Here is a 144,179-nt window from a genome sequence, read left to right on the forward strand (position 1 = left end):
CGGATCTCACTTTTTAAAGTCTTTCAAGTCCTCTGAGGTCTTAAACTTTCCAAATGATACCAAAATTGGTCCGGGGCGGCGAGGGGGAGGGAAAGCCCCCGACTTGTTTCAGCGTATCATACAATGAAAGTGATCATGCCTTGTTTTGTAATTCCACTCGCCAGTCCTTTTTTAACTGATATCTATGTGAAATGAGCTGAGGTTCACGGTCCAGTTAGGAGCGGATAATACATTCATTGTCCTGGCAGCAAACTTTTCCTCTCACTGGAAGAATTCACGCTTGCCACAAGAATAATAATTACAGAAAACTAAAAATGCGCTACTAACGAATTAATCCCTAACGGACAACACGCTAACGAGGGCAGTAATGATTTGAGGACTCTCTTCCTCGCAACAGGACTTGCATCTTCTGCTACAATGGGCTATTGTGCATCCTCCTAACTCACTATACCTCTTATAGATTCAAGATGTCAAAGGTTGTCTGGCCCGGCTGACCATGACATGCTAGTTAACTCGTTCTATGGAGCACGTTGGGACTTTATTGAAACTTTAATTGTGCCCAAAAGCAGCTAGAGCCAGACTATGTGGGATCTGTAACACATGGCTCCAGGTCAGCACAGCCCGGGAACCTGTTCTAACACAAACAAGCGGAGGGAAAAGTTAGATCGGGGTCTTGGATGAAAGGCAGCACCTCGCAAACCGCGCTCCTCTCACACGTGATGATTTTACACCACGCCACGACCGCACCGTTCCAGGCTTTTACAGGGATCGACTCGCTTTGTAACAGACTGAACTTTCCACCTTCCCTTTTTACAAAATACTGCATGGTAAAAAATGCACGCGCACACGGACGCTGGAAAGCAGCAGATAAAATAAAACAAACTGAGCGTTAGGCAGCCGACTGAGACAAGTTATTCTGCACAACAAGGGTTTTTCAAACTACTTCTTTGCATACTTTTTTTTTTTTTTTTTTCCCTTAAGGAGAATTGAAAAAGCTTCCCTCTGGAAACTGTAGTGCACATTAACAGTCTCCTGTTACACGGGGGAAAGCACACAAGTGGGACAAGTGTGAGGCTGCTCTACTGAAGAGTGTGAAAAAAATCAAATGTTAATTTGATAAATGTGAGGTCTGGGACATTTTGTCAAAGAGGGAGGGAAAGTAGAAAAGGGAGAAAAAAAAAAGCAGCCCTGCTGCCAACTCACCATCCACCAAGTTCTGGCCGAGATGTCGTAGCAGAGCTGCCATTTGATGGAGCCGTCGGAGGTTTTCCCTGCCATTATGCTGTCAGCAAGCTTCATCTGATGCTAACTCACGGGAGATAAGACACCTAATTGAGAAAACATTTGCACTGGCATGTTGGGCAACATGTAGCCCGGTCCATACCATATGGAATCATGGGTAAAAAAAAAAAAATCTCCTTGACAATGAACCAATCTCTCACAGACCCAGTGGCAAGGTGAAGTGGAGATGAAAAGTCATCTGCTCCTAGCACTGTCTTCTCCTCTCTCTCTCTCTCTCTCTCCCTCTCTCTCCCCCTCTCTCACTCCCTCTTTTTTTTTTTTTTTTTTTTTAAATAAGAACCCACTGCTCAACATCAAAGAGAGGCGGTCAAAATTAGGGCTTCATCACTCAGATGATTTTGGTCTGTAAGGTTTTTCTTTCCTTTCCTCTTTTTTCTTTTTAAAGAAGAATAAAGAGATTTAATAGGACAAAGGCAGGTAGTGGACTGTGGAGGGAGATCGCCACAGGCTATTAGCCTAAAATTTCTGCTTGACAGATGGAACTGCTTAGAGACTATCATGCAATGTTTTGGGTGGTTTTTTTGTGTGTTTTGTTTATTTTTTTTTTTAAAGACTTTCAGTCTGATTCAGTATCTGTTTATCGCAGCTACTTTTCTCATATACGTGACTGGGGGGGAAAAGACTGAGCAAAAAAAGAAAAAGGATTGCGTCTTTCTTTCTTTCTTTCTTTCTTTCTTTCTTTCTTTCTTTCTTTCTTTCTTTCTTTCTTTCTTTCTTTCTTTCTTTCTTTCTTTCTTTCTTTCTTTCTTTCTTTCTTTCTTTCTTTCTTTCTTTCTTTCTTTCTTTCATAATTGTGCATATAATAATTTAGGCAGTGAAAGGCGAAACAAAAGTATAAACTGTCCAAGTTAATTTCTCCATCCAGTGACAGGCGCTTTCTGAAGGAATCAAATGATCTTTCATTTTTTTTGAGACCCTCAAGTTTTGGCTCTTGATTGCTTCTTGATTTTGGATATCAGATCATATTGTTTAAATGAATGACTTTTCATATGAGGGTTCAAAGTGCCCTCTAGGAACTAACAATTTCCTTTTTATATATTTGTAAAATATCATTTTGCTACAATATTTTTTTAAACATAGTTTTAAATGTTACATTTCTCAATCCCATCAGGTGACAACTGCCAAACTCACAGTGGTTTGTTTCTCCCTCCTGCAAAACTTCTCTGCCATGGTCAAAATTTAATTGACAGATAACGTGGAGAAAGACAGCCCCAAAACAAACTACTTTAAAAAGTTATGAAATCCTGTTATTGTCTGATATTAAAATCTTTTCCTGCCTAAAGATTATCACAGATTTTCTCATCTCATTTTCCCACTTCTCCTGGTGCACTGTAAACCCAAGTGAAGTATTACTTTTATGACAGCTGACTATTGAGCAGGCAGTGAATGTTTTCCATTTAAATCCCCCTGCTGTGTCACACGGAGTGACGGTTGCTCGGCTGTGACCACCACAGTCCCTGACAGGGCACTCCAGCCTATACAGCAGAGCCTTTCCTCAAGTGCTCGAGAAAATGAACTTCTGAACTGGCAAACACACTCTCACCAGGAATATTTCTTAGGGCTGCGGAGCTACCGCTGATACAACTCTCTCACTCAGAAGCAGCTACATTCTGCAAATATTTTAGTGATTTGAACACAAGAGGAAAGTGTATTAAAAACATCCATTCAATTTTAAATATTCATTTTTCTGTTTGTATCAAAAAAGGGCCGCTCGTGGGTGCACAATTCTTGTTTGGATTATTTTGTATATTAACTGTTGTTTAACTAATTGGCTACAGCAAAATCATAATTCTGGGCTGCACAGATTATAGAACTGCCATTCAGTACAGGACAGAACTAACTTTTACTGAGCTTCAATAATATCCTTGCATTTCTGTGATGTGTTAGATTATAAGCAAATAATTTAATGCAAGAACGAGCTGCTAATGTAACACGCAGGAGTTTGGGGTGTTTTTTGCCCCAGTTTTACAATCTTCTTGGACTACCACATCAGTGAATGATCTATGCTACTACAGCATCCCAGTTTGCACTTTTAGCTCCAGATAGCAGGTACAATCCCACTGCTGTTTACAGGAAAGGGTCTGACTAGCATGGGAAGTGTTAAGTTTTATTCTGAGTCCAGAAAAAAAAAAAAAAAAAGATGGACACTGTGCCAGGAACTGTCCTTGCTCTGGCTAGCCGAAGTATTTATTGTCTTTTGTTACTGCAGGTTTGCTAACACTACCTGTCCTTTCAGTCTCAGTGCTTATTGAAAAAACTCTCTCTCCAAATAATCACTCAAAATATGAAGCAAAACTCTTAGTAATAATCAGCCCTTGAATTGGTGTCAGATTCAATTTCATTATGCTCTCTCTGCTCCTACCTCTCAAACCCATCATCTTACCCACCCTGCTTATTATTTATTTAGTATTTCATACCCAGTTGTGCTGCATGTCATTCCAGGCAAGTTCTGATAAATCTGTATTCTATATGGGATTTTAGCACCTGATGTAGCCAGAGATCTACTGACAAACTTTCTCTGGTTTGCTGTATTAACCACTTCTTCCTTTACCAACATATGATTTTACCTCCCAATATTAATTGTAAACACACCAACTAAATATTTTTTTAGAACATACACTTTTCAGATTATGAATGACAGAAGCATGAAACCATTTCCTTCCTGACAGTGGAGTGGTTATGTGCAAAGAAATGAGGAGTGCTGTTGGTTAACAGCGTTTTAAATTCAGAACAATTAGGTGCAGTTAACTTTGTCATTGTTCTTTCTGATGCTGGGGATGGTGAGTTCTTACCCATAGAGCAATTACTCCTTTCATAAGCTGTTGTTAATAGCATTAAAACAAGATTAAATACAACATGTTAAATATTGCAATTATTGTGGAAAATAAAATTATTTGGTGAGCATAATGGGGAGCAAATCAAGCATTTAACATGATCCAGGAAATGCTACTCCAAACAATTGCATTTGTTTTATGCAATTTTTCCCCTTTGATTGCTGACAGATGCCGTTTTGGAAACAAACATCTAAGTAGTTTTCCTTCAATCAGGAAAAAAACCACACACCAGAAAATGGCTACATGTTTTGAATTTAACTCTTGTCAATCAGCATTCTGCACAACACTCTCTGTGAATAGTACTGGGACAAAACGATGCCTTCCAAAGACTAATAAGCAACAAAGATATTTGCTTCTAAATCAGATCTGTTTCGAAGAAAGAAAAAGCTTTCGTGTGGCATCTACATTTGTGCAGACACAGCTGCAAAATAAAAATGCTTGCAGTATAGTGGTATTTTGAGCTGGAAATAAGTTAGGTGTGTGTGTGTTGTGTGCAACAGGAGATTTGTTTTCCTACAGCTTTAGGCCTCAAGCAATGGATGGAAATACTTGCCAGCTTCTTTCCGACTTCCTACTGGAGAAGTGGCCAACTACTCACAAATAATTTGCTTAATTGTTGAGCAGAATTACCTGCTACCTGCCACAGCTCACACAGCATGAGCAGGCCTCTCTATCTTCCCTTAGCCGAAAGTTTGGATGAGGATATTGTTGTTCCTATCAAGTGCGTGGAACCAGAAAAGAATGCTAAAAAAAGGCTAATAAAGTATATTGATTCAGATGACTGTATCAAGCTGGCATTTTACAGTCTACTGGAAACCAAATGCATGAAAGCATTAGAAATGTTGGCATAGTGGGTGGTTTCTCCAAATGTTGGCTTCTACTGTTCATGTCAGTAAAAGAAACACGGTAGAATTGCGGGCATTTTTAGGATCTGATACCTCATTATTAGATTATGCATTACTTGCACGGTACCCATTTCTTATTAACCCTCTCTTCCTTCCCCTTGCCTCCCCTCATTTCTCCAGTTGCAATTGCTCAGAACCTTATCAGCTCATTGCAACAGTATGATTTAGATCTGTTCCGAATTTCGGAGGCGTTTTCCTTGGGAAGCCTCAATTTCAATGAGTTACAAGGAGGATTTCCTTATCTCGAACAGTGACAATTAGTTCAAGTGCCATGTGAGAGCAGGCAGTTGATTTTTGGGCAGCCTCTGAACTGATGCAAAGTTGCTGACAACGAGTGTGTTCTAGCTTTTGGAAATCCTATAATCCTGGCTTCAATCAAGAGGATCTGCTGTTGCTGAAGGCGTAAACAAGGAAGGAAGCAGCATGTGACCACTGCTGCTGCACCTTCAAGGACTCCTGAGCCAAAATGAGTGCAGTGGTAAAGCTTCTACTGGTTGCTTATAGTTACACACGCATTTTGGATGATCTTCCTGAATCCAGGGAAAGTAATCCTTTGCCCTCTGCAGGAAAAGTTGGGTTTGGACTCTGCATTCTCCTCTGTAGCTCTGTTGTGTGTGTTTCTCTCTGCTCCCCTCTCACTCCTCTGATTTTCTTCCTACCATCTGTATTCCCCTTTTGCCTCATCTGAAACAAGCCTCAAGATCTTGTTTCTGACAGAACGGTCTGTCAATATGGAAACACACTGACATCACAGACAGTGCTGTGACTTCATGTCTGAAAAAACTAGGAGGAACAGATGAAAGGACTGAAGGCAAAGGAATGACACATACAAACATTTAAAAAAAAAAAAGTAAAAATCCTTTTCTATCAACCCAAAATGCAAAGGAACATAAACCAGATTTATTTTAAAATCTAAATATAACCAACTATTTCTTAATCTGTGACCATAACTTGGTACAACATTTCAACATGTTCTTTATCCATGAGAGGTCCCTGTCCCCCAGGAACAAACACTTGGCTGGCTCAAGGACTGTGTCACAGCCAACGTGACCTCGAGAAGGACTGAGCAGGGTTCATTAAAAAAGGCCAATATCAAGCATATATTAGGAGAAACCTTTAGAGGGAAAGGAGGAACCCTGCCCTGGACTAATCTGTACCATTTAAGTAAATGCAAATTCATAGGATTTGAAATAAAAGTATTCTTTGAAATCACAAAGTCAGTTTGTGTGCAGCTGGATCAAAGGTAGCATTGACACAGTGGGTTAGGGATAGAAAACATACACAGAAATTACTGAGTGCACAGTAATACGTTATTATGATTTTCTTTTTTCTTCCTAGAATTAAATATTAACAAAAGACCTAACCACTATTTCTATTACTAGCACAGGGGTTTATTTTGTAGAAGAATTTAGGATGAGTTAAAAGCCCCACATTTCCATTACTATTTGAATTATGTATTTGAGTTCCAGCATTAGAGAACATGCAGAAGATATTGCTTTCCTGCCACCTTCGGAGCCACTGCAACCCCTTAATAAGGAGATTCATAAACTAGTAGGAGAGGAGCTCAAGAAAACTAAAAGGTTAATATATTCTAACTAGATGTTGGGTATAGAATGTCAGATCTGTCAAATTTCATTACAGTTTGGTGCTCAATGAAAAAGATTTGATTTCTTTTGCCACTGTCCTACTATGTTCAAGTCACACAGTGCCAGCAGCAACCAGCCAACGACCACAGGCTGGCACTGAGCGGGCCCGAGTGGGAAGCCAGCCGCAAGGACCATCTGTTTCCGATTTCTAGCGAAGCCAAGATGTGCAGTGAAGTGCATTCCATTCACCCAGCCAGCCTTCTCCCTGCTCAAGTTATTAGTGTTACAAGTGAAATTATCTTTTCCAAACAGCGGGGGAGCTATAATCCTTATGGAACAAGGCTTTTTAAAAAGGGAAAAAAAAAAAGAGGAGGGGATTAAAAAAAAAAAAAAAAAAAAAAAGGACAGAAAAAAGGCCCCCCAACACTCCCCCCTCTTCAAACATCTTTTGTCAAAGTTGTCGATGACACTGTTTGTAAATTTAATTGCCATGTTCACGGGTTTTATAATTTTAAAGGATGTTTTATTAAGAACTATATTCTCTAAGGGAAGAATGTGTACGTCAGTTCATGGGCTCTAATGTAATAAACCATTCAAATATATTTAGAGGGTTATTTATGAATAAAGTTAAAAATGACAAGATGAATGCTCATTTAAGTCTCTTTAACATGAAGTGCCTTGAAAAACATCATAGGTTTAGAAGTATAATTTAAAGTGCGAATGCATAAACAGCGCTAATTACATGCTACTTACATTGTTTCAATATGTAATGCATATGTTTAACCTCGCAGAGGAAGGATTGGTCTTGGCACAGCAATCGTGGGGATTTAAGGGTATGCTAAACTGATAACTGTAGAATGAGCTCTGACACAGGATATTGGTCTCCTACTGTTACCTAAATGCCAGGTGAAACCAAAGGATTTATACGAGGGCGGGTGGAAAGGGGGAGGGGGAAAGGGAAAAAAAAAAAGGCTACACAATGAGGTGAAACTGAGAAGTTTATTTTCAAAGGGGGAAACATTTATCCTTTGACACCATTCCATTCCGGTGACTTTATTTCTAATATACCGTGAGATTAATGATGTGGCTACTGTCACTGTGTCTGATGAACACTGGCAGAGCTGTGGAACAGTTGCTCCCCCTACTATTATTGGACATATTTGTAGATTGGCATCTATATGATGAACTCGTTCCATGTGCCAGCCAATTGGAAAAAATCTTATTCAGGAGGACAGAATTCTCACTTTCCTATTGAATTCTATATGATATCCACTTGGTTTAAGATTGGCTGATAGATTTTTTTTTTTTTATTAACAATGTTTGATAATTTTCTTGTCATATGATAATCTCAATATGATTCTTATGCAAATCAGTTGTGGATACTTAAGGAAGTAAGTTATCATCAGGAAAAGGATCCCTGACGTGCCACAGGTGGGTCAATATTTAAGTCTTTGCTTAGGGAGGGCACAATTGCTGAACATGGCCATAATGTTTCACTATCCCACCCCTAAAGGATTTATTCATTCAAAAGTAATCCCATCCTAAATGAAAATCCAGAATAGCTTGTTCCATTCATTTTCTTAGTCCCTTTCAATCTGTTTTTACAGACTAAAACTATTTTCATGAGTGGACGATATAACACATAAAATGCAACTGTTGAGTCACCTGAAACCTGATAATGAGATGAGCCCTTTCTTTGGGTTTTACTTTTTTCTCTGTATCTTCAGAGGTGCAACTGGACACTGATAATCTCTGTTCCAGGACATTATTTGAGCTGTGGCTAAGCTGATATTAACACAAATCATAACCTCATTCCAAATTTTCTCTGTATCCAGAAACATCTGCTATAGCTGCACATGTTGCCCAGCTTTAGGATGCCTTGTTTGCCATGAGTAAAATATATTTCAGGCTGTGCCTGATAGCTGTGAGAAATAGCCCTTCAGCATCTCTCCATGCAAGCTCGTTTCCATGTAGGTCAGGAAGAGAGGGGTGCAGAAGGACCCAAAAAACACAACTGGGAGCTGGGGGAATTGCTGCAGCCAGATTTAATATTTGAGAGCTACAGGGGCTGGAAGAGGGTGAAGCCAGCAAGTGAAAATGCATAAACTCTGCACATTTCTGTCATTAACTTTGTCAGACACAGGATGCTGAGTGCCAGTGCTTACTGAGCCAGTGGCTATTTGTGCAGGCAGAGGCAAGGGTCACTGTCCAGTTTGTAGATAATGCCACACGACTGCTTTTGGATTCAAAGACTGAGGCTTCACATGCTGTAGGAAACTAATCTCTGAATTTATCTTTTTGCTTTTTGTTACTGTTCATTTTTATTGTTTTTTTTTAATAAGGGTTGCTACAAGTGGCTCATAGTGGAAAAAAAAAGATTTTATTGTTAACCAGGAGGGACAGACAAGTCCTCAAATGTTGCTGGAAATGGCTTTCTTGCACAAGACCTACTGAGTTCAGTAGTGCTGGTGGATTTTCAGACACCAGTGCTAAATCACTGCCTTTTATCATCTATAGCTACATAAAAGACTGAGACTACTCCTTCCTAATGAGAGACTTCTGTAACACTCTCTGCTTAGGGCTATTCTTAAGGAATAGGGAATCCAAGACAGATGTGGCAGTGACCATCATATTACTCTCGAAGACCAAATCCCCCAAAGCAAAGGAAATATGAACAATTAAAACAATAAATACACGGAATCATAGGAATTTCCAGTGCCCTCAGTTCTAACTCTAGTTCCACACATTAATTTATAATTCTTGAGCCATGAATAAGTAAATCCTCTTTTGTTCAGAGAACAAGATTAAAATGCTACTAATATTAAAACCACTCCTGTTTGCTGGCTCATACATCTATTTAAATACCTGCCTATTTCTTTGCTTCACCTCTTGAGTGTCACTTGTCCTCCTGCTAATCTCAGCTGACTGGCAGCCAGCAGGCTGAGCACTGCAGGTGAATACCTAGAGAAGTGCTTTGGCAGGGCTCAGCTCTGTGTAAGCAAATTTTACAAGCAAGTCAGGCATAATCTGTTGAAGTGGCTCTGGATTACTGAATATTTAACAGTAAGATAACACTTCTGTGACTGCAAAGATGTATTTACACTCCTGTGTAATCTATGGCACTGGACATCACATCATGGAAAACTCTGAATGAAGTTCATTCAAAACACATCACTCTAAACAGCTTTTTTTTCCCTCCAGTTAGCTGATCATAGAGACAAAGGAACTTCAGAAATTAAGTCTGTAGCACATGTGTCTTCTGGTGTGCTCTTTATATTATCAGAATAGATTATAAAAATCTGCAGGAATCTTAGCTGATAATAAAAATCAATACATTAAAAGAGCAGAAATTTTTCAACTAATCAAGTTGAAAATTTGCCACAAGCTTAGAATTGATAAAACTTGATTACTTTATGTATTTGAAAATCAAGTCTTATTCAATTTACCATGTACTGCCAGCAAAGAGGATGTTATATAGAAATTATTTGGTACTTTTTCTTGTATCCACTGGACATCCCCATTAAAACAACACAATATAACAAACATAATTCTTTATGGCCTTAATTCTGAAGACCCAACTTTTTCCTTGTGCTAAAGGACTTTCTTTTGCAAAGCTGGCTGACAGGTATGAAAAAACTGGTTGACATTCTAGGAAACAGTAATAAAAGGATGCAGGAATTGCAGAGTGTTCCTTGATGCACCTCCACCTTTTCCTAATGCAAGGATCCATCACTAAGAAGACAACACTTCTGTCTAGAAAGGCTCCTTCAGAGAGGGCCAGGAGCATTCCTGGGAGTGGGCAAAACAGGAGGTGGCTCTTCTCCTGCCACTTCACCTGCTCCTTACAGGGCTTCTTGCTTCTCTGTCCTGGCAGGAGTTTGCACAAAACCAGAAATGAGTCTGGTGGCTGCTTTTATCTCCATAGATTCACTTGAGGAATAGCTGTGAACTCATCTCCATGTTTGGGATCAAAGGTGCTCAGTGTTAAAAAGCTCAGGAATGATTTCAAAATGTACTTTGAAGCCTTCCTGGTGGGAGCAGCTGAAATGTGTGTCTGTATTACTAGCTCTAATACTATGAGAACAAACACAAGCTGAGTCACAGTGGACAACAATGCTGCTGACAAAATGTTTTAAACTGCAAACTAAAACAACAATGGGATTATTTATGGACTGTAACTCTTATTTTAATGTCAATAAATGTACTGGATAAATTCCCCTTCATTAGCTGGAAACCTCAGAAGGAAACAGAAATATTCTGGTAAACCACAAGCTTGTTCTTAGCAAATAGATGGCTACATTTCCACTGCTGAGGCATAGCCAGACTGTTTCTGCACTGGGATAATAAATCTCTGGGAGTGAAAAACAGAGCCTATAAAAGCAAGGCCTACAAAGTAAGGGTGTGAGACACATGGCCCTCAAGCCTCCAGAGGATGGCATTAGAAAGTATCAAAAGTAGGTTTTTTTTCCTTTTTATGAATGGAAAATATGTTTTCCAAGATCTACCATTAAACTCAAAACAAATGGTTGGAATGAGTTCCTGTCACTATGGGAGGTGTTTGCTCTCTTATCTACTGGGCTTCAGACAGCCCAGACAGAGGGAGTTGCTTTGACTGCTGTGTGCTGCAAAATAGGAAAAAAAAAAAAAAAAAAAAAAGGGGAAAAGCACAGGAACAATGTGTTACACCTCCCTGATTCCTGAGATGTCTGAGGTGCTAAAGAAGCAGCTCTCTGTAATATCTGCCTCTATAGATATGCATCAGGGCATGGCATGCACCAAATATAGGGTGCTCTAATGCTTCCCATCCAGCCTCCTGACACTTCACTCTTGCTGGTCCTGAAGAGAAACAGAGGACCCAGAATTGCCCCTGAGCTCTCCCATCATGGGAGAAATGCCATCAGATCAGCTGAGGCCAGCCTTCCATTCCTTGAGAATGCTTTCCAGAGGCAGACAGAACAAGGCACAACATCTTACCAAGTAATATTGATGTCTCCTCATGTTTCTAGAGCAAATAGTTTCATGTCAGGATGGAAAATCCAAACACTGCAGTCACAGATTGGTTTTTTGTTTTGCTCCTCAGCACTTATCTGTCTTTACTTTTCCTTTCTAAATCTGTGGTTCTATATCTTATCCTGCACCTAATGGCTTGTAAGCTATTTCCAAGATGGAAAATGTGGTATTCTCTTATCTGTGCAGCATTTTGTTTATTTATAGCATGACACTAATGACACCTTGAATTTGCTTCTGAGTTTTTTTCTTATTGTAAAGACAAGGCACACAAACAATCATGTCTGGGTCTAAGTACATTCCTAACCCCATTCAATTTATTTCAGATGCTGAGTCCTCAGGAAAAGAGACCAATGACTAATAAATCAGGTGTTTCTTCCTTCACCTACTGGGATCAATAAGGAGCAGGAGAAAAAAGTTCTTGTTTGCATGAGATAATGCAGACAAACAACACCATGTGGTGGGTAAGAACATATTTCAGGCCCTAACCTTTGCACACAGGCTCAGCTTATTGAGAGTAACTTGTATTTCAGCAAGACTAAAAAACTATTTGCTCACGAGGGAATACAGGGGTATGAATATGGCTGGCATATTCTTGAATGGCACATAATCTCATTTTTATTGAGCAGTTTTGACTTGGGCTTTCGAACCTACAGTACCTGAATATGTTCCAAATGAGGCAGAAAGAGAGAGGGACAAGAGAGCTCAGCACCTTTATGCACAGCCCCAACCCCTCCAGTCAGAAAAGGATGGTATTTTGCCTAAAATATCTAATTTTGTCTTTAAAATAAACACAAAATCAGGTTCTTTCTTATAATTGCTTCACCTAAGAATATAGTAATCACCTTCCTAAAAGGAAACATCTTTCACTACAGCTTATTTGTGTTGGGAAACCAGGGCTCTGGTGAATCATCCAAACCATTATTCCACAGTGGATTAACCCAGACAATACTTATCAAAAATGTCACACCACAAATATGAGCCAGGAATACATTACTGGGAAAACTGCTTGGACCAATGTAAAATTAGAGAAAATGGGAAAGTATTATGTATCAAACAATGCAAAACACTTGCACAGACTATGAACATACATCACTATAACTGCTTTTATATTAATTTAACCCAAGTAAAAAAAAATTAAGAAAACCATTCAGTGTCTCATCAGATTGCATCATTCTGATAGCTCCACACAAACCCATATTCTCCACTCATACCTCTGCCAGTACCTCGCTGACAGCAGTCACATTTCCATCCTCCCTGGGGATGGGACACATTGCAAGTCCCATCCTTTCACCTCTTCACATCCCCTTGTCCTACTCTTTCTGCACTTCATTATTTCTCAGACCTGCAGTCATCAGTTTCCCCAGTCTAGATCACTGTGCTCAGCAGTCTTAGCTGCACTCAGCAGCAACACAAACTTATCCCATAGGTATTCCCATCTCTCCTCATAGCCACACTTCTGCTCAGACCTCTCTTGCTCCACAAATGGTCTCTTTTCATTCTCAATGCATTTCTGGTTTCTTTTTCCTCCCACTTCATTCTGTAACACCCTTGCCCTGCCCCACTGGAGTTCTCTGGTCATTCCCACACCCACCACCTCTGTGGCAATCTACAAGTCAGAAAATGCTTGATTCATCCCTCTTAGCTGGGACAATATAACACAAAGATATATAGAGAGAAACAGAGAAAGCCAGATGTGTTCACTAACCTCTGTGCTTTTTGCCTTTTAACACCCCAGATTATTTGGAGCAGGGATCTTATTAACTCTATTTATACTGCACCTAACACATAGGGGCCATGAATGGGGATTCGGTTTCTGGACTTTTTCATTCCGGAAAATAAATTTTATGCTAAATAAATCCTTACAGAAAAGATATTGGTGAAATCTGTCTTGTTCTAGGATTTAATAACAAATGTACTATTTGGTGCATAATAGGCAATTCATTTTGCTATGCATTTACTCTATTTAAAACATAAAGCACTTAAGGATATTTGGAGATGCAAGACTATTAGAAAATCAATTTCTATTCTGGTTTATAGCCCAACCACTTAAAATCTTAATTTGCTACAATTTACTTTCTGATATTCTGACTCGTTAAAGTGGATCAGCTACCTCCTGAACTCTGCTCATATTCTTGTTAGAGCTAAATTATTTAATTATTGTCTACCACATCCACTCTCTCCACTTGCTTATTGCCTACATTTATGCATTTACAGCATCAATTCAGGTTGTTTGCACTTGCTTGAGAACCTGCTGCCTCTTTTTCCAAGGTTTGGAGGAGGGAGGCTTTGGTTTCACTGAGGGCTATCCCATTCCACTTGACAAATAAACAAACAGCAGAGTAACTGGCAGGAAGTCATGTCCCTTTGGTGAGCAGGGCTCCAACTCAGCAGAGGGCAAAGCAGGCAGCATCATTTTCACTCCAGCACAAAGTGTCCATTCTTGACTCTTTGACCAAAGGAAGCAAAAGCAGAAGGACGACGAGCACAGCACATCTGCAGGGCTGGGTTTCACAGGAAGTTATGCAGCTCCTCCACAGATAAGTTTCACTGAAGAACAAAGACTGATTTTGTTCAATGCTCCGAGAATGCTGCATTGAACCTGGACTGGGCTTTTCATTCCTTGAAAATGAGGCTCAGAGAGCAAAATCTAATTTCTCCCTCACCCTTGTTTAAATTAGCTTCACGATTTTCATATCAGCCCTCTACTTACCATATCAAAAAAGCTTAAAAGACACCCACTCCTCTCCAACTAAGTTTACATGTTTTATGTATTGATTTTAGCAGACTACACACAAGTTGGTGCATCCAAGATAAATGTCAGAGCAACAATGACTAAACCAGTTACATGAAATTTAGTCTCTGATATAGAGCTACCTAAAAGCTTAAGAAACAAAATATTTATGACCAAGAGCAAGACAAATGGTGCAATAACACATTAGCAGGCAGTATTGTCACTGATTGCAAACATATTTTGAGCTTACATATTTCATGTACACCCTGACCTCAGAGGCATTCTACCCACTACAATTGGTTTTGCAGCAGCTCAACATTTACCAGGAGATAATGAGGTGTGTTTTTGAACGATACAAGCAGCATTAGATGTAGTGGGAGCCAAAAACATGATCATATTAAAAGCAAATAGCAGAGTAGATTACCTCTTGCCCTCTCTTTTAGCTTGAGCAGCATATTCCAATAAGTGCAGAAGAGACACTGTCAAGTACTTCTTTATAGTTTCATTTTCTTTTTTTTTTTTTCCTAATCTCCATTGCTTGCAATGCCCTTGCCCTCTTTAAAAGCTGCAGAATAAAATTCCTTTCTCAGTCAATTTTGTACTCTCTCCCTCAGCAAAGAATGACAAGGCATAAAAGAAAAAAATAAAAAGCATGAAACTTCATCCCCTCTCCAAAAGAAAAGATAAAGGTTAAAGATAAGTTTTCATCAAAATTTAAAGGAAACACTAAGTTCAAAAGAAGGTCATCTGCCCTGCCTCTAATTATTGCTCATTTCCACAGTGCCCAGCTCTGGGAAAATAGTGGAGCATTTTATAGCAAACGATAGCTAACACTGAGCACAGCCTTGGAGATTCTGCTCTTTAAGGAGGGCAATAGGATCTTTTCTCAAAATATTTCTTGGGCATTTTTGGAGTAGAAGTTTTGAAAAGGAGAACAAGGCAAGAGTGGTCTGGGGGAGGTCCCTGGATCTGAGCAGTATCACTATGGCAGCTCAGTGATGCATAACCCGAGAATTCCCCTTGGTGGCTGCCTGATCTGGAGTTGGGCTGGGAGTGGAAGCAAAGGCTGTTTGTGCTGGCTCAGAGGCTGGGAGCCCCGTGGGGCAGATGGGATCACCTGGGAAGGTGGGCTGGAGGCTGTGTGTTTACTCTGGCTGGGCACTCCAGAGCTGGAAGTCATCTCCGTGAAGGAGAAAATATCCAGAGCCCCTGAATTTATAGGTTGGCAGCCTTCAGGGGTTTTTTTTTTTTTCCCCTAACTGCAGTTGAGAAACTGTCTCTGGGTGGTTATTGATAGAAATATTCCTTCAGTTTCAGGACTGATAAGATTATGATTTTTTTCTGTAACTTAAAAATCATATTTCTGCAGACTGTTATTTAAGCACTTGACCCTTGGTGCTGTCTATCACATACAGGAGCACTCCTTATGATTTAGCAGAGTTGGAACATGGCATTCACAGTTGTGCACTTTTCTGTATAAAGCATATCATTTGCATGTGCTGGGGGACTAAATTTGAGTTAATCACTTTCTCTCTTCGTGTGTTGCAAGTCTGTAAAACAGCAGCACGAGGAAGAAAGGTCTCACCACCCCACCTCCCTTCCCACCTTCCAGCCACCATGAGTGATTCAACAGTTAATTGCATGACATCACAGCAGTGATTACTCTCCAGTAATAGTTTCTCCCTTGTGTGACAGTGGGCATTTCAGTCAGCAGATGCCATTGTGGCAGTGACAAAAAAAGCTTTGCCTGCATCTTATTTGTACTTCCTGCAAACTTCACCAAACTTCCTCTTTTATCCTTTTCTTTAGGGATCCACAGGAAAGCAGCTCAGCTCCCCAGTACACCAAACAAGCTGATTTCTCCAGCCCAAACTCTGATACATTCAAAATGAATCCTGAAAGAATCAGAGAATGATTCACAGCATAGCCACAAGTCCATTATCACAGACAAACCCCAGCCTGCAGCTGAAGTTACTCTTTTGCCAAGGAAACAGACAACTGCTATTCAAGTAGAAGTAGCACATCACCTTGGGAAAACTGTTACACAAAATCACATCTTTCTACCTCTGGGGAGAAAACAGCAGTTGGCAGCTGCCTCTGGAGGGAAACTACATGGAAGATCTGCCCCAAGATGGTACTTTCTGATCCCACCTCTGATCAGTGCGGTGGCCAAAGCAAAGCCACTGCCTCCTGCTTCCCCCGTGCCCCTCTGAATTCCCCAGGCAGCCAAACTGCTGTGGATGTGCAAATAGTTCAGGACAGCCTGGCCACCAGGTGAAAGAAATTACTTCCACTACATACAGAAAATACAGCCACGAGAAGACACATGGTCTGGGGCAGGGAGCTGCTATGAAGTGCACTCTGGGCAACTGGGCATGGGTCTTTTCATCTTCCCAAGTATCCACCAAACTGTCCAAAACTCTGCTCTTTGAGAAGATATGCAAAGCAGAATGTGCATCATTTATTGTGTCCAGCAATAAACAAAATATTAAGTGCATTTTTAATGCTGTAAACCTTTTAAAAGACTTTTTAAACCTTTCACTGTGGGACATAATTAAAATTGTTTTGCTATCTGCAACAGGCCTGGCCTCCAGTCACATAATTAAGCAGTCACAAATTGCAAAATTGGTTTGTTTGGTTTCCACACCACACAAATACTGATAAAAGCTTTTTTTTGTTTGTCAGTTAGTGCACTGTAACTTACAGGTTATGGGCAATACATTTTGGCAAATTTGGAGCTTGAAGACCATATCCACATGTCCCCATGTTTTCCCCACACTGGATACTTTATTCAGTATGCTCTCTATGGTTTCAGTGGCTGCATGCATCAGATAATGTAGCAGCTACAACTGGAAATAAAAGATTTAAAGCATGTTAAGCATAAAGGATTTTTTTCTTTCTGTCTGAGACAGAGGGTTCTATTTCCTGTAGCCAATTTTTCCATCTCCAACCACTGCAAGGACTCATAAGCAGCAGCATATGCAGAGTGACTGGCTACATTTTATAGCTCAGTTCTTACAGACACAGATATGTGTCCTGCAGACCAGAAGCACCATATGCTCCAGGAAGTGTTGGGGCTTCTGCACCATCTCATGTGCTCCTCCTGTTCTTCAGACTGCCCAAGTGCACTGAATAGCCAAAGCTGTTCACCTAAGAAGTGTGCACCTTGTACCCATGAGAATTATTTATTCAGCAATAAATAATAACAAAAAAACCCACTCCCCACTCCACCAAAAAACCCCTAGATTACAAGGGAGAAAACAAAACTATATCAGAAATGCCTAAGGAAAGAGAACCCAACATTTTCTCATGGGTTTTCCAGACGACCTAGCAGCAAGTTAATGCTTAAGGCCCCACAGGACAGTTCAAAATGCATATAAATATTTTTGCTTGCTGTCAAACACACCAGTTAACTGAGGTTTTAGATCCCAGCTCTGAACAAGGGTCTATGTAAAACATCAAAATCCTTGGAGGATCACCAGGAAGAACATAAGGAGGATACAATACTTCCATGTACTTTTGTGGGTGATAGGGGGAACAACAGTCTGCTCTTTGAAGAGGAGAGAGACTTCACAGTCTGTATTTGCATGTGCATTCTACAGCAGGATTTCCAATGTACCCAAGACCAAATGTCCAGACTAAGAAGTTTCTGGAAAGAGGAAACATCTCAGTGTTGAATATACCATGGCAGGGTGTTTCATCAGCAGTTAGCTCATGAAGTGGAAGTAAAGAGAATGTGACAGCAAATGAAACTGCTTGAGGAAACAAACACTGGGACTGTGCTCCAGAGGCTGATTAGTTCAGAAGGTTATCAAGTTCAGTATTTACTAATAGTTGCTAAAACTTGCTCTTCAGAATCAGGCTCCCCTAAATCTAATTCTCATTCTCTCTGCATTGCCTCTCTACATTAAGGTAGATGGGCAGCTTGCATACTTAGTCACGAAAGAAATAGCTTGCTATTAAAAGGCCAAATTCACAATTTGCTGCCATCTCTATGACTACAAGGTTGCACTTTCAAAAGTGACAAAATTAGACTTTGGTTATATCTATATAAAATTATTGCCTTATGAGAGGTGATTTGGATTTATGCTGGTGCAAGCTAAATTTAGTCCTGAAGTTGATGTTTTGGGGATTTTAATGAAGTGTTAATTTTATATGGCTTAAAATAGAATTGGAAAACACCTCCTACTCAATTTTTCTAATATCTAGGTTAGCGTGTCTGTTACTTCAGTTACTTTGTGCTTTAAATTATTGGCATTTGACTTGTGGTTTTGGCAGCTATAATCTGCTTCCTCCAATTAACAAAGAACAGGGAAAGATTTCTGCTTTTCATTGCAATTCAATAAGGACAATGTTACATTGGTTTCATCCACTGAGAAAATCAGAACTTGCTTGCACCCAGCCTGATTCAGCTGCAGAAGCATTGCGCTGTAATTGCCACGCATTTGCTAAAGCCCTGGTGTTGATTCACACTGCAGCTGAAACCTGATCCCAACAGGCAGGTGAGATTGTCCAGGTGTTCCTGGCAGAAGCACAACTGAACCTGTGCTGCAGCAGTGCAGGTATTGTGCAGCCACAGCTCCCACTGCATCTGCTCTGCTGTGCCAGCTCTCGTTTCCAGGTCACCACATTGTCTTGGATGAAGAAATTCCATCTCCAGGGAGTGCTGGCAATTGGAATTGTGCAGTTTGTCTGTGCACAACAGAAACACCTTCACACCTGAGCATGTAACTATACATGAGAGTACATAGCAGCACTACTAAACACAGTCCTTAAAAACTACACACTACATGACACCTGCTAATCACCAGTAAGAGGTTATTCTAGTTTTTTACAGACATTATTATTTTAAAAGAAATAAACTGGATTTACACATTCTGGATCCAATCAAGGAATAAGCAGGCAGTTAAGAGAAGTCCCATATATCTGACAATTGCTCTGCCACTGCTTAGTGCAAACAATTCCTATTATAATCAAACAGCATTTTGGTGGTCTATATCAGCATTAACAGGACCTTGAAGCCAGCATGTTTCTGTCTCCAAATGTTCCTCATAGAGCAAAAGTGCTGAAATCCCACAAACAGCTTCATTGAGACACAGCTTCACCCTTATTTCAGAGGGGGTACTTCTAGACTTTTCTATGTCCTGAGCAAAGATTTAGTGCTTTAGAAAAATACATCTGGGCTGCTCTGCCTGCCTCCTTCCTGCCACTACAGCACACAGGAACTGGGCTGAGGGCACAGGACTCCTCAGGTAACATCAATCCTGGCTCTCCCTGTCAGCCCCATTTTATGTTTGGATGCTCTGTGGTTGTGAGCAAGGCGGGAGGCACAGGGTGCAGAGGCACTCCCACACTGTGCAAAGGATAATTCCCTGCTCCTGGGCACTCTGCCCCCTTCAATCACTGCCAGCCTTGGGGGGTTGGCTATGCTTCAGCTCTCCTCCAAATGAAGCTATGGAGGAGGATCCAGGCGATTCAGATGGTGTGGGATGGATGTCAGCGAGCTGGACCCTCAGTAATGAAAGGTTCATAAAGATTCCTGGTGTCCAAAATGAGCCTGGTTATGTGACAACATCAGTCTGTTCCAAGGGGTGATCAGAGGCAGGTGAGAGGAATAGGTCTGTGCCATCACTCTGCAGGATGTGCCTAGGGAAGGGTCACGGCCAGGCTTCTTCCAGGTCTTGTTATTATCCATAACATCCCCTTTGTGCTCTGACAGTGAATGTAAATGCCCCCAAAATCAAAGGCCTGCAAAGGACAACAGAGGTGAAGTACCCTGGAGCCAAAATTCTCAGGTTTGTGTCAGCTATTCCACTCCTGTGCTAAAGGTGCAATGTCAGACTAAAATAATGAAAAATGGGGTAGAGTTTCACTGAACTCTACCAAAAATCTTCCACATCCTGAGGATTTTGTCAAGGCACTTTACCAGCTTAACCACAGAATGACATGTAAATATGCATTCAAAATACTTGATGGGGAAACTGAATAACAAAACACCATTTTTTTTAACCAGTAAAAAACATTCAGTGACTAGCAAACAAGAGCTAGATGTGGAAGAAATATTACTTTTGCAAGAATTACTGGATTTTGTGGAAAGAAACTTCATTCAGAATTGAATTTTATTCACTTCATTCAGAATTCTCCCCCCTCCTCCTTTTTCAAACCAATATTTAAATTTATTACTTAAGAAAAAGAATTAAAATGTCTTCTCACCCCTGGAAGAAGTTTTATTACTAATAAGGATCCTTTTCAAAACTGCTTTGATTAAATGAAGAAAAAGAAAAGATGAATAGACAGCTAAATATCCTCTAATAAGAAAAGTTAATAAGGAAAATGGCTCTAATATTTCTTTCTCTGATAATGGTTCCATTGTTTCGATTGGAGAGGCAGAAGTGAAGCACACACTCAGTGCTGCATTCCCATGACTAAATCACCTGTAAGATTGCATTTTGCATTTGAAAGCTCTTTGACAAGGGCTGTCCCAGGGTAGATGCCTTCACTTCTTTGATGTGGTTAAGCAATTTTGCACAATCATGTCATGGATTAAATTAGACTTAGTCTTCCTTGAATGTTTTATATGAGGTCTGGGTTAGAAATGGAGCCCAGCAGCATCAACTCACAGTGAAGAGCACACTTGAAGACATTTTGTAGGATGGGTTTAAGTTGAAGAATCAACTTAAAAGAGAGAAGAATCTCTTCTTGGACAGGAAAATTATGCTCTGCTTACAGTGATATTACTCTTTTTTTTTTCCCTGAATATTAAATTGTGCCATTTTGTAGTATTCCATAAACACCTTTTGAAGGTGGGGAAAACAAACTTCACCACATTTAATACCTTAATGTAATAAGAGGTTTTGAGGGAAAAAAATTAAAAGATTGCAAGTTCTTTTGTGTCAGCATCAACAAACCATCCATTCTTCATCCCTGGAAGAGTTCAAGGCCAGGTTGGATGGAGCTTCAAGCAACCTGGTCTAGGGAAAGGTGTCCTTTTCCACAGCAGGGGATTTGGAACTAGATGATCTTTAAGGTTCTTTCCAACCCAGGCCATTCTAGGATTCTGTGATTCACATCACTGATGAAACATGGAGCCAGTAGGAGGGAAAAAAACCCCTCACTATAAAGTTGCCCTCATCTTATAAATTCAGCTTCTATTTAATGAAGGCATTAATGAGCAAATGAAACAGTTTGTAGATATTTGCTATGACATAAAATAGACTTGGGGAGTCCATTTCAGGGAAAAAAATACCCTTGATCAGGCAGTCTGCATTTAATAACATAGCAGAGAACATAGCATTTCATAAAAAATCAATGTAATAATTAGGCCTCATTTTTAACTATCTGGCTTGTATTTAAAAGTCGGTTTCAAGGTGCAAATGGAAAGTTCCCCTTTGATTTCAGGAGACTTTGGCTGTGTGTTGCTTAATAACAGCTGTGCTAATGAAGTGTCTGTTGGTTACTGAGCATGACACATTTCCTGGCATTTAAAAAAATTCTTCTAAATATACAGAAATTGTCTACTCTTGGAGTTTCTTAAGAATGAGGAAAAAAAGCAGCAGCTGGCACTATGTGAGCCAAAAGAATTTCAAATACTTATGTTAACAGTGAAAATGGTGATTTTGCACTAATGACCAGTGAAAGGGCCTCCCTCTTCTCTTAGACAACCAATCTGCTTGGGCTGCACCACCATTCACATCCCCTTTTCTTCAGCTTACTGTCTGCTTTGTTTTATTCTCAATGAAACCCAAAAAATTCTAAAATTTATTTGGGTTGAAACTGTAAACCACATGAAACCCCTGCTATAACTTGGGTTTGTTTTTTTTCCTAAGCTTAGTCAAAATTCTAGCCAAATTGGCCAACATGATCAGAGCTTCAGGTTGGTGTGTGTGAAACAAAAATCCCCCCAAAATCTGAAAACCAAGTCACTTTTGCCTTACTTTAGGGATTTCTGTGGAGAACATTAAACAGCCCTGTGTAACAGGATTAAAATAAATTTAACTTCCAGGGTCTGAAATTTCTTCCTCTGGGTTTAATGACAGTTTTATTAACATAAGCTGATGCAGGATTAGACCATTAAATACTTAAATCACAACACTTCCTGAAATTAATCTAGAAAGGGGAAAATTTCAGCCTGTTCCTTACCTAAAACAATCTATTCCACCCATATGCTTCTATAGTCCACTCTTCTAATAAGTGATTTAGGAAATGGGATACAGAGTCACCAGATAATTTACTTTTGGCTAAATTTGCCCGGAATACTTCTGAACAATTAGCACTCTGGTCTGAAGGACAAAATTCCTCTGACAAAGTCGTGCCTAGAGGCTGCTCCATGATGTGTTCAGGGTCCGACATTTTTGGTACATGTCTGGAATTGACAGTGACTCAATACATAAGGATATCTTTTCATATTCATTTATGTGATAACCTCACTTTTATTGGCACAGGAATATGTTGTCTTTTAACCTGACTTAAGGAGCTGGCCCTAGAAATAGTCTTCATCTTTTTGGATAGCAAGTTGGAATCAAGATTATTTTGACAGATGGCATCTAGCCTGTCTAATATGCATTTTACCTGCTCCATAAATATTGATGACTTTAATACATTTGTGTTCTGCCATATGCTTCTTAAAGGTACACTTCCAAAACTTGACTTGGTGTGTGATTTAGACAGAATTAATCTCCATTTTGTAGTACTATAAATGAGATCACAATCACACGTGTTGTGTCTGACATTGGAAGATTAAAAATGGTGTGTGTGAGGGCACAGGGGGTAACTCCAGCAGATTTACATCCCATTTCCTTTCAGTCCTGACATTGTGGAATTATAAAGTACAAGGGGAATAGTGTTTATAATATAAACTATTTAACACAGAAAGGAATTTGGATGAAGGGAATCCACTGCCTCACAAGATCCTGTCACTTGAACCACATTTAAGCATTTTTTCTCTCTCCATTGCAAAGCCCTTCAGCTCTTGCACCTCCTACGACTGCCATTTAAAATGCCTCAAAGAAAAAAAATATCAGAAATATTAGATACTTACTAAACCAGATTTTTTAGAGTCACAACTGTTTGAGCATCTCATATTCACACTGATATATACACAGATATAAGGAATTTGAAAGACACTGCTCCATGTTTTCTGGAGGAGGACTGTTTGCTTTATGTAAGGACAGTTCATTTGAACTCAGCCATTTCCTAGGCAGATGGGGTGAACAATTAGCCCTTTTATTATTAACACCACTTTCCTGCTTCTCCACCAAGGTTACAGACTCGTTCACAGGGCCATCACTGAAATGGGAGCAGGGCCAGGGCTGCTGGCAGGAAAAGGGGAGATGTGGGCAAGCAAAAGCCCAAGAACCATTCCCCCAGGCTCCTGTGGCCTTGAAAAAAGCAGAACTGCTTCCAACGGGAAGAGCCTCGTGCCCCACAGCTGGGAGAAGTTGGCTTTGACTCCCAGCAGTTTTTCCTCTGTTGGATTTGCCACCTTGTCTCATCAAGCAGAAAAGGCAGCCTTAGCTCTGCCCCTCTTTACATTTCACTGCTGCTGCTTCCTTTGCCCACTCTAATCAGAAATCTTTCAAATAATGCCTGGGATAACCTCTGTGCATGTATTTGTCGAGGTATTGTACAATACAGCTGAATATAGCAACAGAAAAAATAAGGCATGGCTTTCATGGTAAACTGTGGGAAATCAGAGCAATATTTCAAAATTTCATAAAATACAAAATAGTGCAAACTTACATTTTTGCATCAGTTTGAAAGGATAGAAGGATAACATTTTTACAAAGAAAAAGTATTTTGAAACAGAATTGAGGGTTCCCAGTGAAAAGGATTTTTCTCAAAAATTATGAAAATACATATAAAAATTACAACTTAATATAATTTCAGTTTCCCAAAAATTTGTGGAAGATAACTTTCTACTCTGCCAGGTGCACAATTTTTCTAGCTATTTTCAGAGAAATGAGAGACTAAAATTCAGTTAGAATCATAGAATATCCTGAGTTGGTAGGGTCTGTCAAAGATCATTGAAGTTAGAATTATGTTATTAATATTTACTTATATTTCCCCATATTTAAACATATTTGCTTTTGGGTTTTTGGGGTGCTTTTTTGGTGAAGTGTCTGCTGTTAAATACTGTGTTCTGTAAGGGGAAGATAGTGCACCCTAGCTCATCAGTGAAGGAAGGAAACGAGAATGAGAAAACCTGCTGAGCATATTTGCAGCAAGAATTGCTTGATAAATAATAACCACTCTAGAGCCCAGCATGGAAAAGGAGAGGTCAATGGTCCCACTGATGCTTTGGTACATTAGGGATGGCAGAAACAGTTTGTTGGCACTGAACTCACACAGGAGCCACATCCAGCATGATGCTCACAGGAGAAATACAGTCAGCTGATTTGCTACCCCAAGTTTATAACAAAGGGACTCCAAGCACTATACAAAACCATCAGGAAGCAAAGCATTTATCTAAGCTCTCTTCAAATTTTCAAATTGAACAAAAGTTTTCCCAGGTTTTTTTTTGTTTGTTTGTTTTTTTCCCCTGCCAAATTATAAGAGGCTTGGTCTGTCTGCCCTCATTAGTTTAAATTCACTCACTCACAGTCAGGATTTATCCCTGGGCACTCACTTCCCACATGGCAGTGCCCAGCAGCTACACAGGGTGGTATTTATCACTTGAAGCTACAGTGACAGCACAGTTCTGAAATTTGTGCTGCTTGTACAGGGACTAGGCTGTGAAGGATGCCTTAGATAAGATTTGGTTTGCCTGAATAGATTTTAACTATTTGATGAAATAGCAAAGGCAAACTGGCAAAGGTAAACTCAATTCCATGCCCACTCACAGAAGTGATACTCCATAAATTAAAGCTTGGACCAGGCTCACCACACTCCTAAAACAATATTTGGGAAAAAAACAGCATCAGCAGAGTTCAAAGATAGGTCAGATCCCTGCTAAATGTAAACCAGCAAAGCATCCCTGGCTTTTGTGTGTTCAGATCAATTTTCACCAGCTAGGAATACATCCTGTCTGTGGTTGGATGAGGCACAAAGGAAAGCCAGAGACCACAAGAAGAGCTGGCATTTCTGAAGCCAACAGTAATCTCTGGTTTAGTCCATAAGAGATGGCTGGGAGTCAGTCCTCGGCTGGAGCAGAACGTGCTAATTTGGGCAGGTGCTAAAACACAGGAGCTTGGCAGCTGTGAATGGGAAAGAGAAAAATGAGTGCCCCTCCAGCTTTCAGTTGTGATTTGACACCTCTAAATGTGGGCAAAGGCTGAATCAATTCAAAAGCTTGAGTGTTTGGTTGAACCAACATGAAATACATAAAATAAGCCAGAAACACAGCAAGAAATGACTTTCCTTGAGTGGCTTCTAGGTAGATCAAAATCACAATAGAAAAAAATCTCTCAAAGCTGTTTATTTATTTATTTTTGGTACAGCTGTTTAGTACTACTTCTGGAAAATACTATGGCAGATTACAACTTCTGTGGCACTAGAGGTTAACCAACAATCTGCAGCCTTCACAAGGAACGAAGCTATTTTTTTCCCCACTTTTTTGTTTGATTTAAACTATTTTTTCAGGTACTTCAGTTAGTTGTACTTTTGCAGTTTATCTGTTCTCAACAGCTCTGCCTGCTGTCCACTGACATCACATTAAACCATCACTTACAAATTGCATCTCATCTTACATCATCAGCCCTGTCCTCTAAAACACTCAAGTGTTTGGATCAGAGAACAAACAGCTCAGTGCACTCAGACTGGGGCCTGCACTGAGCACAGAAATGCTTTGCCCTCAGTTCTCAGTCCCAACAGCCCTATTTTCTGTGATGTGTCCTTCTCCAACACTTTTTGTTGAAATGCCAGAGAATACAACTGACAATCCCCAAATGCAATTTATCTGAAAGATTTCTTAATTGAAAAAGTAATTTCTCAATGTGTTCTTAGAGAAAGAGGACACTGCATGAAACTGAGGAATATGAGAGTCCAATCATTTTTCTTCAATTTGAATGTCATTAACCATTGTAGCAATTCAAAATGGGTGTTAGTTCAGTTTTAGGCTCAAGTTCAGGGAATTCTTATCTTTGCAAATAAGAAGCTCCACTAACATTTCTCTGTCCAAGCACCTCTCCAAGGAAAGCAGGTACTGGAGGCCTGGTTGAGGGAGCACAAGTGCAGGATTTTAGGTACCTGTCTAATCTCAGTATTGGTGACTACAAGAGAGAAGCCAAAGCCACAGCTCTGTTTCCAATATACCTAAATCATTAGGAAACTAAGACAGTGAAAGCACAAACCTCCTGTGTTCATAATTTGTGGGCCACTGAAGTCTGGTAACAAGCTTTATTTCCATGTTTTCTTTTTCCTAATATGTACACAAATCACTTCTGAAGTCACGTGTATTCTGTAACAGAGCTCAGGAGCTTCTTTTATTTTCTCAGGCTTGGATTTGTAGTGTTAATGTGTCACAGAACATCCCCAGAGGAATAACCTTTCACCCTGTCAGTTTGTTTGCTATGGCATTTCTTGGTTTAATAAATGAGGTCACTAATATTAAAACTTTTCCTTGCTCCTAAGGTTTTGTTATTGCTATTGAAAATTATTTCATTACTTCAGAGAGCTTATTTCAAATCAGTACATCTTTCTTTTGTTCATATGCCCATAACATATAAGAAAGAACAGTAAAATTTTCTCTTCATTACCTTCCCCTCCAATCTCATTACTTCATATTTCTTTATGTTGAATTGGATGAGTCACTCATGTTTCTAATTCAAGTTTTGAAACCATTCAAATTTAAATTAAATGCTTCAGACCATCAGCAAGTAACATCTCATAAAGGTTGGAGGTTTTTTTTTTGGTGTGAAGAAGCATAATTTAAGTCCTAGGAATGGTGATAGTGCTCTGTAGATTTAGTCTTTTCTGCAGTTATCATTTTCAGTATGCAGAATATTCTATTAAGTAATACATAGTTCTCCAGGGATTTACATATATATTATTTATGGAGGAACCCCTATCATTATATAATCCTAATAACCTTGTTGGCTAAGTAGTTCCACCCAGGGAAGCATTTCATCTTGTCTCAAGAATATTTCCTAATAACTTTACTGCAGTGAATTTCTTGCTGTCTAGTTCAACAAGAAACACTTCTTTACCAAAGGGTTAATTTCTCACAAATCTCTGCAAATCTCTCATCAGCCTTTTATTAACCCAGTGTTGTGTAGTGGTTAATGTACAGTCAGATTCAGACAGGAGAAGGACAATTCAGTATTCCTCATTCTTCTGTGGATACACAACATGACCCAGCTGTATGAAGTATTCCTGAGCCTAAGGCTCTCTATTTAGAAACTGGAAGTAATAACCCATATGTAAATATAAAGAAATATGTGGGATTTTAGATTTTAAAAAGTGGTCTTACAAACCTTGTTCCATTTACTATTCCCTATACTGTGGAATATTTCCTAGTACAAAAGACTTTTAACCTTCACTAAAACCATTGTTTAATTTCTTGTGTTAAGTCTTTTCTGGTTGAGCCAGAAAATCAGTGACCTTCACTGAACCTTGAGAACTATTGGGAACAGTTTCTACTGCTTACTCACACATTTCCTGACAGATAGAGACAGGAGGGGAAGACTTAAGCCCACTCCTGGTGTGGGAAGGGTACACTGTGACTTCTACAGAAGAAAGTTTTGCCTTGTATTAATCAGAACCAGAGCAAAACAAAACCCCAAAACCAAAGCAAACGCTCTTGATCTGTTCCTTGACTGTGCAATATCTTGTCTTCTAGTTTTGCTTGAGATTACATGCACAGTAGTGAACATTAGGAAGAAATCTACAAAGCATGGGTACATCTGGTACTTTGATTACATTGTCAACTCAGGTAAGAAAAGAGATAAATACTGATATTGATAGGACAAGCATTTTAACCAAAATACAGCTATGATTAAAATGACAGTATTAGCAAACTGCTTTTATGTTGGGAATTGAACACAATCAATAATTTTCAGAGCACTGCAGCAGCAGGAAGACTACTCATTAAATTAACTTAAATCAAAATCACCTTGTGAACAGATTCAGTGTTGGGAATTAACTCTGTTATCATTTACTTTGATATATAAATGAAAACTCATAACAGTTTTCCCCCCACTCCCTGTTCTTCTGTTAAATTTGTTTGATTCCATTGCTCCTTCTGGGCTGCACAGGTGTACATGCTACAGAAATCTGGCTTGATACACATTTACCTATTCCCCCCAAACACACAATTTCTTTGGAAGCTCTTAGCTTCCACTTACAGGAAAAGAAAAATCACATTATGTAAATGGCAAATCAAAATTCAGCAGTTACTAATTGCTGAAAAGTCTCTAAAAGTCTGCATGTTTAGTGGTAGTGGTATCCCAGAACTTCACAGCTTTTGTCCTCTGCCACAGGAACCTGCACCAAAAACTTGAACTGGTGTCAGCCAGAGCCAGAGGGCACAGCATAAGATCCCCAGTTGTAAATATCACTGGACCACTCTGAAGTGGGTTCATTTCTGGCTTTGCCTTAAGCATCCTTTGAAGGGCTAATTCTTTTTCATTTCCCTCTATTTTCAGCTATTTAGCATAATTAATTTGATCAGCCCAGCGAAAAGAGAGCTTCTTTCTTTCATGCTGCAATGATGCAATTTCTTTGACCCCTATTTCTACCTTTTAGATGAAAGAGGTTCATGTATTTTAAAATAGTGACTATTGCATTATGAGCAGTCATATTTACAGAATTGTTACTTCAGTAAGTGAAAATACAGATTTCTAAAATGCCATGGACATTTACACCTCCTGTCATGTTGCTCCAGATAAATATCTCTTCAGGAAAACTGAATTATGTTGGAAAACATGGGAACTATGAAAGACTGTATGCTTCATAATAAGAAAATTATAGCCCTTTAGAAAAAGGGTTATATTGTACATGTACAAATATTAGCAGTTCATTAGTAACTAGTAAGCAGAAATGCAGCTCTGATTAAATCCCAACTCTTGTCCAAACTTGAAGCTAGCTTAACCTTAAAGATTTTGAGAACATGAAAAGTCCAATAGACCTGCAAGAAGAATGACATTGCACCCTGAAACTCACTCATACTTCTTGGAAACTTTTTGATTATTTTTTAAATGGGACTAGCTGTTACTACAATTCCAATTCAAAGCTCTTGAGTACATGCCTAACTTCAGGCAAGTAAGATGACAATTAAATGAATATGTGCTTAAAATCTGTTCTCCTTGAGAAGGCTGCTGTTGTGGTTTGAACACACAAAAATCCACCTCAGTTTCACAGCAACTCTATTAATCCTCTTCATTCTTTTTTTTATTTTTTATTTTTTAATAGACATATTATGATAATAATTAGGTTTTTGTTCAAAGCAGCCATTCTATAAGACATGATACTCAAGGTAATACTTTTATTTTTATTTTATGGGCTCTTGTTTTGTTTTGTTTACAATTATCAGTGCCTGCTCCGGGTTCTCCAGAGAGCTTTTTTTCCGAAGCAGGTGCATTTTCAGCTCATGTAATGGATTTAGAGATATTTGGCCATAAATAGATAGTGTTAAATGCTGCTGTAAAAATGAGATAAATGTTTATTACAAAAAAGGTTAATAAAAAATCCACTTGGGACCCTCTAGAAAAGAATTAATCCCTTTAAGCTTGTATTGAACCAGTGACAGTTGGGCAAGATTCACAATCAAATTGCGTCCCTAAAACATCTTAAAAGCAGAAAAAAAAATCCCAGACTGCACACCACAGTAAATGGAGGGAAGGAATTCATGAGATAGGTACCATTTATTATCTAATTTAAGCACTTAGTAGCAGCATCTGTTTACAAATAACCACTTTCAGCATTAGATAAGTCCCATGTTAGGTTACTGTTGTTTCCCAACTTTATTATCAAACACTATGATTTTATCAGGGTAACAGAAGATCTCAGCTGAAAAACAATGAGCTGTAGAACAGTCAGCAATCCAAAATGTCAGCAGAAAGAGGAAGCAGCACTTGCCAGGCACAAGATACTTCATGTATATACAATATTTTCCCTGAATTTCATAGGTTCTTACACCTAGCTCTAATGGACTAAATGCATTTGACTTTTTACTCCCCTTACACCTTGCTGCTGAATACAGAAATGACATGTAGTAGCCTGGACTGAAAAATAATTTCATTTCATAGGAGTACAGGTGATATTATAACCACCAGCCCTGACAGCTGCTGACAACAAAGTGAACCTAACATGACCTCTTTACACAACACACAGTCCTTCAATGCAAACTCCTCCACACAGGCACCTTTCCTGCTCCCCTTGGGGGCAGACAGAATTTACACTCTCCCAAAATCAATATCTTTGCAGCTTCCCAAGGTTTTCAAGCATTCTCTTCCTGTATTTCCATTCATACCTCACTTCTGCTAGTTGTAAGTCTGTTTTTACTGATTAATAGAATGGATAGAAAAACCTCTCTATTTGTGCTAGAGGTGGTTAGTGGAGTTAAGAATAATTTGGCCCTCTAAGTCTTGAACAACCTGGCTGTCATCCCCCCCTTCTGGCTGCCTGATAGAATGAGACAATAAACCCAAGTTTGCTTCCCCAAAGGAATCTGGTGACTACCAGGGATGGTGGATTTGGGATACCTAAGAGCAGTAGATGATTCTGCACCATTTGGCAATCAATATCCTCATGCATTCTGCTTTTATTCTCCTGCTTTGTCCTTCTGAGGACTATCTTCAAGGAAAAATGAAAAGTATGTAATATTCTGCATTTATCTACATGACTATTTGAAGCAAACACTGGAAATTAACCCAAGTTAAAAGGTGCTGAGATCTAAACCTCCCAAGGGCTGCAAATGTACCTCTGGCAGTGGTGAATTGCACATCTCAACAACTGAAAACATCAGGACTCTAACTCAACAAGAAGTACTGAAGCCACTAAGTTCATCCAGGTTTTCAACCTGTGGATGAAAGGACCAGCCTGGTATGCATCTTGAATGCATTTTGGTGAAAAAAGAGCTGTATAATACCAAAACATGAGTTTCAGCACCAAAATAGTGTGTGTGGTGTGATATAACAAGTTGTAAAAGACCTTTTGCCAGAAAATACAACCTACTTCTTCCTCTGACTCCCAGAGCTGAAATTACTGGCTAAATAGAACAGTTTCATTTAGTTTTTTAGAAGGCTGGCGTAGGATACAGGGATTTCAGGCTCAAAATTCTTAATAGGTTCTACAGTCTCTGGCACATCTTTAGTTGTGCTTTCATTTCCAATTGCTTCCATCTCCTTGTAAGGGCATGAAAAAAAATAACCCTCTGAGGCTGTCACGGTCTGACAATGAGTGTGTTTGAACTGATGCAAAATTTGGCCAGTTGCTATTGCTTTTTTTTCAGGTCACTGTATTCAAATACTGGTTTCATTTTTTCAAAAGAGTCATGCAATTACTTTATGCTGTCTTTCCTCTTCTATTTACTGCCCCTGATACTTTCCCCAACACTACAGAGCTATTAGGAAATCTGTACCTTTAACTTCCCAACCACTAAAACTCTGGAAGATTTTTTTCTATGACTAAATGCAAAATACTTGGAGCTATAACCATTCATTTGGGAGCATATTTGGTAGCATGAAAGGAAATTCTGAACCCCCAGTTTATTTTATACTATGATGCTGCTTGCTAGAAATATATCCTGAAATTAATGAAGTATCACTGCACATCAGAAGTTTAATCTAGATCCTTCCATCCCCCCAAACTTTGTGATATTTTAAGCTAGAGCAGAGCTTCAATTAACCCTGCCTTTACGTATCCCCAGGTTGGAGTCCTGGGCTGATGAAATAGCCTAACTCCATCCTGAGATTGACAAGTTATTAATTAGGACAGCAGGCCTGTCACAACCTCTAAGCCTCACCAGCACTTCCACTGGCTCCTTGGAGAGATGTATTGTCGCCTACTATTGGGATTAAGCTTCTCACTTCCAAAATATAAACCTCACTTACAGTACTGGATTGAAAATGACTCTATTAGTATTTTTTCAGCCTGTTGGCCTTCATCTCTTCCAGTTTGGATTTAAGGATGAAGTCTCAGATCATTGAAATCAATGGGAGTTTTGCCACTGGCTTGACTGGGGCCAGAATTTTACATATTTTATAGGGAATCCTGAGAGAAAGAATTTAATTAACAAAGTAGATTATCAAATGCAGTGGAACAAACACAGCCTTGAAATATCCTCAGTTGTTTTAATAATGGAGATTGTGACTCAGATAATATAGGGCAGGACCTGATTTACAGAATCTGCTACAGTGGCTCAGAAAGCAGCAGCCAATGCCACAAACTCTGATCAACTAACAGTGAATTAATGTAGGATAATGCTTAAAGTACTTGGAAAAAACTCTTGAATTAGCAATGCTGTTGGACTCCAACAAAATAAAGGGAAGCTTTTACAAGGGTTGATTGAAGGATTCTTGGGATTACCTGTAAATTGAACGCTTGCCTTGACATAAAGGCATGGTGAGAACATACAGATTTGGAATCTGTGAGAATTGTATATTTTCATATTACTGTTTCCATTATGTTTATTATTCTCCAAAGAGGCCATAAACATACAATAATGACAATCAGATGCAGCATGAACTCTATTTAAAAGAGTTTTGAGTTGCATTTTTCTTTCCTCCAATTTAGGCAGGGAGCAGCATGTGTGTATATATGGTGTGAATATAAAAAAATCACAAACAAAAATCCACAATCAAGCAAAAAATTTTACGGGAAAATTTACATGCTAGGGTTTTACTGAGAGTGTTGTATCCCATTTGAAATGTTCACATTTAATACCAGGTACCCTGAAAAATATCCACAGTGCTAAAACATGAGGGCTTTTGCAGCTCTACTGGTTTAGAGACAGCTGCTTTTGTTGGATTAGATTCACAAGAAAAGCTCTAGCCAATGCCATGTAGGTCACCATGTGGGGTTCTAGCACTTGCCACACTGCAAAAACATTATTTAAGACCAAATTTTGTGAAGGAGCCAAAGGCCCTCTGTAGCATCTGGGTGTGCTGGTTTCTAGTTCATTGCTCAGAGAAAAATACATGGTTTCAAGATAGAAAATGGAAAGGGATTAATAGAGGATTTTTGTACAATGCAAATCAATGCCCAGTCTCAGATTTGAGTCCCCTCTGCATTTATCAAAGCCATCAATGTACAGCTTTATAGTCACTGTTTTCAAAACATCCACAGGCCTGTAGACATCATGTAGAATTACTACAAATATAGTATGTAGAAATGTTACACCACTAAGAATGCGTATCTAATTGCTCCCCAGTCTGGGTAATACCAATTTCCACAGTAACACAATAGTCAGTCATAACAATTAAAAAAATCCTACCTTTTCCTTCCTACCCTTTCTAGTCAGCCTTTCTCAAAGCACTTCCAAATGAATACTACCTAACAGCTAGGTTTGAGGAAGGACTTAGTTGTCTTAGATTAAATTTCCAGTGATCAAGAGTCAACACTGCAGATTTATGCATTACCAAAGTAACATACACTGGGCTATCACACCTATTAACTGAGATCCCCAGGACTCAGTTATATGGGGACTACACAGAAGCACATTCCCATTCTTGGGAGAGTTCAAGTCTAGGTCATTTTGGCAATGGACACAAAGGAAAAGCAGTGCTGTTCCTGGCTGTGCTGGAAAAATAGAAGCCCAGCCTCAGTCAGTTTGGGACCACAAGAAGGGCAAGACTCCCATCCAAACTTTAACACTTAGCTCTTTACACAGCTAGACATGTTAGATGTTAACTAGAACAATCCAAATAAGGAATCGTACCAAAATCTGGGATCCACACAATTCTGACTAAATTTAGGACAAAACATAAAAACTGACTGACGACCACAGTCATCTTTTCCCACTTATCCCGTCTGCAGTCCCTCCTCTACCAAGAAGATCCCACTGAGCTCTTCCTTCCTTCCAAACGCTGCTGTGCCACCAAGATGAGCCCCTCAGAAACACCTGGGTACACCCCCAGGATTTAAAATATTTAACTGGGTATGATCAAGATCACTTGTCCCTGCCTTCAGGATCTTTACACCTAATAATGCTGTCTAGAAAAGACTGAGCTGGAAATGGCTTTCAGGTGAAGAAACTAATCAAATGCAAAGACCCAGGTTGTCCCCATAAGCATGAAGTGGCAAAATGCCTTTTTTTTTTTTAACAGAGTCATTTTCTAGGATGGATTTATATCCTGCAGTGTTCACAAGGCCTGTGTTTTCACAGCATTTGAGGCAAACAAAATGCTCTTGATGAAATACCAGCTCTTAGTGTATGCAGAATATGGCATTAAATTTATAGAGCAAATGAAGAAGTGGTTTACTTGCCTTGAGGGGAATTGAGAAGTGACAGTAGGCACTTAACAGCAAGTTCCAATTACAGCATTTAAATATAATTGCATACTCTGTTAATCTGTGTAAGGGTGGCATCATTTTAATATGATTGTCACAGACTCTTTCTAATATTATGAGTGATGTAAGTGAAGCTGAGCCTACAGAAAAAGTTCAGTTTCAGGTCTAATATACACTCTAATTCTGTCTGTCAATTATGCTACAGAAGAGTTCAAATAAAGGTCTGGGGATCTAGAGGATGTAGCTACCTTTATTAAAGTACTGCTATTGTAAATACATGTATGGGTCAGGAGACAGTTATCATTTGGTCTTGTTATTTTTTTTGAGCCTATTACTATTACAATAGACTCTTGTGTATAATCATTTAGATGTGTCATGGAATCTTATTTCAAATGGAAATTATGAAGTGAAATAACAAAAATTGCAGCTTGACCTCTGCAAAAATGTTCATCTGGCCACTCCCATTTGTGCATCATATATAGCATTGCAGGACACAATTATAACCCAAGGATCCAAAAGCACTTTTAATATCCTTTTTAAACTCCAAACTTTTAATTATATAATGCAAATTTAAGCACAGAGACTGGATATTGATGTCTAGTAGGTAAACTTCAAAACTTAAAATAGGCATTACTCTTCTGGCAATGGTAAAAATGTGTCAGACTGTTTCTTCTGGTGTAAAAACCATATGAAGGTGTTTCCTGCCTCCTTGCTCCCCCACATGTAGGTCTGCATTGGGATTTACTGCCTCCACAGTTGTGCTTTAGGAATTGATTATATGACTGCACTTCAAATTTGATCAGAATTCAGAGAAGTTGAAAAATGTCTGTTTTTAGAGTTTTGGGGTTTTTTTTGTCCATACCAGCTCACCAGTCTGATTTAGAAAGCACAGTTGCATCAACAAAAGTATTGCAGCTCAGGGGCTGAAAGAAACAACAGCAGTAGAAAAATTGTTCATAACAAACTTCCCAAAGTATTTTCTACTGCTGGAGAGTATTAAAAAATCTATATATAGGCATAAACTTCTGGTCCTACACGTCATCCAATGCTGTACATGTTCTGAAGGCAGTATACATACACAGAATTTATAAAAGTGCAGCCACCTTCCTGGAAGAATCCATTTTTGTTGTATTGATGATCATGATCAACCAACAGAATAAAACGGGGAAAGCTCTAAGAAACATAAAGCAAGGAATGGAATTTCAAGGCAGTAATTATTAAAACTTCCTTATCTCTGTGCAAATCATTACTAGATCCTTCAACAAGTTTACATCTCATATTAAAATATCACTGCCACCAACAAAACTACCCCCGAGCACCATGCTGGCACTTGGGTTGCTGTAATCGTGCAGGAAGGATGCCACTTACTGAATCACTGGATTTTCTTTGGCTGTTTCCCATCCAACACTACAGGGCTTGGCTGTGTTTAACTCCCAAGATCAGGCAGGATCTCAGCCAACATTGCATGGCCACATATTTTCTTAACCCTCCGACCAGCTGCCATGCTAAAAACACAAGTTGCAAATGCCCGGATACATAATTCCTTAAATTCAGGATGGTCTCTTCTAACATTTTATTGCCCCAGTCTTTACCCAGTTGCCTTTATTTTTCTGTCACTCTATTTTCTCTGTGGTCATTTTTGATAGCAGGATAATTTTTAAACAGATTTTCTTTCACGGAAAGAACCAAATTATATCAAAATAAAGAATTTCTCCTAAAATGACCTTTGCTGAAACAATGGCTATCCTGGGGGCTTATGAGAAAAGACCCAAAAAAGAGATGTACATTTTGGAAATCAGTGAAGCAAGTGAGTGATTGTCCTACGAGCCCTTGGATAACACTGCACAGAGCTACCATATGCTTCCTAGTGCTCCCCTAACTGCCAGCTGTCTCCACCTTGCTCCTTCCAAATGGCAGAGGGGGCAGCCGAAATGCCAAAATTGATGTTTTGACCTGCAGTTACAGGCAAAGAACAGGCTTGGGGTCAGTTTGATAAGAACATAAGCTACATGTAAGTAGAGCAAGGACAAAAGAAGGTTATATCATTCCACTGCTGTCACGCAAGGGTAACTGGGGAAAAATAACAATACAGAGGCATTTCTGCTAAACTAGGGGGAGATGAAAACAAAGCCCAGATTCTGAGCAGCATTTTGCATTCATTTTTCCCTTCATTTGGAGAAGAGGCAAATGTTATACAAAGTGCCAGGCAACAGAAAATTGGACCCACTGCCCTTTGAATTCATGTGATCTGAATGCAGATAAGCCTAAAACAAATGAGTTGTCAAAAAATGTGCAGGCTGGGGAATCTATTACAATCACCATATCATAATCTCCTTTCTCAGAATAACCCAGTTTGCTTTCTTCTGTCTTTTCTTATCCTCCCTCTCACCATTTGTGGTCACATCAGTGGAGATGTCAGTTTGAGCTCTGTCACACTGGACCTTGTTTCTAAATATTGTTGCTTTGAATTACAGAATGGTTTGAGGTGGAAGGGATCTTAAAGATCATCCAGTTCCACCCCTCCTACCATGGGCAGGCATGCTAGGCACTAAATCTGGTTTCTCCATCTCTTGTCCATCCCAGCCTTGGACACTTTCAGGGATAGGGCAGCCACAGCTTCTCTGGGCAGCAGGAGAGTTGAGTGAGGGGCCCCCCAGCAGACAGAAAAAAACATTTAAATTATTGTTTTTCCAATGCATTGTTATGGTGGTGTATCTGATGGTTTTTCTACTATGCCAGATGGAATCCTAAAGCTTTCTTCATATGAAACATTAAATTAGACAGGTTGTGACTGCCTGATTTGAGTTACTCTCCAAGGTATGCATCACATGGGAGATTCAACGAATAAAAGCTTTTAATAATGAAACACATAATAGGCAGGTGTGAGGTAGAATGTATGAACACATCCTTATCTCAGTCATAAAGGAAAGCTTGGAAGAAATGCTAATAAACTGTTAAAAGCCTTTAGTTAAGTGTGGCCCTAGTAAATTGTGTGCTCCTTGGATATGTGAACTTAAGAGATCAAAAAACCTCAAAAACTCTTAGGAATTTTTCCCCAGAGTACCTGGAGACACTGAATGTGCCACAGGTTCTAGAAAAGGCAAAAGACAGTGCAACCACTTTGTCAGTATTCATTGGCCCAATATCTTCCTGAGGGTTTCATGATCCGCAGAACAGAGTGGCAGAATTCACATGCTACAGCCAGGCTGTTGACCAACCAGGCAAAATCAGACAGGAAAATGTAAAAAAATTGCTTAATTTATGTTAACTACCTTTTTTACAGAAGCAAGACTTGCAGAATGAGGCTCCTGAAGGCATGGGTTTTAGCAGGCACATGCTATCTCGCTGCATTGTGGCCTTTAATATGTTGCTAACATATCCTAAGGACAGCTAAGCTTCTCCAGCTTATGTAAAAATCAGTATTTAGAAGAGCTGACCCGCTGAATGAACCTATGCATACTCTAAGGAAGCATTTATCACAAAGCTGACCGTATTAGATCTCAGAGAATCCTCAGAGAATTGCTCCTACCTAGAAATCCAAAAACCTCAGTTTGACCCTGCATCCAAGGACTTACATTAAGACATAAATTCACAGAGAAGCCCAGGCTTCATTAGCTCTAATTCTCATGGAATAAGTTGTTTCAAATCTCTGCTCTTGAGGCTTCCCAAGGCAGTTCTTGCTGGATCCCACAAACTTCAAGGGGCTGTTCAGCAGTCATAGATCATAGTGGCACCAGGTAAATGTCTTCAGCTCTGAAGACAACCAGGAGTGAAGGATATTCAGCTGGATTGCTGAATTGACTTTTCACTAAACAGGAATTTTCTCCACTCTAGACTTTCTTTGCATTGCCAGGTTGAACTGACTCTGTACTTGGTGATTTGCTCTTGCAACCTGCAGAATGCTCTGTGCTTCCAGGAGCTCCTTGGTACAGAATGATACAAACAGCAAATCAAGCTCAGGTAAATGAGATGGTGCTCCCTGTGCACGTACTGAACACACACACACAGAAACTCATTATTGAACCTCCCTCTCACATCCATATGTTATTGCATTTCCCTAATGATTCTTCCACTGTGCCAGTGTCTCCTCCTGAACAGGAGATGCACAACAGCTGGTGAAACAGGACAAAGTCAGGGGAGAGCAGCTATTAGAGGAGTTAACTGGTGCCGCCTGGACACCACTAGGAGACATTTTCCATGTCACTGTGCATTCAGCATGGAATCTGTGTCATCACATGGTGCAGCAGTCTTGGCAAATCTGTTCCAAAGCTGAGTCTGCTGGCACTTTGCAACTACCATCATCCCTGCTGTCGTTGCTCTTTGGCTGCCTCACTGCAAATGGTGTTCTCCTGTCACCTCTGCTGCCACACAGACAGACAGGGCTCAGTTTAGCTCCAGCCTACCTACGTAGTCTGTCACCAGGCTGAATGGGAGTACTCTGGGCTCCTTTTAGATGATATTTGTCCATAAGAGACAGCCTGAAAAGCAGGGGTGTAATTATTTTCTGCTTTTATCCAAGAATAGGGGAGGAATTCCTGATTTTCCACAGGCATAAATGTATTCAAGTCTGCTCAATTCAGATGTCATTTTTTTTCAGTGAAGATCATGCAAGAGATAGAGTCCATGAACTTCAGGCACTACACCTGAATTCTTTAAAGGGACAGCAGACATTGCTGGGAACTGGAGTTTGGCTTGGTATGTAAATCAAGAGGGAGTGGATAATAAACTATGTTGGTGTTTAAGTAATTTTGTATCTGTCAGAGGCAGTTCCTTCTACATAAAACTGTATTCACTGTGGATTTGCAGTTATAGAAATGGAAAGGCATGAGGACAGAGCAGTTCCTGGCTCATTTGTCAAACATTGGGAGCTATCATGGTATACTGGACAAACTTGCTTTTCCTGCTGTGAAGATCTTTTTCTGCATTTCACCCCTTTCATATATCCAAATAAACGGTTTATTATTTTACAATTTTTGAGGAATTCTTCAAAGCAGTTACTCTGTTTCTGCACTTTGTACATAAAGTTGGATATTACTTACCCTTCCAGTCTGCTGCTCTCATTTACCATGGTGAGAACACAGATTTGTTGTTCACTAACCCCTCTGGATTGCAGGAACAAATGTTAAAGGGATTTGCTCTACATCCACCCTATTGGAGTCCCACTCAGTGTGACTAATTCCCTGCACTAACACGTAATAAAACACACCTTGAGGATTTTTGCTTGGCTTTTTGGTTGGTATTTTTTTTTCCCCTGAATGTACATGCAGGCAAAACTTTGAGCAAATTTTATGGAGGTTGAATTCCCATCTCAGAAAGAAACTGGTTTGAACATTCTGGTGGGTGACAGCAATGAGCCACTTCATACAGCCAATACATTGACACAGGTCTACAAGCTTTTTGGAAAAAGAAAATTTGAAAGTTGGATTCATTATCCACATGCCACATTATTGTGCTTGGACCAGCAGAGTAGCAACTGCTCACCCAGGTATCTTCAGAGAACTGCTGGCTTGCAACATCCTTTCTTTCTTCAACATCCTTTCTTTCTTCAGATAACAACCGAATAAAAGAAAACAATATCTGCACAACCTCTATGTCTTTCAGGAAATTCCCTGTCTCTGAAAGATTTCATTAGTTCTTTCATTAAGCTGCTATTAAATAGCATGGTTTTTAAAAACAAAACAACAAAAAAGTTCAATCTTCTGATGTAGAAAATGAAATTCTAGTCTTTAAATTTTCTTTTTATTTGGAAACTCATAGTTTCTTTCCCAGCTTTCTCTGCTCTGTACTGTACAACTGAACAAGTGTTCAGTTCAATTTTTTCTGGCTTTGATATATTTTTATGCCACTTACCTATGTATTGTATTCCCTTTTTGCTCCTAGCTTCTGTATTGCAAGAGTGAACCTGTGACATTTAGGGGTAATGCAATTTTTCTTGGATACCTGCCCCACAGTAGAGGAACCAAAGGCACTAAATTATTTTTTTCTACTTGTCCCACATAAACCAGATATACAAAATATATAGACATACATAAGCCTCTCTAAACATTCCTATAGACAAAACCTCTGCTGGTGTTGGCTAAAAAACTCCCCTCCAGCGTTTTCTTCTCATGCAGCCAGAAGACTTTCCTGATACCAAAATCAAGTAATTTTCATCTAGCATGTTTGGACTAACCTAATCAACATGATGTGACCATTTATTTTAAAGTCTACAGGAGGACAACTAGACCAGTGCAGTACAACTTGGAGCAATTTTTGCTCTAAACTTTACCAGACATTGTCTGCTTTAGTTTATCTTTATGGCTGGTTCCTTAGCTTCTGGCAAGGCAAGTATTTAAAAAATGAACATATGTTGCATAAAATGACAATGCATGTAAATTAATTATTTGACTCTGACATACATTTCTAGCATAGCCTCTTCCTGCAGAGCAATCTCTATCGCTCGTGATTCTGATCATGTTCTGTGAGGACAGTCTGTTAAAGTGCAGCTGCATCTCACAAGTCATTCATTACCTGTAAATGCAGGTGAGCATCCTATATGAAGCAAAGATGAACTTTCAAATAATTGATCTAATGAGGATGGGGAATATTGTAGTAATTACTGTTTTGGGAGTAGCTGTTAGGATAGATAAGCTCCTTCTGTGGATTACAGAATGTCTGATTTCTGGATTTGAATTACTTACATGCAGTGCAGGTGCTATTTATTCATCTGCCTTGTAGATGAGTTGTAGATTTATTTTTTTTACGTAATGTCAAGTAAATACAAAGCATTGGGGTTAATAGCTTGAAGAGTGCTAATAATAATCATGCTTTTTGCTTACTGCTCCCCAAATAACCTTCCCGACTGGATTTCTGTTCTTAAAAACTGAAACTGAATGAGAGAAAACAGAATCAGAGCTGCCTGAAATGTCAAATCTTAGGAGCACAGCTTGGAGCGCAGACAGATGGACCTAGCAAAAAGCAACTGCATATAAAAGTGCTATAATCCGTTGGAGCAGCATGTTAGTCGAGAACAATCAGATTCAAAATTGTTCCTCTGAAATTTTCTCGCTGGCAACCAAACATTGTGACTTTTGTCATCGTGCTACGAGGATGAATCAGATGGGTGACAAGAGCCAGGGACTGGAGAGAAAGCAGCAGATGTGAAGACAGAAAAGTGAAGCCAGCACAAAATGCCGCTATCGCTTTCGAGGGGAGGTAGTGATTATGGCATTAATCAACATTCCATAATCAATGGCAAAAACCCCGAGGAGTGCCAATATCTATTCATCTTTATTTATGCATATGCCAATCCTTCTTTATAATGTTGTCCCTGGGAGTAGTTTCTAGGTTATAAAGATTGTTGCCATGAAAAGAGATAATTGTAGTTCATGACCTGGAGGCCAAGGTAGTGCATAATGATGCTATTGTGCTCTGGGATGTACAGGGAGCTCTAGAATGAGGGTGGAATGTAACTAAATACAGCATTCCAGCAGAAAGTCAACAATTTAAACAGGGCATTTTAAACAGAAAATTCTAGCTGTGCTATTAGAAATATGCTTTTGCCAGGGTGTAATTACACAGAAAACCAAATTATTTCACAAAAGTGATAGCATTCCTGACATCAACAGCCAAAAAAGTACTTTACCCCAGGAACTCACCAGACCTGTGAACAATGGGAAGTTGTGTTGGAGGGCTGTTAGCCTGGGATGGAATCCTACCTTTAAATGCATAATTCTTAACTCCTTCCTTGCCTCTTGAACAATGCTTTCTGTCTTGCTCACCCCATAATTACATCCAATATATGACATATTTGAGAATGAGAACTATTTCCCTGCATAATATTAAAATGTCCTGGTCATAAGCCTGAAAATTATCTAAGAAGGTGTCTGGCTTAGCAACCTTTCAGCCTGCTATTTCCAGGAGGCTTCAGCTCAGCACACTGGATAAGGAGGCCTCAGGGATGCTTTGCTGGTTTTGGCAAAGACTGTACTAAAATTCAGGAGCAATTCTGACTTCTCTTTACTGGTTGCAATCTCATTTTCTATTTTCAGCATAATTTTAGTAGAACACCAGAGTGCCTTTTTTATGCTCAGACATACAGATAATAAGTTGCATCACACCAAGTTGGAAGATGACATGATTTTTGGAAAGACTTGAGTGTTAAAAGTTTATGAGAAGTTTGATTTAAAACTGTAGTCTACACCATGTTCCCTAGGGAAAGAGACAAGGCTCCTTTAAAGCTTGGAAATGATGCTCCATTTGCATTGCATGGATCTGAATATACTGGATTAAGTTGCTTTATGTGATGAACGTAACCAAGTATAACCATATGGTCCATAAAGTAACTTGTGAAATAGACTTGCCTTACCCTGGGAATAGATGTTGCTCATTTACGATCCCCAAAATATTCTGTGTCTGAATTGCTTGCAAGTAGTATGAGAGAGCTGAGCTGTGTTTTGAGGCTGGTGCAGCAGCCAGACAGAATCCTGACACCAGCTCAGCTATAAAATGTACTTGTAGGTCAAAGCTACAGAACAATCTGTATCGTGCTGCTTGCTGTTGTTAGCGTTTCCCAGTGCAGATCATGTTCAATATATAAAAATGCTAAATTACTGATCCTGGTTATGTTAAACTGAAGGCTGTAAAGCCTAACACATTATTCCGGTTGGTTCTCCAAGGAATAGAATAATCTTGGAATAGAGTTCTCCTATATATCTACCTTAAGGATAAAATAACCAGTTTGAAGTCATCCCAATCCATTCCTCTGTAGCTTTAGTACCTGTGTGCTATCTTTGACAGATAATGTTTTCCCATTCTTTTGGTGTGCAATTTAATCACATAAAACTATGCAAACACTTCTCAAATATTTCAAATACACACCTTTTCTTGTTTCCTTTATGTAATAATGATTTTCAAATCCTAGAAGCTTTCCTCACAGACCTTGAAAGACTCTATTTGCATTTCCAGGTTGGTCACTTATGGTACCACCTGGGTGTTACTAAGCATGTTACTAAGATGGACCATAATTACAAAGACTCAGATCACAGTCATATCAATATCCTGGATTAATCTGAATTCAGAGCCTGGGACTAGGCTGTGACAAAAAAGTACAAAATTTAAATGAGAGTTCCCCAGCACAAAGAATTATTCTATCCAGAATTTTTGTCTAAATCTTAAATATCTACACTTTTTTCACTTCAGAGAATGGCTGGGCATAGCTGAATACTAAAACTTGCTCCTGAGAGAACAGAATTGGAGCACACTGAGCAGTGGAGACTCAGCTGACTTTCTTTTCTTTGTTCTTCATCGTCAATAATACCCATGAAATTAATATTTTAAAGTAAATAAAAAGAGAGAGAAGAAAGAATAAATAATGTGATCACTAGAATAATCTAATAATCTTATGGTAATACTGGCAATAACCATTGTTGTTTTAAAACACAATGAACAGCACTTTCTGATTAAAACTGCATTGCAAAAATTCATGCTCTGCTTTTTAAATATCTTAATGAAAATAGTTTTACCAACAGATACATCCTTTTTCAGTTGCCTGTGAATTGAGCAATACTAGATAGCAACCAATGGCTAGGTAAGTAAATCAAAAGGAGGTACTTCTGATGAATGTCCAGAGGCAGTTCTGTATATTATATGTTGCAACCTTATAATTAAAAAGCGAAACCCAGATTCAAGTACTGCACCAACTACCTGTTGCCTTTATTAGATTAGCACTTCCTTATTACATTTTAGATTTTTTGGGAGGCATCCATAAATATCTGAACTCCTGCAAAGAATATAAATCTGGAGGTGATGAACTCTATTTCATTACAGAGATTTATGTCTTTAACAAGAAAAGAGAATATTTGATATTAATAATAAAGATCTTCACAGATTTCCTAGGTAGTTACTTGACTATATCATCCTGTGCAGTTACTCTATTCATACCCAATTTCATGTGCTTTTTGAAGACTGATAATTCATCCTCTCTATTTTGTTAAATAAGACATTTCAGAAGTCACAGAATATCTCTCTGCATGTGTGTCTGCATGTGAATGTGCATGTACATGAAGGGAAGTTTCTCTCCACTTTGGACTCAGAGCCACACCAATCCACCCATAACTCTGTTTTCTCAATATTTTTCCTGGGGTGTTTGGTAGAGGTATCAAGCCCTACTCATGAATGCTGGATGAAAAAAAAGATACAGATATTGGCTTCCTCACTGCTCAAGGAACTCATTTTTGAGACTTATTTCACCTCCAGAAGTAGTTGAGTGCCTGTACTATTTAGATTTAAATTACAGTGATGGGAACTAAATGTAATTGTCTTACCAGATATTGAATTCTTTCCACATCTGGCATTAACATGAAGTGATGAAATAGGCAGGAAAAGAGGAATTAGAGGTAAAGAAAGGTAGAAATGGATATTCATTCCTAAAAGTATGCACCAAAGCTCTGAGTGCTATGTAATTTTCACAATATTTCCACTGTCCCTCAGTTTCTTCCTAAAATCTCAGATGAGCAGAAGAGAAAAGCAAGCAAACTCATGAGCAACTAAAAGAAAACTTGGTGTCATTATTTTATATTTAAAAGTCCAATATTCAGGCACTAAATACAGGGAAAAAATGGAAATAAAGTTTTTTTGACCTTTGTCCTTTGGACACCAGCTAGATCTTTTTTCCCCACTGTGACTGATAAGCATAGCGGAAAGGGAATGTAGCCACGCCAAGCATGTCCAAATTCTTTATTTCCAAGCCTTCTGTTTCCTTCTGAGAAAGGGACTAACCTCTGCATATTACATTATTAAGCTGCAACTAACAAAAATAGTGTCTCCTTCCTTCACACTTTACAGCAGACCAAGGACATGCAAATCATGAGACTATAGATTTATTTTACCTTATTTCATTAAATATGTATCTGTAAGGGAAACAGGCACAGCCAGGATTATTCCCCTAGAACAATTTTATAAATTGCATATGTTTTGAACAGACTTTTAGGCACAGACTAAACATCCATCATTCCTTTCTTAGATATTTTCCTTGGGTCCTTCTTTTTATTTTCCTCTTCCCTCTGGGTTATAAAAAGTCAAGCCATTTCCTCCATAAAATAATCATCTTCCTAAAATAAGAAAATAGATGCTTTTGACAACTGTATATCATTATGGTATTCAAGCTACATAAAATAATCCCAACATCTGTTTCTCTGTCAGTTTTCCAAACCCCAACCTACTAATAATATGCTAGATGGATGGTAAAACTAAATATCACGCTATCTGGATCCTCCTGATTAAATAAATGAAATGTGGATGTGTGGCAGCTTTTGCGACAACACAAAAATGTATGGAAAAAAAATAGATGCAAAAAGAATCATAACAAAAAAAAAAAAGGAGCATATGCCACTGATAAGCAAACATCAGAAGTAAACTCCAGAAAAATAATTTAAAGACCTGTCATTTATCAGAACAAATTTGACCTGTTCTGTTTTACAGTTATATCACTTACAAAATGTTTTTTTGCAGGTTTTGAAATCATGGCTGACCAGAAAATTCTCTTTTTCTATGTGTGTCTAATTCTCAGAAAGATATTCTCTTGATTGACCTTAACATTTCACCCTGGCACTGCCATAGTGGGACTGCTTCTTATCAGTGGGAATCATTTCAGCATTAGGAATTGTGAAGGCTGTTGTCATCTAGCCATACGAGAACATTAAGGATGTTCTATTGCATAATACTGTGATCTTGGCTAATATTAAGGACACAATAGCTGGATTTGATAAAATATTTTTCCCTATGTTGTAGCCACAGATGAGGCATGGGGCAAAAAGAGACTGCCATGACATCCATTTCTATGCCAGACTTGAAAAGACATTTCTTCTGCTCAATACATGTGATTAATGACTGTAGGTATCTATGAATGGCAAACTGGATCAAACTGGAAATCCTGCTACTAAAAAATCCCATCTCTAGAAAAATAGAAAAACAGAACAAGTAGACAAGTAGGCAGTGATAACCTTCTCCCAAGTTCTGATAAGCTGCATTGTATGAATTTCCAGAGCTTGAGATGGTGTTCACATCTTAGCACTGAACAACCCTTGCTGCATTTTGATTCTATGAGCTCGAATACTCAAGCTTTGGAGTGGCCTTCTTGTGGTTTCTGCAGCTGTCTGGATGCTGCAACTTGGAAGAATTCATGTTATTATCTCTCCAACTTTTTGGTGCTTTTTAATTTGAAAAGAAGTGCAGCTGCCTCATTCCTCTTCATTAACTGCACCTAACTTCCAACTAATTTTGATTGCACATTCCCCTATAACCCTAATACCTCCCTTTGTCTGTAACTGGCTTTATGAATGAAAGCACGGTGATTAAATTACAGTCATGACATGCCTGCATTGACTTCTCTGCTATGCATTGTGGTATATGACAAGGTTTGTTGTGTAAAGTCTCTCAGGCTATTAGTTGTCTGAAATAATCTTGCAAGAAAAGGTTTAGTTTTTAATGATAGCATTCTAAGTATCAAAATGAAGCTGAGGATGGAAAAAAAAATGGAATGAAGTAGAAAACTTATGATAGAACACCTTCTAATTACAATAACGCACTCCAGGGCTCAAATTATCAAATGATAATTTACACCTAGGTGATTTGACAGCACTCGGCCTTTGGCCTTCTGCCTAACAACACAATAGGCGTAAATCATTACCAAGCGATTCACACCCTGTCATGTCTTATTGCTTAATTAATTTGTCTAAAAGGCTTTCCATGAGAACTTAGAGCAAATGCCTTTGTTGTATATCTTTTAGTATGGGGGTCATTACCTGCCCTCTCTGTCATTCTCAGCTCTCATTTCAGCCTGCTGTAGTTTTAACAGCAATTTTTTGCTTTTTCCATGCAGTCATTTAAATTGATGTTTGAATTTTTGCTCTCTTCATTTAGGGGAGTTCATCAGTTGTTCAATGGCTACTGCAGACCCATGGATGAATGTTAAACTCATGCTGAGCTTAAGACTGCAGAGAGCCTAGAACTTATCTTATGGGTCACTGGAACATTGCACTCAAGCAGTTAAAATGTTATTTTTATTAACTTGTCAGTGTATGTTTATTCAAGCAGCAATATCAACCTCATATATAATCTTAGAACAAGTAAAGCTATATTGTTGAGGCAAGCAGACATTAAATATTTTGAATATAAATAGTATCTTCTTGCAATGATCCAATCCAAAGCCCTGGCACTGATCTGGAGAATAATAAATCTGATAGTACAAAAAAAAAGGAGTTAAATTCATGGAGAATATAACTACTGATATCCATTAGATAGGATGATCCAGCTGCAGTCTTGAGTCCTCATACTACGATTATTGAAAGCCAGAATGATTTTAAAAGGGAAGTAATCCTGGAATTCCCTTCTGACTCCTTTAGTAGGGAGTATGTTAGTTAAAATGGATCAAACATGCAGGAAGGCTTATTTATGTTCTTACGAACAGTGATAACCAGAATTTCCTAAGCAGTCTTTTCTGCTAGAAAAGAAAAAAAAATACAAGAAATATTCTATAAGCCTTTGCAATGAAAATAATTTTTCTAGATGTTTACTTAAGCCCTACCCAATTACTCTCAAATGGTTCCTTTGCCATCATAATTTGTCTGTCCTGTGAACACGGGAACAAACAATATGTCACCTGTCCTTGCACCCAGAGTGGCCACAGTAGGAAAATATCCAGGATCTGGAATGATGAGCATAGTACAAAACTGAAGGTGAGGGCCATAAACATGTGACATTTGAGGCAAGGGGAAAGCTGGAGATAGGAATTAAATCTTTGGTAAGCAATGGTCTCTCAAGGAAAAGCACTACTGTGGTAAATTTGTCTCTTAATTTCCCTTTACTCTAAATGCTGGGAGTTTTAATAAAAACTGTTGCTCCTGTAAATTAAAAAACAACCAACCAATCAAAGAAACACCCCCCAAATAAACCACTGTTAGTGAGTGAAATGGCCTTGGCTCAAAACCAGAAGTCCTTTAGCTATTCTTGCAACAGGCACAGTGGGGAAGCCAGGAGGCCACTGATGTGCCTCCAGCACTTCTCAGAGGACAAATAATCATGAGCTGGTTTCATGCCTGTTTAAATACTTTATCTTTCTTGCTTTGACTGCCATCTAGAACTAAAAAAATATTTCATGATAGCTTGGCTTGCTTCGATTTCACTTTACTGACTGTAATCTTTTCATGATGAGATCATGATTTCTCCCAGACATCCCCTGGCTGAAGACTGAGTGGGCTGGGAAGTGTCCTTAAACTATCTCAAGACATCACTCACTGTTGGCCAGATGAAGGCTTTTAATGTCTGTGCAGGTGAATGCAGAATCAAATTTCTGTCCAATTAACATTTGTATTCTTGGATACATGTGTGATTCTATTTAGAAATTATATTTTGGGAAACCATCAACCTACCTCACACCTCTTCCTTGAATTTTATTGCTATTAATATAAGTAAGAAAGAGGTGATAGGAATGCAAAAAAAAATAGACACAAGACTACATTTATCTTCCAAGAATCTTGTTTCTCCTTATTGAATTTTATCTTTGAAAATGAAATTATGTACCTGCAACTTAACACCTGCAAACTACAGAAATTTACTTCACTTCTTTGACAACCTGAGAAGGAACATCTGGGAAAACCTTGCCATAATGCGAGCAGTTGGAAATTTGATTGCAAGAGAATATAAATTCTTCCCTTAAATAGAATTTATAAATTAAGACTATTTTCTGAGGATGTCCATGTCCTATATCAAAAGCACTTTCTTTCTAATTCTTAGAAATGGAACTGTCTCTTAACTCAAATTTCAGATTAAGATGTTGGAACAGAGATATCCTTTTTTCCTCTTAGTTATGTTAATTTGCCTTGTGTTCATCGCACCTTTCCATTTATCTGAGGCTGCACTTCCTGATAAGACCATGTTTTTATGATTTTATGGCTGAGTAATATGATTTTATTTTATGTGTAACATTAAAACCGAAATGGTGACCTCACAATTTGACTCTCCCCATTTCCAAGTGTTGACTCTAATTCTGTAAGGATGACTGGGACATAACCTCAGGTGTCTTTCAGCAGATCAAGGCTCACTGTTCTTTGCAGTCTTTTCCTACAGAGTCACATGGAGCAAGAAAAGCAGGTAAAATCTCCTCTTGGCTATGAAGATTTCTAGTTTACCATTTTGACAAATATTTAACTTATTTGGGAACATCATATAAGATAGCCAATTACATCAGTGGTTTTAGCAACTGTCATCTTAAAATTTTAGTATCTTGTGCATGGGGTTCTTAGAGTACAGGAGAACATGATTTGGAGGTGGAAGATGACTACACTTTTTTAAGAAACCACATGAGCAGGGCATGAATTTTACCACTAAAAAACCTTAATAACCTTCCTGAACACTCACCAGCCCAGCTGACCTGCTGTGTTTCAGTGAAGTTACCAAGATCAGTTGTTTAGCCTGAAGGAGGGCCAGACCATGTGAATACATAGAATTGCATAGAACATTCAGACAAGCCCAGTAGTGGTGATTTCAAAGGCAGTTGTACAGACATCTAGCTGTTCCTTTCATTCCCTTTATTTTTAAAAAAGGAATTAATTCAGTGTTATTTCATCCCCATCAACTGTTGGAAAATACCCATGAGTTTGGCTATCAAGTTAAAAAGAAACTTTATGGGGACCACCCAGAATCTGTCCTTGGTTATCCAGGGCAACAGTGCTTTAATAAAAGATTTTCTTTTTCCCAGTTTTTGTCTTAAACTTTCAAAGGGAAGGAGAGCCCTTCTAGCATTTAGGCAGCTGCCCAGACATTAGCTTGCTCTGTCAGTCAGTTCTGCCCACACTCTCTGACTTCCCTTATCTTAATTCCAAGCTCTCTAATAGTAATGTTGAGTACTCAAAACCCTAAGCCACTTCTGATCTTTTTATTAAAAAAAAACACAACAGGTCTGGGAGGTCGGATTTTGAAGATGCATATATCTCCTGTTTGTGATTTACTTGTTCCTGACCTTAAAAAGTGTATTGGAAGGTACCATTAACTGCAGGAACTTGTTTATTTGACTTCTGAAACCCTGCTTCTTGCATGAATCAGCCTCATTTCTGCTCACTTCCCAGAATGTTCTGAACATAAAGCAATAAATGCTTCTACCAGCATTTGTTAGTAAAAGAAGCATCTCTGCTCTTTGCTGACACGGTCTTTGAAACAACAGCAGCAGCAGTGTTCTTTACCTTGTTTCTGAATTCAGATTATCTGTATTTTGTAAGCATTCTGATTAAACCAGAAAAAAGGGGAATTTAAAAAAAAGAAGCCTACATTGAAGAGTGGAATATGACAATCTATTTAGAGAGACTCTCCTTCGATTTTCATTTGAGAACAAGGCTAAGTTATTTCTCATTAGGCCAAATTTTACTGTCATTACACCTGGCAAATTAATCAAAGGCAGTGTGACTGTAGAACTGCAATTGAATTCCACAAGAGCGACATGGCACAGTCAGAAAGATTAGTCTGTAAATCCTCTGTAAAGACTAACTGCAGGACAGTGAACACAATAGTTTTAACAGTGGCAAAAGTGAGTGCAATGGTTGAGCAATAACAGGATCTTTATAATTTTTGCAGTTTGAACAGAAATTCTGGATTACAAAGGTATTTTCAGATTCATCAGATCTTTGGAGATAATTTCCTGCATTATGACCCAGAACATTTGACAGGTTACAAGGAAGCCTTGCAGACAATTTCATGCAGCATGACCCAAATGTGACGTGAGAGCTCAGCCTGACCTCAGAATCACAGCCTCTGTCTCTGGACTCTGTCACCAGGAGTGCCCTAGCTGTGCTCAGTTTTGATTAGGAGATTTATCCAGAAGTTTATTATAAATATTTTTCCTGCTCCTCCACTCCATTCCTTCTCCCTGCAGTTAATAGCATTGAAAAATAGAAGCAGCAAAGAGTTCATCCGAAGCAAATGCTTTACAAGCACCTCTAAATTGTGATCATACCAAATTTGCATGCCTGCCATCTGCACAGAAACCCTGTCTTTGCTCCAGCAAAGCTGACTTGCTGAACTTACAGTCTCTAGATCCGTACAGCTCTGCACCATTGCTTGGCTCTCTATGTAAAAAAGGACAGTTGGGACAGCAGCAGCTGTGTCTGTCCATCCAAGGGCAGAATGCACTCTTAAGCTTTAATAATAATAATAATACTTGTGGCAATATGTAACATTTAAATAAGCCTTTTCATCTTCAAAGTCCTCTGCAGGCACACAAATTCACCCAGCATCTCTCTGGTGTGGCTATTATTAGCATAATTTTACCAATGCAGTCAGGGGACAAAGAAAAACAATGAGATTTGCCCCAGGCAAGTTGTGGGATCACAAGCAGAGATATTATTGTAAATTGGCATTACCTGGGAACTTCATTTAGAGATCATCAGAAAGAATGACATAGGAATATGTGTTCAAAGAACTACACAGAATGTGGACAGTGTGTATGATGTGCTCTTTCCTAAGAATTATGGATATATACTAGTCATTAAACTAATAAGAGGAAAAAGGTGGAAATTGTCACCAGTGAAAGGCATCCAGAATTCTCTTGTTGGCAGTTCAGTGTTGCTCAGTATATTGTGATGTAGATTTGATTGATTTTTTTGCAGAGAAGTGCAGCACACTGCAGAGAATGTGAAATATCACCTCCACTGCACATTGATTTAAACCACACAGAGTTAAACTGCAACAATCTAGTGGCTTCTGATGAAGCTGCCCTTCTATAAATATATGATCAATCTTTTTATTTTTAAAAGTATTTCATTTTCATGGGAGTAAATTCCTATGCAAAAGCTGAAATGCAAAGGAGTATCAAAACTATATTACTGAAATAATAGCTGAAATACTAATGCACTTTGTCCTGGACTGTACTTCCCTCAGACACATGACATGGTTTTGATCTAAGCTTTGGGGAATAATGTGGACAAAAAGCCTTTTCAAAAACAGAGAATAAAAATGGTCTTATTTGAAATTTGAGTATAACAGCTGAAAAAAGCACCACCCTCATCTTTATTAGCCTGCTATTCAATCCACATGAAGTGAAGACATTGTAATGCTGCTATTATCACCCCACTGGAAGTGGAGTGGGAATAAATGAAAAGAAACACATTACACAATGTCCAAGAGACCTGATACTGAATTGCACTGGGCTTCTTATTCCCAGTCAGGAGTCCTTTTAGCTCTCCTTGACCTCAGTGAGAAATCTGGGCTCCCTAGAGCTACTGCACAGTATTCTTTATTCTTGCAACTCTAGGATAGGTGCACAGAAATATACATTTGAAAGACACAAAATGTATTTACTCCTTTTTTGTTTGTTTTGTTCGTACATCTAATTGTAGTAAATCTGGCAACAGCTAAACATTATGTGAAATATAAAAATAGTTTCTATTTTGTCCAGGATTTGTAAATTGTGTAAGGTTAAGAATATTCTGCAGGAAAAAAGCTCATTATCCTTCTAGAAGTGGATTTGTACTTGTATTTTCCTATTAAAACATTATCTTTTACACACTCTACTAAATTCTTTATATGAATAAATATAGAGTAGGCACAAAATACTCCATCAGTATAATACTGACTGGAAAAATATTGTTGTGAGGTTTTTCATAACAACAGCAAATGCTAGAAGTATTATAATCCAGCGTGCTGTTGGTTTTTTTCTCTTTTCCTTTATTTATAGGGGACGTCTACAGGCACACCACTCACTCTCTAATATTCCTACAGAAACAGCAACCATCTGGGTGCAGGGGTGGGTGCACCGAGCCCTAGGGTGCCTTTAGCCAGTTCACTTGGAATCTCGAGTCTGTCCTGTCCTATCACCCAGCAGCAATGGAACATTTGTTCCCCGAAGGGCCGGCACGCTGCCAGCAGCAGGTGTTAGGCTGTCCTCTGGGATGAAGGCAGCAGGCATGAGCACTGATGTGTGCCCATGACAAGATGTTGCAAATCTGCTCTCATAGCGACGGTGACAGCATCTGGGACAGTGTTGTGAGTCACCATTCTGTAACCATTAAAAACCAGTTGCCATTCCTATCATAATAATAAATTAAAATATCATTCCAAAGCGTGCTGGTTTCAGGAAGAAAATTAAAGGAGGCATGTAGGGATAAACACGTGTGTGTGCAATGGCACACACGGCATTGCAGCGTGTGTTATTCAACCTGGTTCAAGTGATTGTGTCTTAAATTAACAGGTACAGCTGATGGATAGGACAGGGTTGTGGCATTTTTAGATTTTCCTGAAGCAAATACAATCAAGCAGAAAATGTTTAAAAGTCAGGAAAAAAAGTTGCTATCCTTGTAATCTAATAATTTTATGATTAATAGATAATTCTTACACAGTTGCATCTATTAAGTCCAGATTCCTAAGCCACCTCAGTTTTAAATTTTATTTACATAGGCTGAAGTTGTGCTTCTTCTGCCTAAATACAAAGCTAAGCAGGGAATGTGCATTTTACAAGAAAAGGATTTATATAAATATCTGCATGGAAACAATAATAGATTAGCAGTAGCTGCCTCTTTCCAAAATGTCTGTTTCAAAAATGCTTCCATAGATCTGTAGGCAGGTGTGCAGATATTGTTTCTGTGACTTCTTCCCACAGAGATCATATTCTTTTACTTTGATTTCTACTGGATTTGAATATGGATAAAGTACATTTTTAAAATTCACCAACAAGCCATACAGCAAATATCCAAATAATGCTGTCCCTTGATTTCTCTGGAGTCTTGTTTCAGCCTGGCATGCTTATCTTCCAAGAGATCTAAACCCAAGACCTTCCATCTTATTGACCTTTGTTGAATATAATGCATGGAAATGATGAACTCAGTGACTGAGCCTCCCTTTGACTACTGGCCATTTGTCAGCAAGGCCACTGCTTTCATTTGGGCTGAACCCAACCAAAGACAGAACTGTTAATGATATCAGCAGAGCCAGGATTTCACCCTGGGCCTTGACACTTACAATGATCAGCATTATTGTGATGGAGGTTTTTAAGTAGGGTTTATCAACATGAGGGGTTTCAGAAAGAAAGAACTCACATTGAGACTGACACAGTTTAGCCCACGTGCTTTTTAGAATTTTAGTGTTTCCCCCTCTATTCATATTCAGTCTACATTTGGCTTAACAATCTGGGTGGTTGCTCACTGCTTTTATTCACCAAATAAGGAATTTTCCCACTTGTTTCCCCTTTAGTCTTTCCTGCAAGCCCCACATTTGTAGGTTTCTTTGCTGCAAGCCCCATGTTTGTAGGTTTGCCCAATAACATCCCAGGTACTGCTGAAGACCAGATACCTTGGTTACCTATCACCACATTTTAGTGAAAAATAAGTCATTTCTACAAAGACAGATGAGAAATTCGTTTCAAATACTCCATCTTGCAAAAATGCATTTTACTTTTGCCTTTCCTCTTTTAATTTTCTGTTATTAAATTAAAAATATCAAAATTTGTTCTTTATTATTTCTCATCAGAAGTGGAATGTGTAAAATAGAACCAGATGGGCTTTTTTGGGCAGTTTTGAAGAAAAAATTATTTTTCTTCTTTTAGGACAGATTTGGTCAATAATATGGAAAAAATATGTAGAAAATATAAATGGCAAATTATTTTTTTTCTGATCATTTTCAAAAGAAAAATGTCTTGTTTCAGGAAATCTGCCTTATTTTGGTTATGAATACTTTAGAATTTCCCCTCAGAACCAAGTCCCTATCATTAAAAATTCTACCTAAACCTGAAAGAAGACTTCTGAGAAATTTTGATTGATACAAATAGTGAAAAATTAATTAATTTTCACTTGAATGTTAAATTCAGAGATGATGCAGGCCACATTTTTTAAAATATTTATTTTGTAATGGAATTGAAAAATTGATCACTGAGCTATTTTTTGCTGCGTATTGCACATACAGGAAACTAGAAAGCTGAAGGTAGTGGCATTATCAAACAACTCCCCTTACCACACATTTAACTCCTCTGTTGCCTGCAAAACTACTACAGACTTAAAATTAAAGTCAGGAATTGCTCTACAGTGTCTTCAGTATAAACACCCAGCAAGCCAGAAAATAAACTTGCTTCTGAAAGGGAGGAGAGAAACAAAAACAGACAAAATGAAGTGCAACTTTGAACCCTTAATAATTTTTAAGGATTAACTGCTGGGTCTGTGTTTGGTGACATAACACCATCAAATTCAAAAGGTGCCAATTACATCACCCCCTTGACCTCTGCTGAAGCCTTGTGACGGGCACCTCTCAGATCATGGTTCTTTTGATATTTTTAGGTAAACAATGAAGTTTTCTTCAGTCTCCCACACCATTAACTTACCTGCTGTGTGTTCAAGATTAGATTTTCGAAGTCAGGCATGTGAATTTATGTATGTACATCTGCATGCATCAACAACTGAAAACCTAGCCTCTGATTAAAATGAAAAACACCCACCCAGAATCCTGTTCCAATGTGAATTCTACAAGGGCCCCTTGAGAAAGTTGAATCCTTTATTGAAATGCTTGACAAAGAAACCACATACTTTACTGTTTTGATGCATTAGATAAGGATCTACTTTTTTTTTTTTTTTTTTACTTTTTTTAGAAAAAAAGCCTTTGCTCTAAATCAGCAGCATGAAGAATTAAAACATGAAAACAAAAGCATATTATTTAAAGAACAGCCTGTTCCCTAAACTGTTACTGTGCTGGGTGCCAAACCACATTTTGTGATATATCATGTACAACCTCCACTTGCATGTTTTACTGTTATGCTTTATGTGACTTGGAGTGAAAAAAATCCTGATAATTCTGCCTTGGACTTACCACAAAGACAGGTCCACTTACAGAGCTGAATCACAACATGACAATTTCCTTCCAGTATGATGACTCTGAAGGAGGTGGAAAAGGGTTTATTAATTTGGTGACATGTATGAAAATCTGAGTTAAATAGAAATGCTAATTCATAGTGGATCTGTTGCCCTTCACAAAACACTTGGTGGTTGCAGAATGACAGTGACCTTGCTGCAAAGTGCAACTCACACAAAGTAGGGCCACTTAATTCTCACACAGGTCTAGAAATAAATGACAGTGATCTAAGCTTGAATGTGAATTTGCAGTATATAAACCATAATTACTGCCAGTATACAAGCAAGCCTGTAGAGGTAAACATGAAATTGTTTATTTCACAGAGGGCTATGTTATATTTAAGTTACAGTGGAATAACAAGCACACACACAGTTACTGCAGAGCAGCACATGCCCACCAACTTCATCCTCAAATCTATGCTGGAATATTTTGGTGATATGCCTCTACTCTCCATCACTACATTTACACTAATTAATTGTCAAAATTCATCCTGATTAATTTTTCAGGACACACCTGAGAGGAAAAGCCTAACTTCCTGTAGTGTGGTAGAGAGAAGGGCTCAGCAGCCTTTCACAGGTCTTTTTTGTAGACTTTCACTGAATAAATTCTGTCCCAGAGACACTCATGGGTTATTAAAAAAGCAGGTCTGACAAGTTAGCAAGGGAAAAAGGACTGGAGCTGGCTGTGGAAAGGGTGTAAGTAGAGAAACCAACTGGAAGCCAATGGGGAGAGCATGTGTAGAAGCTGCTGTTAACTGTTCTGTTAGCTCAGGCAGAGAGGTCCAAAAGGTCCCCAGACTTGGGAGTGACCCACAGGATGCCAGTGTGATGGAAGATCTATTTTCCATTTTATTTATGATCCTTTTAGAAAGATGACAGGCAGGGACCATACTGAAATTATATGTCTTTTAATGCCAAGGACTTATGGGAAAAGAGATTATAGAATCGATGCTATTCCTTCAGTTGAAATTGAATTCTCTCTGTTCATATGTATTATATCTTTAATAACATAATTGTGAGCTATTTTTTTCTACAAGTGTCTTGCCTTATTCCTTGCATAGTTCTAGCCTATGCTGGGATGAACCAGAGTTAAATAGGGAAGTAGACTGATCTAGATGTCCACATATTGAGAAACTAGAGCTAATAAACGAGGCAGAGATTCTTGGGAGTTATAGGAAAGTTAAATCCACTTATGACTGAAGTCTGGACTCTCTACGTGCTATTATTAAAATCCTTATGTGGTGATAGGAAATCACATAGTTGGTGATGTATGGTCACTTATATGTATCTCATTTTCAGAGAGCCCAAACTGATACTCCAGGGTTAGGAACACTGAAGTGCTGAACCAGCTGAAGGTGAGGACATAAAGGGCCATGCTAGGAACATATAAAGTTTAACTTGGTATTCCCATAAACATTTATAGTAAACTCAAGTATCAGTAATAAAGAAGTATCCACTATGAGTATATTGAAAAGATGAATTTTTTTAGATATACTGAAAATAGAAAGCAGCCCAAATTGAAAATTCTCTTTTATGCATATTATTACTGTGAATTCAGTGGATTCCAAGGGAAAAAAGTATTGAATTTAACAACTCACTAATGCCACTCAGGTGATCCAACTGCTGCAGACTTTTACTTTGCTGCATTTTTAGAAAATAATAGTCTTAAGACATGTTTTCTGTAGTTAACCCTGAATTAGTGTATTAATGTGAGGATGTAGTGATAAGTATTCTAAAATAATTATTAAATTAGGGGCTTTTTTTCCTGCTTTCTGTATATCATTTCCTTTCACCTTCTGGTGGTATAACAAAAATAAATTAAATTTTGTTTGTAACATACCTAAATGTGACTGTAAAAAATGCTATAAAAAGCTGAAGAGGAAATTAATAACTCAGGGCAGTAAACAAGACCTGGGACCACACATTGAACTGTGAGGAAAAACAGAAGTTTTTCTGTCCCATCTATCTTATATGTGAATAAAAACCCACACAGTCGAGTAAACGTAGCATAATGCATATATAGAACTTGTGCAGTCTTAATTTCAGCTTTCTAATGTTTCAATCTTTGAAGTCCCCAGTCCTTTTAACATTCCTTAAATGTTATTTCACTGTAATTACTGTGTTTGTAATGAGAGATTTGTTTTCCCAAATGGAGTTATTTGCTATCGGTCCAGTGAGGCTCTGGGAAAGGGAGAAAAGGTTGCGGCTTACCTGCTCAAATCCCTTGCACACATGGTCAGAAAATTCTGACCAAACTGGAAGATTTTTCCTCAAAATCCTTCATTCCAGAAGAAAGAAGTCTTCACCTGCAGGAAAATGAAGAAAAGAGCCACGGTGAGAGTTTATTCCTGAATTTATTCTGGGATGTGCTGCCCAATCCCTTACCTTGGGCAGGGCTGTGGTGGAGCACATCCCAGCCCATGAGGGAAGAAAGTGTGCATTGCACAAATGTGGATGAGCAAAATCTTATGGTTTATGAGGCGGCTTCGGTGAACTGTGTTTATATTATGGCTGGGCAAAGGTGCAAGCTTTGTGCTTTTTTTTTCCCCTAAAAAGGGAAAACCACAGAAAGAAATGGAGATGAAAAGGAAACAAGTAAACAAATGTGGTTTTACAGAAACTGAGGGACAATTTATCCTCAGCACAGCAAGCAAAAACTTGGAAAACATTTGGAAAAGTCAGAAAACAAGTTAAAGTTGGTTGGCAGACTCTGACAGAGCTGACAGCTAAAACTACCCCTGGCATGTTGACAACAGTGTGGCATCAATCTGTGTGTAACAACCTATCCTTGAAAAACTCCATCCTGGATTTAAGCTAGCACTTCCTAACCTTTTCTTTACCCAGCATCCAAGCTGCGGTGTGGAAAAAGTTTTCAGACGTGACTTTTAACTCGTTCCTGGGCAGCGGCCTGCTCCCTTCCCTCAGACTGCCATCATGGCGGCCGCGCTCCCTCACGGGCTCGACTCCCTCCCTCCCACCTCTCTGGTCAGCACAAACACTCGTCCCCAGCTCCCTGCTCACCTGGGATCTTGCACCTACTCCACATTCCCACTTCCTTTCTCCAGAACGTGTCTTTTTCCCAAAGCAAGGCTGTGGCGAGAAGACGGGGACCATTTTGGCGGGAAGACGAGGAACCTCGTGAGGGGAAGATGAGGAACCTTGTGGCAACATGGCTGCCCTCACTGTAACCACTGCAGTGTGCAAGCTGCATGAGGGTGCTCTGGGCACGCTGCTAACCACAAAGTTACTAGTTATTCCTGCAAGACAAAATGACCTCAAGTTGCACCAGGCAAGGTTTAGATTGGATATTAGGGAAAATTTCTTCATCAGAAGTGTTGTCCAGCAGAGGCAAAGACTGCCCAGAACAGCAGTGGAGTCCCCATCCCTGGATGGATTTAAAAGAGGTATGGATGTGGGAGCTGGGGACATGGTTTAGTGGTGGCATCAGCACTGCTGAGGGAACATTTGGATGCGATGGTTTGAGAGTGCTTTTCCTATCTCAATGACTCCATGAGTTTATGTTTCTGAAGTAGGAAGTTGAAAGAGCTCACTGTAAAGCTGAGGCCCAGCAGCAGCTGGGTTGCACAGGGGTCTGAGGCACAGACCTCCACACCAGCTTACATCGTCTGTTGTTCCATGAAGAGAAATGAATTAATGCCATGGCACTGCTTCCTGGGAAATCTGCAGTTGCATCCATTATTTGCTGGTAATAGTACAGGCATCCACATCTACACAGCTAAAATTAGGTTCTCAGCCTTTTAAGCTATTGACTACTAGATCTCACCTGAGGCGTGGTGGTAATAGGCACAGGCAGCCTGAACTACCTGCAGCTTCCATCTCAGGAAATGTGGGTTTCAAACATTGTTTTCACACAACAATCTCACATACTGCCATATAGAATGCCACGAAAGGTTATTACTACACCTTAAAAATAGCCTTCTGTTTTGAGATCCTTTGGTGTTCTCGGATTCTCTGTATTTATATAGTTCTTGTGGTCCTGTGATCCCTGCGTGTTTAGCTGGATGATACACAGATAGCCTGAGCTGTCAGTCACTCTCTCCATCTCTCCTATCCATTGCTCGAGAGCCTCACCTCACTCCTATAGACATCTTTATGTAATATCCCTTAGGGATTCAGCTCAAACACCACAAATACACTAAAGACATCTGCATGTAAGATGTCTGCTTCTGTGAGGATGCAGGCAAAGGTTGCCCTGCTCAGCTCATATGCAGGCTATGATGACCATATTATTCTGATTATAAACTAAGCTGTGATTTCTCACTTGTGGTATGCCTAGCTATCATTTGCTGCCACATGCCACGTTGAGGTTGATACTTTGCAACTGATGGGGGTAAAAAATGAGTTACTAACATCTGTTTTATCATGTTTTGATGAATGAAAAACCAAACAGAGACCTTAGCTGCGCACAGATCATTCCAAACAATGAGATTTACACTGATTAGATGCCATTGTGTGTTGCATTAGTAGCAAACAATTTAAAAAAATATTTTAGTGATAATGCTAAAAGAAGAAAAAGCTCACACTTGCTGTCCCATAAACAACCTTTCATCCAGCTCAGTGTATTTCAGCCTTTGGACACTTGGCTGTTGTGTCACTGGTCACTGAATTTCACTTATTGAGGTATCTATCAGAAAAAAACTAGGATTACTTTTTTTTTTTTTTGTATTTCTCATGTGCTACAGCCATGTGAATAGTGGGTCTGTTTGGTTCCCAACTGCAAAAACAAATAAAAATTCCATCTTTAACACTTAAGAAACTGTCTATTTTTAGTTTGGTTTCCTATGGAAACAAGGCATCTGTGATCAGGCTGTCTCTGTGCATGTATCTGTCCTTGTGTACCCCCTAATAATTTTTGAATCTAGTGGCCTTTTCCAATCACGTGTGATGAAATGACAAAGTTTTCAAAGTGTCTGGGTTCTAACAAATTTCCTAAAAATATGGGGCCAAATAGAAGAACAAAAAAATGTTGATGTTGCCCAGCTGAGGGAAAGCTGCAGCATGAACTTACATCTTATGAGGCTCCAGAGAATCCACAGAGTTGAGAGCTGAAATAAATAACTTGGCTACACAGAAAAGCATCAGTCCAAGGTCATGCTTTTATGCACCTCAAATTCATAAAAAACAGGTTCCATTCATTCCACTCCTCACACAATTATTTGCTTAATATTTGCAGAGGCCTCCCTTCACTTCTCAGTCAGAAGATTAGAATTCTCCCCTTTCCCCACAACCAGAGAAGAATCTAGTCCCAGATGTTTTTAAATTTGACCTGTCCTTTGAGTCAGAGGATCAGGATCATGTTATAGTAGGCTATGTAATTAAAGCTCCCCAAATGGTGTAGACTTGTGCATCAGGAAGCTTCAGGGAATGCCTGGAAGCAAGATGTCTTTGGGAATTAACCTGCAAGAAGAAGAGGAAGAAAATAATTTAGGATTCAGCTCTCCTTTTTAAGTGGGTACTTAAAATATATGAACAAATTAGGAAATAAGTGGTAAACATGTTGTTTTGGGTAAAATGGAGAGAAAAAATGGAAGCAGCATCACGGCATGATGCTGAATAGACCTTGGTATGAAAGAGTTGCTAGCTTAAAATCATCTTGTTCTTTTTTAGATTAATCTATCTCTTGCTCTATGTTCAGTCTTCTCAATATTGCTTAGAGCTGGAAAACAAGCAGATGAAAAAAGTGTCTTTTGGGGTAAGGAAACTGGAACAGATGCTGAGTAGTTACTGTACATGCATAAAGCTGACTTTGATTGGAGGTTAAAAATGTCACAGTTGACTCTGGAACTGGAGTCACTGAGGCAAGAAGGGAAAGACCCTCCTCCCTCTGCCTGAGCTGGATCTGAATCTGTACAGCCACACTTCTGCAGGTTTGTATCCAAATTAATAAGCTGCTGCTTGTGGATCTGTGCTGTGTAAATTAGTTGTTTTGTGTAAAGACTTTCTGGCCCAAAATGGTGCCTGCTTGGCACTCTCTGCACTGCTCTCTGCTGTACAATGAAGCACATATGAGATGTATGGTGAGCTCTGGGTGTGGATAGTGAGTTATTGAGGCTGGAAAACTGGAGAGAACTGCAGCTCCTACTTTCCCTGGAGAACAAATATTTTTCAAAGCCTACTGAGGTCTGCAGAGAAATTTCAGTTGATTTGTAGCTCTTTTCTACTTTCTAGGCTTATAAGAGTTCCACATCCTGGGAGACAAATAAGAACTCAACACCTTGGGAGACAAATAGGCCTTTCAGTATGGAAACAGACTTAAAAAAAAAAAAAAAAGAAGAATATCCTGGCTGTAGAGATGCTTCCCTACAGCTCTGACCATTTTTGTTTTGGTCAAAGAACCTCAGGTGGATGGAGATGATGAGGACATTTATCCTCACTGTAGTGATCTGAGGAGGAGGTCTCACAAATAAATATTTTGGATTTTCCCCAGAGTAATATTGCAACTGCCATTTCTAACATTAGCAGTCTGCTGTTACTCCATCCTGCTCTGTGTAATGTGCTACCAAAATCAGTTCTGCTGCTTGTTTGCCATTGGATGGACATTACAATTAAAGGCTTTCTAATTTCTGATCTTTTATATGGAACAATAATGAAAGTATTTGAGAAATAAAAATAGCAGACATATTTTTGAGACTATTTGCCTGACACTGAAAGTGAATGTCTTCTGGTTGTATAGGTTTTTTCTCTCCTATTTCTACAACACTTACCATAATTCATTTTAAAATAGAGTTCAGAAAGCAGTGGGTATAATTAATGCATTGATCGAGTTTTCCATTATGTTGTTAGCACAGGTGAAAAATGTGCTTTTGATGAAATTGTTGATTAAAACTACCAAAAATCCATTATATCTAGCTTATTTTCCTTACCTAATGAAGCAGATGGATATAAAATAAGGGAAGGCCATATTGACCTTTACTAGGAATATATATGACATATAACTTGATACCTATAAGATAATTAATATTAATCTGACCTTTTTAGTTTCTGGGCTACAGTGCTGCTACTAATAGCAGCTACATAATGTGTTGTATGTTTTCACTGAAGAGGTCATGCTCTGGCTAAGAGCAGGAAAATGTGGATTTGCTGGAGTGTTTTCAGCATCTCCTTGATTCAGGGCAGGGAAGAAGAACAACTCCATCTTCCTTCCCAACATTCTCATACACCTTGGTAGGTCAGGAAAGTGCAGAGGGCTTGTTCTGTGGGCATAATGCTTTAAAGATGAATTATTTCAGTCACCAGACTGCTGATCAGAATGGGAAAGTGCAGAAACAGTCACAGCATGATACTGGAGGGTTTCAGCAAGGCAGTCCCAGTCCTGTGCTGGTGTCTGCCCCAGAGCAGGGACCATCAGCATTTTGGGTTTGCCTAGCCACTAATATGATCACACAGCAATTCTGTTTTATATGGTAAGATAGCTATGTGAGTATGTGGCTGTGGCTTGCCTAGCATGGGATTACTCAAAAATGGCTTTTGCTTTCAAAATTCAGATCAATCCTAGGTCAAAATAACTTCATATAGACAGTCCTAAAATAAATGCAGGGTACTCTGCAATAGACTTTTAAGGAATGTTTTATTCACAATTTTTACAACTATTGAATCAGCGATTGGATTTTTTCAGATTTAAAAAAAATCCTGGATATTTTCTGCATTATTTAACAGCAGCTGCCCTGAATATTTGCCTAGCAATAAAACTTGTGCCTCAGTTTCTCCATGGTCATTTGTTTAATATTAACATTTTGATCCCCAGTGGGACTAGATGATCTTTAAATTCCCTTCCAATCCAAATAATTATATTATTTTATAATATTAGATATTAGATTCAATTTTTTTTTCTTCCAGAAAACTAAAGATTCCAAAGCAAAATCCCTTTATCTTTGCTTTGGGTCAAGTGCAGACCTTTACAGCCAAGCCAGTACATTCAGTGCTGCCTCTGTTCACACCTCTCAAAGGTCATGATCTCTTGGAGGGTATTTATTGCTCACCTGCAGTCCAAGGTGCCCTCTGACAGCAAACTCTTAACAATATCTGAAAAATATTTCATCCACACTGGATATTCCTAGTTTTTAGCTGAAGTAATCCTGCTACTTCACATCTCTACATGAAAATACTCTCCAAATGTAAAAAAAAAATGAATGGAGGTGCAGATAAATCCTTTTCCTCCCCTTGCTCAAAGCCTGTCCAGCTTTCCCAGCCATCCAAGCACTGCCCTGTTTTCTCTGTTTCCACCATGCTGCTTCATTTTCCTGTGGCCTCCCTCTGCTCCCTGCTGTGAGTGCCACACAGCTGACCCCAGACACGTCTGCACATGCAGAGTGCTGCATAATAACAGAAGAAATCTCCACACTTCTGAAAGGAGAGGGATGTTTTAGTAGGAGCACTGGTTAGCACTGAGCTGGGACTGCAGCCGGCGCTCCAGCCATTCTCATTCAGGCTGAATCCTTGGGTGCCTTCACTCCCACAACCCCTGCTCCTCCCTTCAAATTGTAGACAGGCTGTTAGCAGCAGTTGTCTGCCTGCTACAGAGACCAAATGGAAAAGCTCCCCTTTCTCAGGATCACCACCTATAACAAGTTTCTCAGCTTTGAATTTCTTCCCTGATTTTTATTTGCCTGCACTTGAGTGAATTGCTCTTCACTCCCTTCCAGGTTCTGTGACTTCTCCCTAAATGTCCTCCTAAATTCTCCCTTTTTTTTATCACTGTCTTTGTTTTCCTATGGGCACTTACACTGGAGACTTTTTCCCAGTCCCAGTTCCTTGCTTATTATCATCTGCCTGTTTCTTACTTTGCCTGACTTTCATCCTACAGGATTCTGATCCCCTCAGGGCCAAGAATATTGTCCTTCTCTCAGTTCCTGGCCTGTTTAGAAATACCCATTTATACATACACACATACATATATATGTGTTTTTATACATATTCCCAAGACTAGATTGTATGCAAACTGTGTATGCACAATCAATAAATAAAATATTTTAAGAATATTTTTATATTTCTGACCCTTTGCAGTCAGCAGCATAACCATCTCTTGTTTTAAAGATGCTTGCAACTCTTTTTCTGGCTAATATAAATAATGTAAATAATTCATGTATTTAGTGACGATAAATATTCATATTTCATTTGAACCAGACAGTGGTCGTCTAGATTAAATTAAACTGCTTTGGATTCAACAGCTGGCAATCTCCCATGCCAAATAAGGGATTTTAGTAATACTTTATTTAGAGTAGAGAACTACCAGAAATGGGAGGTGACATGGAGAGGAAATGGACTCTCTTACCCAAACATACAATACATCTGTCTATTGACTGTACTTTCTTCAGACTTGGCTATAAGCAAATGTATTTATTCTGGAACAGAATAAATGGGTGCTGGAAGGAAGAATACAGTTTGCATACTTTATGAGCATAGATAGCTGTGTCAGGGTCTCTTACTGCTTTTGGAGGTCAATTCTTAGTGAGTTGTATTCCTTTTGCCAGAGGAAAATTAGTGATTTGGGGAACCGTTTGAAAAAAAATGAAGAAAACAGTAAAAAAGATGAATGAGATAGAAATCAACTCCCCAAAGTAACAAGGACCTTTTCCTTATACTGTTGAACTCGTAAGCTGCATTTTCATTTGTCCTAGATTTTCATCATTATCCATAAACAGGAGTTTCATATGCATGGAGGAGGGGTGAATTTTAGCTATGGAAGAGACTTTGGAATTCTGCCTTGAAATTCAGGAAAATGATGGTTTCCTTCCTTTCTGTTCCACTTAATTGTGCAAATCCACGACCACTGTGGGGGGAAAGTGAGCCATTGTGGGGCAAAAGTGTTCATGATTTCTTTCTGTATTTCCTTGGTGTTTGTCTCCCTTCCTAAATCTGTAAAAAGGGCTACTGGGGAGAAAGGCTGGGAACTGATGCACATTTTCTTGCTCAGGAAGTTGGAGTGCACATGGCTGGAACTGTTCTGAGCACTCAATGTAAACCATAAAAATGCAAGAGTCAGAAGCAAGCTGTTCTTCCTGATGAGGATTGGTAGGATCACCAATCTTTAATAAATCTCAGCTAAGGAGTTCTGTAGAACAGAATAGAGAGGTCTCTTCAAACAGTTGCTCAAATGCTGTATATATCTTTATGAGGAAAAAAATTGTAATTTTTAAGCTGGTCTGAGCTAAACCATATTAAAATCCTGCTGAAGATATTTCACATGCATTATCTCTTTGGGGTTAATAATGGGCTTTTACCTGGCAGTTAGCTAGATAACATGTATGGAATCTATATGTACCCTGTTCTGATTAATGTCTTAAATATACAGTACGTGTCTTTTTGCTCACAGTAGGCTATTCTGGACTGGGCCTTTAAAGCATGAATGTAATTTCAAAGGTCAGTGGTTTATGGAGTCAAATTATTTTGTGAGTTTTTCTGGTTTCCAAAAGAGCTGGAGATAAGGTTAATGGGCTGCTTGGGGTCAGAATTCAGGGGGAATGAAATGGGAAGAGCTCTGGGTCAGTGGGTTCCCTGAGAGGATTCCCCAGCTTGCTGCCAGCAGACTTGTAAGTCCCAGAGACATTAATAAACCCTTTGTGTTGTTATTTTTGCTTGTTTCTGTACTCTTTCCAGCATTCAGCAGGATTTAGGGCAAATAGGATGTGCCAGTAATGGGAAGCAAACACTGAGATGGCCAATGGAAATATTCTTCTTATGCATGCTCCCCATAAAACATGTGCAGGTGGGCCGTCTGGAATCACAGCCATGACTCTGCCTGGTGTTATTTCCTCATTTGTTGTTCTCTCCATCTGCTCATTTATTTTGCTGGTTATGGTCTTCTTCTCTCTGTCTCCATTTCCCCCTGCTCATTTGTATAAGTAGGAATATCCTTCCCTCCAGCAACTGTGTAATGTGCTTTCGCTTTTATGTATATATTTGGCTTGCAAATAGGTAGCTTAAAAAGCTGAGACAAGACAGAGAAGCCATAATCAAAATTCCAGCAGAATCTTCATGTTTTTATACTATATTTCTGCATTCTTTTTCCAAATAAATACTTTTCGCCATGGCTCATCACAATCTAAGCACACAGTGATGAAGATTTACTCAGGACAGGTTATGTAGGAGCTGAGACTGAAGCAGAGAACAAAATGCACAGTAAATGCAGGCTCTGTCACCACCTCACTTGGGCACAACAAGGATTGGGAACCACTGGGTTTGCTGAGCAAAAGAAGGTGCTTTGCAAAATGTCTGTATTCTGTCTGGCTGCCCAAGAGGAGGGGTGGCTTTTGTTTGTGATGGCTGCCAGCTGTGTGGTGCTTTGCCAAGAAGAACTGCAAAGAAACGGAAATCTAACCTATCATTCTTTCCTGGGTTGTGAAGATACTGGTTCTGACCTCTTGGATGGTGTAAATCATGAGGAAATTAATGGATTAATTAAAGGAGCCCAAGGAGGGGGGGCAGCCTCCTTTCTGTCAGATGGTGGTGAGGGCTACTGTACTCTCAGTTCCCTGCTAAATCTGCCCTTTCACAAAAGCATGTGAGTGTGATATTATAATGTGTTATTGTGATTTTCAGCTACCCTTTCTGCCTGGAAGTGAATTTTGATCTGCAGCACTGAGGAGCTGCTGGAGCCTCGTGGGTAATGGTTACTGGTGGTGTGGGATGAACTATTTTCTCTGCTAAAACTTACAGGTTTTGACAATTATTTCAGAATTTCCCCCTAGAAAAGGATTCTGAGCTTTTACACAGACTCACTGTCTGACCTCTGGCCACCCCAGTCACCTTTCTACACCTTTCTCTCATCTGTCCCATCTGTTTGGACTTTAAGCTCTTGAGAGCAGCCATTGTCTCTTCAAGTGTATTTATTTTGTACAGTACCTAGCGCTGCAGGGCTCCTGCTCGGTTGGAACCACTGGGTGTGACTGCAATGTAAATACTGAGTAATAATAATAGCATATGTGGGGGTGTAGAAACAGGGAGAGAGAGAAAAATATTTTCCCCATTCTTGTCTGCTTTTTGTTGTTGTTCTATTTCCTATTCACAGAAAGCATACAATACTGATTAATGAAAAATTTCTGGCTCCAGTTCAGTATCTGGCTTCAGTACATTTGCTATTTGATATCTGAGATATGTACAACATGTTCACAGTGAATTCTCCAACTGAAAACAGTAGAGTTCAAACCAAGTCAATTAATTCACAGAGTGAATGGATTCAAGCCCAGATTCTCGTGCCTTGTGGAGGCCTCTTTGAGTCTCCTGCCAAAAGATATCTGTTTATAAATGCAGTAAACGTAACTATTTGATACTTATAGCTCTTACAGCCTTATGTGATTTTTTTTCCTTGTTATGGCTGATCTCTGATAATTGAGTTACATTTTGCAGACATTTCAGGCATTCTCTGTCTCTCTGTGCTTTCTTCCCCCCCTGGCGCTACGGCTCAGCCAGTGCTTTGGACGGTTTCACATTTCCTTTCTCTTTGTTGCCTTGGATATTCTGCTGAAGTAAGGCATAACAAAACTGTATCCAAAATCCATACATACTTGTAGCCAGGCTCCCTCTTGAACCTGCTTTGTGACTCTTGCATGAGAAACTTTACCATTGCTGCGGAAGGAGAGGAGAGATAAAACCTTACAATGAAAATGATTGTTGTGTTCTGCACTGATGGTCCATGAACATTAATAATAGATCTTTGTTGAGCATTATCTCTCATCCCTAACACTCATGTATTTAATCAAGTGATGTATATAGTACAGTAGGCATTTTTGAAAAACAACACTTATGTGGAATATATCAGGTAACATAAAATGAAATAGCACAAAAAAAAAAAATATAAGGGAATAACTTTATCTATGTGAAAAATTGAAATAAAACGATGGAGAGTGGAAATTTGGGCAGTACATATAGGCTAGCATTTCTTTTCTAAGAAGGAACATTCAGGATTTCTTTCTTTTATTTCTTAAATGTTGTTTTTTCCTTTTTTAATGCCTCCAAGTAAGAGTGACCCAGGGCTATTTGTGCTCTCCTCTCTTTTCTTCATACCCCTTGCCCATTTTTTAACCTGGCCTTCAGCACATTCACCTGTTGTCTTTACACCCACTGCTTTCTGAAATTCTACTTCTGAACTGTTTCTGAACATACATCTCAGAATATCAGTGTTTTCCTGGATATTTTGCTATAACTGAAATTATTTACAGACAGAAGTTAACTCCATATCCTTAATATTTCTCTCATCATATTTGTCGTTTATGATTCTTGGCTGCACCCGTTCTTCCCTTGCATTTCTGGTCTGCAACCTCCAATGGTCAGGTTTGATCCATTTTAATCTCTGACCCAGAAAACAAGGAATTAACTCACTTCTTTCTCATGGACTTATCATCCATTTGGACATAGAACCACAGAGTCACTGAGGCTGGAAAAGTTCATTGAGTCCAACCACAAACTCAGCACTGCCCAGACCACCACTAACCCATGTCCCCAAGCATGACATCTACAAGACTTCCCTCCAGGGATGAAGACTCCACCACTGCTCTGTGTGGTCAGTGACAGGGCTGGACAACCCTTTAGGCAAAGAAATTTTCCCCAATACCCAACCCCAACCTCCCATGGTGGGGTTTGTGACTGCTTCCTCTTGTCCTGTCACTTGTTCCCTGGGAGCAGAGTCCAACTTCCCCTCAGCTGCACACTCCTGTCAGGGAGTTTTGGAGACTGAGGAGGTCCCCCTTTTTCCAAACTAAAGAATTCCAGCTCTCTCAGCTGATCCAAACAACTGACACCAGTAAAGATTACCTTTCTTTTGGTCCTCAAGTCACACCTCTGTGATAAAAACAAAATTGAATCAATCAGGGAAAGAGACCTGGAGAGGGAGGAGAGATTAATAATATCCATATTTTTAAAGTACATTAAAGATGTGTGCACCATATCTCCCCAAGTTTTACGTGCCATTTCTATTATGAATTGCAGGAGTTGTTTCTTTCTATGTATTTCTGCAGCACCCAGCACAATGAAGTCCCATTCTCCTACATTACCACAAATGTTGCTGAGTAGCAGCTGTAACACATGTGAACTTCCTAACACTATGTTGGAACATCAGAATGTTTAATTTATCTGCCTAACAAGAGGTAACATGAAGCTGGTGCAATATCAAATGAATATATATATTGTTCTCAATATTTTTAGACCAGGAATTAGAAGACAGTTTGTAGCTGCCAGAAGTTCTGGAATAGCCTCACCAAAAGGATATAGTTTCAAAAGAAACTTTAATTAATTAATGAATGAGATTGTAAAACAGAATAATGGCAATCTTGAAACCCCTGTTTCTGATCATGTCATCTAGACTGTTTTGGTTTGTTGATTCATTATTCACAAAAGAGTGGTGAAAAGAGATTTGAAGGAGTTCTGTTGTGTTTGTGTGGTGTTTAACTAATTCCATGCTTTAGGGCTTCTATTTTCCTCTGATGTGATAGGAACTGGATAGATATACGAGGCAGTATGTAGTAGTCTGGCTGCAGGTAGAAGTGCATTATCTAAAGATGTTTTCCTGTTTCCCATGGTGCATCTTGGGCTGGAGCTGTAAAGAAAAGGGTAACAAAGCTGGTGAATGGTTTGGAATGTAAGACCTATGAGGAGTGGTTGAGGGAGCTTGGGGGGCTCAGCCTGGGAAAAGGGAGGCTCAGGGAGGACCTTCTTGCTCTCTACAACTCCCTGACAGGAACGGGCATCGTTGGGGGGATCAGGCTCTGATCCCAGGGAACAAGGGGCAGGATAAGGGCAAATAGTCTCAGGTGGTGCCAGGTGAGGTTTGGGTTGGATATTAGGAAAAATTTCTTCTCTGAAAGAGTGGTTAAGCACTAATACAGGCTCCTCATTCGAATCAGAGGAGTCACCATTCCTGGAAGTGTTCAAAAAATGAGTGAATGTGGCATTTCATTATATGATTTGGTGAGCATGGTGGCACTAGGTCAAAAGTTGAACTTGCATTTGGTTGGGATGTATTTTGTGCCACATGAAATGGGTTACCTGCTGTCTGTTCTGGCTCCAGTGTCCGTGCTGGGTTATCCACAGCTCCAAAGGCCCAGAAGCACTGAGAGATGAAGCTTTTCCCAGCAAGTCCTGTTGCCATCTCCTGCCTGTGCATGGAAGCACCCGGGCTGCTCCTGGCAGATGCTGCTCAGCCATTGGGATCCCTGCACTGGGTGCTTGAACCTTCAGCAGGCAGTGACTGCTGTCAGCACCACCACACTTAGCTGTTATTTGTGGTATATTTCGATAAGGAAAGATAGGAAATGTGTCAAAACTTAAATCATTTCACATTGTAAACTGTTGAACTGCTTTAATCCTACAATAGTTCTGCTTCTTTCAGTTTATTTAAGTTCAGTCACAGCTAGAAAATCAGTTCCTCAGTATTTTTGCAACTGCAAGTAAACCTTGCCAGCAGTAAAAAGAGGGGAAAAGGTGAAGGGTTCAGAGAGTAAAGCCTAGAAAATAATGAAATGTCAGCATTACTGTGCTGGAAGATCCATAGAAAACCAGCAAAAAGTAAAATCAATAATGTTAAACATCCAGGAACAGCAAATCTAAGAAGGATTTTGGACTCTAGGACAGTCTTCCACCACAAGCAAATCCCAGGAGGGTGAAGGAGGACTTGTTAGAAAGTCAGAGAAGCCAAGAACAAGTCTTTCTTCTAATTCTCTTGTTGGAGCATTTATTCAAGTTATCATTCTATATCTGCTTCACCTTTTCTTGAGGAATTCTGAATTTTATCCAGGGACAAAACCTTATGTGCACCAAATTTAAAAAGGCATGCAACCAATTCTTCACTGTGCTTATCCTGCATAATATACACCTATATATAAATATATAAGCATAGGTTATGTATAGTAGAAAGCAGTCACATAGCAAGCTGTGGTTTCCCTCCTGCTGCTGAGGAAAGCATCTGTTTCAGATGGTTGAGACATCCCATCCCATCCCATCCCATCCCATCCCATCCCATCCCATCCCATCCCATCCCATCCCATCCCATCCCATCCCATCCCATCCCATCCCATCCCATCCCATCCCATCCCATGGACACTGTCTAACTGAAAACACGTGAAACCAAATATCTCATCATCAACCACTAAATGAAACAGATTTTCAGAAAACTTCTCAACAATTTCAAATAAACTAAGTGTGTTGACAGAAAAGTTCTGAGCAGGAAGAAGAAAGTCTAAATTAATGTATTCCAAGCTGTGAATTAATCATAGCTTCAGAAATGGCTTCTGTTGTGCTACAGGTTTGATGTCTCCCTCCCTAAATTTTACTCATACCTTCTCTTCCTTTCATCCTGATGATTATAGCTTCCCTTGGGATGTCTGCTCCCAGACATGCATATCCAAACAACCACATTTATTCCAGTTTCTCCCAGAGTTTCTCTTCCTTTCAGCCTAGAGCTCCAAAATGGTATTGCTGTAAAATATCTTCATTAAATGTCTCTGTCCAGCTGTGTCCTGAACAATTCACCCTCTTCTGTTCTTGCTCATCTCTTTTCAGCCCCTTACTCTGGTTTTTTTTGTCCATCATTTTATTTAGAATTTCTGTCTCTTCTCATTATGCATTAGTGGCTTCTATTGTGTTTATAGTTAGGCCATTTAAATTTTTCTCTTCTTTTCTCTCTTCCATGTTTTTAGGTACATGATGTTTCATGAAAATATGCAGTGATGTAAAAAAGAAAAAGTGAACTAAAACCATCAAATAAAGCTAAGAGTGAAGCTGAGACCTATTTGCAGATGTTCAATAAAGTCAAAAAGAAGCTGATTTGAGGGGATAAATTATTCATAGCTAATTATTTGCTCTTCTTTAATGCTAAATATCCTACATTTCAGCCTCCTGCAGGCAACTCAAGCAGTGATTCCTGAGTTTTTTTACAGCAACAACTACATAGAGTTTTTGAAGTGCTTTTGGTCCCTCCGGGTTGACAGGTGCTACATAAAAAGCAGACAGGATATTGTTAATAAGAGTCTTGAGAGTTTGAAGCATGAAGTCCTATAGAACATGCTAAGATTGTATCTTCAAAACACACATCTTGCAGCTTCAACATGCTCATAGGCTCTGGGCAGTGCTTAGAGTGCAGGCTGGGCCAAAGAGCAGTGAGTGTTGCTCTGCTGCAGGGACTGGGTGACACCAGGTCAGGGATGAATTGTGGCTCATCCTCTGCATCTGTGGGGAAGCAAGGAGAGGAGAATGGAGCATTTGTCTGCACTGCACCAAGAACTGCTGGTTCTCCTGTGCCTGTGCTGACTGTGCTGTTTGCCCAAAGGGCTGTGAGTAGAATCAGGTTTCTGATTTTCTCCTTGCTTTTCTCCTTGCTTTTTTCCTTTTTTTTTTCTCCTGTCCTAGCATAGATAAATTTTGGGCACAAATTCCCATTTTCTCATCTAAAATGCAAGATTCAGATTCAAGCTTTTTCTGTGAACACAAGGTTCAGGTCTCAGGGTGACCACGCATGGTCTTTTTGGCCGTGGATAATCGGCACTCTGCCCTGTTTTATTCAAGGAACATGGAACCTCCTTGTTAGCCTGTAACTCAGATTATTGCAAGTCTGGAATATAGTTACTGACCACTTCACAGGTCTGTGCATATGTAATGTAATTTCTAAATCCATTTTTGGTATAAATCCAATGTAAATATAAAAATTGAAAACGTCCTGTGCTCCTTTTTTTTTTTTTTTTTTTTTTTCCTTTTGGTTTTTCCAGTTTTTTCTTTTCCCCAAACTGGAGAACTTTGTGTTATTTAAATGAACTCAGACAGCCCAAGTGAGTCCTTTGACAACCCAAGCCCTTTGGTAGTCGGCTGTGACTGGCACTCAGCCACTCACTGCTGCACTTGCCCATAAAAGAACCCATTCAAACATACCAGCTCCTGGAAAATGATGTGCCTCCATCAAAGATTACCACGAAGGAACCTACAAAACAAGCAGCTACAAAGCAAGGATTATTTATATCCATCTTTTTATTTGCATTGTAAAAGGCTCTTCCAACACACAAGGAGTTCCAAGTTGTCTGCGATAAGTTTCAGGCTGCTGGAGTGCACTGCACTTTTTGTGTATATATTTATATGTAGATTTATTTATAAGTATTGTTAGGAGGATATTAGCTCAGCAGCTACAGAGTCATATCAGGCTATGAGGAAGTCAGTGTGTTTATACAGACTCTGAGTAGTATGTTAAGGGCTTGTTTTTTGGAAATAAAAGCTTAATTTCATTATCATAATGATGATAACATACAGCTTTGAATGGTATTAGTTCCTGTTTACACTACTTGTGGTGTTGGTCTAAGCTGCATTTGCCATCGAGACATAATTACTATTTTATTATTATTTTTTTCACAGTTAAGTGGAGCATTTTAGCACAGCTGAATTGCTGCAAGCCTTGGTGGAACAAATCTATTAGTGGTATGGCTTGAAACAATACACAAAAGAGCCCTGTGTGTGGTCTGCTCTACATGCTTTTCACTTCCTTATGTTAAACAATAAATCTCTGAGTCAGCTAGAACTCGGAGACTAACATCCAACGAGAGCCGCATTTTATCTTTTATTCATTGGCAGGAACATAGCTGTAGGAGGTATTCAAATCACACTTTTATTTAAACAAACACAGCTGGATCACAGCCTCTTAATATAGCAATTCTCTAATGAAAAATAACAACATAGTATTTATCTCTTTTCTTTTGTGCAGCTCTCAATTTGCTAAAATTAGGCAGACTTCAATCCCATACAAAATTGGCATGTTTTCATGACCAGAGCTCATAGCAACTAACTGCAAAATTATAATGGGAATGTAATTATAGTAGGGCATGTGAAATACACATCCTTTTGCTGCTGTAAGCTATATGGGGTTATACAATTATGCTGTAATAACATCATTTATCTTAAAGAAGTAAGACAGCTGATTTCATTTATTAAACTTGAGTTCTCCAGTTGCGTGGTGTGTCAGGTTAACATCAATCTATTGCACCAAATAACCTGGTGCAAGAAGGCAGGGCTTCCCCAAGATGCATTTTCCCTGGTTTGCATGTGTTTGTTTTCTTCTTTATCCCTGTCACTGTTTGAAGACAGCAAACTTGAGTTTCCAGCTCTTTGGGAGCCTTGTAAAACATGATTTCCTACCCTTGTGGCTGCAGTGGTTGTTTCTTTCTGTGGTTGTGATTTGGGGCCAACAATTTGTAATTAACTGCAGAAGGATGTAAGTAAATAAAGCAAATAGCTGAGTCACCTGGCCACATGCTGAGTGAGAGTTTGGAAATAATCACCTTACTACTTATGTGGTATAATAATGAATAGTGGCCAAATCCTGCACTCACCCTAAGCAAAACAATCTCCTTGATATCAACAGGATTTTGATAAGTCAGTCCTATCTTCGAACCCAGGATTAAGTTGAGAAAGAGATGCAGAATTTGGTGATCAGTTTAAAGATTATTACGTACTTTTAATACACTGGGAGTAGTGGATTAGCTTTTCAGGAATGGGGCAGGAATGTGTGACACTAGAAATATATTAAGAAATGATCAGGGAGGCTGCAAGGTGTCCTATTCCCAGTCAGATATCCTGGGAAGTCATGTGACTCAGCACAGAAAGGATGTATGGGGAGAATGTCATCTAAGAAATTCTCTTCTTTAGGAGACCCACTTTGGATATCAGATATCACTGTTAGCTGTGTGTGGTTTATTATAATAAATAACAATAGTAATTATTATTGCTATTGAATGAGGCATTGTAGGCATAGGCCATAATGAAATTCTCATCTCTGAAATTACCAAACACTGGGGTGTGTATTACTGCAAGTTGTATAGCTTGGAATCACACCTCCATCCTAACTCTGTTTCCTTTTGCTTGTTGTTAATCAGGCATTTTTAATAGACAGATACACAATTAAAACTTTTAATATCAATCCAAACTGTCTATAATTTCTATATTCTCTATGTATTAAATACACCTTTTGTGTTCTGACAACATGTGCTGCTTTTGATGAAGGTGAAAATTCCATAAATTCCCTACACACGTGTTAAGTCCTGACGTAGACAGGGCTGAATAAATGCTCTGATCATTTCACAAAGCTGGTGTTTAGCACACTGCCTATAATGGATTTTGAAAAGAGTTCAACCTGTTTAAAACAACAGCCATATGGTTCTCAATACTGGAGGACTGGCCAGAATGCAAATGAATATGACACACATTGAAAATAAAAAGACATTTTGCCACTAAACATATATGCAGAATTTTAAGAACAGTTTTTGGTTCAAGTCTACCTTATGGTGCACACATATCTCAGGTGAGGCTGAATTTTGACATTTTTATTTTGTATTACAAACACCATATCCCAGGAAATACATAATTTTTTATTAAATGTGCATTAAATATCTTGGTTTTTTGAACAAGATCACTTGCATTTGTACCTATGTTACTGTGTTACCTAATTGTTTTTTATTTTTTAGGTTTTCTTCTTCTGTTATTGTAGATGTAAGGTCTGAACTGTGTTATCCTCTAGAAATTTCTGGTCAGTCTTCATTAAACCCTTTAAGTCCGAGTCAGGACTGGAAAAAAAATTCCCCCAAGCACTGACTGATCTCTAATTGCCAAACTGCAGCTCCAGAAAATTGAATTTTACTAAGAAGGACCTTTGATTTTCACTTTTTACAGTGACATTCACAAGTGTGTTCAAGGTGCAGTCAGGGTTTCTACTATTCAACTTCCCATAAATAAGTCTTTATAATATGCATTTTTCTTCTTTGGTTTGGAAATAATCTCTAGGAGATGAGGTTGTTAATCCTGGCATTTACTGAGAGCCAAAAATGTCTGTGGATGTGGTTCTGTGAGAAAGGCTTGATTCCAAAGGTACAGTTGGGGCTGTTCATTATATGCCCATGGCCATGTCTCTGAACCTGGGAAGCTAAAGCAAAAATATAGTGTTGAGGTCTGGAAATCTCAACAGGCTCTAAATTTCAATATGGGCCTCTAGATTTTATCTTGAAAGCTTAGACAGTCCCTAAAAGATGAGACCTCAGGAAATCTATGCAGACAGCGAGATACCATCTCACATAACAATAAAAAAGTCATGAAGAAAGGGTAAATATATTGCCTAGAGACCCATTCTTGAAGGGAGAGAGGACTTTCTTCTTCTATCAGTGTGATTCTATATTCTGGACACATTGGGGCTTTTTTGGTTCTAGTGCTTGATTTTCTTTTTTGTTTCCCACCTCTACAGTTTGCATTATCTCTAATATTGTATCTATTATTTCTTGGTATCTTTCCCCTGACACTGGTCACTGACATTTAGCTATGCCCATATTCACTTTTACAAATCCCAGGAAATTCATCCAGGGACCACTTGGGTGGAGTGAAACCTTGAGAACAAACTGAGCTTATGGCCACAGCCTACATCCCTGGAGATGTTTGGTAAGGTGGGGAATAGAAGAGTGGTTGTTGAGCAAATACTCCCAGAAACACATTTGGCAAACACTCTCCTCTTCCAGGGACTGTCCACCCCCAACTCAAAGTGAAAAACAAATAAATTAACCTTGGCGTTGTCCTTGAGGAACGAAGCTCAGTCAAAATGATTTCTTTCTATGGATGCCTTGCAGATCATCATAATGACAAGTAACTTGTCTGGGCACAGTGACAATTTGTGGATTTTGTCTATGGATGTGAAGTTTCACTGAACACGGCACTCATGAATGCAGATAAATTCTTTTTGGATCTAATTCCACTATGGTCCACTCCACTATTAGAGATGGGTGTCAAATGTTAAGATGGGATGTTAAATGTTGAAGCACTTGGCTGTTCCAGATGTTTATCCAAAGCCATTTTTCAAAGCTGAGGTAAAGCAGCCTCAAGAGAACAAGCTCTTTCACAGGACGTTTGTTCTTCTATTCCTGATTAAACCAGGAAATGTGACATTACACTGGGAAAGTAAATGAAATCAAGGGAAGGAAATCAAGCTGCTTTTTGAGACTTCATTGGTGCAGGTTGTTGAAGAAGTAAGTGCTTCTTCCATTACCAATCTGCAGAGCTTAATTAAAAAAGCAGCACTACCAATTCAAGGTTCATCAGTGTAAGACCGTGTCATAACTGAAAGAATATTTATTCTCTAAATCCCTAAGGTGTGGTTATGGAGTTGCAGTACCTTAGTGGTGCTTCTATTTTTCTGTGTAAAGCACCAAAACAAGCAGAATTTTGAGCACAAATAAGAACAGCATTAAGAGGGAACCAATGCTGGTTACTTCTGTGCAGCTGCTGCATTTTCCATGATCGTCAAGGATAGTGGCATGGGAGCCTGCTGGTGTAATTTTATTTTTAAAGTGCAAAGCTCTGGATACCCCAGGAGAGACATATTTGTATGGACCTGTGAGAGAGTACACATAGTTTGCAATAAATGCACACTGGAAAAGGCACAGCTTTGGCCATTCAGAAGCCTGTCCAAACATAAACCCATGTGTTCTTGCTTGCAGGAAGCTCTAGCCTGTCCATTCCATTTTATGGTGAAATTTGGATAGGATGTCTTACATGTTTTCCTTAATGACATGGTGCAGGAAGACCTTTTGTTTGGTCATGTGAATGAATGTAAAGTTCATTTGTCAGTACATCATCAGCAAACACAGCCTCAGTCTGTCTGTGTTCCAGTTTGACCATATTCCATGTGGCTGAGTCAACCCAGCATCAAGTCCAGAATAATATATTCAGTCTCTGGCAGGGCTTTCCCATTTGGTCTTGGCATGGTGTTAACCACAAGGCTTTGACCACTTTGGAAAGGGGACTGATTGAGCTTGTGTCTTTTCACCATATGTCACAAAAATCCCTGGAACCATTGGAGTACTGGGGTAGGTTACTCTTCAAACACCTTTTTCATGTAGTTGCTTATTTCCTTAATGCGTGGTGTTCTGCTGTCCCCCCTCCTCCTTCCTTTCAGCAGCAGAAGCACAAGGCTAATTTTGATATAAAGCCTGGGGCAACTTGTCAAAAAGTTTAAAATCAGATTTTTGATGTATTATATCATCATGCAAAAGACATCTAATATATTTTATTAGATGCTTTTTTCTGTGTTTTCCCTCCAAAACTGGGTGGAATGGACTACTTGTGTTAATAGCTTACATAAGTGTTAAGCAAGTGTCCTTTTAGAAGAAGCCACAGAGATCGTTCAAGGTGTAAGGAAAGCAATTAGCCCTTTTCCGTGGTTGCAGAATATCTAAGAAGGTTGTCCTGAGAAGAGGTAGGAAGTTTATTCCAGCCACTCTTGATGATTTCTTCTCCACCTTTACCTGCCCCAAGCAGCAGTTAGAATACCTTGTCTTGTTTCAATCTGATTTGCCACCTGGCTTTGTTCCTAATCTCACATTTGAAAGAGGAATGGAGAAGAAAGTATCTGAGCCTGAGAAGTCGTGAGAATGTAGGGTATGTTATTTAGTTACAGCCACAGTACAAATAGGAAAACTGAGTAAATAATGTTTCTAGATGCTTCTGGTTTAAATCACTTACATATCACTTTTGAGAACTTCTCTCTATAAACTTATTCATGTTTCACCAACATTAAAATTCCACAAAGCCCCTTGTGGGACAGAGAACTTTTCATTTTAATAAACCTTCTCAAATTGATTTCTCCTGAGGGGCACAAGGCCAGGAGTGTGTGCAAAGTAAGGACAGAAAAAGACAGCAAAGCAAGGTGTGGGTCAGGCAGCTCACCTGTGCAGCTGACTTCTGTCCCACACCATGAGCATGCAGTACCTGCAAACAGATGTTGAGTGCTACCTTAGAGAGCCAAACAGGCTAGGGAGCCATGGCCATGGAAGGAGAAAGTGGGGAAGCAAGCTGTTTCTTTCCTTCCTTCCTGTTTATCCTAGACTCCATTTAGCAAAATAAAAATCAAACAGAACCACGGAGACAAAATACTTGCATTGTTTTCCAAAGTCTGCTAATCTTAAAATTTTATCTTGGATTAAGGGAAGTGTTTGTTAAGAATTCTGGCTTTTCACCCAACTTCACTGCCTCATCTGCTGACAATAAAGAATATTAAGAATAGATATTGTTTGTACTTTCCAGTTAGATGTGCTGAACCACACAGTTAAGGAGGGCGGGGTTCAATTCCAGAAGGCACTTCATTAAAAAAATGACATATAACCCCCACACACATTTGGCAGCAACCTGCAAAGGGTTAATGAAGGACCTATTTGCCTCCCCCATCTGTGAAAAAATGCCAATCAAAAAACAGCTGCTATAAAAGGCTGCAGCCCAGCAGGAATAGGAATAGTAGGTGGGGAGGTGTTGGAGAAGCAAGCTGTGGGAGGCAAGCCTGCCAAGGAAGGCTGGTGGAACTGGGAGGGGTGGGAAGGCTTGGTCCCTTGTTTGTTGCCTGCTGGCTTGGAAGATGAAAGAGAAGGTGGATGTGGGGTCCCTGGTTTCCAGTGAGGAGACTGAACTTACAACTTCCATGTATTTGTCCCTGATGCTAGATGTATGACTTTCCAGGTTTTGGGGGATAACTCATTTAGAAAACAGAGGCGTTCAATGGGTGAAGTTTCAGGCTCAGCAGCTTCCCATTTATCTCCATCACCAGCTGTGCCAGAAAGCCAGAATATAAACAGGGAGTCTGAACTTAATGGGTGCTCTTAGAAAGGAAGCAGGAACATGGTCTCCAGATGAATTTAGGCTTCCTGTAAATCTTCTTTCCTCTGTTACATTCCTTAGTTCAGCTGCTACCATGTCTATAAAGGAACTGAACTCCTCTGGGTGTTGGTAAGAACAGGTATAATTGTGGGATCTCATTAAATTTAAAAAGCAGATCTAGGGGAAAAAAAGGTCATTTAAATTAATATTAGCTCGAAAGTGCATGTTGTAACTGGGAATGGAAAGGCTTAAGGGAGTTGGAAAATGCCTTCAGCAAAATAAGATGTGATAGAAACGATGTGTCAGCTATCAAAGACATTGACTAGGAGCTGAAAATGGCAGTAGGAATGCATTAATAAAATGAAAACAACAGCTAAAGGTGTTTGGTAGCTTATTTCCTTCATATTTGTTGAAAAGCAGGAAAAATGATATGAGAGAATAGGGAATATTCCCTGCACTTGCTCATGTCACTCGCTAGTGAACCTGGTGTGGACTTTGTCAGTGATCTGTTTCTCAAGTGCTTAATTGTGTACTCATTAGCTTTACCTGTAAAATAGAAAGAGCATGAGCCAAATGGCAGATCCCCAGATACGTTCATCAGGAAACTTCACTTGTGTAATTACAATTAACCTTCCTGCATGTGACAGCAGTGGGCTGGGTATTGTAGCTGTCTGCTGATCCAGTAAAAATCAGGGAGCTCCCCTGCTTGTATGAGGGATGAGCCTGTTGAGATTGGAATGAGGAAAAGTCTCCTTGGCAGCAGCTGCTGCCCAAAGTAATTTCCTTCTTTGTTTGTGCTTGCTATATTGAGGTGAGACTACTGGAAATGTTATTGTTGGTATAGATTCTTTAATTTCATTTTTCCTACATTATTTGGGTGTATCCTTGCTAGTGTAAGGTGAGTCTGCTGCCTTGGGTGGAGTCATTGCCTGTGACAACCACCTCTCTGCCAGGTTTGTCTGAGGCACTTGGTGTCTCCAAGGTCTGTGCTCAGGATCATGGAGTATCATGGAGTATCTGCAGCCTCCCTTTGTTAGTCTGCCTCTGTGGAAAGAGAAACTTGCTGGAGGTTGTGATCCTGGAGGAAATGGGACACACTGGGCAAAGCAAGGATTTTTTCTTGAAGAGCAGTGATTTCAAGTCACAGGATGGAGTCAGGTACCTCAATCCCTACTGAAGCCATGTTTCTCTCTGGTCTTCACACAGAGATAAGTTTAGAGTTTGCTGATGAAGATGTAGTAGCAACTCTTGTAGGAATATCAGCTGGTGGTATGCAAAGTCATCTCTGCTGTACTGAGTTGCCTCTGAGCTCTGTTGTGTGTGGAGTCTTTCCCTGGTTCCTCTCCTCCCTGTAAGCTCAGCACACTGGAATAGCCTCTCATGGGTCTGTGACGTTTCACATTATTGAACACGGAGAATTCATGACATGTATTCTCTTAAATGGCAAAGGCCACCAGCTGAGCTTCTTGTGAAGACTGCAAGATGTATTAACACTGATGGAGACTGAGAAATTGCTTTCTCTGAACTCCTGCTTCCTTGCTCACCCTATGATTTTGCCAGGTTACTCCAGGGACACTGAGAATCTTCCTCTGCTCTTTTCAGTATTCCATGCATATCTGTCCATAACTTTGTTTAACATCTTCCCCTCTGGATTTTGAAACCCACTCTTCATCAATATCTGCTGCTCCATAATGTATGGAATGATAGTTGATTTAATCTAGTTAGTATTATTGAAGAAAGCTACTTTGTCTACACCATGCACCACTTAAAATAGAGAGCACTGTGTGTCATGTTTAACAATATTGGTCGTCCTTTGTGGAGCATGATATGCTACTCAGACACTTATTTATGTTCTGAAGTTGGGAGTCTTGCATGTCCTGTAGCATGAGACCTGAGTTGTTGATATGTGTACTCTCATGAGTAGGCTGATTCCAGGATGCACGGGATATTGGAGGTTTCCCTGATGGGATGCCACTTAATTCCAGTTTGCTGTGCAGGTCTTTAGATCTTAGGTTGTGCCCCATTTACAGCAGCTTTACACACTACCTGTGTGGGGATTATTTTCTGGCATTCACAAGACCTGGAAATATAAGTGAAAGCTAGGACAAGTGTGACTATGAAAGCAGGGTGTGAATGTGTGATAGAAATAGTGCCTGTGACTTCAGAAATGCTGAGTTACTCCATCTGGGACCACCATGGTGTTGGCTTCCCATGAATGAGAGTCCCGAGGGTTATCGCTTGCTGCTGCCCCAGCAATTCTAAGAAGCTGCTCTAGAAAGTATCTTCATTATTGTGTTTGTCATGTCTGCACCTCCATCCCTTCAGCTGCTTGGGAAATATTCTTGGACAACACATGCCTGACAGGTGGGGAAAAATCAAGCGAAGCCAAGTGCTGGTCTCTTCCAAAGTCGGAAGTGTTACCATGTTGGCTGAGATTCCAAGGTTGCCATGTTAGCCATATAGAAAAATGGCGTGGAAAGGAAAGCTTGAGTGTGCTTGGGAGTTCTCACAGTCCTGTTTTTGTGTTATTTGTGTTTGCGACAGTATCAGCTTTTTCCACATAAATACCCGGAAGGCAAAATTTCCTTTTTTTTTCTGCAAAAGCTCCAATAAACAATCGCTTGGTGCCTGCTCTGCAAACTGACCCTCTTCCTGAGATAGAAATGTGAGGGCTTTGCTTGTTGTCAATGAGCCTGTCATGGTTTTCAACATGTTACTTTGCAAGAAATTCATTTCCAGTGATCAGCTTATAAACCTGCCATAAGGAAGTGTGTTTTCACACTAGTCTAGTGTACTTCTTGTTTTCAAACTCTCAGGGACGTAGAAATACACCAGATTTTTGGCAGCACATGGTTTAAAAATCAGCACCAACGTATCTATTGAACATCTCAAATGGGTAAAGGAAAGGGCAGGTTTCATCAGGGGTCAGTAAACAACGAACATCTGCCTTGCCAATCTTTTCTTTTACTACAGTTTTGTGCAGTCCCAAAAATCCTTCAGACATATGTTGAACAGAGTTTCAAAGCGCCCAAGCCTCCTGCTTCTGCTAATATTTTGGCCAGTGCTTAACCCTATGTAGTTCAGTCAAGATTTTTTTCTGACTGCAACTGAATCAGATTGGGTAGATTTGGAGTGAGTTTTGGGCTGGAAAATGGATTCTTTTTCAGCAGGTCAGATGTAGCATGAGCAGAAACTCTCTAATCCTCTTGTGCAGTTACCCAGGAAAAACAGATGAGTGAAGTACGAACTGATGTTCTTCACCCCTCTTTGTCAGATCTTGGCATGTGACACTTAGCATTAATGTGCTTATTATAGCACATCCCTGCCCAGTGGAATGCTCCCCAATTTGCCATAATAAATAGTTCCACAATGGTCTCCAGCCAAGAAAATGTTTGACCTACTAATGCATCTTACACTGTGCCTTGGAGCTCCGCGGTGCCGCGCGGTGGAGGCCACAGCAGCGCTCTCTGAAGGTCAAGTGAAGCTACAAGGAATGGCCATCTGCTGACCCCTTGCTTAAAGCATCACTCCCTGAACAGGCAGCCAGTTGCATTGCCAGCAGATGCATTGAGCTCTGAGCCTGGGTGTTGTGATGGTGTGCAAGGAGAGCAGTGATCCCCACTAAGCCCTGCTCCAGCCCAAGGGAGGCTTTACTGAGAAAATGACACCCGGCAGCACACTGCAGGTCAGCTCATGGATCACCAGGAGGAGAAAGCATGAACAAACTGAAACCTGTGAGTCATCTTTGGGAATAGTCACAAGAGAATCAATTGCTACTGCCCAGCGTGGACACACATCACTTTTGCTTTCTAAAACCTGACAGGCTTCCAGCTCCTGGCCCAAGTTCATTGGCAGAAAATGAAAGAGGCCGAAAGCAGTATTGCAGCAATTGAGACTTAAACACAGTCTCAAAAGCAGTTTTTGGTTGTGTGGAAGTGTGTGCAATCCTTGTTTAATCTGCCTGAAATGTTAATAGTGCAAGCAGTGATGCACCTCTTGGAGAGAGCTTTCTACTAAGGACTGAGTAGAAATTCATTGATTGTTATCCTGTTTAGTTTCATTAGATATTCTGTAACCTGAAATAGTAGTTTGACCCTGTCTGAATTGGATTGTCATGTGTGAAAGATAGTTTTATGGGTTAAATTATAGGAAAAAAGAAAATCACAGAAAAACCCTCAAACCTGAGGGAAAAAAAAAAAATCTGTTTTTTAAAAACATTTCTAGTTAAGATCTGATTTAGATGAGATTGTGCTGATGCATTGCCTTTCATCCTGTACTCAGTATTTTGTCCAAAATACAGTAATAATATAACTACATTGTGCTGGTGATGTTTTTTCACCTACTCTGCATGTTTTTAGGCAACTACATGTTGTAGTAGGCTTGAAGGTTTATGCTTTTTAGACCTATGTGATGCTCCAAATGCTGCTGGAAAAAACACTTCCAAACCATGGCTTTGAAATGGAAAAGTAATTAGAAATATTAGAGATGAAGTCATGTAGGATGATTGATCAGGTTTGTTGGTTTTTTTTGGGTGGGGGTGAAGCACTGTGTAGCTGAAGTTTTTGATTATTTTTCCCTGTTTTGATTTATTTAATCCCCCTTTGTGATTCTACTGGCAATAAACTGTTGGTCAGATTTCTCCTTAAGGCAGAGCAAGTTATTTAAGTTATTATTTAAGTCTGGTGAAAAAAACCTCAAAATTTTATTTTCATTATTGTACAAGTATTTCCTTACCTTTAACTTCTATCACACACATATTGAGCTTTTGTGAAGAAGTCTTTCTGATATGTAGTGACACAGGAGCTAAGGTTTAAATCTGTACTAACTGACAACGTCTAGGAGATTTTTGGTTCTGTTTGCTTGCTGGCAAAATTTTGTCACAAGCTAGAAAAAGAATCCATATCCTTTAAGCAGCAAATCACTGAATTTATTCAGCTAATGATTCAATAAAAAATGCCAATAATTTGACTGATTTATAGCCTGAGTTTTGCTGAACTTATCAGAAAGTAAAATAGCATTTCTTACTCTTGTATCCCAGTCCAAAGTAGCTCTCTCCCAACAATAGCTGGTCATATCTGAAATAGAGTGGAAAATGTTGTCTTGCCTGAAAGCAACTGTAATGTGCTGAAAATTAGTCCAGGCTCTTTGAATCCTCTTAAGACTCAGTACTACATGAGCATTGATTCAGCATCTAAGACACAAGATGGCAAAATGTGGGATTTTCTTCCATAATGATGGGTTCTCCTGCCTTTCTTTTCCCCCCTCACTCCTCTTTCAGATGCCATCATGCAGCACTGATACACACAGCCACTGCAGGTCTCAAGTTCCCATCCTCTGCCTGTTGATTTCCCCTTGATGTCTGCCTGCAGAATTAGAAACTTTGGGATGCATTTTTATGCACTTTGGTACTCTGGGCAGTGACCAGAAGTGTGGGAGACCATTTTCTCATGCATATGAAGCAGGAAGCTTTTCTTCCTTAGCTATTTGCAGTGCAGAGACAAGATGGACACACAGGACAGTAGCACAGTGTTTTTATCTGGTCTGTAATACTAAGATTCATCTGAATTTCATGTCAGAAGAAAGCCAGACATTCATTTGGGAATGAATGCCACTTTCTCCTGGGGATGTTGTGGGGTACCACCCACTGCCCTTGAGCTGTGGGACATGACCAAAACATCTTTATTGAGGATGATCCCACAGGGGTGTGATGGTGCTGAGCCCAACGAGGCTGTCACAGCAGTCTTGCTTCATTCCAAGGCTCTGTTCCTACCAATTGCAAGGAACCAAATTGCACTGACAGAGCCCAACATTTCAGTATCTACTGTATAATTCTTGTGGTACTGTAGTGAGACAGGCTTGTATTAATACCACCTCATCTTGGAAGCCTTCAAAGCCTGTCAGTATGCCTGATAGTGTTTGGCACTTAGATATGACAGTGAATGGTAATTTGCAAGTGCCTCAAATGGACAGAAAATAGTTTTCATTATTTTTACATGATTAGAAGTAGTGTCAAGCACCCTGTAAGAGCTCAGCTCTTCCTCAGGCTGTGGTGTTCCCTAACAGGTGGCTGAGAGTGGTACAGCATGTCCCATCCTTGGTGTGGGTCCTGAGAGGTTGGGGTCAATTCCTGGGCTCAGCACTGACCTTCTGGTTGACCTTGGGTGGAGGAAGCAGCTTGTTTATTGCCTTTTGCAAAACATTCTGAGAGTTACAGATGGAAATGCTATATAGAGGGATGGCATGACTGTTGTGTTGATGGGTGTTGGGGAAACATGGGTTGCAAAAGAACAAGTGGGTGTAATGAAGGAGGAAGAAGAGCAGGAAAATGGTGGAGAAGGTAGGAAGGGGTATTTGCTCTTCTCTCCTGCAGTGGGACCTGGGTGAGGACATCTGGGTACAAAAATACTCATGCCCTTGGCACCAGGACTTCTGAAATCAGTCAGTCTCCTCTCGTGTTGGCTTTTGTTGCCTCTCTCTGCAGACCAAATGATGTACTCTGCCTTTGAAGAAGCTGTAATTACAGAAGAGCCTGGCAGCACTTTCCTGTGCTGGTAATGGATATATCAGCACTTCCACAAACTCCCTTGTGAGGGATTTACAGCTCTGCCATTAATATTAGCCCCACACTGGATGTATAAACTACTTGCCCAAAAGTATTAAAAAATAGTTTTAAAACAGCGTATCAAATTTTAGTAGACCTTGTCTAGAAGCAAACTTGTACTGGTTTGATAAAGAATGATTTTTTAACTTAAGTGGGTTAGAGTATTTCTTATTTGTATGTAATTGCTCATATCTGGCTTGAGGATGACTTATTTCAGACTATTCTAACAATAAATCAGAGTTTATGCAGAAATTCTGTAAGTATTCCCTCTTCATGCAGATCATCCCTTCTGCTGAATAGGTCTGGTATATAATGGGCTAAATAAAACAAGCTTCTGATTGAACAGCTGAGGGGCAGGACACAAAACCAGTAGAGATTTAGGCAAACTGGTTCTGAAGAACATTTTGAGCATCTAAAATGCTGCAGACTGTGTGCAGCATCAGCCCCAAGGCTCCAGCTATGTCATTGCTATCATGGTGTTAAAACTGAGGGGAAATATCAGAATCTCATTTCAATTTAACACAGAACAGCACAAATATCCTTTTATCCTCTCCCATCTTCTTTATTTCATTGGGTAGGCATCAGACAACATTTGTCTTCTGTTTCTCCAAGTTAAAAAATTACATGCACGCTTAGTGGAATAAACAAAAGCTTTGAATGTCAGAGGTAAAGCTGAAGGCTTTTTCCAGCAGATGATCTTCAGTATCAGGAATTCATGGTTCAAAAGGCACTTTCCTTTGGTAATGCAGTCCCAGGCAGTGTTAATATGTATGGCTTTTCCCATTCTGAGAAAACACTTCTGGCTGGAGGAAGGGGGGGCAGGAGGAAGGAGAAGAACACTCCTCTGGTGTGGACATTTTCCTACAAGTGAGGAATAAGAAACAATACAGGAGGTATTTCACTGTCATCAAAGCAAGACTCAAAAAAAATCAAGCCAGATCCTGGGATGTTCATGGGATGCTGGAGCCTGGGCACTTGGGTGCTTTCCCAGACCTATTTTTTAGTTCCTATGCTTTGTAATCCCTTTGCCTAGTGATGGCTTTCACATGAAGTCCTTTGGAACTGTCCCTTCTCTGCTCCTGTAGTGCACAGTGCAATGGGTTCCAGTGGTGCCTTTGCTCAGCACTAATATTAATATTTATTGCTACTGTTCTTGCCATCTCTTTAAAAATTGATTAGAAAATGGAGAAGCACATTCTGAGAGAGCCTAACAGAGCCTCTTGATCAGCTCTTAATCAAGACTTAACCTGATTTGTGGCTTGTTTTTTTTCCCCTTCTGTTTTTAGTGTCTGAAGACAGTCTAAGTTGGGAGTTAAGAAAGCATTCAGCTGTCTGTCTAGAAATAATATTTTTGTGGCATATGCATTTATGTTGAAAACTGGAGTGCAGGAATCCACATTTAACAATATTTTAGCCTTTTAAGGTGTGTTTTTCCCTTGAATGTAAGGCCTTTTCTTCATTTAGGAGTAAGAAATACTGAATTCTTTTGTTAGTATGGTGAATGTCCTTAAGAATGCTTGTATCCTCCATGAGCTATAGCTGTAGCCTTTTCCCTCCCATGAAGCTCCTCTTGGTGATAAGCAGTAGTGCTGATGAGCAGCTGGAGGAGTGCTCTGCTTTTCTCTTTAGAGCAGCACAAACGTAGCAATGAAAAATGAAATGGCACTTAAATACAAATTTTATGGAAGTGGCTTGATGCTGCAACTTCAGAATTTCACAGCACTGCTGCTCATACAACCATTACAGTAAATATTGGTGAGTTTCTAAGCACTGTGAGATATAATAATGCTACATCTATGTTAGTCAGTACTGGTGAGCCAGTAACTTGCTGAAGAGTGTAACTAAATAGCAGAAATAATTGCATGTGTGTTCCTGAACGTGGTCTGAAGGGCTAAAGAGGAGCCACTGAAAAGGTGGAGGATGTATTGAACCCTTGTGATGTTGTTCCAACAGTCTGATTACAGCAGCCTTCAAGGGAAGATGTCATTTGGGCCAGCAGGAAGGAGCCAGTGCAGAACAAGCTTAAGAATTTTGTGAGAGCTTGTGCTCTGTGTGTGCAAAACTTTTCCATGCCAGTGAAAATAATCCTGGTGCTTCAGCTTCATCCTGTAAGGCAATGTGGTGCAGGTCCCCATGGAGACTGGGACTGGAGGGGCTGTTTGGTTGACTTCACACAACTTAATATACAGGAGGATGTTTCTCAAAACTCCATCAGTCTTAACAGTTTAGTTAGAACAACATGGCAGACTTGTTAGACACTCAGTCCATTTCATATTTAATACTTTCAGAATTAATAACTGATTCAGCTTGGGACATGATGAATGTCCATGTCAAAGCCTAAGCATATCTGGCTTTTGTTCCAGCATATTCCAGAGACAAAACATTCTTTTATGACTATCCTAGACTATGCATTTTTTAAAACAGAATAAAAAGTCTTGGCAGCAATCCAGTCACCAGAATGATATTCATTCCAGGAATATTCTGAAGACCAGTGCTTGCTGTTCATCCTCCTGGTATTTGTCAGTTGCTTGTTCTTTTCACAATTGAGACATCCTTTCTTTCTTTTTTTTTTTTTTTTAATTTAAAAATTATGTGTGATTTCGATTTCCTCTAGTAAGAAGAAATAAGTCTAATGAGAAAACCTATTTATTTACCTGTATTTATTCACAAGTCATCACAGACCTTTAAACCTTCACAAAGCAAGGAGGCTGTAAAGCCAGAGTGTGATAATATATTTCCATCTTTATCCCTTACCTAATACTCAAATGAGCTTCCATTACTGACACTTCCATAGAGAAAGTCTTAATTTTCTGGAGAGCTCCAGAAATGGGGAAGCACCACATTTTTCTGGTGTTATTCAAATCTGAATAAGTGCTTACCTATCCTGCCTATGCTTGGAGGTAACACCAAGTGTTAGAGCAGCTGCAGCACAGGGCACCCTGAAATGACTCAGAAACAACTTCAAAGGTAGAATGAGCACTAAAGAACACTGGGTATATTTAGCAGAACTTGTAGAATCTGGCCTGTGGCAAAAAAGAAGTCCAAACCACTGAATCTGCTTTGAAGGTACCATGATTTACAAAAATAAACCCATACAGTCACTTTGAGTCATTAAATTAATGATATTTGAATAACAATGCTTGGAAAAAGAGTTGGGTTCTTAACAAAATCAGCACTCCTTGAAGTTGGTTCAGTTATTGATTTCTGGATTGTGGCATTTGCAATAACTCAGAAATATTGAGATGTTTTATACCAGCCTTTTCATTTTCATACAGAGATTGCTGAGGTGCTTGTTCAGCAGAACAAGAGAGAATGAGCTCTGCATCTAAATATCTACACATAATGACTAGAATTTTAGTTCTTTCATCAAAACTGTTGCTTCAGTCCCCCTCCTTTTACCAGAAAACATATATTGACTTATGATTTCATAAAGACAAAAATATCTTGATGATCATCAGGCCTTGGCACACCTTTCAATAGAAAAGAAACCTTAATATTAATGTTGTCATATGTAAACTGGTAGGGATCAAATACCAGCAAGACTTTGGTAAAGCAACCCCTCCAACGTATGAGCTTGTAAACTTGTTGGCTATTTTAGGGCAGAAAGGGTCAATATGACCACCTATGCCTCCTTTGTGTGTCATGGAAAGTAGCCCTTCTTTTTGGATGTAAGCCCAAAGACCATGTCTGTCTGACATTTCAGTGCTCTCATTCCCTTCAAGTGATTTTTTTGTCCCATAAAAAATAATAGCTTTTTGCTTCAGGAGTCCTGCATCAGCTTAAAATTATGTCCAGTCCAAAGATAACTCTGATTTTGAATCAACACATTTGAAGGGGGAAAAAGTACAGTGACTAATTCTGACCTTTCAACAGTATATGTAGAAAAAAGGATAATACTTGGGGTTTTTTTTAATTTTAAGGCTTCAAATTTTCAAAAGGATTTTCTTTCAGTTTAGCTCACTAAGAAGGCAGAGTACAGACAGTGGATGAAGAAGAGAAATTATGTGACACAATTAATGGAGGAAGATCTGACTAGATGCACAAATGATCCCTCCTGGCCTTCAGACTGTTGAATTACTTCATGCATGCTAACCAGAGTTTACAGGAAATCCATGCAGTGGAAATTACCAACATAATGAAACAGGCTGGAACACTTTGCTATATTGCTTTTTTATTTTTCCACGTGTAAAGAACAAAATGTCATCTTGAACTAAGTAAAAAGCACCTTAAAAATCATCTTACCTATGCTCTTCTAAGACAACTTTGAAGAAAAAAAGACAGATATTCCTGTAATGGCTTCTGCATTTGTAATAAGTATGAGTTAAGGTATGTGATTGGGGTGGTATACTGGTGCACTTCTGTGCAAAAATGATGGGCTCTATTTCCAACTCCTTCCTATTGCTCACTGGCAAGCTAAAACAAATAACACTGCATGCTAAATATAAGTGGCTAGATCCTACTGTGGATCCATCTGCAAACATACCACGTGCCAGTTGCTCTAGGTAGGGTATCTTGGCATAGACATCTGTTTACAGGGAAAGCCTTTATTTTTTTTTTTCTGCCCTAATTGTTTCCATGTATTTCAGACTTGGGTTTCTCCCATTTCATGGACATGAGAGCAATTAGCCAAGAACTTACAAGCTCAGCAGAGTTAGAGGAGTAGTTTATAAACAAATCAAGGTTGCTCACAAGACATGTTTTCTCAGATCCGGTGAAATGGTAAATACAGCCATCTCCCAATTAGTCTGACCAGCAAGGGGGAGATGGGATAAACCTGGATAAAGAAAACAAAAATACTCCAAAACACATGGAAGTGAATCAATGAGATTGCATGATAAAAGCATCAAATGCAAAAGGTTCATGATGCTTTTGGCTTACATTCCTGGGTGCTAACGAGCTCCTGAGCTGGGAAGTCTGCACAATGTGCTGCTCTATACTTTGGCTCAAGTCTACCACATGTGGTACAAACATTTCCCTGGCTCCTCAGCTCTAAGAAATCCCATTCCTTGGTGGGTATGTTGTGCTCAGGCACAGGGCTGTGAGCAAGGGCAGTGCTGCTCCTGAGACATGTCTGGCTTGGCCTGTGTACCAGCATCACCACTAGCTCTGCTTGTGGGGCAGGTTGGGTCCAAACCCCTCTGCTCACACCAACTCCTTCATCTGCTGCACAGGCACCCTGGACCATGGGGGCACAGCTCACCCCAGGCAAGGCTTTTATGGGATCAGAGTCTGCCCTCATATACTTCTTTAATAAAATAGCTTCTGTCTGCTGTTTCAATATTATCTACTTGCCAATGCTTAAACTGACATTTTCATACAGTTCTCTAAATGCACTGCACCAGAATTCAGCCTGGCTTACACTGATGTGCTTTTCTGAGCTCTGAGAAAAATGTGGTGGAAAGAGTCTTACAAAAAGCTAACTTGTAAAGAGTAACATTATCCAGACATTATGTGGAGTCTTAAAAGCTGCTGACCTGTGGCCATGCAGTGTGGTGGTAAATTGAAGTACACAGTTTGTGTATATTGCAAAAAAAAAAAAAAGAAAAAAAAGAAGAAAATAACTTTAAGGAGTTGCTGCTGGATAGATTAATTACTCTGCAGCACTTCCTTTCAAAATAAGGATTTATTAGTACTGCAGATTTGGAACATGGAAATATTGTTAATTATTCCTGAACATTCATATATCCACTCCAAGTTACTACACATTTTGTTCCTTTGGTACAATGTGTGTCCTCATCCAGAACTATATAAGATTGGTGCATTTAAATACATTTTGTTTTTCAGAATGGACCCTAAAGAGTTAAAGCCATCTGTTTTGAATGGGCAATGATATCCTAAGGTATTTTTTCAAACCCTTATCTTGGATGGGATGTTCTCTTTCTGCTGCTAATGGATACCAGTTGACCAAGTGCTGATGGGAGCAATAGTGGAGGTTTTTGTGTAGGGGTAGCACACAGCTGTAAACAACCTGGATCTTTGTGGTTCCCAGGTCCTTATGCATGAGTCCCTGTGGTTTAGGGGTATTGTGGTATTTAGCCAAGGGTTGGACATGGTGATTTTGGAGGACTTTCCCCACCTGCTTACCCCATGGGTCTCCTGCCCAGCATCCTCGTGTAAGCAGCATCAGTGGTGATACAGGCAATTTCACCTGGCCCCAAGGAAGTGCATCTTGTGAGAAAGGTTTGGAGAATGAGTCCTTGAATATACAACAGGAAAATGTCTTTGTTTACCTGCTCCCTTGGTAAAGTGAAGTTTTCTGCACTGATGCTGAAAGTTTTCAGAATCAAGCCTTTGTTGGCTCTGTCACTGCCAAACTTGGGAAGCATGAGGCTGATGCACATCCACTTTGTAAATGTCTGTGGAGTTGGCTTTTTAAATAGATCCAGGTACACACAGAGTAGTCATCTCCTTAGCACCGAGCCTCTGCAGCACTCTAACCCTATACTTTAGTCACTACTGACAGGTAGAGGGCAAATTTGCATAATGAACTGTTTAAATATTCAGTTTTATCAAGGCTTCAAGGCACTATTTGTCCTCCGCATCTTCAATAGCTAGTGACCCTATCTAAATCAACATCATTTGTCAAATCAAATTAGGCTTGTTGTTAATTTCAGACAGTGATGTTCATCTTTTTGATGCTTTCAAACAACTCTGAGGTAAATCCCTGTGACATAATGCTGCTTAGATATGCTAAATGAGTCACTTGTTCAATGCTGCAATTGTCAGAAAAATATGAAACTTAGCTCTAAGGTAAATATTGTTGGGTCACTTGAAATGTATGCAAATTTGACATTTCTCTGCTGATTAGCATATCTACACATCAAAGTTTTCTATATATCACATCAGATATTTTTGATTCAGGAGAGTTAAGGTCAGTGGCACTTGGCATACTCTTTACTTTGCATCAGACAAGATGAGAAATGAAAATCTTCTCAGGGAAACTTTCCAGCTCAAACCTTACTTTGCTGAAATAAGAACATTGCAGAGGAGCAGGGGAAAATAGCACAGGTTCCTGGTTCTCAGTTTATAACTAATAAAGGAACATAAAGAGATTATTCACTTAACTAATGAATTCCAGAACGGAAAAAAAACCCGAATCGATCAGAAATTTGGGCACAGAGACAGTAAAAAGATTCTCTTAATCACTGCAGTGAATTTGCCTATATAAAGTATAGCTCTAGCTATGTACGTGTTTGATTTTGAAATTAGTCTTTTTAAGTGAAAAAATGAGGAGGTATGTCCTGTTCTTTAAAAGCTGAGTTTTGATTTGTGTCCAATATGCATCAGTGGGAGTTTTGCACTGTCCTCCCACAAATCTACCTGCTCCTGATGGAGTGCTGCAGCTCCTAAGTTCATTAGCTCTATGATTGCTTCCATAGATCCTAATATAACTGGTCACAAGAGTTAACTGTTCACTTATTTTTGCACATCAGGCCTGTGGAGATCATCAATAAATTGCCAGCAGATTCAGGTCACCAAAACTCTGTGAAAACCCATTGTGTCCAATGAGAGAATGGGTCTTGCTTTGAGCAGTGCTGGGCTGCCATGTACCTCATCACAGGATAAATGATGTAACCCCTCTGGAGCCCTGATACCCAAAAGGATCTCTGTCCATGGGGGTAAGGAAGCACCCACAATGTAGGCACTGAAAATTCCCCAGCATCTTCCTGGAGAACAAACTGTGTGCATGAGCACAGGCACTTTCTGCTTTGATACACTGGAGTAACTCGGCCATGGAGATGCCTTTTTATTCTTTCCAAAAAAGAGTGAAACTGTCTCAAATGCAGCATCCAGTGAATGTCAGCGAAATTTTGTTTTAAAAATAAAACAAACATTTTTAAAATTATTGGAGCAGAAAGATGTGTCAGACACCACTAACATATGTTTATTTTTCTTTTTCTCTCCTGGAACTGAAGCATGGCCAAACTCTGCTTTTTTTTCCTTTACATTGTGCGAGTATGTATAGACAGATACAAATTTTATACTTATTTTTCATGCATATTTTACATGCTAAATTCTAGAAATTAATCCAGTGATTGACTTATTAGAATGGACTTACTAGACTCCAGAAAATAAGACACAGAAATGCCGGTTGATCCATTATTCCTTCAGGGCATATAGCACCATTCAACCACATTAGTAGTTGATGTTTGATGATAAATCAATAATAGCTTTTATCTTCTAAGTAAAAGATGTTTTATTCTCTTCCGTCTCTTCTGTGATGGGTGAGATAAAACCAGGAGCTGCACTCACATTCTTAAGGCAAGATTTTAAAACTATTTTGGTGTAAGATTCGCATTTGCAAGCTGCCCATGCTTCCCATATTGGCAATGATTTTGACAAATGTAAAAAAGTCACTAATATTTTGACACTTTCACTGCCCAACTATGATACCAGCTGGCTGTGAATTCAGTTATTCATTGTTCTGCTGTATTTTAAAGACTGGTCCAGAGCCAATGTACTGGACCAGCTCCATTCATTCATTTTCAAGATTGAAGTTTCAGCTAACTGTAGTGGCCATTTTTCAAATAGATCTGGAAACCTCTTCCAATTTAACAGGATCATACAGAACAGAAAAAGTCAAGTGTGCTAGTAGATTTAAAGCTCTTCCCTTCAAGGGAAGGAATATATGCATTTCAGCATGAATCAACCTAGTCCTCACAGGATTTCTGACTGCTCTCAATTTATTTTTTTTTTAAGGCATGACCAGTGCTTTTTTCACAGTAAAGCAAGCAAAAAACTAAAATCTTTATACTGGTTAAATTAATTTAAAATAAAACTGAACTAAAGCATAGCTGTTCTGAATTCTTAAAATGAGAAATTGCCACACTGGACTCATGCTCCCTGAGACTTACAGCAACTCAATCACTAATTCTAAAGAAACTAAAAAGAAACTTACAGATTTTTGGCTTCAGATAGTCAAATACAACCTTAAAATAGACAGGGATGGAGCTCTTGAAAGTTCTCAGTGCACTTGCAGTGCAGACCAGAAGTACAGGACCCTCTGTAAGTCAAATCTTTTCCAGTCTGAGCATCATGGAGAGCAGATACATATCTAAGTGAGCAGGTCCTTTTGAAACACCCTTCTTTATGAAACATGGTAAAAATGTGCTCACTTCTTAAGTCTTCTTTATTGTGTCTGCTAACGTTTTACACTATTTTCCAAAGTCAGTAACAATATTCATCCCTCTGGCTTGTAACGCACTGATTAAAAAACAGATTGCCAGCAGTCATCTGCTATTGTCTGGCTTCCTAAATTCTGTTCCTGGTTTAATTTACTTGATGGTTCCATGCACTATTCATGAGTTCTATAATATTCCAAACTTTAATTTCAACAGATTAATTCTTACTAATTATTCAACATATGAACCTGCACATGAGAATTGTACTGTATGCACCATCCTGAGGCACAGAATGCAATGTCGAATCGTTTTCTGATTTCAAGTGGAAAACAAACTAATTATGTGGAAATATGATAATATATTGTGCTGCAGGGACCAGCCCTTTGTCTGTTTAGAAATGTTTACTTATGATCGGCTCCCTGTGTTATTTCTTCCAGGAGGAGCTGCCCTTTCTTAATGCATAAACATTATTGACTGGTCCATGATTCTTTACTTCAAGAAAGCTGATTTACATAATTTTATATTAGTTCCGTCTGGTGGAAGCAAACAAGACATCCCAGGAAAGTAATAATTGAGCTAGCTGTAGCAATCTTCTGGAAAGATAAGACACGGAAGTCCTTGGAAATGAAGGATCACTTATTTCTCTTTTATTTCTCTTACTTTTTTTTTCTAAGCTGTCATGCAGCTTTACCTCTGCGCTGTTTGATTTGATGCATATCAGCATCCAGCACTTCATCACAGCATGAGGTCCAAATCAACTATCAAAAACCTGAAGTAGAACACGCTTTCTCCAGTCTTCTGTCAGCCTATCCCAGCCAAAGCTAATTGGGTGATACTTGTACCAGGAAATATTGGGATACTGGATCATTCATTGTTTGGGAGAAGTACTGTGAAGCCCTGCTGTGGTCATTAGAGCTGTCAGCCTGGTCTGTGGTGTCTAAGCCTCATCAAGCTTAAAGACTGTGGCAACACACCAAAATCTTTCTGTAATTCTTCTCAGCTGAAAAATGAAATTATTTAGTCAAATGTAGAGGGCGGGACGGAGGGGAAATAAGACCCCCCTCAAAAAAAGCAATGCTTTTTTGCTTCCCATGACATGTGAAATGAGATATGTGCTAGAAATTGAAAGGTTGAAATATGTTTTCAGGAATTAATCAACAGAGAAAACTATAAAAATAAAATAGAGGATTGGAGTTTCTCAAGGGACCCTACTCAGTAATGGCATTAAGGAGCAAGTCAAGACCCTATGAAAACAAACACCAGCAATGATAGGGGAAGATAAAATCTGGACCCTAGAATGACATTGTAATATACCTTGGGTGATACAACATGGTTTAGCATATACCATAATACTTAATTCCCTAGAGGAATCCAGCTCTTAAACAATGGGGAGGTTATCTGGCTTTCCATCCTTCCATTTTCCCCAGACATTTTAAGTTTATGAGCTTTACAATTTCGAACACATTTCCCTATTGGTCCCATTTACTTTTTCACTTTATAATGACAAAAGAGTTGCTGATCATCTGCTCTCTGGCTCATTTATATTTTTGCTATTCTTTCCACTGTGCCTTGCCTAAGGCCTCAAGGAGACTCAGAGCTATATGTCACTAAGGTTAATAAAACCCTTGTTAACAAGTTCCTATTCTAGGATCAAGACTTTGGATCCTGAAAGACATTATTTTTGCAATTTTTCTTTAGTAATTCTAATAAAAGTTTACAATTATATCTTAAAGTGTAAAAACTGGCTCAGTGCTGTGACATGAAGTAATTTTGCTTGTCTCTGAAAGAATATATTTTTTTTGCAGCCTTAGTACCTGAATGTTGTGTAACAACAGGTCCTTACTCTCTGCATTTACCTGTCCTATGCCTGCTGTGAGCATCTCTTACTGGTATTTAAGTACTTGAAAATATCATTGTAAACCAGCAGGCTGTGTTTTCTCTGTGCCATGGCATCTTGTCTTGGAAAGGCACTGCAATGATTTAGGGGAGAAAGGAGGATGATTCCCTAATCCCAGGGCATACCATGGATCCTGCTACAGCCTGCAGCTGGCTCTAGGCTGTGATCTTGTCTGATCTCCAGCTCAGCTGAGTCAGAACAGGGAGAGATGGCAGAAAGATGTTCCTGAAAAAAAACCCAAACATGAGATGTTTCCAGAAGTGAGAGGTGGCTGGAGGCAGTTGGCTGGGGTTGGATGGGATCTCACAGGCCAGAGAAGAGACCTGCCACTTCTGGCTCCACACCTGCACCCAAACCAGTGATGCCTGCTGACAGTCTGTGGTGTGGGGGATGTCAACCAGGCAGAACTTTTCTCTTCCTTCCCATATGCCTGTCTCTTAATGAAAAGATTGTTTCTCCTAGGTGGTTTTCAGCAGATTTACCTTCAATCTCCTTGGCTTGTGCTTCATTCCTTTCACTGTATCACCTCATCCCTGTCAGCAGGATGAGTCTTGAAGGACATTTTCTATAAAGGACAGGTTCCCACTGTGATTTGTCATCACCACCCCCAAGAAACCCAAGGAAGCCAAGAAATGATACAACCTCAGCCTTCTGAATAGGGCCAAAACTCACAGCCATGCTGTTCCCAGTGCACACAACACCTCCCTTTACACAGAATTTTTGGACATTGGTTAGCCTGACTGCTCTATCAGAAAAAGCCATAAATAAAGCGTTAAGCATGCTCAGATTTACCATGTACATTTTTTGCAAGGGGTTATCTGGTGCCACTCATGCTGCATTTCATTGGAAAGAAACATGCCACGGTTAATAACTTAAATGATCTATGCTGAGAGACTGAGAGTTGAGGGAGTGACTGATCCAAAGCCTGTTGAAATAAATGTGAAGAATAGCCTTGTCTCCAGTGGGCTTTGGATCAAGCCCAGATTCATGTTCCTAATATACTGTCTCTTTTCATAATTTTGCGAGAATGGCTTTTTCTTTTGTGCAACAAGCCATAGTGGAGGGGAGTGGGGAAGAAAGGAAGGCAAAAAGAACCACAGAAACTGTGCTAAAGGAATTTAAAATGAAAACTGCATTAAAAATTTAGTATGTGAGCAGAAACAGACTACTTTGCTCTGGAAGGGTGAAAGGAAGGAAAAATTATTATTTTAATATGTACCAGGCAAGGACAAGCACAAATGTGACCACGTCTGAGAACAGCAGAGAGCTGCAGCCTTGGCTTACATTGAAAAGTTCTGGCAAATATCTCAGTTTAAAAGAAGGTGTGAGAAGGGAAGAGCCAGATCTGGCACACCAGCCCCTTCATGTTTGTGTGAAGCTGTACCACACTTAGCTTTCGAGACTTTTTGCCTGATTTGAATGCATATGTTTGATAAAAGGAAATGACATATTTATGTTTACTCCTTACGTTACTCAGTCTCCAAAGGGTTCAGGGAGTTGGTACAAAGGGTTCTGTGAGCTTCTGGGTCATTCTCACCAAAGTGACCTGATAACTGAGGGTTGCACTAATTAAGATACGTAAATCTAAGAGCACCTGGAGCTCATGAGATGTGCAGGTATTTCTGAGATTGTTCGTGGGGAAGGAAAATTTTCTCACAGTGAGTATGGGTTGGTTCCACTGCATGGACTTGTGGCCATGCACAGATTCCCAGTGAGATCTGCTGTTTTTCACCTGGTCTTGTTAGTCCACCTGCAAGTGTCACCTTGCAAAGTGAGACAGCAAAGAGCAGTTTTTCTGTATGTTTTGTCTTTTTCTAATGGGCTCCACTTGAATTGTCTGATTTTACAAATTTTGTCGAAATAATAGAAATCACCTCTCAGGATTCTCAATATTAGATTATTTTGTTAATGAAACTGGTTATGCCTGTCAACAGTATCTATATGGAGACTTCTGGAAAGAGCATGACTATGGAACCTCTTATAGAAAAAGTTCTTCTTTGGGTGATTATTCCTCCTTAAAGCCTCTGTGCAGTCAAGAAGGAGATCCGTCAAAGTGGGAAGATGCAGACACACAAGTCTAGGCCATCCACATTAAACACCCATGAGGGGGAAACAAACCCCCTCATTTTCCTGCAGGAGTAGACATGAGTAAGAGATGTCAGTGCAGCTATGACATCTGTTTACATGGGGATTTTATGCACCTGTTCACTAGGCAATAACAAATGCTTACCATGGTGGTAGCTGTATCACACGGTACATATGCTGCTTCTGACATACATAACACCTCTTTAAGGAAACACATGGCCCCATATGTCATGAGAACTTGTTTACATTCTACAATACAGTAATGGAAAATATGTTTCATAATAAATGTTTTCATCATTTTTGTGTTTAAGGAAAGAATGGGAGTTTTACGCCCTAGCTGTCAAGCTGAGTGTCCTCACTCATTGTTCTCATTGAGAGATGTGTGGCTTTGGAGCAAACTTCCTACAAGCTTTCCAAGTTCAGAGAAGCTGGGATCTCAACTGGTCATTTTTAATGGCTGATGCTCATGAAAAGGGTAAAATTGGAAAAAAAAAAAAAAAGGAAGATTGAGACATATATGTAGGTGTAAACTGGTGTATTTATTTCTTTGGTTTGCTACCAAGCAACCCATTTCTGTTGACATTGACAAGAGCAGATGTCATATATTGCCTATGTAGAGCTCTTGGGATACTGAAACTACCTCAGGAAGACTATCCCCATTTTAATCCAAATCATATTTGCAGCCTTATCTTTTAGTTCAGTCTCCACAGAACCAGGAAAAGCAATCATACTGCTTCACATCCATAAAATGAAGGAGTTTTCTGTTTGAAGCTTGTCTAGTTCAACCTTCCCAGAAATTAATTTGAATAGCTTTTAGCTTTGATATGGTTAGGTTGTGATTGTTCAGATTTATGCTGGTTCCTTCTAGTAGTTCTGTTTTCAATCATCAGTGTTTCCAGTTCATACACAGGAATCTTTGTCCTTGCTTCACTCCTCACTGCTGAGGAAAGTTTTTGTCCTACAATTAAACTAATAGGACAGTAAGAACTCAATAGAATAACCTTTTCCTGTGGAAGACAGGTCCAAGAGTTAATACTTCTCATTAAGATGATTTTTTCCCTTGATGTGTACCCTAACTGTCACTTTCTGGTATTTACTTTCTTGGAGTTAGCTAACAAGAGTGAAAAGCAGACTCTTCCTTGTTAGGTATTTACAGACAAACTAGTGTATGAATGTTAGAGATAAGAGGACAAAAAACCTCTACTATTTTGACATAAAGAACATAATACACTAATATATTATTTGAATACATCTTTTCTCTGTTTAGTCCTGCAAACCAGTATTCACACTATTTCAGCAGCTCACTTGATAGTAAAGAATGGATGAATAGATCATTTATTCCAAAATATAATAGCCTAAGCTTGTCTCTTTGTGCTTAGATTGAATTTTGTTTAACAACAAAGACTTTTCACGAGTTTCTTAGCACATCTACCCCAAATACTGTTTATTACCTTTTATCACCTCATCTGTCACATAAGTATATTGAAAATAAAAAAAAAGCATTTTATATTCTTTAGTTTAAACTAGCTGGGAGATAACTTGTTTAGAGCCTTTAACTACAGTTTTTGCACTTTTGCTTTCTCCTTTTCTTTTCTTTTCTTTTCTTTTCTTTTCTTTTCTTTTCTTTTCTTTTCTTTTCTTTTCTTTTCTTTTCTTTTCTTTTCTTTTCTTTTCTTTTCTTTTCTTTTCTTTTCTTTTCTTTTCTTTTCTTTTCTTTTCTTTTCTTTCTTCTCTTCTCTTCTCTTCTCTTCTCTTCTCTTCTCTTCTCTTCTCTTCTCTTCTCTTCTCTTCTCTTCTCTTCTCTTCTCTTCTCTTCTCTTCTCTTCTCTTCTCTTCTCTTCTCTTCTCTTCTCTTCTCTTCTCTTCTCTTCTCTTCTCTTCTCTTCTCTTCTCTTCTCTTCTCTTCTCTCCCCATTGGTTTAATTTTTATGCAGTGCAATACTTACTCCTTTCTCCAGACTTCTTTCCAGACTGGAAAGTCCTTGTCTGTTTTGGCCAAGCTTGGACAAGTGACGTAACTCTCTGTGATCTGACAAACTGGGGCCACAGAGCACTTCAAAACCTTCTGAAATGTGTCAATGCCAAAAGGATAATAAAACTATAAAAATAGATTGAACTGCATTTTTGCTGGCATTTTCTGACTTATCCATTTTCAGTGTTACTTTCTGAGTTCCTTGGAGCCTGTGCAATATGTGAGGGCACAAAGGTACTCTTGCCCATATGTACTTGAGGACAAAGATTCTTATTTTGAGAGTGTCATTGCAAAAAAGTTAAAACACCTCCCAAACTGTCTGGTCCCTGCAGTTTGCTTAATGGAGAGAAATATGATACATTATTTAATATCTCAAGAAGCCTAGAGCCTGAATTTATCAAAGCAAATAAGTCTCTTTGATTTCAAGGATGCTTAAAGTTAACTGTGTGCTTCATTGCCTTGTGGAATTGGGGCCATATATTTAGTGGTAATGCACAACCTATTAGAAAATGACCTGGCAAAAGCACAGGATTACAAGGTTTTAATAGTGTTCAGTTTCATTTATAAATAATTCCACTTTCTTATAAACATATAAAAGTATATAAACATTAGCACATAAAAACTTAAGGAGTTTTGGCTATAGGATGAATTTGCATCTGATGAAATAATTCTGTTTCTCTCCTTATTGAAGCTTGGTTTTGATCCCACAGATATATATATATAAAATATGCATCTGTGCATATTTATATGTAAAATATATAAATGTAGGTTATTTCTGCAGTTAGGTCAAGACTTGAATTTATAATAGTACATGTAATAGAGGGGATAGCAAATCTTCTTTGACTTAGAATTCTTGGCAGTTGTTTCTTTCTTTTAAGTATTTCCCCCTTATTTCTTCTTTTTATTCATTACATCACAGAAATGGAAATATTTTGAAAATATTTGGGACTCATTTAAATGTTACATCTTAATCCATCTATTTTTTGTATCCTTTAGAAGAGAATGCCTTCAACTGTGTCAGGGTACACAAGAACCTTTTAAAATAGTGATTGTAATTTTGCTTACAGAGTTGTGTACGTTAAATATGCCACTGAAATTTGCAGTGAATTCTTACCTGTGACTTTCTCCTATAAACTTTATTGAACTGGATTATTGCTCACGTACTTAGGTGTCTTGTTTACAGCAGAGTGCTGACAAGCTTTATGAATGGGAGAATAACATCATTTATAAAAGAAAATTACTTCAAATCCCTAAGGAAGAAGAGTTTCCCAGCATTTAAGGCATCATACAATGTTCCATCACCTTGAAGCCAACCTTTTCTTGAATTATTTTCAAGATAAGAAACAATATGATAACAACCTACAGTAACTTGCCAGGGTAATTAAATAATCATTTTTCTTCCAATGTCCGATCATGTCATAAGGTGAAAAATCACAAAAGATGAATCAAATTTTATTTTGCCTTCATTTACACTGAGCAGTTTCTGAGAAATATAATTTCCTCGCTACAGGCAACCAGTGTGCACTAATAGCAGAGCCAAGCAAAATTTCTGAAAATTGTTATTGTAATGTTTACATAATGAGATCATATTTTTTTCCCTCATGAAGTACAGGTGCAAAATCTAAGCATTTTGCTCCCAGAAGTGCAACTTTCCAGCCATTTCTTTCTTAAGTGGTCCTTGCAAATATAACCAGCCAACTATTAATAGGCTATTGACAGCCTTGGGAAATCTCCTTTGTTTTTTTAATTTTCTGCCCCTTGCAACCCTACCAATGCAAAAACCCAAACATATCACTCAAAATCTTTCTGCTCTTTCATTTCCTTTCCCTATTATTTTTTTTTTTTAATTCCTATTTATTTTTTTGAGGACCAATCAACCTACGGAAGAGCATCTGCTGGACCCTGCATGGAGCAGCAGACATGTGGAAGCCTTGCAAATGTAAAAGCCAGGAGTGGGTCGGGCCCCAGATGGTGAGTGTTTGCTCTTAACAAGGAGAGTCTTTCTCCTCCAAAAGAAGGGAGGTAGCACCCTCTAGCACTGAGCCTTTGCTACCACTCCAATGACAGGCACTGCCAAACATAAATCAGAGTGATAACAGCCTCTACTGGGGATTCAGACCCACATTTTCCTGCATGGAAGATAAAATCTTTTCTGGTTCTTAATTCAATCACATACCCAACTGGCAATCTTGCATATCAAAATGGGAATCCTGGGAGGCTGCTGGAATATGCAGATCAACAGAAGCTAATTAGCATTTACTTGCAGCCATCCTTAACTGATTGGCAGCACAGCTGTGGGGACCAAGCAGAACATGCTGAGTTGCATATTTGTATGGCCACCTGCCATTTGGTGGGATCCAAAATAGTGTAAACTACCACTTCACAATAACTCAGTGACCTTAGTTTTGAAGTAATATTGAGCAGACATATTTGGCTAAGTGTATAATTAGTGCTTATTTCACCTGACACACAGTTCAACAATAGGCTGTGCAGCAGTACCTTCCTAATTTGACATGTTGATGTCTTAATTGAGATTGACAACTTGTTAGAGAGGTACTGCATTTCCAATGCAGGCTGAGATCTACCCATCATCACCAACTTCCCTGAGCATATGAAACAATGTGTTTTTATGCCTTAAAACATATTCCAGCTATTCAGATCTGAACAATCAAACATGAGGGGAGCTCACTGATGAAAGCAATGGGTCCAGTTCTTGCAGGGCTTTATGTGAGTAATTTTATTGCTTTGTTCCTGATATTTAGTGGAGTATGACCCAGAAAATAAAAATGTCAAGAAGCATAACAACAAAAAAATAAAGGGAGAAAGCATCACACAATGGTGGTGAAGTGAAAATGAATGAAAGCTGTACAAAGTATTCACTGTAAAATATTGAGAAGAGAGTGGTGCCTCCCAAGGTTAAGCAAGCAAAGATCTGTAGCCTGATTGTTTCATCATCCTAATCTGGAAATCTGGGTTACCTGAACATTGGGATACCTCTTCGCTTCCAGGCAAAAATATCTGAGAGAGATCAAATGTATCCATTGCAAACAAAATATAAATTACCTCTGTCAATTGGCATGTTTTCTCAGGGTGCCTGGACTGGCTTGTAGCAACAAGGAATTTGATTCTGTTTTAGACTACGTGCCAGAAAACTGAAAAGAAATATCTATAAATATATTATATGCATCTGATAAGTGATAAGAAAAGTATATCTAGGATTGCTGATATAGTGAAATGGAATGAAATATATAAGCAGTGCTAGAATTAGGAGTGTAACAATAGGTCAGAATGAAGTTCTTGCTTTTGTGTTTCAAAAAGGGGACCACAGCCTGTGGAAAAATAAGTCACTTCAATCAAAACTCTGTACTCATTATCCCTGTGTCACATATGGACAGGAGCAAGGCCTGGGGTTCATCTGGTCCTCTTTACCTGAGGAAATGCTATAAAAAATGCTGCTATGCCATTCTTGGTGTGCTGGGGATAAGTATATTCAGAGATATTCTGAAGGCATACAACCACAAGGCACTAGATGTTATTAAAGCTCACACATTTAAGCACATTGCTGAAAATGCAAGAGAAGAAGTGGCCAAGTTCAGAACCCTCCTCTGTACCCCCATGAACCATGTGAGATATGGATGGAGAGAACCCACCAGGCCAGTAGGTCCAGATGAGCTGCCTCTGCAGAAGTCATTCCAACAATTGCTTGATGCTTGCTCCTTGCCACATTCTTCATCACTGAATGCTGCAGCAGCTCTGTCCTTGAGCCCTGATGTGAAGGCTTTGCACACATAGCCCCAGAATTGCCTTGGCTGTCTTTCTGCAGCCACAGTGAATCAAACCATCTGCCTCATTCAGCTCCTGAAAGAGAAAAATCTCAACTTGACTATTGAAAAACCCTGCCAGATAAGCAAATACTTCTGAGCTAAGGCTCTGTAGGAAATTTGCCTCTACTGCAATTAATTTTGCAATACGTAGTAAGTAGTGCAAGGTGTTGTAGATGTAGCCTCCAGGCCCAAAGGCAACTGAAGGTAACAGAAATTCTCCTGTTATCTTGGATGTGCTTTAATCACTGAAAATTGTCATGAAATTTTATAGTTTCATTTCTTGACATAAATAGGAAAGTCCTCAAGTTAGGGAGCTCATATTTGTCAAGGATCTTGTTCCTGCCAGACAGATGTGGATTTTCCAGAAAGTAACTTGGACACTGTCTTGTGAGGCTCTGATAAGAATTTGTAGCTGGTTGAATGCAAAGTGGAAGAGGCGTTGGAGTTTCAGCTGATGGGCAACTTGACAGCCCATTGAGCAGATTGCTGCAGTTCTGGGCTCTGTGCATGCATGGAAAGCCAGGAGCATTGGCTCCCAAGCACTGAGACTCCCATTCATCTGGGACTTCCAAGTTCCTGTCTCTGAATTATGCAACCAAGTGGAATGTTAATTGAAGACTTATCCAAATTGCCTGATAATTTTTCAAGCCTTCTAGATTTCCTTCTTCTCCTTCCAAATCAGAAAGAAAACAAACTTCAGAATATTAAAATAATTCCTGTGCCAGAATTCCATATCTTCATCCAAGTCTGCTTCTAAATTTGTGTCACAATAGAGTTTGGGACTGAGCTGTGTCATTTTGCATCATGCTGTGGGAATAACAGCCTGTCATTGTTCTTTATGTGCCTTTCACAGTGTCTTTTATGTATAAATATGATTGTAGCTCATCTCCAGGTGCTCCTAGGGAATGCACTGACCTCAGCCAATTGTTTCTCTCACATCTTCACCAGACCATGGCACTTGTACCATGAATGCTCCATCACCTTTCCAATGAAACTGGCTCTCACTTAGGAAACTCCAAAGTTAAAGAAGCTTAAATATGACAAAAAACTACTGTATGCTGCAGAAGGCAGCCTGGGAAATACTCTGTGTAATCCCTGGAGTTGGAGATGAGAACCCTGCTAGAATTAAAGAAAATTATATGTATCTTGGCTTCCTGTTAGTGAAAAAAGCAGTCTCCCTGTTTAGGAGCACATTGTGGAATGTCAATTAGTGGAAATCTCCATCTCACATGCAGGTGAGGTCTCATAAGCAGCAGGGCAGCTCATCCATCAGGCAGGCTCTGTGACACCCTTTCATTAGGATTTGTCCTGATCTGTGGTGGTGCTTTAATAGTTAATTGGAGCACTCCAGTTTGAAGCCTGTGCTGCATGCAGCAGTGGGATGCAGTCCTCACTGAAGACTTTTTGCTTCTTTTCCACTGTGCAAAATAACAAAAAAGACTAATCTTAAAACTGCTCTTAATGAGTATAACCAAAATATTAACAGTAGTAAACAAGAATACATTTGCTCATAACTTGTCATATCAGTGTAATAAATTAAGCCAGAAACACATTAACATTTGACAGCTTAAACAATGCAGGAAAAAATACAAACCTCACAGGGACTATGTGAAGCATGTTGGCAGTTTAACAGACATTTTGAGATGTAGATACATATATCAACCTTTCTGAATTTAGTCTTGATAACTCCTTTTCCTCTGTGTGCCAAAACACTGCCGTGTGAAGACTAATGAGTTCCAGATTTGTTTATCTTTGGTGGCTGAGGCAGATTCATGAGCCCCCTGAACCTATTTTACAGCAGCCCTGTGATACCAGCGTGCAACACCAGAGGCAGAAATGTCTCTTTTATGCTGATGGATACATTAGATCTTCTAAGAAAGATGTGCTTGGCCATCTGACACAAGAGATCATGTCAGATGTGTTCTGGATGATCTGTATGAGTGAATTGTCCTGCCTGTTATCTTTCATATGAATTTTGTGTTTATGTTCAGAGGTGTAATAACAAATGCTCAGAATAAATCTTGCATATGAAATAGGGATTATTATTTTACAGCAAGACTTTGGGTCATATACTCACCAGATTTTCGTATGGGTGATTGTGTTTCCCCAATTTTTTTTATGTTTATATTGTGAGAGCTCTCAAATAAACATCATTGATTAGGAAGATTTGGGGCCACCTAAGTGAAGCTTTCTTCTTTGGCTTTTCCCCTATTTGAGTTCTACTGACTTGTTTGGTTCTTAAGTATTTTGGGATTTTATTACTCAGGGCTTTTTGGTGTTTCAATGTTTGCCTTTGTTAAGACGTGGCCATAACTGGTGAAAGGAAGGGTTGGGGTAATTATTGGACTTGATGATCTGAGAGGTCTTTTCTAACCTTAATGTTTCCATGATGATTCATCTTTATTGAAGCTAAAATACAACATTTTGAATAGCCTTTTGTGAAAGCAGAGCAGAGCATTTTCCTGCTGAAAGTCCAAGCTGGTGATCTCTCTGTGGACTAATCTTTGCTCAGTTCTAAAGAAAGGGGATGGTTTTGACCTAATACCCCCCAAACCCATGGCTGGTTTTCATCTCTTGGCAGGACAAAGGTGGTGCAAAGGCACCTGGAAAAACCTAAAGCAGAGAATACCCCTGGAGGGCACCAGTCACTAGGGTGGATCTGCCTCTCCTGCCCTGGCTCTGCCCAGGGACACAAGAGACAGCCAAGGCACGTGCCCAGGCATAGCTGTGGGTATCACACAGCTAGTTAAAACAACTCTGATGAACACTTCACTTTCTGCCTCCAGATTTCTTATTCATTATTAGCAGTGTAGCAGAGGATCTAATGTACCCTTACCATAGTTACGGTCCAAAAATAACGTTTTTTCCTTGAATTTGAATGTGGTGTACATGTTTAAGTAACTTTGCTGTTGATTTTTTTCCTGTTTTAACAGATGTATTTTGACTAACTACTTCTGTGGAGCAGAATTCCTTCTTTAGCAGAGACTGCTCTGTGTCCTTCACTTTCTTGTAAGTCATATTTTTTCAGAATTTTTAACTGGTGGGGACAGGTCATATGTATTAAATAAGAAGCAAGAAAAGTCAATAATCCTCTATCCCCTCCTATTCTATTCTATTCTATTCTATTCTATTCTATTCTATTCTATTCTATTCTATTCTATTCTATTCTATTCTATTCATTTGAAAATTATAAAATCCAATTGCAACCAGAACCACAGCAGACTTTCTGTGCAAGTATCATAGTACATAACTGCGTCCCATGGAGGTGCAGTGCATGCTGCTGCTTGTATTGCATGATTTTGGAAGGAAGAGTGAAGCAAGGTTTGTTGGGAAAACTGCCTTATGTATAGGAAATTTTTTTTGGGGTTATTTGTAAGAGAAGCTCACTTGCTATTTGAATATTTAATAAGGGATACAATACCTGGACTCTGCTTTTCTGGGAACTGGCCATAAACTCTTTTCCATAGCAATACTAAACAAAGGTCAGAATTTATTGGAGAGTAAAATGAGGTAACAAATGCTTTTGGGGTTTCACTGTCCGTGGATCTCTGTGCTGTTTACCATGTGCAGCACAGCCCAATACAGCCTGGAGCCCCCCTGTGCTGTGCAAGGGATGAACACATGGTGAGAGACAGTTCCTGGCCTGGAACATTTACAATCTAAATAGATGTGGCAGGTGAGAAGGGGATAACAGGGAATTTTGTTATAAATGGACATCTGATTTGGTGATAGGGGAAACCCATTCAGCCGAGGGCAAGAATTTTGCCCACTCCAGGTGGTTGCTGAGCCTCCTCTCCCAGGTCATGCTGCTCTCTCCAGCTCTATTTCATGCCTATAAAAGCAACCATTTAAGTTTGATTTTCTGAACAGAAGAAAAATGTACAATAAAAAAAAAAGAAAAAAGCCATCCCACATAAGAATAGTAGTCCATTTCTGTACCATGACTGTTCTTGCTCCAGTAAAAGCCAGACCTCCTCATAACATACCTTATAACCTGTTAATTATGATTTCCTTCTCTAACATTTGGATCACACTACTAAATATTTTTAAATATCTATATATGTGTTTTTTAAGCTGCTGGGTTTGGGTTACACCTTTTCCATATGCCCAACCCACACAATCCCATCAACGCTTTCACACACCAGTCAAACACTCTATATTTGTGTGAAACTCACTGAAGGAAAAAAATTCCTATTACTACTACTACTAATACAAATTCATTTCTCACAACTATTAGTGTTTTCCTGAATGCTGCTGAATGAATTCCCTGCACTGCAATGTCTAACTTTATATTGTGTTAATACAGTGAAGATTTTTGATTTGTATATATAATTGCTTCAGTCCCATCACCACATGCCTTATTTTTTTGCTTTTCTTTGTGCTTGACAAAGCTCCCTCTACAAAACTTAATCACTTTCTGTTTGAGCAATCCCCGAATACATTTTTGCATTCTGTTGTTACTGGGAATGATGTTCTGAAAGTTGATATACATTGCAACAGCAGGTGTTAAGGCAGGCAAGTAGGGAACAAAAGCTCTTAGAGCATGAAAGAGTCTAATAATAGACAATTTGTTCACCTGGCACTGACTGCTTAAGCATTTGAGATGAGCTCATTGTTATTTGGCCATGAGCTTTCTTGGTCGTAAGGATGAAAATATGGAAAATCCAGGTTGTGGAAACAAAGGTCTGCTAATATTAGAACAGCACTAAATGGGGCATGATTGAGCAGGGGAGGCTGCAGGGTGAGCTGTGGGGTTTGAAGCAGTGAAACATTTCCATAACTAGGAAAGCAATCAATAAAGCCACAGTTGTGTCTGCTCTTGCAATAAAATTACATGTGTAAATGTTTTCAGTAATTCTACAACTGGGCAAGCTGTTCAGAGCAGCCTTGCACTCAGAAGTGCAGTTTGAGCTTTCTCCAGGCTTGTTGGAAATGTGGCTGTTAGTCAGGGAAGCTCCCCATGGCCAGCACAGATAGGCAATCTGGTCACAATGGGATCATCCACCCCCAAAAGGCAATTCCCAGCCTTGGAGCCAGAGCCAGGGGCAGTGCTGGGAGCACCACTACACCCCACAGGAGTCCCAAGCAGGAGGAAATGCAGGTTGTGTGTCCAGATCCACAGCAGTGAGTGTGAGGAAGAAGATGCTGGGTCCTGGGAGCACACTGAATGCCTCCCTGCAGGCTGTTGGTGTTGGGAGCATTTGGGAAGCTTTCTCTCCAAAAAGGGGAGTGCACCCATTCTGAGGGAGCCTGGAGGAGAGCAGAAATGACTCTCTGCTTGGCTGTGGTTTCTGTCTACTCCCCAGAAGATAAAGGGAAAGCTGTGCTTCAATTAAAGGGCAGCACTGTAGCTGAGTGTCCCTAAATCACCTTTCTTTGGCATGTACCCTGTCCCTAGAAGAGGGCCATGCATACTCCCTCAGAAGAGACAGCAAAATAAGCATTCTTTACCCAGAGGTGCATTTTCACATTCTTGTTTTAATGTTCTTTTCACATGATTCTGAACTTTTGGAAATTGTGTTAATTATAGCATACCATTAATTGTTGGTTTTGCTTTCGGAGAGCAAAAATCCCTCTGATTTTTTTAATTTTCTTTGATTCCCATAGGAAATGCCACAGGACTCCATTCCAATTTACCCCTCTAAGCCATATACACAGTTGTTTGCTTGGATCCCAAGGAGATTAAAGGATGAGGAGACTATAAATGCTACTGGATTTCTTTCCTTAGGCAGCCTGTGGAGATGAATCCTATGTCAGCAGTCACAACTGGTAAGCTCCCTCTTGTCTCCAGCTCTACTAAAACTTCACTTTATCTTCATGAAGTCAGATTGACCTTATAGTTTGGTTGTTAATAAAAAGTCTCAATTCCTCAATATTATGGGTTCAGTTTCCAGGAAACACTAATCTTATGATCTTTACAATCACTGTAGGACAATGAGCCCCCACCACCCTGCACTGCATTGGGCTCATTTTCCAAACCATCACAGTTAGGGCACATTTGGGGCCAAAAGCCACCTTCCTAATAAGCTTAAACTGCAGTGGATTGACAGTTGTGTGGCTGTCAAGCAGGGCTTATTTCACACCAGTGGTATTCATCAGGTATTGCAAACATTTATGTCCAAGTTAAACTCATGCAACAAGAGGTCAACATAATCCTATCCCACCCCCCCAAAAAAATCATAGCTAGAATACTTGGATACTGATGATACTCACAAATGTTTCACAAGCAGGCAATGGTTTAAATTAAAAAAAAGTGTCTAATACCTCATACTTTGAATAATGAATATGGTGGAGAAGTTTGTCAACATTTGGCAATCAGTTCATACATTTCTTGACCAGAGCAGTTGTACAGGCACAGCTTTAGTGCCAGTGTGCAGCTCTGCTTGCCCCATACATTTATCATTGAAAACTCAAGGACTAAGGAGTTATTTACTTCACATCAGTTGTTTGGTGTTTTTTTTCTCCATTCATTTTATTTTTCCTTTGGAAATGTCAGCTGGAATTTGGTATGTAAGGGTTTAGGTATCTGAAGGGAGGCCACAGCACTGAGCACAGATCAGATTGCTTTTCCTTAGTAAACTACCCCCTTTGCATTCCAGCCTGACAAAGTTTTGTTGCAGTTACTCAGTACATAGATAACTAAGTGCTTTAAAAACTAATTAAAATATATGATGTTTAACTGTTGGCTTATGTCATTTGTTTATGATGGTAGACAGCAGGGAAGCAGGATCATCTATTATAATTATCAGCAGAATATTTCTTTTCATCTCTTCCTAGCCTAGAAATAATGTCCAGGCACTGACTTGGTGCTTGTAAACATCCTTGCTTCCAATAAAATTTCTTCCTCCACCTTTCCATTGCCTTATCTTTCAATTCACCCTGAATCTACCTTAAAACAATACATTCCAGTTTCCCTTTTTTTTCATACTTGAAACTTTCTGTTGGAATTGTTTCAGGCCAGCAAGCTTGCTGCCCTGGTCTCAGTATGCAGAAGTGTGTTCCCATTAATCAAAGGAAACATTGAGTAAAGTGGTACAATCCACATTCTCATTTTGGAAAATTAAAAGGCGGTATCATTATTAAAAGGCAGTTCTGCTAAATGTTTTCTGATGGAGGGAGAATTGGGACACACTATGCTGTCCAATGACTTTGCCAAAGATATGACACCAAGAGACACAATAAATGAATATATAAATAGTAATTGGTCTGAAAGGGGTAGTCATAAATCACACAGTGAGTTGCAGGAGGTTTTTTTCTTCATACTTTCTTGATACTTGAAATTTGATCTATGTTGAATTAAAAGAAAACCAGGTTTTCTCTTTTGGTTGTGTTGAAACGATACAGAAATCTGAAACAGCTTCCCTGAAGCAGAATCCTATGCAAAATACAAAGCTCTGCAGCAAACATTAGACCAAGGTTTGCAAAAGAAGGGGTTTATTGAAGAGTACAAACCAGCAATTTGTTGGAGTAAGAGGTTATTAATCATACTACACTTAGGGTTAGCAAAGCTCTGGCCTTGAATCAGCAACGCACTACAAAAAATTGAATCACTCTGGTAGGAACAAATAAGTTGCTCTGTGAAGTTCTGCAATGGATCTCAAAAGACTTTTTCCCTTGCAAATCAGCCCTGGTTGTAAAGAAAAATGATCCTTGTGTTTGTTGTGATCATTTATCAGCAGAATTTGACCCATTTCATGCTGTCTGTAGATATTTTCCCAGGGTTCATCCACAGTGCTCATGTGGAGAGATTACCTACAGATCCCCACTTCCCTTTCTTCCCTGAACAGCATCTGTCTTAATATATACACAGCCCTGGAAGCAGAACTGCTGAAAACTTGGAACCCGAATACTTTGCAGGACAGCTGAGTGACTGGCCTTATCAAAAGGTGTTTCTTTCTAAGAGGTGGAGTGCTGCAGATGTGCCCCTGTAGAACTGATCCTCCTCTGGTTTACAGCATTCATACAGCATTCATAGGGCACTTTGAAGCCTGGGTCCAGAAATCCTCTAGCCACCCCTCTGTCATCTTCCAGGGGCCTCTCCATGATGAAGTTTCTGCTGTGCCTATAGCTGTGGTATGTAGGTTGGCATCACTAGCTGCAATTCCCTGTAATAACATCAGGAAGTAGACTCTTGATAAGATTTGGGAACAGGGACTGGCTCAATTATACAGCTATATGACCTTATTTTATTTACTTTGGTTTCACAGTCTGCCTCTTGTCCTGCTGCTTGTTTGTCACACTCCCTTGTGCTCTGGTTTAGATCAAAAAAGCTCTATTTCTGTTTGTATAGCTTAGGATATATAGACATCCTAGGAAAACAGCCTGGGGCCTTGAAAAACACAAATTTGCCTGGGGAAGGACAGTTTTGGAAAGGCAGGGGAGAAAAGAGAACCTTGTCAATAAGGACTGATAGTTTTAACCTAAAAGAGGGTTGATTTAGATTAGGTGTAAGGAAGATTTTTTTTTACCATGAGGATGGAACTGATTTTCCAGAGAAGCTGTGGCTGCCCTATCCCTGAAATCAGTCAAGTTGGACAGCTCTTGGAGCAACATGGTCTAGTGGAAGATGCCCCTGCCCATGGAAGGGGATTAGACTAGATGAACTCAAAACATTCAAGATGAACTCAAAACACTCAAGATGCTCAGGCAGCCCATCATATTCTATTGATGCACTTTGTGGTTTCAAACTCATTGTCATCAGACACAGCAACTTCCTCAGCAGCAGCCAAGAAGCTAACCTGACTCCCAGGCTGGCTGCTGCCAGGCAGAGATTTTGGGGCTCAGAGGCAGGAATAGAAGACATTGGAATATAGAAGTTAGCTGAGGATGTTTCTTTAATATAGCCTGCAGGTCAGACATCACCTGCTAGTAAATAGGTAATAAAATCACTAACATTGTCAGCTTCCTCCTGTTTATTCCCTTATTCTGTATTCTGAGTCTCTTTGTTCCTCAGAACAAATGACCTGGTTGGAAAGGCACAAGCCACAGCCAGCTCTCCCTGCTGATTTCTGCTTCCTGTGCAAGTCTGTGGAATTGGTGCCTCAGGCCATCCTGCTACCTGCAGGACTGCAGGTAAATCACTGCTGCCATCAGGGAACTCCCAGCCAACCTTGCTGTGTCTCGTCTCCTGCATATCTGTGTGGCTGACCTGGTCCCCAGCCAGGGATCACTCTCCAACTGGGAATTTGGCTTTCTAGCAGCAGTCTGCTCTCTTTGTCAGAGCAAGTAGTCAGGTACATTTTCCTTTTTCTTCATTTTTTCTCCTGTATTTTGTTTGGTTTATCCACCTTGCTAAATCTGGTTAAAAGGCAGCTGTCAGAAGATTGATCCAATAAATTTCATGTTGTACCTGCAGTAAGCAAAGTTTTTCTGCCCATTATTCATCCAGCTCCTGAAGTTTGGACAGATAGTTTGTATTAATAAAATATATGCTAATATCAAAATATTTTTTCAAGCCAGATCTATTAATTACTTTTTCCATTATCTGCCTGCCTCTACACATGAATAAATGAAAAGAAGCAGAGAAGACAGAGACATGACAAGATCTGTTATGTAAATCACTCTGTACATCCTGAACTATCTTCTGGGGCAGTGCTAATTAATTTATGACAGGTCACCCAATAGTTATTAATAAGTTATCAAATTGACATAAAATACAATACCTGACTCACAAATTGAACCAGCAAGTTTGGCAAAATGGGCCAAAAATCATGGCAAATTTCAAGCTCTATGTTGACAAAATTGCATTTTGCTCTGTGTGTGAGTAGATGTTGAATCCCTTTGCAGTAGCTGGGAAAGTTTCATCATTGCATTGCTTCACTGCACAGTCCATTTCCTCATCTGAAGAGAGGGAGGAGCCTCTTTGTACCCTCCACTTGTGTGTCCCACAGATATCAGAGATCCCAGTTTGCTCTGGGACATCCCAGTGACATTTTTCACCTTCAGGATTTGACTAAATGCTTGAGTCTGACTTTGGGTACACTGAGTTTTCCAGAGGCATGAGCACAGATCTGAAAATCTCACTATCATGTGTCTCTGCTAATTATTGAAATCTCTGCTATGTAATTATTGAAATTAAATTGACAGAGAGTAGGGCTAAATTAGATAGTAGGAAGAAATTCTACCCTCTGGGGGTGGTGAGGCCCTGCCACAGGTTGCCCAGAGAAACTGTGGATTACCCATCCCTGGAAAAATTCAAAGCCAGGTTGCATGGGGCTTGCAGAAATTTGGGATACTGGAAAGTGTCTCCATCCATAGCAGGGGGTTGGAACAAGATGAGCTTGGTCCCTTCCCATCCAAATCATTCCATAATTCTATGAAAATGCATTTCCCCTTTGCCAGTGAAGAACAGCTTCATAGATATGTGGCCTCAATGTATCTTAGGTCCAGATTATTTCTCTCCATGTTTTCTGCAGCCTTTGTATTTCCTCTCATTATGTTAATGGGTGTCCATGTGCTGTGGACTCTACTTGCCTTTGCTTGAATTTTGCATTGAGCTTTCAATTAGAGGGATTCAAACTGATTATTCTGGCAGCACTTCCCCCTCCAGAAATCCAACCCTTATTGCACATCAATTTTTAAAAAGGTGTTACTGATACTCAAGGAGCTGTCAGATGTCTGCTGTGCCTAAGGATAAGGGAAGAAACTCACCTGGAATTAGGCTAAAACTGCTTCCCATAAGTCACATGTCCATGGAATGGCAGGGGATGGCACACCCCTGCTGGAAGACCTGTCTTTATCCTTTAACCTGAAAACTGAGAATTTGATGAGAAAGAAGAAGGTAGCATATGACTCAATTCACACACAGGGAATATTTTGGTGAGAATTTTGGTTTTTTATGCATTAATATTGGGTGTTTCTCACATCCCCAACTATGAATCATTTGAAGTTTGCTAGTCCTCCTGCCTTTCATTAGTTGAGGACATTTGCTTCATTTTCCATCCATTTTTCTTCCTTTTGTCACCTCAGCTTTGCTGCCTTCAAGGAAATAATACATTCCAGAGGCTGCCTTGCCCATAGAAAGTGTCCAGGATTATTTAGCTCTGGTGCTGTTCATCTCCTGACATTGCAGCCTGAAACTCAGCCCCTATCTATCTGTAATCCAACCTACTTTTCCTAAGCAGGAGTTAACTCTTTATTTGTCAAGGGAATTATGCCTTATCTGCTGCAGTATCAGTCACACAGAAATTTCCTCCTTTGAGCCCCATCCTGCTTCCTCAGTGGTGCAGGAAAGACATGCTGTCAGTTCAGCCCTGTTTCTTCTCAAAGGAATTACAGGATCCTGGAATGGTTTGGGTTGGAAGGACCTTAGAGATCACTTTTTCCAACCCTCTGCCTTGGGCAGAGACACCTCCCACTAGACTCAAAGCCCTGCCCAACCTGGCTAAGTTCAGTTTAGCTGAGCTCAGCTAAGCTTTCTAACCACAGCTGCCTAAAAATTTTTGGAGCCTTTTGATTCACTATACATCATTTTGATTAATGCCATTGTTATTCCAAGCTGTGATTGTACAGATTTGTATTAGGTTTTGGTGTGGTTCAGCTATTCGTGTTACTGATGCAGCAATATTTCAAATGCTGGTTTTGACACTCAAGCAACTATTTGCATGTAAGATTTTGAATTCTCCATTTCAAACATACCTGAGAAATAATTAGGTAAAGGTAAATCAGCCTAGAGATGGCTGAAGAGGTACTGAAGTTGCAGGATGGCATGGGCTCATGTCTATGTCCTTGTGATCCTCCAGCTTCCCTGAAATCACCCTCTACCACTTTGAAGGAGTTGCAAGTGCTGCATGGCTGGGCAAGTGTTGCAGTGGTGGTACATGGCTGGGCTCACTCAGTTAAAAGACCCTGACTGTGGATGGCAAAGGCTGCCAACAGCACATTTTGCAGATGCCTGCTGGCTCTGGAGCTTGTTCCCAGCCCCAGTGGTGTGAAACAGCCCAAACATTACCGACCCTTCCAGCCTGATGTAAAAAACCATCTGCATGCAACAGCTTTGGAGGAGACCTGATGGCATGGGATTGGGAGCTGGGTGGAAGGGGCTTGATTCTGCCACTTGATTTATTGGCTGGTCATATTAATTAACTTTCTTGTGAGGGAGGATCATTATGTTGCCAGGTGTTTATTCCAATTGGACAGTGAATCTAGCTAATTTCCAGGGCAGGCACCCAGAGCTTGAGAATAATCTTTTGTGAAAACAAAACAAAAACGTGATGTAAAAAACAACACAAAATGGCTTAGAAGGAAACCTCTTCAGCTACTGGGGAGAAATGGGAAAGGAATTTAGGGCAGGTTGGGGTTGTGGACCCAGCAGCACAGCCTGGAGCAGAGGTAGGACCTCAAAGCACAGGTAGGACTTGTCTCAGGGCTGTGTCCAGAGAGGATGCTCATCTCTGCTTCCCAAGAGAGGAGTTGAGTCATTCCCCTGGCAGGGAGGGGAGTGAAGCAGAGACAGAAGCAGCGGGATGGGATGGGATGGGATGGGATGGGATGGGATGGGATGGGATGGGATGGGATGGGATGGGATGGGATGGGATGGGATGGGATGGGATGGGATGGGATGGGATCACTACTCAGTTCCTGCTGCCCTGCTGGCCAGCACCAGCCCAAGCCCTGTGTATACCCCAGACTGGGATGACAAAATCCCAGATTTTGTTATCAGCTCTTTCAACCCTGCCTCTGCCTGGCCTATTTTAGCATCTCCTCTTCATGCACCTGTTCTTCTCAGGCAAGCAGAGTGGGGTGGGGACAACTTCTGATGGCCAGCACAAGAAGAATTTGCATTACCTGCATCACCCACCTTGGGACCTGCTTGTTCCCTCATCTGGAGTCCTTAGTGGCAGGACTTAGAGTTCTATTTATTTTTGCTATTATCCTCACAGGTTATAGGCACTGCCTTTTTTTCCTTCTCATGTTGCTAATGCAATTGTTAAAATTTTGAAGGCTGCTGGGCACATTGGAGGGATGTGTCCTTGGTCTCTTAGGAAAAGATAACTTTCCTCCAGGTTTTTTAGCAACAATGCCATAAATTATTACTCCGACATAGAATTTAATTGCACAGTTAAATACATCATTTACAAGGCTTTTAGCATGCCCTGCTAAATTCTCCACTTTTTCATCTAATCTCTGTAGGCCCTTGTTACATTTGCAGAGACCTGTATGGGTTTCATTCCTGTTAAACATGTCAGTAAATCACAGCAGGAAAAAACCCTGACACATTTCCCTAGGAATTTTCTCTGCAGCCTGAGCTCCCGACCCTGCGGCTTCCCGTTCAATAGGTCAGCCCAGACCCCATTTGTCATTGCTCTTTAATTACTGTGGAACCTCTAATCCAGGCCACAAATTCCTCCCTGCTCATACTTCTTTTTACTTCAGAATGCGTATCTAATAGCAACCAAGGACTTTTTCCTATTTTCTCACTTGGAATCTGTTTTGGGAGCTTGGAATTGCTATCTTACTGAATCAGTAACATCTGTGACTTCGGGGCAGCTTGAGTGGGAATAGTTAGAGGGTTAGACAGATTTCCTGCATTTTAGGGCTCCTTTCCTCTGAAGAGGCTGCTTTGGGGCAATTCAGTTCAATTTAATGCCACTTCTTCCCTTTTTTCTTCCCATTTAATATTTGTTGCTTAACCCCATCTCTGCTTCCTCTTTCTTCCTCTCTGCCATCCCTCCAAGTTGTTTGGGTTTTTCAGAAGTAAAAATTATTTAAAGAACCTCGCCAATATTTTGAAAAGTTTCAGTTTCAAATACATGAAAAGTCAGAAGGGATTCCTAGAACTGTACTGCAGCTTGCAGGTATGGCTTTGATTTTCCTTTTGGCAGGCTTTTGCCATTCCCTCTTTCATTGCCCTTCCAAGAATCACTGCTGGGTGCCTAAAGACCTGTATGCTTCTTACACTTGGCAGGAGCAGATAACAGGAATGCTACAGTTTGGGCTTTGAAAGATTAAAAGCAACATTTATTCCTTACAGTACTTTCGAAGTTCCTCAAGTTAATTTAAAATGCATTTTTAAGAATGTTTAACTACTAATACTGGATTTTTTAAATTTTTTTTTTTTTTTTTTTTTTTTTTTTTAATTCTGCACATGCCATCCCTGTTATTTAAACCAAATAAGAGGTGGATTAAAGTCAGTGCAATTCTTTAAAGCCTATTAACTACTTTGAACAGCCCTTGGAATGGGTACCCCATGCCTCTGTGACTGGTCTCTTTATGATATCTTTGTAAAAGTTTTGGCAAGGAATGACCACACTTGGTGAGTGAGTTTCCATTTCTCAGAAACTTTTTGCTTCTGATAACCAACCTCATTGCTAGTCGAGTACACAACACAAGTGTCCCTTCCCTGCCTGGTGGAGCAGCTGATATATTATTCATACAACTAATGAGGATTTTGAATTTCCAGACAAACTGTGATGGCATTTTTAAAGGCTTGCATCACTTCAGCAACATTTTCCCCACACCTGAATGCTTCAGGCACTCAGGTGTTTTAATCACCAAGGCAGAATTTTGCCCCCTTCTCTCCCTCCAAGTGCTTTGTTCCCCACAGAAATCCTGTGGCTATTTTGTCTGTTTGTCTGCATGAGGATTTTCTGTGCTAATAAACATGAGGGGAAAGGGGAATCCGAGAGGGCTGAATTAATTACCAAAAGGGATCACATAACTTGACTTATATTAATTTTGAAATGACAAGACACAGGTGCACTTCAAGTGATGTTTCAGTGGATGTTAGCATTTAAGGTCCCTTCATTTTTTTTTCCTTCCTATGGATCTTACTTTAGCTGGAGCATATCAGAAAAAAAATATATCAGAGTAAGGAATCTCCAGCTGAAGCAGAGTTCCATGATGTGAAAGGGCTGATTATGTTTATATTATGTGTTCTCCTGTGAAAGAACCAAGCCCCCCAGCTAGTAGGGGAAGAAAGGTCACTGAAACTGAAGAAACAACTGACTCAGTGTCTTAATTCTGAAGGAAATGAGCCCTTTGGAGATGAGAGGGACTTTCTGATCTACTTCAGGGCAAGGCATGCAACTATGAAAATAAGCTTTTCCTGTTATGTTGAAGAATAAAGCAGCAAATCAGAAAGACTGGAGATTGGAAGTAAAGAAATATTTACACTGATTTTTTTTTTTTTTTTAACTTTAAATGCGCCACATGTGATTGGCAAAGTTGTATCATTCTCCCAGATTATCATCCGCAGCATCCTTAAGAAGAATTTGAGAAAGATTAACAATAAATTAATTCTGTCTTGCATGTGGCAGCCAGATTTCCATGTCTGGACTGAAAAGTGCCTTCCCATTGCTGGCCAGCCTGGTGGCACTGGATCCTGAGATTCTCACATCTCCTTCTGCACCCACCACACACAAATATTTGAATGTGGAGGAGGTGATAGAAGCACCACTGTCCAAAAGCCCTGTACAGGGGCTTTGGTATGTGTCTATTGCACTTCAAATGAGGAGCTGAGCCTGTATTTGAGCCCTAACTCACCTTCAGTACACACTTTGTGGAGCTGAACTTGCAGGGGCTTTTGCTGAACGTGAGAATTAGAAACTCACATCACTGCTGGTCCCTGTTCCAGGGAATGTCCTGGAATGTCCCAAGAAGGACACTTCTTCTGTCCTGCTCACCCTGACAGGTGTATCTCAAGAGCACAAAAATCTTTCCTATATATGTCACCACAAGGGACAGTGTGACCTGTGGGCAGCAGGAAGGGAGGGATGTTTGCAGAACAGTGTGGATTTCTACTGCTGAAGTACAGATGGCAAATTGAATTTGGCTCTAAACAGATAAAAATGGTCTTAAACACAGCTTGTTCCCTTCCATGGCATCATAGTGGACCCAGTCTTTGTGGTCATGGATAAGGACAAGGAGTGTATGGCCAGTTTTTACCACAGGTCATGTTGGTGAAGGCACTGATCACTCTCGAGGGCTGCCAAGGGTTTAGAGATGTGCTGAGAAATCAAAATCTTCATTTAAACTGCAACAGCATTATGAAGTGTAGCTCTATAAATTTTTACAGATTGTTGGTCACCTAAATAGATAGACTTGAGAGATTTGGTGCTTCTGTTGTCATCCAGTTACTCTTGGACAAGAGTTTTGCTCTGAAAAAAACCCAAATGGAGCAACTACATCTACTCCACCATAGCAATAGGCACAGCACACACTGACTGCAACTCTTACAACAAAAGTGACCATTTTGGAAAAGCAAATCACCCTGGAAGTTGATCAGAAATGCAACAGAGGATGCTTTTTGATGGCTTTAGGGGGAATATTAAGATTTATTCCTGTAAAGACTTACTCAGCATGTTGCACAAACTCCTCTTAGTGTGCTAATAAGTCAATGTGTTACTGAATGCTTTGCCATTATAATTACAGCCACATGTTGTCCTTTTTACAAATAGGTCTGGCTTAATTGCATCATTTTTCAGCAGGATTTATGTGGTCCTGCTTAATCTAAAATTAGTACATGCACAAATGAAGTGCAAACTATTTTCCATCACTGAACTGTGAAATGTTTTCCAGAATAGAGATACACCAACATGTTCCTAAAAAATGCAATAAACAGTCAGGCAACTTTTTGATTTGTGTGTGAGTCTGCACCTATACAATTTTGTTAAAAGTAAGGGATAACACACTAAAATATACATTAACTACAAAATGACAAAAAAAGTCAGCTAAATGGTCTAAATCAAGTAGTTTTTTTGATTATCACTGATAAAACAAGGGATGGGGGAAATCATAAATCTGTCTTGATATTGCTAGCTCTCTGCATTTATTAAATACAGTAAGAGCTAATGTGTTTTATACACTACATCAATCATGTAAATATATCACATTTATAAGATGCTCTATAGTCCAAGATTGTGTTGGCCTAAATTCTAAGTTACTTTCACTAATAATCCATATTGCCTATGTAGCTCTGAGGGCCTAAGAATATGTACAGGGCATAGGGGGTGTAGGAGTTTGGAGTATCTGAATCTAGGCCAGATATCACAGTTGCCATCCCTTCATACTGATTGGAAGTTTGGAACATGTATGATTTCCAAGAATGTTAGATATTAAAATATAAATGCATGGCCAAATCCTTACTAGATGCAAAAGCCTAATGCTGGAAACAGATTAAATCCTCTTTCAGTTTGTATCTCATAGGAAAAAGTTACTTTGACTTCAGCAGAGTGGAGATCTTGCCATCCAGAATGAAGATTTACTTCCTGCTGTGAGGAAGTCTGCTGAATTTTAGTGAGTAAATCAGAAAGCCAAGAGAGATTCTGGTATTGCTTAAGAAGTAATGTAGAAGTTCTAAGCTTTTTTCTTCCTCTAAACATAGGCAACTTCTCTCAATTTCTTGATAGATAAGTGCAGTTTTGTGTGAAACATAGTTTAGGCAGAAAGTAAGAGAAAAGCTCTATTACTGAAACTACTTGAATATTATAAACAGCCCTTGGTTCAAATTTTATGTTAGCGATTTTTACTCCTTTAAAGTATTTCTCTTTGTGTGTCTCAGTGGGCCCAAATTCCAAACACTTGCTTAAAACAGGACACCTAATGGCCTGTACAATGTGCTTTCAGCCATGAGAAATGCTCATGGCTAGGGTAGGAATAGGTTAACACACTTCCAAACAGTAGCTTGCAGGTCACTGCCATTTCTCTCTACCTCATCATGTCACCACAGTAATTCACACTCTGAAACCTTAAGGCTATACTGCAAATGTGCTGCAGACAGAGTCTTCAGCTGAGCTGTCTGAATTAAGGCTGATCCTGAATGAGCAGAGTGATCCCTGGTGCTCCTTGCCATCCACAAGACACCTGTCTGGTTCTGTGCTTGGCTTAAAGTGAGGATTCTGGTGTGCATTATCCCAAAGCTAAGACAGCTGATAAACCAGTAGTGGATGTCTGGATCCATAATTCCTGGCAGCCCTCTAATCCAGATCCTTGGAGATAACAACACAGATGTGTTCAAAATAGGGCCCCTGGTCTTTCCAGTGGTTCATGACTGTACTGGTGTTTGAATCAGAGCACCCACCCTGACATTCTCCCTGCTGCTTCCATTCACAACTTCTGCTTTTCCTAAGAATGCCTATTTTGTAAATTAATGGCAAATGCTCAGGGTGAGAAATTTGCTGCCCATTGTAAATCAGGAGTTGAGCATTTGCCTGGTATTTCTCACACAGACTTTTCCAAAAGCATTTTTATGAAAACATTTAAGCACCAATAGTTTTGCTTGGTAAGAGCAAAGTGTGATGCAGGAGTAGGATGCAGGTGTTACAATCAATTTGGAAAAATCATACATGAAAAAGGAGGCACAGAGGAATTTTAGAGAGCATTTTCCTAAGGAGATGTGTCATCCTCCATGGATGTGACTCCACTCTCTGTGAACCAGGCTTGCCATAAAGCCCTTTCTGGTGCAAAGGAGATTTGAATCACTTTAGCTTCTTGTGCAGGACACATGGATCTTGCATAGAGCAGGAAACTGACTTTGGAGTTGGGTCTTCCAAAATAATGGTCTACTAAACAAAAGCAAGGGAAGAAGAGTACTCTTACATCTGCTGTGTAAGTACAGAATTTACAAGATTCTCTAATTTTTGGTTACTCCCACAAGGGAATAAGCATTTTTGGTACTGAGTGTATGGTTTTCAACACCTTCAGGTAAAGATCTTCTGCCTGCTCCAATGTTATTGCAGAGTATTTCTATGGAGTGTGCTACTCAGCCTGCAGGAGGGGACCTACCTCCATCTGCTGAACATTTCTCAGGTGAGATACTGACCTGCACTGATCCAACCCTTCAACACCTCTGAGCTGCTCAGCTGTGCCCACTGGGCTGCTGAGGGACACCGAGCAAGATGAGCCCACAACAGCTTGGAGGAAACTGGGTGGCTTTTTTATAGACTTTAAAATGAAATAGGAATCCAAACTCCTTCTGATAGTGGTAAAGCTGGAAGCAATTCCAAGCCTTTCCTGAGCAGAAAGGCTGCTTTTGACTGTTACTCCCAGAAATGAGCACTGAACACTTCAACCACACTAAAGGAGACACCTGGACTCAGAAGATTGAAGCTCTGTCAGTTTTCTCACGTTGGATATTCTGGTATTTCTGGTGTACTCTGCATATGTAGAAGCAGCAGAATTTTTCTTGGGGAACAGAGGCATCAGCAGGGAGAGGGGACAGATGGTGAACGTTATAGAGACCAAACTGCAGCTCGATCTTCTCAGAGAGAACAGGTCCTGCAAGGTAGGAAAAGTGGTGTTAAATGAGACAGTGACACAGAAAGCTGGAAAATGAATGGCTCGAGTAGGGGACTGTTCTGATGCTGAGAAGAAAGAGGTGGTCTGAGGATAACACCCTGGGTATGGAAAATTGGTGTGGGGGGAACTGCTGTCAGAGGAGCTGGTGCAGAAATCATCACCTGCTTTGGTGGCTTAATAAGTCAGTTTAAACAAAAGTGTGCTGCTTATTTAGGTGAATTACACATCTTCCACAGGGAAAGTGTTTTCCCAACCCACCCTGCTACAGACATCATTCACTGAACTGGGAGTTCATAAACCTTTCAAAAACTTCTGTTTGATTTTCAGGCTTTATTATCATACATCATGATGGTTTTATTTAACATGTTATTGTTCCTGGTGTAATTTTTCTTGCAATTAGAAAAGATAATAGCTTAAATGATAGCTACAATTCTGAGTTTATTGTGTTTCAGAAAATTTACATTTATATTTTTCCTTAAAATTTTGCAATTAAATTTTAAAAAAAAACATAATCCAGGGGCATGTTTCTATAGCACCAACTCCTGCAGGCTGTCTGTTGGATGTCTGAGCTGAGGATGAGCTTGAAAAAGATACTTATATGCTATTGGAACATAAATTAATCCCCAAATTCTCCATGTCAAATTCACTATATCCTTTTTTATCTTTTCAGAATAAGGGAAGATATCAGTTAAATTGTCACAAATAAGCCCCAAACTGTTGTGAAAGAGCATCTGATTTCCTAAATTAATCTGAAAGGTATGTTTTCAGATTTCAGAACCCTCTCCTTAACCTCAGTTCCACAAATAACTTTATGCTGAGATGAAGTGGAGACAAACACACAATAGAACTTTCTAACCAGAACTGTTGAGGGGTGTGTGCTATATCCTCTCATAGCAACCATAGGCCCCAGCTCAGCTTTGGAGGCTGAATGGATCCAATGCCACTGTTTCCATGGTTGCACAGGGTCTCATGTACTCAATAAGATTAATATTCCAGTCCTTAATAGAATAACTTGTGCAAAGGCAATTTTTTCCCTTTTTATTTCCTGCCTTAAATTATTGCTTTCTTAATGACTGAATAAAGTTACAGCATAAAAGCTATTCTACTGAAGCTTAAAAGGTTGTTGAGATTGTCATAGCATGAGCTCAAACCTGCAGTACTTATGTAAGCAAAATTTCAGGTGCCTCCTGTTAGATTTGGGTGGCAAAATAATGAAAGTTTTTCTCTTTACCAGTCTGTTAGTATTTATCTTAACAAAAGGTTTGATTGCCACTAAGAAGTTAAGAATACTGACAATGGCTGACCAGTTTTTGGAAGAAAATACTGTGAGTCTGAGAACTTAGAGGTGGTAATTCAGCTGTGATAACGTGACTTAAAATTTAAGGGAGATCTCTCTTTTGTGTTTCAATACTGAGTTGGAGATGATTATTGTCCTTGCCTTTTTCACTTCCTAAGGTTTTCCAAAGCTCACCTCTGTTGGAAGTTGTCCACTACCTCATATTTTATATCTTTCTGAAAAATCTCAGTTGTTAATTAATTGCTGTGGTAACTCTTATGAGAAGATAACTTCATTACCATACCTCAGCCAAGTATCAAAGAAAACTTCTTGACAAATATTGATGTCCTTGGGGGACTCCAGCTGACTGGGACTTCCCTACACCTCAAAACCCCAAGTGCTTGGGCTGTGTGAATGATTCCTTTAAAGGTGACAATAATTTGCAGGTGCTGTCCCAGTTCTGGGACAGGCCATGGCTGAATGAGGGGTTGGGGTATGGAGAACACTTGCTGTGAGCATCATGGAGATATCTATTTGATTTATAGGAGAAATAAATGTTCTGGCATATTTTTTGATGTTTCAAATGGGATATCCAGCCCTACTCAAGCATGGAGTGTAAGTATCTAAGTACCACAGAATAAAAGATGCAGAAGTCTAAAGAAAGCTCTTCAGAAAGAGAACAGAAGGCTCCAAGAAATTGTCCAAATGAGTTCAACTTTGATATTTATAATGGTTAGTTGCTACTGAGGTATAATCAGTGCTGACTTCTGGCCTCTGCTCTACAACTTCTGAGTAAAGAATATCTGAGAGAGCACGTAGAGTTCTCTAAAACTTCCAGTGATTTATCTGAAGTGTTTATTATCTGGCTCACAGATGTGTATCAAAGCATGGTTTACAAAGCAGAGCTCCATGTGCAAAAAAGAATACATTTTTAGCTTGTGTAAACTGTTGTTTCCCCACCAAAGCCAACCAAGTTACCGTGTGATTTCCCCCAGCAGAGGATCTGATCTCCAACCAATGCTTGGTTATTGTTCTTGGCTGTGTCCATGAATATTTCAGAGTGTGCTGGAGCTGGGCTCTGAATGCCTTCATTCACAGACTACTGTATAAATGATCAAAGGAGAGGCTTCTTGATCTTGTGTGCAATAAATCCTCTGCTTTCAGGTCTGCTGAACTGGAGACTATCACAGAAATACTTGTTCCTCATGTACAGATCAGGAAGCTGGAGTCAAATATTCCTTCTGTTGGACAAATGCCTCTGGAATTCCACGAATTGCCTGGCACATCTGAGAGAGCAGACAGAAGAATCCCAGCCTTCGTTTCCTGTACAGTGCCTGCATGGAGCATGGCTTTGGAGACACTGTTCCCTGCTTCAGGTCAAGCAGTGGCAGGGCAGAAGGGGCATCTACCTGAATATCTGAAAAAATGCAAGTAGGAAAGATTTGAAAACAAACAGTGTTGGGATAAGTTTTTGGACTTCAAAGTGTTCATTGTAGAAACATTGGCTAGATTTTTAACAAGGTTTTGTCTCAGCTAGAAACTCATCTAGCTTTGTTTTGCATCTTGAATGGGTCTCTACAAAATAGTGGTGAAACAAAAGAAAAACTGATGTGGAAGAGTTTAATGGATCTTGAAAGAAAACAAAGTTGTGGCTTTCTGGTGCCTGGACACCTCATATCTTTCTGTGATCTTGTCATGAATCTTGTCAGTGCCCTGCCATGAATAAATAATATATAGGAAAAAAATAGCAGTTTATCACAACCCCTGTCCATTTTTAGCTAAAAAAGTACCTGTTATTACATGTCTGAATTGAATTAATTTTATTTATAAAAAGTAGAGGAGGGGCAGCTTGCTAATGGAGATTTTTTGTCTAACTGGGACTTAATCAGAAGTCGCTATGGCCACAATTACACACAGAGTCACTTTTGTGAATTTGAAAACCCTGTGGATTTTTTCCCCTGTTCACAGTGTATACATAATTTCTATTCAGAATTCCAGTTGTCCAGATTAAAGAGCCCAAACTGAACTTTTGAAGTTTTTCAGGGTTTATCTCCATGCCAGGACTTCCTACACTTAACTGATACAACTAATAAAAAACAAGTGCCAGAATCTGGGAAATCCATGACTGGATTGCTCCGTGCATCTACACTAACCTGTGTATCACCTTTCTTTGTGCAGTTGTTCAAGAGTCTAATGGAGAATCCTGCCCTTTGGAACAGGAATTTTGCCAACTGCATTAACTGGGACAAGATTATTGACTGTATGAGGCAAAGCCTGGAAGATAATTGTTGTGTTTAACTATTAATTCTCTAGCATTATCCCAGTAACTTGTTGATGCATCCAAGAGTTGCTTGATGTCTATATATACACACACCCACACGTGTGCACTCGCCTGCCTTTGGGAATTCCCTTGCTAATATGAGTACCAAGATTCACTGGGCTCTCCTATTTGTAAACAGAAAATGTTTAGATTTATGTCCTGATAAACGGAGGTACTACAAACACAATGTGAAGCTGCCTTTGTGTCTGTGTTCATCTCAGAAGCTCAGCAGCTCACCCCTGCACACTGACCATGGCTCAAGATGCTGAAGATGCAGAAACAGCAGAGGGAAAAAGTAACATTGCACATTGCTAACCCCTGCTGCAGGGATGGCTCACCCCTTTGGAGAGCAGACAGCCCATGACACCCCTCACTCGGCAGGATCTCTGTGATATGAGGATTGGTACCTGCCACCCGATGTGTCTCCTGCTGCGAGACAGGTCTATGAAGTAATGGAGCCTGGCTGTCGGCAGTCAGCACTGCTGTACTACATCCAAAACAAGCCTGCCAGTCAGAAAATGCTGCATTAATCTTTCAGGGAGTGTTTGTTTTGCTTGTTTTGCTAGGCTGAGTTTCAAGCAACTGATAATGTTCTCATGAGCAGCTCTCCTGTTGCAGCCCATTTTTCAAAAGGAAGTGTGAAGGCCGAAGCTCCCAAGGTTGGGTGGAACATGGGTTGGAAGGGTTATATATGGTCTTGCTTCACTGTGTGAGCTCACAGTGCTTTTGAGTGCATGTTAATACATCTGCAGGTACATTTGGGACAGCAGAGCTGTGGTTCTTTGAAGTCTGATGAGTGTTTTAAAAATACAGCGTGGACTTGGTTCTCCTCTGTTAGTGCTAATTCTGCTTGTGGAGTTATCTCACTGCAAATGAGATGCACTTTTGTTTGCTGTGCAATAATCAGACCTTCTGACTGCTGAAGGAGAAACTCTGAAGGCTTCTGAGAGTTAGATAAGACAAACATTTTACAGGCCACAGGGTTTTAAGTGTTGAAATGCCTGGAATTTCAGGAGGTAAATGATAGTGTGCCTGGCTTGTTCCCACTTGTCCCTGCAGTGCTGCTGCTCCATCCAACTGCAGCACTGAAGTTACAGCTCTCACTTAAAGACCCATCCTTCCAAATCTTTTTGCATTTAGCTCCTCTAAGCAAAAAGGAATTTAGACACATAAATAACTTTAAAGATGTGGAAAATTCAAGTCTGGAGACTCTTGTATGTGAACCTTTAAATACAAGGCACTTTTCTGGACTTCTTTTGGTGGGTTTTTATTTTAAGACACTCCATGCTCTTTGATGACTTGCAAAATAAAATCTTGAAACATTTCCACAAGTGAAGAAAATTTTAGGTCCCAGAGTGAGAACAGAAGGATGCACTATGATCTTGAGGTCTTTTAGCCTGCTTACATAGTCTGAAAGAATGTGGATGGTCAGTGAGTCTGTTACAAAATGACAATTTTTATGGTGTTAACATAAGAAAAATCCTGTGGATATTTCATGTGTGCACACTTCTACAAACTTTTGCTGAGAATCAATGTTTTATGCAAAATCTGTTCTGCTAAGAGTACTCCAAAGGTAGTGCTACACACAACAGTATTCTTTCAAGTGCTTTTTTGATCAAAATATATACCCTCTGCTTAAATTTTAAGTCAAAATGTACTTTGAGAAGGTTTTGGGTGGAGGAAGAAGGGTAACAGTGAAGTGCTTTTGTTTTTCCTGCCTTTTAGTTTTTGGAATATTTCTTCTCTTTTTACTGATACCCTAATCTTGCACCTTCTCCTGCTCACAATAAGGGGGATTAAAAAAGGCAGAAATGCAATATATATATATATATACACGTGTGTGTATTTTTAAATACACCAGTTGAAGAGCTGTTTGCACATGTTTTTATGGGTTTTTTTCTAGTTTTGGATTAAGTTTCTACTCCAAAGTTCCAATTTCCTGGTTAACATATTGTTCTGGAAGGACCCAGGGCTCATGCAGACCTGGCACACAGCAGGCAGGTTGGCTCAGGGGGGAAAGCTGTTGCTTTTCCTTGCCTGCTGCAGACACAAGCACTGCAAGAATTCCCTTGGTACAGGAAAGTGTTGTGGTATTACACTCAACATGTATTGGTGTGCTAACAGGATAGTTCCTCCAGGCTCAAATAAACATTATAAAACCTCCCTTCCCCAAATGAATTGCTTAAACTGGATGCAAGAGAGGATTTGGCATCTTGGATTTCACTGTATGTCTCTTTGTGAAGAGCAATGTAAATCCTTATTATCAACCTTCAGTTTTTGAATGCATGTGTATCACAGGGTCATGCCCTGTTATGTAGTATACACAGGACATGAGGAAATGGCCTCTAGTTGTGCCAGGGGAGAGTTTAGATTGGATACCAGCAAACATTTCTTCTCTGAAAAAGTGGTTAAACATTGGAATGGGCTCCCCAGGGAAGTGATGGGGTCACCATCCAAAAGTGGAAGTGTTCAAAAACCAAGCAGACAATTCATGGCAATTCATGATATGGTTTAGTTGGCATGGTGCACTTGGCTGATGGTTGGACTTCATGACCTTGGGAGTCCTTTCCAGCCTTGGTGATTCTGTGATTCTCTGATCCTCCACAGACTGCTGCCCATGATAACCTGAATGCTGTCCAGATCTGGTGGTGGAAGGTCCCCAGCACAGATGGATCATAGTGTAAGGTGTTGTGTCAGATCTGAGTTCAACCATGGGATGCACTGCAATGCCTAGAGAATATAAGCATAGTTTTATCTTGTTAAACCTACCCCCATAATCTGCCTAGGCAAGGTTAGACTTTTGTGCATGTGTCCCAGAAAAATTAATAGAAATTCTTCTGAAAGAAATACAAGATTTTCACATCTTTTGGAATTTCTGCAGTGAGAGTCTGCAGAGTTCAGGCTTGTTACTAAGAACAGCCCACTGTATATTTGAGAGTGAAAAAATAATCATGTCACTTCTTTGGAACGTGATCTAAAGTTCACTGAAGTGAATGAAAAGGCTCCTGTTGGTTTTAAGTGGATCCAGCCTTTACACGGGGAACAGAAGACGTGTGTCTCATCTGCTTAAATCTGAAAATGTTATTGGTAATTTGTGTTGATAGAAAGAGCACATGGTAACTTTCTTTCTGCATTTATATAACAGGAGGCAAAAGCCCGAGTTTGAAAACATTGAGGATGCAGTTGCCTATTTCCAGCATGATGAGAGAGACACAGCCAAGGATTGGGCTGTTTTAAGAATATTTGATGGAAGGCAAAGCATTAGGCACTGGTTTCCCCTCAGGCAATGATGTCCCACTGCCATCCCACCAACAGATGACAACCTGGTGAGCAATGTCACCTTCAAGCTTGCAAAAGGGAAGATGGTTCTTCCTGAAACACCTGTAGTGATGTTTTATTTGTGGGTTTAATTCAAGTGATTATTATACTTCCAGTGAAATAACTGAGCCAACAAGTGCTGGAGGTTATCAAACAATCCACTGTAGATGGTCCAAGGAGGTGCTGCAGCCTGGGGAGGTCCTCTGGTACTGCTCTGAGATGGAGTGAATAGTGCTGGGCTTGGCAGGGCTGGGCTCATGGTTGGACTTGACCTTAAGACCTTTTCCAGCTGTAATGATCCTGTGATTCAATGATGAATGTTTGGGAGTGCAGGACTGAGTTGTCCACATGGCTGAAAATGCATAAGTGCCATTGCTCCCCTGGTGTGATGGATGGGGTTATCTGGGGCTCAAATTAATAGAGGAGTAACAGGAGAAAAGCAAGCCAGCAGATGAGTGTGTAAAAGGATCTGTGATGGATCTTGATTTTTAGGATATTCCTGTGTCAATGTGCTTGCAAAACAATCTCTTCTACAGCCTTGTCTACTGTCACTATTTTGAAGAAGAGGTCTTTTCATGACTCAAATTCATTTTATCTGATAGTTAAGAGCTGCCTAATCTTTGATGATCATGTAAGTATGGCACTTTTTTTTTTTTTAATGACAAAGCATTCAAAATATTTGAAAGCCATGCAGATAAATATTGCATATTCATCTGTAATAACACAATGCTTCTATTTACATGAATGACTTGATTAAAATCAAGACTTGCTCTGGATTTTCACCAGTATTAAAACAGGTGAAAGCAAAAGCAAAAAGACCAATTGACTTTTATTTTTCTTCTTTTCTTTATGTATGCTGTTTCAATTTGTTCCTTGCAACACTTAAACAAATATAGAAAATTAATAGAAATGTCAAAACACTGTTAAAAAACAACTCTTAAAAGAGAATTTTTATAAATTGATGAGCTGAGATCTGAGCTGGTACAGTAGAGTGGGATCAGTCTGAATTTCCACATTTTCCAGCCATCTTTTAGACTGTTTCCTTGTGTTAAATGAGCCAGAGGGAGCCTGGAACTACACACAACTCGTCAAAGAAACTTGCACCATCACAAGGCGTCAGCTCTGCTCTCCAGAGACCAAATCTCCAGACAATCAACTCGTGTGTGCTGTTAATGCTTTGTTTCTCTCACTTCTCCCCTGTATATGAAACTGTCAAGCGAAATTACACTTTATAAGGTGATAGGGAAAAGATCTAACATTTCTCTTTCCCTTTTACAAATTTTTACAGTGTGTGGAAGCTAATTTTTGCAGCCTAAAAGCCAACCAAACAAAACAAGTCCTGCTGCTTCAGACCTGACATCTTTCAGGTAAACAAGAAAAGCTTTTGACATAATTTGCAATTATTATTACTTTAATTTTTTTAAAGCTCTGCTTTCATAAAAAGGTGCTGGGAGAGGCATGAGAACAAATTATGCTTATTGGAGCTAAATCTTTAGGTTAAAATACAACAAAGGAGCACAAAAGCAGAAAAAAGGCAGAAGCCTGGCATCACCTTCTCACTCCTGACTGTTGAAGACAGTGCAGCCTCACTGCAGAAAACAACATTCCACATCAATGCAGAGATTTGAGAACTCCTCCATGATTCTTGCAAAAAGAGACCTAAATCAGAGATTTCCTAGTTTTTCACTGAAATCTGACCAGTGAGGACTCCAGTGCTTTCCAGCAACATGAGTCACTTTCTTTTTGATAATGGACAAGCCTTGTATTTCAAAGACTTGCACAAGCTGCTGAGTTCCCCCTGGCAAACAGCAGGACCTGTGCTCACACCTGAATCTCTGCAGAGTAAGAAGAGCCTGGCAGTTTCTGTGCCAAACCAGTCAAACCCCACCTCTGATTTCATTCAATAAAAAAATGAAAATGGTGAGCTGTACCCACTGCTGGTGTTGTTGTTCCCTGCCTGCACTTTGACACATCTGGCAGGAAAGTTCACTCAATGAAGTGTTTTCTACCTTTCTATCTTTTCATGGTATTGCTCAAAAAATCCAGATTTGGCAATGCCTTTGCTGACCCTGCAGATTGTTCTGCACATTTATGGCCTGACTTCTTCCTATAGTTTTGGAATGTATTTGTATTGTACCATTCAGTAAGCAAGTCCCTGCTAAAGTCAGAGCATAGAGCTTATCCAAGGTGCCTGCATTCTTTGAAAGGAGCCAGGCAATCATTTTCTCCACAATGTGAATTATTAATCAAATTTATTCCATCTGGGGTTAGGATGTGTGCATGTATTCTTTGTTAAGTGTTCTACCAATATTAAAATCCCAGGTAGGTTAAGGGGATCATCAAAATTCCTGCCAGTATTAAATTAATATTTGTGGAAGGTGAATTTTGAGTGTGCTGTGTAAAGCTTATAATGCTCAAGGCTATATTCTTCAGCTAAATAGTTAAAACTCTGTCTTAGGACCAATTTGCCCAGAACAGTGAGAAAGCAGAAGAGAAGTGAGAGTTACTTGTAGTGAAGAAAAATCCAACTATAGGAAAGGATTATTTGAGAAATTAAAGCAAGCAGTTGAAGTCTTGAAGTCATTCAAGAGGCTCCACTGTTTCCAACAGTAAATTGTTTATGAAGAGAAATAAAACAACCTATTCTTTTGTTTTCCAAGTACCATTTAGTAACTTGTAAGATTTGTGTCAGACTCCAAGTAGAAAATTATCACCAATTATATTCCAAAGAACAGCAATAAAAGCTTGGAAAGTGGAAAGCAATACTGAAGCTTCTTCAGTCAGCTCAGTAGTTTTAATTTCTCTGTTTTTTTCTGAAGGTTATTTTTAAAACTCCAAGCCCATTTTCTCTTCTGTACAAATACTGTCGTCTTGTTCCTGTTTTTCTCAAAATCACATTTTAGCTGTGTGCCTCTAGCTATTAACCCTGTGGATTTCTTTCAGATAGGAGAAAGATTGATTCCAGAAATCCATGAGCTCAAAATACCACCACAGTGGGGCAATATCCCACTTGATCCCCTGTTTCTGATGGCACAGAGGAAAGCATCTCTGTCCTCTCTTGCTGAGAAGGCAAAGCAGCTTCACTTCTAACTCAACAGTCTTGGATAGACAGGTACCCCTATTTTTCTTGTATTTTTTGTCCATCTCTCATGCCAAGTGACAAGATTGCTCCTATTCCAAAAGTACCAGAGAGCACCAGAAAACCCATTTCAGGCCCAAACTGCAGGCAGGCTCACTGGTAGAATGGTTGGTCCTGGTACAGTCCCCTTTGCATGCAGCAAAGGAAAACCCTGCTTCGTGCTCCCATGAGCATCAGAAAGTATTTATAGTTAATAAACCTCCTCTCTCCACTTTCATTGATCTGCATGGACTGCCAAGGTGGAAGGAGTTTTGTTTACAGGCTTTTAAAATAAGTTCTTCCTGTAAAATTCTCCATAGCTGGTTACCACCCAGAGTTTCAAAAATGAATCCTTTGCTGTGGGATTTGGGAGGAAGTGAAGCCTATATCTTATCCATAACTATGTAATGGTGTCTGAAAATTCATGGGGTTTTTTAATGGTATAAAAAAGAGACTTGTGGTCTTGTAAGGACAAATCCTAACAAGGCAGAGGGAAGGAAGTGGAGGGAGCAGAGTTCAGGGAAGACTGTGGCATAAGCTTTGCCTTCTGCTACCTGCAGGCACACTTAAACCAGCTGCTGCTGTATTCAATACAGGGTTTCTTTAACATCTTAAGATATATGCACAAAAATATATTTATTCTGACAATTTAACTGAGTATTTAGAAATAGCACCCTCTGCTTTAGATCATTCTCAAAGATAGGAATGACCAGAACATTTCTCTTGCCATTTCAGCAGGTGACAACCCAGTCAGCACAGCCATTCTTCCTCAGACAGGTGAGCAATTCCCAAGGTTTGACATCCTGCCCCACCAGAAGCTTTGCCTGTGGGACACATCATTAGGTCTGTCCTGTCTCCACACCCTGATGTGGATGTCAGTCATGCATTCCCTTGCTCCCCTCCACCTGGCAGAATAAAGCTGAGGGTCCAGGTCCCCATTAGAGGTGTTAACAAACCATCAGTGAAACCAGTGGGACTGGTGGTGCTAAATCCAGAGCCCAGAGCAATACTTCAAGTGAGAGAAGCCAACATGATCAATTGAGATAGTGGGCAATGCTGGACCTCAGCTCTTCCCTTGCTCCCCTCCCCTCATATTTATAGGTTTCTAATTTCCGCTGGATAATTAATATCACTCTTCGTTATAATTATGTTAAAAGGTACCAGCGTGATGATTCAGAAACCCTTGAAGATATAGTCATATTTTCAGCAACAGATGGATTTAACACTGCAGATGGAGTGTTAAGAGTGCAGGTAATAACAAACTCAGCAATGTACTGTACTGAAATATAATTGGAAAGTATTAATCATATATTGGTTACTTCAGCTTCACTAAGTAGATGTTTAATTTTCATCAATCTTTTTACCAGATTCCCGGAAAGATTTCTGTGCAGACAGAGTGTGGCTTTAGGTGAAGCAATTGCCCAAGTTATTAATGACTGAGGCCTTGATCTTGCAGGCATGTGCCCATGGCTTACCCAGGCATGAAGAATAAAAATCATTTGTGTTAATAAGACTGTCAGAGGGGCCCCCATTCATATGGCCCAAGCTTCAGCTGGTGACCAGTCTGTGGTAAAGCCCAGACCCTTCCCTTCATGGGGGCTGCTGGAAATCTGCCAGCAGGACTGGGGTAGAACACAGCAATTTGAAAAGCTCCACTTATAGAAGTGAACAATCAGTCTAAGCCTTTGCAGGATTGGGAGTTAGAATGTCAACAAAATGAGGGGGTGAAGGGGTTGCCATTCTTCATTATTTTCTTTAAGTACAGACTTTTTGGAATTATCTGCATGCAGAGAAATGCCTGATGTTATTCCCATAAACCCTGTCATCTTGCTGGGGTTTTTTTAATGTACCTCTTCGTAGAGATTGTATTTGAAGTCTGGATTATTTAGGGGAGTTTTTCCTCTGAGCAGACCATGCAGGACCAGAGTAATCAGTGATGCCTGGTTGCATGCCATGACTCTGATTCTTTAATTAATGCTATTTATAACTAGGATATAATTTGTAGAATTGCAAAGTGGTCCCTGCTCCAGTGTGCCACCTGGGGACTAGGGAATGGGGAGTGTGGTAGGGCACAATTCCAGCTCATGCAAAAGTCTATTTTAGACCAGGAATATAAAACAGGGGCTTGGTGACACAGAAAAATTATTCTTTTGAGTATGATTTTTGTGGATGGCTTTTGTTCACATTCTTTTCTGTGGGTTCAAACATTTGGTGAGGCTGTATCTCCACTGATTTCCTAATGAGATTTTCTTTCCCTGGTGGGAGTGCACAGCCATGGTGTTCCACGATGACCATGGACTGACCAGATGGACTGTTGTAAACAACAACATAAGCATTCAACACCTAAGTTTTAAGTCCCATTAAATACTTTCCTCAAATGTTGCAGTCTTTTGCTGAGCTATTTAGTTTTTAGCTATCCATGAACCCTGAAAATGAAATTGAAAAGTGGAATTCTCTGGAAAATTGACTCTCACTTGACAATACAGTATCTTCATCTCAGCTGATAAGAAAAAAAGATCAGGTAATAAAATTCATCATGACTGGAAATAAAATTGAGCATGACTAGAAACCACAGGTGAGCGTGTTTAATAATGTGAAATGAGTGTGCTGTCTACTTCCTGACAGGCTTTTGTACTCCACAGAGATACAAACAGGTACTGATCGATTGACCGTGGCAATCAAATAAAGCTGTGAGTATAAATGGCTCTAAAGATGGTGTCTCCTTAGGGGTACCAGTCAAGATGACTTGTTTGTACCTCAGGTCCCACACTGCTCTTGTGGGGAGAGGGGAGTTGCTAGACTGTAAAGATAAGTAGTATTTCTGTTTAACTTTCACTTGCACCTTGAAATAAACTGTCCCTTATCTTCCCTTCATGTGCTGTCCATATTCCATGGGCGAGCAGTGAGCCCCAGAGCTGAGCAGGGACTGCAGGCAGGGATGGGTGTGTGCAGGGAGCAGCAGCCAGGATCACCCCGAGCATCTCCGTGCAGTGGAAGCTGAAGGTGTCACACGGAGCTGACAAATGCAGCTCCCCAGGCACTGACTCGAGGGGTGACACAAAGGACATGAGTCATGGTGCATCACATTTCCAATCTGGAGATATTTTTCCCATGTGCAAACTGGTAGGATGGACTTTTCATCTTACACAATGTTTGAACCCTCTTTCTCTGTTTGGTTTTTTTTTTTTTTTTTTTTTTCTTCCTTCCTTATGAGAATTAAGTGAATCAAAAATTACTTATATAGTCAGGTGTCTCAGTTTTTATTTAAACAGTCTTTTAAAATAGTCTTTAAATAAATAGTCTTCTAAAACTTGTTTTGCATTTGTAGCACAGAGTCATGTTGCTTGGGAAAGGTTCAGTCTCAGTTTTCACCAGCAGGACAGCACATTTGGTACTCGTTTGTGAGAAACAGGTGGGTAAAGCACTGCATTTACACATAATAACATAACTTAATACATATTAAGAAGCTGTCTAGGTCTGTAGAGAAGATACTGGGAGGCAAAAGATTCCCTTTAATAAATTATCTCATACTTAGCTCCAAAAGGCTCAAACTGCAGCTCAAGCAAAGAGCATTGAGCAAAGGGGATTTAACTTAAATCACCGGTACCTGTGAAAGCTGGAGATCCTCTGTTCCTCCCCCATTGTCATCAGGACCTCTTCATGTCCCTGTCTGCCCTGCATCATCTTGCTGCTTGGTCTTTCCTGTTTAAGTGATGTTGTTTTTAATTTGTGATTCATGACAGAGTGCTTCAGATGAAAATTGTAATTCAAGCAAAATCACGGACACATGTTTTATGAAGGCATTTTATTTTCTAGCTCAGACTGTGAAGTTTGCTGGATGTATCAGAAAATAAAGGTAAATATCTTGTTTTTCAAAACTTGATAAATTATTGTGAAAGGAAAAATGCCCTGAGTTAATCAATCCGATGGTTTTTTCCACCATTTGTCCCTGGAGGATTTAGATGTAGCGGATCGTGCCTTAGTGCTGGTCTGCTCTCATCATTTGCAAGAGAGAAAATAAACATTCCTGTGTCTCAACTCCTCATCAGTGTCTGAACTTGAATGAATCAGCTATTGAGCTGAAGGAAATGAAATATAAATTGACATGAAGAAAATGTTCTCCCTGCAGCTGCAGAAGCAGCTATGGTCATCAAAAGTGGATTTTTATTTCTTCAAAAACCAGTATTTTAGGTCACATCATCCTATTCAATAACTGATCTTTCTATAAAAGTTAAGCCTAAAGTTACTGCTTTACTACTATTTTTTTAAAGTTTATTAAAGTAATTTTAAGGAAAGGTTGTCTTAATTTCAGTTGTGCCTTTTGGTACCCATTTAGAATGGAAAATCAGAATACAAGCTGCTCTTTTTAAATGCTAATCCTGTTTCTTCCTTGATCAGTCCTATAAACACAGAATTTAGTGGTTTCACAGAGGAATTTAAAAACATAGTAAGTATTCTTTTAGTCTGAGACTTGTAACTCAGGAGCTGTGTTGCAGAAGTGCTCCTGTCTGGGAGTCAGGTGGTTGCATTTTTTCACCTTGGTTTTGCTGGGCTTGCACACACAACTGTGTATAATGCCATCACTTATGGCAAAATGTTCTAAAAAAATACTAAATTGTCTGTTTTGTGGAGTGATTTCAAACCATTTAGATTTCTGGTGCTGCACTCTAGAGCCCTCTGCTGCACTGAATTACCTGGAATAAGTTCTTACAACTCAGGTTTCCCAATTATCCTTCTTAAGAGGTGCCACTATTTAAATATTATATTTTTCTGGGCAATTCCTTTGCTATGCAATTTTCCTGGCTTTACTTCATGCTAAAATACACGGGGGAACATGACAGTTTCTCCCTGCTCCTCTTCTGATGCATGCTTGGAAAAATGAGAAATCACTAACAGAAAATCATCTTGTAAAACACGTTCATTATATAGAGGATGAGAAAAAGAAACAACTTGTTTGTTGGTATTCTGGAGATATCTTTGGAGATGTATTAGGAGATGTCTCCATACACAGATCTTTGATCATTCAGTTCTCTATCACAGCAACTACTCTGCTGTAGCAAAGATATCAAATTTATTATCAAACTTGGATCATTGCTCAATTCACTGGCATAAAGAGCTCTACTTCAACATATCAATCCTTTTTCAAGTTCAGCTCCTGCTTCTCTCCTTCTTCACCTATTTTTCCCCCACCTCCAGGAGCCTCATCTTCTGAGACAGGAAAACATCTTCCTTGCTGGTTTGCTCTTTCTCCCAGCAGCAGTTTCTCATCTTGTAGGCAGAGTGGACTTTTTAGTCACTGCCAGTATTGTATTTCCCTCTGAATACTCCTCCTATTGCAGGTCTTCTATAATTGGATGCCTCCTAATTGCTGTTAAATAACATAAATCTACCTTGAGATCAGTTGCAGTGAGCATTGCTGGAAGTTGGGTCTTTCCCCTTTGGATCCTCTAAAATCAATCCCATGAGATCCTTTGCTTTTCTTAGAGCTATTTTTATTATTATTTTCTTGGAGATGGAGTTGATTTGGGACATGAAAAAAGACACTTTGGTACAGCACTGAGACCTGCTGAATTTGTAGGATTGAATCCTACGTGAAAACATCTTTCCTTACATAACTGGTATTACTCATTTTACTACAGTACATTTTTAAAGCTGAACTTTGAAGCTGATCCCTCTCTAATACTTGGTGGCCCTCCCTAACTAAACAAAAGATTTTTATGATTTTAAAGGATTTATTCACTGTCAGATGAACAGATGTAACATGCACCTGTAGTCTATCCCCACTGGGAAGGATTTTTACTGTACTGTTTAGAGCTGTTCAGAAAATTCTGAACCAACTTTATGATGAGAGAATAGACTTTTATGTAAAAAAGCTTTAGCGAAAAGCATCTGCTTTGTACGTCTACTTTGGTGGTTTGTTAGTTTTTTTTTTTTTTTTTGCTAGAACTAAAAATTGATGTATGTCTTTTGACTTGAGAATTTCTGTTCAAAATACCAACATACCGTGGAAAAGGGAGATGGAGAAGATTTATCTGAGGACTTGTCAAAATTCTGTCCAGACATGGTGATGACAACTTCTGTGTTTTAGCTACTTATCATAATTTGTTGATGTTTTAGATACTCTTGTTTGATATTTGTGTTCATATGGCTGAAGTAAATGGCTTATTTGGGATTTATTTCTGATTTTGCCATAGACTCATCGTCCAAGACATTGGCCAGGTTTTTTCTGCTTTATTTTAGAGCTGGTGGATGAGGAATGAAGTAACAAGGCAACCTGGAGACTCTTCAGCCTTAACTCTGAGGTTCTTAGTTCCCATATCTCCAATCAATTATGAATTTCCAGTATGAATTAAGTCCTACCTATTGCAGAATACTGGGCAGACATGTGGACATAGAGTCACAGAATAGTTTGTGTTGGAAGGGACCTTTAAAGGTCATCTAGTCCAACACCCCTGCAATGAGCAGGGATGCCTTTCACTAGCCCAGGTTGCCCAGAGCCCCATCTCACCTGGCCTTGAACACTTGCAGAGATGGGGCAGCTTCTCTGGAGAACCTGTGCCAGGGGTCTCACCACTCTCACTGTAAAAAACATGCAATAGTATCCAGAAAGACAAAGTCAAACCAAACCAAGCACAGAGATAAAATAACAGCATCATCAGAAGAATGGAGGGTGTATCCTTAGAGATGATCAGGAGTATGGCTAATGGAGCTCTGCAAAACAAAGCCTGAGATGGAGATAAGTTACCCCCAAGTATCTTGAGGGAATAAACATAGGAGGCAAATTAATTTATTATAAATAAAAAAATATTATTGTAAATAAATTTAAGCTGATAGGGAATATTGGCAAAAAATCCTAACAGACTGAAACCACCAAGAGAAAATTCAGGCCAGCAATTAAAGGATGGTTTCCATCCAGTAGAGTTCTGGGCTCTGAGTGCTCCCTTCCCTTCACTGGGATTATCCCTCCCACAGCAACGATCCCCACCACAAGGAATTCATTTCTAACTCTATTTCCAGCTCTCAAATTAGTTTGTGTGTTCACCTGAGTGTGATTTCTGGACTGGTGCTCTCTGCTCCTCCCTTGGGCATGTCCTGTGCAAGCACCTCTGCCCTGTCTCCAGCACAGGGATAGGTGCAGTGGTTGATTGCTGCTTTTTTGAAGGTCTTCATCCACCTCTACAGCCTCCTACTGCTCTCCCAGTTTATAACCTGAATGCTGTATCCCTGCCTGTTGATAACCAGAGGCTCAGTACTCATGAGGGCACCTTGTGTGACAGGATTTCACCTTCAAATTTAACCTAAACTACTACCTGCGTGTAATTTTTAAAGTTTGCATTTAAGCCCAAATTGTTTCAGGCCAGACTGCAGTGACAGGATTTACCCTGAATAGAACAAAAATCGTGCTGTTGGTCCTGTTGTAAGACCCATCATTTAGCAGGCAGAGACTGTCACACTGTCACAAGCTGGGTTGCACAGGAGCCAGCAGCAACGCCCGACTTCTCTGGAGATGAGTCATGCTATTTTCAAACTATCTGGTTAATCAGTAAACTGAGATCTGCTGCTTTACAGACAATAATATAATATTTGCTTTGCCTTTGTGCACTACTTTACATTTTGGATCCCTTGCCATTAGGATTCGAAGCATATAGACTGCATCTAATCCAATTTATCCTGTTCATCTTGGCAGTGCTCGCAATGCTGACAGCTTAAAGAAAACACTTAATTTGACTAAGTGTTTTCAGTTTGCTTCTCAAAATATTTGAAATCATTAAAGCCAGAGTACCCCTGCACTGCAATACACACAGTCCTGACCTACTTCAGCAAGTTAATTACAATTTGTGTGATCTCGTGGCCTCTGATTATGCTGCAGGCTGAAGTAGTTTACCTGGTTAAGAAAGGGCTTGATGTTAGAGAATAATTCTCCTGTCTCAATGTTTTTTAATCTGACTTTTAAAGAGGCTTTTGGAGCAAAAATGAGGCCTGCTGGGGACTTGGTGTGACATGTTGTGTCTCCTGCCTCGCTGGGCAGGACACAGAGGGCCGAGTGCTGAGCTCCCCATGCAGATGCTCTCCTGCTGTAAGGCTGCTCAGCCCGTGTATTCAGAGCTATTTGTATTCATTGCTACCTGCCAGAGGTGAGGCACAGCACAGGGATGTAGAGCAGCCCTGGAAGTGCCCTGGTGAGCAC

General features: G+C 39.6%; 1 long non-coding RNA gene across 1 annotated transcript; it reads right to left on the bottom strand.

Annotated features, from left to right (window-relative positions):
• Positions 1-1,197: 1,197 nt before the first annotated feature.
• On the bottom strand, positions 1,198-59,503 carry LOC306805808. Its single transcript, XR_013775299.1, has 4 exons — positions 59,440-59,503; positions 58,822-58,916; positions 56,570-56,634; positions 1,198-1,328 (listed from the first exon to the last, which is right to left on the bottom strand). It is a non-coding gene; the product is annotated as an uncharacterized lncRNA (long non-coding RNA).
• Positions 59,504-144,179: the final 84,676 nt, after the last annotated feature.

The sequence above is a fragment of the Erithacus rubecula genome (genome assembly GCF_903797595.1).
Source record: "Erithacus rubecula genome assembly, chromosome: 10".
NCBI lineage: Eukaryota > Metazoa > Chordata > Aves > Passeriformes > Muscicapidae > Erithacus > Erithacus rubecula.